The 142,127-nt window shown below is 40.7% G+C and overlaps 9 protein-coding genes and 1 long non-coding RNA gene across 14 annotated transcripts in view; 8 read left to right on the forward strand and 2 right to left on the reverse strand.

Moving 5' to 3' along the window:
* The first annotated feature begins 6,951 nt into the window (after nt 1–6,951).
* lgals3b (lectin, galactoside binding soluble 3b) lies at nt 6,952–17,649 on the forward strand. The gene is made up of 7 exons (XM_033642080.2): nt 6,952–7,067; nt 10,055–10,096; nt 15,270–15,399; nt 15,712–15,944; nt 16,651–16,739; nt 16,858–17,026; nt 17,260–17,649. Exons 2-7 carry the CDS (start codon nt 10,091–10,093, stop codon nt 17,416–17,418), a joined length of 786 nt encoding a protein of 261 aa, XP_033497971.1. The 5' UTR covers nt 6,952–7,067; nt 10,055–10,090; the 3' UTR covers nt 17,419–17,649.
* Nucleotides 17,650–23,445: 5,796 nt separating this feature from the next.
* fbxo34 (F-box protein 34) lies at nt 23,446–43,190 on the forward strand. Its single transcript, XM_033643226.2, has 3 exons — nt 23,446–23,670; nt 29,343–29,521; nt 38,832–43,190. The coding sequence occupies exon 3, from the start codon at nt 38,839–38,841 to the stop codon at nt 40,903–40,905; it is 2,067 nt and encodes a 688-aa protein (XP_033499117.2). The 5' UTR covers nt 23,446–23,670; nt 29,343–29,521; nt 38,832–38,838; the 3' UTR covers nt 40,906–43,190.
* Nucleotides 43,191–44,228: 1,038 nt separating this feature from the next.
* Nucleotides 44,229–61,512, reverse strand: jmjd7 (jumonji domain containing 7). Its single transcript, XM_033643189.2, has 9 exons — nt 61,289–61,512; nt 59,313–59,466; nt 59,026–59,164; nt 58,726–58,840; nt 45,299–45,355; nt 45,119–45,214; nt 44,951–45,027; nt 44,708–44,867; nt 44,229–44,415 (listed from the first exon to the last, which is right to left on the reverse strand). The coding sequence occupies exons 1-9, from the start codon at nt 61,335–61,337 to the stop codon at nt 44,327–44,329; spliced, it is 936 nt and encodes a 311-aa protein (XP_033499080.1). The 5' UTR covers nt 61,338–61,512; the 3' UTR covers nt 44,229–44,326.
* On the forward strand, nt 45,415–58,331 carry LOC117267333 (uncharacterized). Its single transcript, XM_033643183.2, has 13 exons — nt 45,415–46,456; nt 49,343–49,545; nt 49,641–49,908; nt 50,154–50,231; nt 50,315–50,476; nt 52,910–53,056; nt 53,155–53,409; nt 53,662–53,799; nt 53,906–54,158; nt 54,252–54,530; nt 54,707–54,934; nt 56,513–56,644; nt 56,865–58,331. Exons 1-13 carry the CDS (start codon nt 45,932–45,934, stop codon nt 57,218–57,220), a joined length of 3,024 nt encoding a protein of 1,007 aa, XP_033499074.2. The 5' UTR covers nt 45,415–45,931; the 3' UTR covers nt 57,221–58,331.
* Nucleotides 61,513–62,014: 502 nt separating the features above from the next.
* On the forward strand, nt 62,015–67,916 carry tbpl2 (TATA box binding protein like 2). Of its 2 annotated transcripts, none has more exons than XM_033643188.2 (7): nt 62,015–62,180; nt 63,737–63,899; nt 64,106–64,322; nt 65,476–65,563; nt 66,323–66,582; nt 66,932–67,026; nt 67,589–67,916. In XM_033643188.2, the coding sequence occupies exons 1-7, from the start codon at nt 62,133–62,135 to the stop codon at nt 67,597–67,599; spliced, it is 882 nt and encodes a 293-aa protein (XP_033499079.1). In that variant the 5' UTR covers nt 62,015–62,132; the 3' UTR covers nt 67,600–67,916. The 2 variants fall into 2 exon arrangements, with proteins under 2 accessions (XP_033499079.1, XP_033499077.1); XM_033643186.2 differs by having other exon boundaries at nt 62,017–62,180; nt 67,607–67,916.
* Nucleotides 67,917–68,807: 891 nt separating this feature from the next.
* Nucleotides 68,808–78,542, forward strand: atg14 (autophagy related 14). The gene is made up of 11 exons (XM_033641919.2): nt 68,808–69,332; nt 70,333–70,395; nt 70,582–70,624; nt 71,721–71,802; nt 72,194–72,431; nt 73,856–74,085; nt 74,286–74,403; nt 74,520–74,610; nt 74,740–74,825; nt 75,025–75,199; nt 77,286–78,542. Exons 1-11 carry the CDS (start codon nt 69,052–69,054, stop codon nt 77,406–77,408), a joined length of 1,530 nt encoding a protein of 509 aa, XP_033497810.1. The 5' UTR covers nt 68,808–69,051; the 3' UTR covers nt 77,409–78,542.
* An 8,668-nt stretch (nt 78,543–87,210) lies between these two features.
* On the forward strand, nt 87,211–90,912 carry LOC144467078 (uncharacterized). The gene is made up of 12 exons (XM_078175421.1): nt 87,211–87,238; nt 87,970–88,029; nt 88,218–88,295; nt 89,005–89,079; nt 89,162–89,230; nt 89,385–89,468; nt 89,719–89,802; nt 89,879–89,953; nt 90,110–90,172; nt 90,414–90,476; nt 90,699–90,761; nt 90,899–90,912. Exons 1-12 carry the CDS (start codon nt 87,211–87,213, stop codon nt 90,910–90,912), a joined length of 756 nt encoding a protein of 251 aa, XP_078031547.1.
* A 234-nt stretch (nt 90,913–91,146) lies between these two features.
* LOC144467042 (uncharacterized) lies at nt 91,147–91,700 on the forward strand. The gene is made up of 3 exons (XR_013493416.1): nt 91,147–91,202; nt 91,461–91,523; nt 91,638–91,700. It is a non-coding gene; the product is annotated as an uncharacterized LOC144467042 (long non-coding RNA).
* A 1,198-nt stretch (nt 91,701–92,898) lies between these two features.
* On the forward strand, nt 92,899–103,796 carry LOC117267412 (uncharacterized). Its single transcript, XM_033643311.2, has 27 exons — nt 92,899–92,953; nt 93,049–93,111; nt 93,232–93,294; nt 93,383–93,445; nt 93,793–93,855; nt 93,964–94,017; nt 94,102–94,164; nt 94,509–94,571; nt 94,670–94,732; nt 95,382–95,465; nt 95,548–95,580; nt 97,659–97,712; nt 97,792–97,845; nt 98,095–98,157; nt 98,344–98,385; nt 98,484–98,546; nt 99,045–99,107; nt 99,194–99,256; nt 99,533–99,595; nt 99,712–99,774; nt 99,853–99,915; nt 100,286–100,348; nt 100,463–100,525; nt 100,608–100,670; nt 100,750–100,812; nt 102,343–102,471; nt 102,745–103,796. The coding sequence occupies exons 2-27, from the start codon at nt 93,072–93,074 to the stop codon at nt 103,023–103,025; spliced, it is 1,842 nt and encodes a 613-aa protein (XP_033499202.2). The 5' UTR covers nt 92,899–92,953; nt 93,049–93,071; the 3' UTR covers nt 103,026–103,796.
* mapkbp1 (mitogen-activated protein kinase binding protein 1) overlaps nt 103,240–142,127 on the reverse strand; it is a 63,520-nt gene continuing 24,632 nt past the window's right edge. The window contains exons 3-32 of one of the 4 annotated variants that reach the window (XM_078175336.1): nt 139,345–139,407; nt 138,900–138,957; nt 135,259–135,429; nt 134,134–134,271; nt 133,867–134,049; nt 133,377–133,394; nt 131,684–131,844; nt 131,234–131,432; nt 130,684–130,824; nt 130,380–130,588; nt 130,185–130,276; nt 126,904–127,029; nt 126,712–126,782; nt 124,177–124,298; nt 121,461–121,536; nt 121,218–121,329; nt 114,025–114,088; nt 113,754–113,882; nt 113,500–113,633; nt 112,712–112,761; nt 111,809–111,958; nt 111,569–111,703; nt 111,150–111,274; nt 110,934–111,061; nt 110,617–110,841; nt 107,111–107,192; nt 106,524–106,990; nt 105,539–106,408; nt 105,005–105,090; nt 103,240–104,650 (exon numbers count right to left, since the gene is read on the reverse strand). In XM_078175336.1, the coding sequence (XP_078031462.1) occupies nt 104,408–104,650; nt 105,005–105,090; nt 105,539–106,408; nt 106,524–106,990; nt 107,111–107,192; nt 110,617–110,841; nt 110,934–111,061; nt 111,150–111,274; nt 111,569–111,703; nt 111,809–111,958; nt 112,712–112,761; nt 113,500–113,633; nt 113,754–113,882; nt 114,025–114,088; nt 121,218–121,329; nt 121,461–121,536; nt 124,177–124,298; nt 126,712–126,782; nt 126,904–127,029; nt 130,185–130,276; nt 130,380–130,588; nt 130,684–130,824; nt 131,234–131,432; nt 131,684–131,844; nt 133,377–133,394; nt 133,867–134,049; nt 134,134–134,271; nt 135,259–135,429; nt 138,900–138,957; nt 139,345–139,407 (4,828 nt within the window). In that variant the 3' untranslated portion in view covers nt 103,240–104,407. Of the gene's footprint in view, nt 104,651–105,004; nt 105,091–105,538; nt 106,409–106,523; nt 106,991–107,110; nt 107,193–110,616; nt 110,842–110,933; nt 111,062–111,149; nt 111,275–111,568; nt 111,704–111,808; nt 111,959–112,711; nt 112,762–113,499; nt 113,637–113,753; nt 113,883–114,024; nt 114,089–121,217; nt 121,330–121,460; nt 121,537–124,176; nt 124,299–126,711; nt 126,783–126,903; nt 127,030–130,184; nt 130,277–130,379; nt 130,589–130,683; nt 130,825–131,233; nt 131,433–131,683; nt 131,845–133,376; nt 133,395–133,866; nt 134,050–134,133; nt 134,272–135,258; nt 135,430–138,899; nt 138,958–139,344; nt 139,408–142,127 lie in introns of all 4 variants that reach the window. The other 3 variants (XM_033642887.2, XM_078175335.1, XM_078175337.1) reach the window with 3 other exon arrangements.

Raw genomic sequence — 142,127 nt, forward strand, 5'->3', positions numbered from 1 at the left:
GAGCAGCATATGTTAAATATACATTAAAGAGTGGGAGGAATATTTCAGAGTTGAATCACTGCAGTGTTTATCAGACTAATGATGCTGCTAAATGACTCAGTTTATCTGACCTCATTATAGAGTTAACTTAAGCTCATATTAAACTGAGTCTGCTCTAAACTTCTCTCAGTGAAGCAGCAGCTTGATGTGTGTGTATACATGTACAGTATACAGACAGAGTGGAGGAACCTTCAGGGGGAACTAAAGGGTTAAACCTGACCCCTGATCAGATTATTACAGAGACAGTTTCCTGTCTGGATCAGAGTTTGTTGAGTCAGCTGTGTTAACATCAAAACTTCATACAAACCACACCACAGTCTTTTAATGTGAAAACCAGAGGAGGAAGTGTGATATTACAGTGAGACCCTCTGTGAGTGTCTGCAGCTCCACAGCGCCACCTGCTGTCTGACAGGTGAGGACACACCTGTGATGGCGCTCTGCTGCCCCCTGCTGGCGCACACAGGGACAAACACGGGACTTACAGTGTCAACAACAAACTAAATAAAATATAGAAAAACATAAAGTAGAATAGAATAAAAAAAATAAAAATACAGACTAAAACAACATGTACTGAATAGTAGTGGTGGGAGAAGTATTCAAATCCGTAGAAGTTAACCCTTTAACACTCTGAACACATGCTGAGTATCTTAATGAAAAAAGTCAGTCCAGACATGAGGGCAAATGTTTACAGGCACATTATTTCAACATGGTGTAGTTTAAGAAGTCTAACTGAACAGATTTGTGTCACTTTATGCAAAAAATAAAACTCTAATAAAGGTCAAATAATTTTTTAAAACACGCTCTGCCAAACGGTTCATTTGGCCTGTTATGGTTAAAGGTAGTGAAGCTAAGCTAATGTTATTAAAATTGACTATTTGCTGCACATTTAAAGCGATTGTGATCAGTCTCTGTTGTTAAATGACAGTTAATGTGATCCATCATGTATGTTGATATATGTACAGTATATATGCATTTTACTCTCCCTAAACCCCACCCCCTCCCCCAGCATGGCTCCAACTATCACACATATTCTTAAGGAACTGACCAGTTAAACTCCACCTCGATTAAAGTTAGGTAAGTTTTTCTCCTATTAGTTTCTCCTCTCGTCAAATGAGGTAGTAAGGGGAGGTAGAGTGTTCGGCTCAGTCTGGTCCGTCTCTCCTTGGCTCTGCCTTCTCTTCCCTATGCGCTAATCCTACATTTCTATCTATGCAACCTTAACTCTTTGGCTCCTTCTCTTAAACCCGCCAGACGGCACTATCACTCTTACTTATAGTTTCAAGTGTGTGCATCAGGGGATTGTAACGTCTAGTCCCAAACTGAACTGAACTGAACTGATTTAGGAAGTATGATTTTTACTGTCTGTAGCTGTGCTAAACCAAATGGTTGAACTGTCCTTTTATGGTAAAGGTAGTAGATAAAAAAGGATTAATATTTGCTGTTGTTGATACCATATATTTCAATGTTCAATTCCATTTAATATTTGATGAAAAAATGACAACAGTATGATTTTTCACCATTTCTGAGATGTTTGTAAAGCACTGTAATGGTAAATATCTTGAATTAATATGTGGAAATACTACTAGTGCTCTAACACTGCTAATTCTATGGTAACAAATTGATAAATGTTAGTATTCTAACATATTAACAGCATTTTTATTTCTATTTTAAAAATACCATAAGGTTACATCTCAACCTTTTGGGGCTTTATTTAAAATACTATGGGGTCTAATAGAGGAAAAAAACAGCGATATTTGTTATTATTGTCCTAAGGATATAAAAAATGCAAAGGATTTTCTTTTTCAATTGATTTTTTTCTTAGGTTTCATTTTCCCAAAAATTCAGCCTCCTGGAACAGTTTGGACCAAATACATTTATACATTGATGCCACAATGACTGTCAGTCAGGCTCCCAGGAAGTGTGCTGAACTTTGAAACCAGTTTTCATAGTGGCCAATCAGTGGTACTGCAATTACCGGGGTTGCCTTGCAGCCCAAGAAGACTTTTTCCCATTGAATTACATTGGGAAAGAGACTGAAAACCAGTGGACAAATTTTGTTTAGGGACACCTCAAAATGACTTTTCTATCAGAATTTGATCCATTCATTCTGATAATATTTCTCAAGTCTAGAAGAGCCACAAGATCAAATCATTTTATCCCCACTCAAGTTAGTGGAGCGCTAAACCAGAGTTAGCTGTGTAGCGAAAACATTCAGCAGAAAAATAACAAAAAAGCCAAACATGTGCACGCTGTGATTTCAAAACTGCAAATAAAAAGTGAGGAACAGTCTCTGATATTGATCTTGTTGCTTTCTGACTTGCTAAAAAGGCACCGTCCCACCGACCCCGCTCTCCCCTAATTGTACCTCAAACTGCAGTGACGTTGTTTGTCCAGCAGGAGGCAGAACACACAGTCAGCTTCATGTTTCACCACAACCAGAAACCATCTGACACCACAACCACACCCAGTCTACAACACACACACACACACACACACACACACACACACACACACACACACACACACACACACACGGAGGTATGACCATGAATCACCAGTAACTCTGTGTCAAAGGGATTCATGTTTTACTGGAAGTTTCTGTGTGTGTTTGTGTGACATGCTAACTACTGTCATATTATCTGCTACCAATCCCACAATGCACTGCTCTGCAGGTATTAGATGAGAATCATTTGTGACTGCAGCTGTCAGTGATGACGATGACAATAATGATGATGAGTAAGGGTGTATTCAAATCAAACACGAGGTGAAGTTTAGCCTCATGTTACTCATGAGTGTTTAAAGCTGCTTTCACAGCGCTGCATGGTAACCACCCTGACAACCAGTGCTCTAATATAACAAAGTGACAATGCTTTGTTTTCGTACTTAAGTATTTTCTCGGAGTATCTGTACTTAACATTTCCGAAATAAAATGTAGACTTTTGCTCTGATACATTTCCCCTGTAGCATCTTCGTAACTTACTACTAAATCGTATATTATAATTTGGTTCGTATTAAAGTTCAACCAACATCTGGAATCAATGTTCAGCTGTGGTCCAGGGGCTTCTCTCTGCTCTGTCTCTGTGCTAATGTTGAGTCGTAGCTCCAGGTATCCACAGACAGCAACAGGATGTTTGTCCTCCATTTTGTGAGCCTCAGTGACATCAGGAGGAGGTCAACTCTAACAGGCTTTGGCGACACAGCGTCATGCAAGGTTTTTTTCTCAAGTTGAGACTTTATAATCACTCCACGTGGAAAAGCTCGCTTCATGTTTGGTGTGAGCACATCATAAGAAATCTTAATTTAGATTTAATTATTTTAGTTTAATGAAGGAGTGATTTTTGATGCAGCTCACATTTATCTTCTTCTTCTCTGCCTTTGTCGGCGTGTTACTGCGCCTGTAGCTCAGGAGGAACTCTGAGAGCACAGACCACCAACAGAAATACTCAGTCTCTTAGTATCATCAACAGTGGAAAATAATTAGTGTATCCACCCCGTGATTCAGATCAGCTCTTCCTCCACCCGCGCTGCACACTTCCACCAAGTGTCATCAAAATCAGCCTGTAGTTTCTCCGTAATCCTGCTGACAGACAAGCAGACCTGAACTCATAAAGAGGAAGTTGGCAGGAATGTGAATCATGTCATGTGTGTGCACGAGGACAGGAAAACATCAAAGAGACACTAATGGTTTAAAAACAAAAACAAAAAACACACAGAGTTCTTTAATATTTGTTTTCACACTGAAGTATAAAAATATATATAGATAGATACTTTATTAATCCTGGGGTAAATCAAGGCACCCAGTAACTTATTGTATGCTTGTGTGATAAGCTACTAGTTACTGTAATTCATGTTAGTTTAATTGTTTAATATAGAAGTGCAATACATCGACTGAATATTGGTTTGATATTTCTGTGTTGAAAAAAAAAAGTTATCGAATATCGAAACGGGTCATTGCACACAGGACATTAAGTTGGTTTCACTCTCAACTTTATCCTCTTTTTTTTCTCATTCAATTTTTATTGAATTTTCTCAAGTGCAAAACAAAACACCCCAACATACAAAACACACAAAAACATCCCCCCACAAACCCCCATGCCCCCCATACTCCCCCCGACTCCCTCCCTCCCTCCCACCACCAGCTCATCAGTTTAATCACCTTTACACACTCACTGTGTCCTTATTCAGTCAGAATATATTTCAGGTCTGAAATCAGGTTTGTCCATAATAAAATTGTGTCTGGTTGAGCATTGTTAATCCTTGCTGACGACAGTTCCAAATAAGCGATATCCAAGAAACTCCGAAGCCAGTGTGTCTCAGAGATATCATGGGGAGGCTTCCAACGTTGGACTATGATCTTTTTGGCTGCTGTCAGTCCTGCCAGCCAAATTTTGCGTGATTTTCCATTGGCAGTTGTATTCCTAATAAGTCATTTAAAGTCCTAATAACTTTTCCCCAGAATTTTTAAAATCCTAAGGCACTCCCATACAACATGAACAAACGAGCCCAAGGTCCCAGGGGCACAGATTGTGCAATATGGATCATCTGTCAGTCCCATTCGATGCCTGATCATAGGTGTTACATATGCTCTATGACAAAATTTCAAGTGTATATATTGGTGGTTTGGATTTTTGGACGCACCAGTTACGTTGGTCCAAATAGCATCCCAGTCCAGATCCTGCTCTAATTCCGCTACATCTCTATCCCATGCTCTCATTCCTGCTGAAGGTGAATGTTTCTGAGAGTTTAATTGGTCATATAAATATGATATTATCCGTCTAGGAGCATCCTGAAACCAACCTAGAATGGGATGATCTCTTAATTCTGCTCCCCAGGGAACCTTATAAGCCTTCATGTAGACCTCACTCTAAAATAAAAGAAAAGAGAATGCTTATCAATTCCATATTGAGAAACCAGTTCCTGAAAATCAAGGATATTTCTTGTTCCATTAATGTCTTTAAGAGTTCTAATGCCCTTCTCTTCCCAATTCTTATTAATGAATGGTTTCCCCCTGGACAGAATATGATTATTGTTCCATAATGGAGATGACTTGCACCAAATACTTTTATGACCTATAAATCTCTCCACCGCTCTAAACACCTGAAATAAATAAGAAAAAATGGGACCATAATATAAACCACACTTCCTAGTAGATATACCCATCAGGAGAAAATCTTTCAGCCTTATAGGTGCGATTAAATCTTGCTCCATACTTTTCCAGGAAGAAACTTTATCATCATCCATCCAGAAATTAAGACTTCCAGCACAAATGCCCAGTGATATAATTTAAAGTGTGGACATGACCATCCTCCATTGGGCTTACCGTGTCGAAGCACTGACCACTTTATACTGGGACGTTTATCCTTCCAAAAGTAACCTCTCAATAAGGAGTCTAATTTTTGCCAATAGCCTGATGGGGGTGGCAGTGGAACCACTGAGCTAATAAAGTTAATGTTGTGGGCATGATATTCATTTTAATGGTTGCTATACGAGCCGGTATTGATGCTGGCAAATGTTTCCATCTACTGATATCATCTTCTATATTTTTTAGAACCAGTGAAAAATTTGTTTTAGCGATAGTCGTTAAGGAAAACTTTATCCTTTCTGATTATTTCCAGTTGGGTAGAACTGTGAAGTATCTGCCTAAATCAGCTCTCCAACATTTCCCAAAACTGGGAGAGATCGAGGCTTTGATTCAGAGCTATTGGAGATAAAAGCTATGAATAATGGCCAATATCCAGCCTGTTCTCATTCCGAAGTTGTCACATATCGCCGCTTTGCAGTCACCTTTCATGTCTACATATTACGTGCCAGGTATCTTTTGGCGTCTTCTGTTTACGTTCCGGGACTCCACAACCATACAGCCACAACAACAGCATACGGCTACACCCTGTCGCCAACGAAAGCACATGGCACCTTCACACGTCTAGATAAGGATCTCGTAATTACGACATAAGATCTTGTAGTTACGACATCGGGATCTTATAATTGCCAGAAAAGATCAAGATAAGGTTTCCCTTTTTTTAAGTCAGTGAATGCAACACGCTCCCATAGTTTTTTGCTTTTCCTCCTTTTGTTGTTACAGTTTGTTTTTCTCCTTAAGTTGAAGAGAAGTCAGTTTCTATTAGCCTGTGGCCTCTTGACCTCTCCTGACACATTTTTTTCTGCTCTCAAGATTATATGCAGTTTTACGTGTGTGCAAATGGAAACATTAAAATAAAATTTCATCACGTTATCTTGTACAATAAATGACGATACAGCTGAATATTAAGCACACGAGGAGGCTGAATCCCTCCGAGGGAAAAAGATTAAACCAGAGAAAGAGAATTATGCAGATGTTCGGAATAGCTGTGCATGTAGCAGCAGAGCCTCAGGACCACAGCTCCCAGTAAGACCAGTCTAAACACAGGAATCATATAACGTGGGTTTGGTCAGCATACTTTCTCTCTGGCTTCATTCTAACTAACCAAAGTGCTCAGAGTGTTTACAGCTCAGACTTTACATGAAGAAGAGACACTGAGTTTTATTCTAATACTTTTAGTTATTACATCTACAACACACACATATATATATTTATGATTATGTATATATAGTTATTACAGAGAGATTGAAACATAAGACAAACAAACACAACAACACAAACTTAACTCCCTCATGACTGTGCAGTTTGTGTTAAAGAGAGCTCATAAATACCTCTAAAATATAAATGTGATTGGGAAACAGGAACTTCTTGTTAATCAGACCTTTGTTTCCCATGGCAATGAATAATAACCACCAATAATCCATCCAAAAATAATCCTGTTTGATCTTGAGTGTCTGAGGGAGAGAGAGAAAACCTGTTTTTAATTAAACAAAAGATCCCAAACACACCCTGTGTGTGAGTGTGTGCGTGTGTGTGTGTGTGTGTGTGGGTGTGTGGGTAGGTGTGGTCTGTGTGAGGAGCAGGGCGAGGCTCGGGACTTGAAGACAGTCGTGTTTCACACAGTGTCAGTTTGTGTTTGCTGCTCTCTCAGGTGACTCAGGGATCTCAGGTACGTCCACTTTTTACTGCGCACTCTTTATTGTTCAGCTGTGTTCACACTTTCTTCTTCTTCTTCTTCATCCTCCTCCTCTTCCTCTGAGTCAGACGAAGAAATACAACCAGGAAAAGAGACAGGAAGTTAATCTGAAACCTGAAACTTTTTTTTTATTGTTGTTTTCTGTGGTTTGTTTTGTTGTTCAGAGCTCAGAGAGTGAGTCAGATTATCTGTGATGTTACTGTGTCGTGTTGGTGCGATGAACAGCAGCTCTGTCACTCACTGACTTTTACTACATATACTGTGTTCATACATGTGATTCATGAGCTGCATAAGATGGAGTCTATCGTCCACAGATGAAGTACTCTGTTGTGCATTGTGAGTCACAGTATTTCCTGCTGGAGGCTGTTTGTGTGTCACTCCACCAACACAAACACACACAAAATGCACAACAAAATACAAAGAAACCAGGACAGGAAGTAGTCAGACCCCACTGCAGTAAAACCACTATTACCACACAGTAAAAATACTTAAAAGTAAATACTAAGTTTGCATGTTCTCCTTGTGTTAGTGTGTTTTCCTCAGGTTCTCCTGTTTCCTTCCACAGTCCAAAAACATGCAGCTTGGGTTAACTAGTGACTCTAAATTGTCCGCAGGTGTGAACAGCCTCATTTCCTCTTGGTATGGTACCTTTGGAGCTAAAAGTTACCCTTCAGACATGGTATCTAGACCCTTGGTCCGCTTACGGAACAGTTCCATTGGTACCAACTACAACTTTTCACAGTGGAAAAAGCGCACAGAACTGAACTGTACTGTACTGCTTAGTAGAAACAGGGCTAATGTGAGCATGAATGGATGTCTGTCTCTGTAGGCTCTTTCCCACTGCACAAATAACCCAATAACACCCACTAACATCTGGCTTTTTAATGTAATGGGATAGGTTACCTTTAGCATTCACACCCAGGTCAAATGACTCTGCAGTGATCACTTGTTTTGATCAGCTCCAGCTCCAATCAAACGATGGAAATACAACAACCGGCTAATTTTAGCCCCTTTACCAGCAAGATGCAATGACGTGCCACCACAAAATATTGTCCATCTCCATCCAAGCAGCACTCAAACATCGACCGAATTGGAAGACAGACTAAATATTCAACACATTCTCACTCTGACCTCGTCACATATCCGCGTTTGGTCATTGACTTTCCATGTCCAGATATGACGTCCATGGTACCCTGGGTGTGTTGGTTGTTGACGTTCTGGGACGCCGTGTCAAGTTCCGCCTGTTACATGCATTGTCTGTTTTCAAAATACACTTCAAAATACACATACAGTCTCTTTCAAAATAAATGCACTACGTCAGCACAACAACATGAACGTTTTTTTTCCTCCAACAACTAACGCACGTGGTTAGGTTTAGGAAAAAAAAGGTTTGGCTTTATAATCTTATGAGATGTGAACACCACTCTCCTGGGTGAAGGTTGGTGTTTGTTGGACCCATCCACCACTCCTCCCGTCCACCTTACTTGGACTGTTGACACTTTAACATTTGTTCTTGTCCCGCTACATTTCCCCCTGACGCTGCCAAGCTCCGTTAAACTATAACAGCAACTGGCCGTGCATCATGGCGACATTAATTCAGGTTCAATTTTATTTATAAAGCCCAATATCACAAATCACAATTTGCCTCACAGGGCTTTATAGCATACGACATGCTTCATCGATAAATACCATTGTGTATCATCTGCTTAGCAATCAAAATTTACAGAGTGATTTCTCATGATGTTACCTAAGGGAAGCATGTATAGAGTGAATAGGATTGGTCCAAGCACAGAACCTTGTGGAACTCCGAATCAAACTTAAGTATTTAGAGATGATTCATCGTGAATATGAACAAACTGAAAACGATCAGATAAATAAGATTTAAACCAGCTCAGTGCAGAACCTTTTAGGCCAATTAAATGTTCCAGTCTCTGCAGCAGAATTTGATGGTCAATTGTGTCAAATGCTGCGGTAAAGAACAGCTTTTTTTCGTGAGTGACTGCCCATGCACCGGATTTCGATGACTTTGGAGTGTGGCCGGGTTGGAATATTGCCCCTTTTACACCCAAATTATCACGTGTACGTGGGTTCTTTTAAACACTGAAAAACCTGCTAAAGATAGACGATAGACTACTTTGTCATTGCCGGTAGATCAGAGCTGTGTACGTGACTCTGCTGCAGAGCCTTTCAGTTTTTGTTTTTTTTTCTGGTGTGTCACATTAGACATCATGAACAGGCCTGAAAAAAGGTCAGTAAACAGTAAAAGCAAGATGGAGGCCAGTGAAAATGTTTCTGTGGTTACTTCATTTTTCAGTCTCTCTCTCTCAAGCTCAGTGCGAACTAATTTGGAACGATGTTTGAGTGTTTGGAGGGAGACTGACCTTATTTCATGTGCATTGCATCTCACCAGTTAAGGGGCTAAAATAAGCACTTTCACCCAGGTGTTATGTTTCCATCAATGTTGATCAGAGCCAGAGCTGATAAATACCTGTGACTACTGCAGAGTCATTTGACCCGCGTGTGAATGCTGATTGTAACCTTTCCTATTACATTAGAAAAGCCAGATGTTAGAGGGGGTTTTTGTGCAGTGAAAAAGGGACTTAATAAGCAAAGAGCCAGTCCTGTGATAGTCTGGTGACTTGTCCAGCGTGTACCCCGACACAGGACACAGCTACTCCGCAGTGCTGCAATATACTACATAGTCAGGTACTATTTAAAACATGCAGTACAGGGGCTTATAACAAAAGGTATACAAAGAATTTAAATTGTGAATATTAATGCTGATAAAATATAGTCTGTCCAGGGCAGCAGCACCATACAGTGAACATTAGCAGAGGAAGGAAGAAGATGAGGAAGAAGTAGTTTCAGGTGTCTTATTTTTTCTCCTCTTGTTGCTCTTCGTGTCAGGACTCGCCCACCACACCTTCTCACATTGTTTTGTCCTCTGCTGCTGCTTTCAGGTTCTCTCTGTGTGTTTGAGGTCAAAGACCAGCAACATGGACGTGAGTCTGATTTTTAATCTTTCACCTGAATATTAAATATGTTTGTTTATCTTCATCACTGTGTAACATTTATTTATTCAGACGAATCATCTTTAGCAGTTGTTTTTTATTTTTTGATCTGAGTCAACAACTATCTGGTGACAGAAGTTTTTATGTCACTCAAACATGTCACATGACTCTCACTAAAGAAAGAATGTTGAGGTTTTATTTCATAATGACATTCATGTGTCGATGAATCATCACTGTGTGAGAAGACAAAGACATAATTGAATCTGTTTTTATTTCCTCCTTTGAGGCAGTGAGAGATATTTTCCTCTTGGCTGTGGTGGAAATAAGTCACGTTATCAATAAAAGCAAATTTAACTCAAATTTAAACTGAAAACAGTGAAAAAGAAAAAGCGACTGAAAGCTTGTTTCCATCTGTTTTTATTCAAACAGAACAGGAAACACTTTTTACACATTTACAGGTTAGGTTCCACTCTTATGTAAATAGATGATGCAAATAAAAGACAACCAGAGTGTGGCACCAGCTGCCTGTTTCTTTATATGATAATCATATTCAGACAACAGGATGGACGGAAACATGACTTCAGTCAGGTTTTATTTGCAGTTAAATCTGAGCTATATTTTGACGTTATATAAATGAGTGTGTGAACATTATTGTGTGTAAAGAGGTTGGGGTCTTCTCTAGAGCCTAGTGTTTCCACTGCTAACAGTACTCTTATATGTGGGTGGGGTTGTTGTCACTCACTGCTCCGTCCAGCACTCACTGTATTTCCTCCTTTTTCAGTCTGCACCTGGTTTATCGTCCACAGAACGAGGCTGCACGCCCACATTTTCAGAACAAAATAGAACAGGCTGCAGTGAGAGTCTCTCTCCATGGGATATTTAAAAATAGCAGCTTTGTGCATTTAGTCCTTCTCAGGCAAGCTCAGGGGTTTAGTGTTGCTGTAGCCCACAGGAAGTGAGGATTAGAATATATGACCTTCACATAATCCGCTCCAAATTAATCTATATTTTTAAAGTCATTACTAAAAGTGTCTGTCATATAAAAACTAAAGTGATGGTCAAAGTTGTCACAGTGAAATTTAAGGTGTGCTGATGGATTCACGTCATCAACTCATGCATTGAGTAACATTACAAGTTAACGTTCCACCTTAAAAGTCACCGGCAGTCGGCCCAGTGAATGAAGTTATTGTTTCTCAGACTCCAGCTGCTGTGAGAGGCAGCAAAACATCCTTTCATTTTATAGTTACAGTTTACTAATAAAACTCTCCACAGTATGAACAGTGGTTACATGAGCCTCAAAACTGGACACAACTCAGCCCTGAGCAGAGTGACCGTCCTCTACTGACCAATCAGACTGCAGTGTTCACAGCTCCACCTTTTAGTACCAGATCTGTGTGCTAGGTACCCCAACAGAGGGGGGACCAAACATGGGGACGCTAAGGAACGATTCCGTTGGTACCATCCACAACTTTTCACAGTGGAAACAGAAAAAACTGAACTGAAGTGAACTGCTCGGTGGAAACGGGCTTAAGATCATCTGTAACTGTAAAACTCTTTAATCTGATCCAGAGACACAATACAGACACTGTAGCTGAGTGTTTGCAGTGTGTGTGTGTGTGTGTGTTTGGTAACAGGGTGGCATTCATCTCCTAAACCAACACCTTCATACAGAACATTCCTGATGAGTCTGTCACTAACACACCCTGAAACTTTAAACCACACCTACAGAAATACGCCGAAACACACACTGGGACAAACTGTGCTGTGTTCAGGGACAGCTCAGACACTCAGAGACAGATATGGTTTTGCTGTATTTATCAGACTCTCTGGACTGTGTTGCACTTTGTGTAACCTGAGTGTCTGTCTTCTTATTGCATGTAGTTAAAGGACAGTTGTGCTTTTTAACCAACACAAATTCGTACCTAAACAAAAGAACAGATCATTTGCTGCAGACTCCCGAAACTGTGTAGCAGTGTGACAGTTTTAAACATTTGGTTAATGTTGTGAAACGGTCACACAGATTGGTTCAACGCATTCTCACTCCGACTTCATCACATATCGATGTTTGGTCATGGACTTTCCACGTCCAGATACGACCTCCAAGGTACCCTGGGTGTGTTGGTTGTTGATGTTCTGGTGTCAACACGCATTGTCTGTTTTCAAAATACACTTCTGTTTTCACAGGAAATTTAACATTCACATATAGTGTCTTTCAAATAAAAGCACTATGTCAGTACAACAATGCAAATTGACGGTTTTTTTTCCTTCAAAAACAAAAGAACAGGGTTTGGCTTTAGAATCTTAGGGGACACGAACACAGCTCTCTCGGGTGAAAGTCAATTTTTGTTGTTTGTAACAGCCTCCTTGTCACAATGGGCTGTCTGACAGGTAAAGCTGTGGAAATACTCTAAATACAGCGTACAGTTAAACTGATATTGATTTTTTTAGGTGTCTAGAATATATTTTGCTGCTACCCCCATCCGCAGCAGTAAATTTCTTAGCGTCTGTGGTGGTACTACTGCCTGCTTAAGAAACATCCCCCTGCAGAGCCAGAGAGCCACCAGGCCCTCAGTTTTTTGTTGTATGAACAGAGATTGCTAAATACATATTTTAGATTGTTGGTGTAAAAATAGCGTTAGCCTTGCGTTCACGGTTGCTTGTTTAAAGCAGAAATAGAAAACTTTTCTACTACCTACACTAGCTCACTAGCTAACACTGTCTGCTTATCAGCTCCTTAATCATGGATCAATAGAGAATATAGCAGTTGTAACCACAGTGCTTTTTAGGAGGACCACTCCAAGGAAACATGTTCTTTGTTTAGATTAACAAACAGACAATGGATTATAGACACTTGTTTCTGGCTGCCAGCATTAGCTAGCTGAAAAGATGTCTATTTCCACTTTAAAATGTTGATTAAAAACATTGTCGTCTGTTGGTACTTTGACTTGGATTAGTGCTAAAACGGATGATCTGGAGGAACAAGACCGTCTGTCCACAGGACAGGGGCATGAAAATATGACAGGCGACCTGGCTCTAAGCCCTTAAGGAGCCTCCAGCAAACCCACTGATCTGGGCTGTGATCTGCTCCTGAGCTAGAATAACCAGAGGGAGAGCAGGACGTCAGTAGGTTCTGTTGGCTTTCCTCCAGTGTCCACACACACATGGATGTGGAGCTGCGGACTTTTGTCCTTTTATCCCCCGGGGGTTTCATGTCCCTACCCTCCAGATAGGCGGACTCATCCCTCTGGACCATCCATTCTAGCATTAACCCTCGACAAAGTATCAACGACCGCAATGTTTTTAATCAACATTTTGAAAAATAGTCGAAATAGACAACTTTTCAGCTAACCTAGCTATTGTGCTGGGTGTGCTAGTTAATCCTGGCAGACAGAATCAAACAATTATGCTTCAATGTTCATTAATTGTGCTATAATTAAACAAAGAATACATTTTCCTGAGGTGGTCCCTCTAAAATGAGCAGTGGTTGACGTTACAGTATTCCATTATGATCAGGGAGTTGATACGCAGATGCCAGCCAGTGCTAGCATTGTGTAACAGTCTATTTTGTCTTTGCATGCAGAAATGCCTGGTAAGGTATGGTGTCCCTCCAGAGTTGCCGTAGGGCTGTGGTTGGCGGACTTCCGCCGTTGTGTGTTGCTGTTGACGCTCTGAGAAAAAGAAGAGGCGGTTGCCGCTGAACACACTATCCCGACTCCTGTCCGTTTATTGTTTACTAGTTGCAAAGTTATAAGAACCCCAGGACGCTCGGTTACAATAGCTAGCTAGTTGAAATGTTGACTACTTCCACCACTGTGAAGTGATTGGCTGAATTAAAAACTCTCTGATTAGCCACATTAAAAATGGTAGACAAATACCCGGCCCTCTCTAGTCACGTCTAAAACCGAGCCTCTCCGGCTCTGCACAGGGATGATACTGGCCTGCTTCTCCAAACTGGGGGCATGCTGACCACCATCTTTTGTAGATAATACACTGATTGTTAGGGATGCATGATAATATCGGTACATCATCGGTGTTGGCCGATATTGACTTTAAATGAACTATCAGATTCGGCCCGCATGCTTTTTTCCTTATTTTGCACAATGAATGAATATTACACACATTGAATAGTATTCTATTACATGTCTCCATCTGCTGGTGGGACGTCATGATAAGAGTATGCATGTATAATGTGATGATGAGACTTGATGATCACTAAAATTAGGTGGATATATCGATATTGATATTGGTTATCGGCCAAAACAGTAGTTATATAGCAGCATATCAGATATCAGCAACAAATCCAATATTGTGCATCCGTACTGATGATGCATAAATACCTCATACAACCCTAATTCAACAAAACCAGACTGTCCCTTTCACTTATTACACACATAAGTTTAAATCACTCAGCACTGACCCTTGGTTTCACATGGGACACAAACAGCGGTCTCCTGGGTGAAAGTCCTGTGTGTATCTGACCCATCCATACACCCTGACTGACTTGCTACGACGACTTTGTCACTCTTTATATTACATCACCTAAATTCCTCCTTTGCTTCCGTCATAACTCATACGGCCTCTAGGGGTCACCACCCAACAATAAGCATAAATGTGAGTCCTAATAAGCTGCTTGTTAAAACGACCTTAATGGCTGTTTTGGAGGAGGACAGTCTGTATTTAACAGGAGAGTCGGTCAGTTTGTGACCGTCAGGAAAGATTCTCTGCCTCTGAAAGACACAGATAACGTTTAAAAATATAATCACAATCAGCACTGAAGATGAGTGGTTTTTGAGCATTAGCTGGCAGTCAGTGGGGAGTTGTGGTTTGTGGTCATTACACTAAACTTGAATTTGAACATTATTATGATTATATATTTTATAAAATACATTAACTTCAGTATCAGTGAAATATTCTCTGTAACTTCCACCTGCAGTTTTTAATCTGCCTCAGTGGAGTCGAAGTGTGTTCGGCTGCAGTTCCTCTGAGAGCCACTGTGTGTTGCAGAGCACCACACAGTGGTTCGTCAAGAGAAGTAAGAGGTTTTCACACTCACTTCAGAGCACTGAGAGTTTGATCACAGCAGCATCTGGTGGACATTAGGAGGAACTGCAGTTGTTCAGGTTCTGCACTTCCTGTATTTCTTAACTTTTTTATCTCTTTGCAGCTGTCAGATGCTCTTGGTGGTCCCTGGCCAGGCAACCCACAGCCCAGCAATCCATCCTGGCCAGGCAACCCACAACCCAGCAATCCATCCTGGCCAGGCAACCCACAGCCCAGCAATCCAACCTGGCCAGGTACTCATCGTCATCATCACTACATTCTCATTCTCCATCTTATACTTCTCCTTTTTCTTTATTATTGATAGTTTAAAGCCCCTCTGTGAAGAAGTTTTATGTGATCACATCTTTTTTGATTAAGAGGTCTTCAAAACGAATCTGTAGGAAACGTTACCTGAACCTGATGTATGAACATTCATTTTTAAACAACAGGAGACACAGAGTAAAAGAGTTTAAATCACCTGACCTGGAAGTTACATCTCTATTGCTCTGACCCCCAGAAGTCACCAAAGTCCAAACATTACATTTTAACAAAACTTTATAAAACAGGTGGAAGTGGAGGCGCCTGGCCTGGAGCTCCGTCCGGAGGTGGAAGTGGAGGCGCCTGGCCTGGAGCTCCGTCCGGAGGTGGAAGTGGAGGCCCCTGGCCTGGAGCTCCGTCTGGAGGTGGAAGTGGAGGCCCCTGGCCTGGAGCTCCGTCCGGAGGTGGAGGCCCCCAGCCTGTAGGTCCGTCCGCAGGCCCCCAGCCTGTAGGTCCTGTAGTCCAGCCCAGTAAGCCTCTGGTGAGTCGATGGATGGATGGTTGTTTAGAAGGTTTGGTGGACAGATAGATGGTAATGGTTGGTTGGTTGGTTGGTTGGATGGATGGATGGATGGATGGATGTTGGATGGATGGATGGATGGCTGTTTAGAAGGTTTGGTGGACAGATAGATGGTAATGGTTGGTTGGTTGGTTGGTTGGATGGATGGATGGATGGATGGGTGGATGTTGGATGGATGGATGGATGGATGGATGGATGTTGGATGGATGGATGGATGGATGGATGGATGGATGGTTGTTTAGAGGGTTTGGTGGACAGATAGATGGTAATGGTTGGTTGGTTGGTTGGTTGGTTGGATGGATGGATGGATGTTGGATGGATGGATGGATGGATGGATGGATGGATGGTTGTTTAGAAGGTTTGGTGGACAGATAGATGGTAATGGTTGGTTGGTTGGTTGGTTGGTTGGATGGATGGATGGATGGATGGATGGGTGGATGGGTGGATGGATGGATGTTGGATGGATGGATGGATGGATGGATGGTTGTTTAGAAGGTTTGGTGGACAGATAGATGGTAATGGTTGGTTGGTTGGTTGGTTGGTTGGATGGATGGATGGATGGATGTTGGATGGATGGATGGATGGATGAATGGATGGTTGGTTGGTTGGTTGGTTGGATGGACAGACAGACGGATGGATAGAGATAACAGCTGTTTCCTGTCTGCAGGTGGTTCCGTACTCACATCCTTTTCCCGGCGGATTTCACGACAAACTGCTCATCACGATCCGTGGAACGGTCAATCACAACCCGAACAAGTCCGTATGAACACTTCAAAATCAATAATGGATGAATGGATGAATTGTCACATACTGTGATACAGTTACAGAATCTGGTGGATTCAGTTGATCTCTGATTGTCTCTGTTGTTTTTCAGGTTTGCAGTGGATCTGCACACAGATCACGACCTGGCCTTCCACTTCAACCCTCGCTTCAATGAGAACGGCCATAAGGTGATCGTCAGGAACAGCTGTATTGGCAAAAAGTGGGGGCAGGAGGAGAGACAACTCGGCAATTTCCCCTTTGTCCCGGGAAAATCTTTTGAGGTCAGTATATTTAATATATATTAAGAATACTTACCAGTAAAGTGTTTATTAGTAATGATCAACTTGTTGAATGTAAGGCACTACCAAAGACATTGTTTGTATTTTGTTTGTCTTCTAACGATGACGCTCAGGTGTCAGAGGGTCTCTGAATGCACCATTAAGTGTAGTTAAGGGTTCAGTCTGTAAATGTGTGAGCAGGCTGATGATGACAGTTTGTGGGTTTGTTGTTGCAGATGAAGATCCTGTGCACCCAGAAAGAGTTTAGGGTCGCTGTCAACAACTCTCACTTGTTGGAGTTCAAACACAGGATCACAAACCTGCGCTCAATCACCCGACTCTGCATCCACCACGACATCAGCCTACAGGGGTTCAACGTAGAGAATCTGCCCTGAGTCAGATCGAGACCCACCACAGACCTAAGGAGGTCATCAGAAAATGGTTGTAACTCCACAGTTGATTCAAAATATATCTTTAATAGATATAGGTGTATCTATTAATGTAGGTGATTATCAGTAATGATAGTTTGCTCTTTTATATATAAAACATCCACAGAAGGTTCTCAGTGGATCCTCTTGTACTGTTTTTTTTTCTGTTTGGCTCATATGAATAAAGGGTTGATCTTACATTTACTGGAGTTTTGTCTGTGTGTCTCCATACTAGCACAGGGTCTAATCATAGACTGTATAAAATAATAGGTGTAGCCACTGAGATGTCACCCATTCACTTGTTGACTCCCGCTTTGAAGCCTTGAGTTCGGCATTTTGTCCGTCATCATCTTGGGTTTTTTGGAGCCGGAAATGATCATATTTGGATGAGAGCGTGAAGCTATGAAGGAGCGAGGGGTGGCGCTGACTGAGAACCTGAGGAGGGGGGGCTAGATACCGTTAGCAGTAGCTCAGTGCATAGGGACTTGGCTAGGGAACTGTAGGGTCGCCGGTTCAAGTCCCCGACTGTACCAAATATATGGAGCGTGGACTGGTGGCTGGAGAGGTGCCAGTTCACCTCCTGGGCACTTCCGAGGTGCCCTTGAGCAAGGCAGCGAACCCCACAACTGCTCGGGACACCTGTCATGGGCAGCCCCCTCACTCTGACATCTCTCCATTTAATGCATGTATAGGTCCTGTTTCTGCGTGTGTGTATTTTGGGCCTGTGTGTTTATGTATATGTCAACGGAGTGAAAAGATTGAATATCCCCTTGGAGATTAAGAAAGTATATAAAATTAAATTATTAGCTAGCGCTAGTGCTAACTAGCTACCTTGGTAAGCAACGTGCCTCCATAGTTTGAGACATGTATAGATTCAGCCACATTTCATTGAAGCTTACACAACACGTCACAAACAAGCCACGCCCACCTCCAATACAAGTGATGGTTATTTGAACCCTGCTATACGTTGCAGTGAATAAATATGAGGCCAAACGTAGCAATAATACCCTTTATCCACTGACCTTTATCAGTCATTCACTATTATAAGTAACGAGATGTAGGCTAACCACTACCCTTACCCTAACCTTAGCCACGTCTCTTTTAAAGTAACACTGCATAGCTAGCTAAATGTTAACTTAGCATTTTCTGTAGGTCTTCAACTTTTGGACCGAGGAGCGAGGGGATCTAATTTTGGACTGATGGCCACAGCAGTGTCCACACAGCCAATGTGATGCCACACTATCAGACGCCTCTTGGCAGGGGTCCTGCACAGTCGGTTTTTGCCTGTTCGTGCAGATCAGACAGTCTGTGCGTTCAAATACCCATAATACCAAACTATACAGTATGCCAGAAAAAGATTTAGCATGTCCCAAGGCATAGACTGTGTCTCAAATCACATACTTGCATTACTACACTTCTATGTAGTATACTATGCGCACTATGTACTTATTGGCGTAGTGCGCAAATTTCGACAGGGTAGTGTTGTCTCAAACCAAACACGGCCGTTGTGCACTTACCGGAAATGACGACTGCAAATTATAATTGCAAATATGTCGGAATCTACAACCTATAACTATAACTTTAAAGTTAAACTATACACATCACAAAGTAACAAAAGCAGAGCTCTCTCGGTTGATCTCTGGTAAGGGGCTTTTTTTGTATCTCCAAAGTAACAGATATAAAAGCAAGAGGGTCAAAGTTCAGGGTGTAATGTTACGAGACAGTAGTGTATCTTGGTTGTGTGCAGACTGCATGCAGCAGTACGTACTCCTTAGGGGCAGCTGCAGTCTAACAAAAGGCTTCCTCCAGTTTGTTTTAAACTTAATAAAACAAACTTAATGTGCTAAAAAGTTAGCGTTCCAGAGAAATCCAATATTCCTCTTAATCCCTCCCCAGTTTCTGATGAGGTGGACATGATAACCCTTAATACACATAACGTTATTCATCCTTGAGCAAGGCACTGAACTCCCAACTGCTCAGGGTGCCTGTCCATGGGCAGCCTCCTCACTCTGACGTCTCTCCATTTAATGCATGTATAGGTCCTGTTTGTGCATGTGAGTGTATTTCAGGCCTGTGTCTGTATGACAACAGAGTGAAGACACTGAATTTCACCTCAGGGATTAATAAAGTACGACGTCTTCTTCTTCTATATAATCAGACTGGAGTCGCCCCCTGCTGGACATTAGAAAGAATGCAGGTTCACATTTCAGACCTAGATGCTACAACCTGACCCCTGACCTCTGCTGACACCATCAGCAGGAAAGGGACAGATCTTGATCATCCCCTTTTAAGACTTAGTGTAAAACACCTTTAAGAGTTTGATAAAGTCTGGTCTGGCTCACTGGATGTAGACTGTGGATATAAGCCCACCCCTGGACACTGATTTACACCAGTGTTCTCTCTTCCTTCTGCTATCTGTGTGTTACCGTTTCCAGATCCCCTTCACTACAGAAAACAACAACCTCTGAGTTAACGACCCACAGGCTGAAAATGTCACATTTTAATGAAGACTTGAAGTGCAGTGAGGCATGGCTGCTTTGTTGTTTCAGTAAAATGTTGTTAAGATCTACAACGAATAAAACAACTTGTGAACGCACCTCAGGAGAGACCAGACTCTGTCGTGATGTTGATCTGACACGGCCAGTCGGAGTTGATTAGTCACGTCTTTTTAACGTTGCAGCTTCATGCACCGGTGACACTGACCATGACGCCAGTGTACTGATCCATGTCACACAAGCTTCTATTATATCGCCATAATATCGATCTGTTATAGCCACAGACAGCCAGCAAATCATCTGTGGTTATAACAGGTCCACTGAGCGTCTCCAGAGCTAAAGTATAGTCAGGCCCCTATCACACAGAAAATGTTTTAGCAGCTGGAGGCAGCTTTTTATAATTGTTTTTAATGAGAATTAAGCTTTTTGCTCGCTGTTTTTGCATTGTGACATGCCTCACATTTTTGCACTCTGGGCGCCTGGCATTTTTGCCAGAGCACCTAAACTCCTCGAAAGAACTTCAACTCATAGTGGAAAAGTGCTCCACATCGTCTCCGCTTTTTTTCCCATAATCCAATCAGATGATTTGAGAGGCGGGCCTTCTGTGGTGGTCACAACAACAAGTTTACAGTTGGTAAACAATGGAGGAGAAACTGGTGGTAGTGATTGCTGGATACCCAGAACTATACGGCCCGACGATAGACAGCAGGTTGTGAAACTGCCCCTGAGTCATCCTAAAATATGCCTGGAAACATCCATGATGGAGGAGAAGCTCCTGGACCAACTGGTGGTACTCCCCATGATCCAGCCTCTTTTTTAGGGTCTCATGTACCCACACAGATCTCTGTTTATCTGCTGACAGCCTCTCACCCTCAACCAGAGCTACAGACAATACCCTCTGCTTCAACATGTCAGGAACTATGCACTGATTACTGTCAAAAACAAACAAACAAAAAAAAAAAAACGGTAAATTGATTACATGGGGAGGTTAATGAAAGGATGTGATGGGGTGGGTGCTTGGCAACAATAAAGGGCACAGCAAGCATTTTTTTAACTAGTTGCACTCAATAAAAAAGAAAAAAAGGCAGCGCCGTGCACCTCTCATTTTGCAATCTGTGAAACGCTTTCTGTGTGACCAGGGCTTCACCTCTAGGGCTCCGATTATCAGATCATGTTTGTCTTTATATCACGTCTGTTACTGTTTTCTGTGGCGCTTTCTTTTGTGGGGCCATTTTAATGACAGTGCTCACCCTCTCATGTACTTATGTTTCACCAAAACAAGTTCACCCCCAACATTATTTAGCAAGAACACTGTTGCTGCATCCTGGGCTGAGCTCTGCCCAAGACGACAGTGATTTGTTTAAAGAAACAAAAACAAGGTCTGCTCTTCCTCTTTGGGTTAGCTGCTAACTGCTATCGGCTACTTTTTAAATCCCCTGCAGTGGGTTGCATGCGTAACATGTCATCAAAACATCACACCTGTAACACCCATGATCCCGTCCCACCAGCTGTTCTTACATTGTTTCAGCGTTGTTACTACCTCTGATGCCACCTTAAAGGCGAGACTCTCTGTCCCCCAATTCTGAGATTGTACCTTTTATACAGAACAGTAATCTAATGGTGTGAAATTCTCCCCTTGATGAGGGAGTGTAAAAGGTACTGTAGAGTGTGTAGATGCCTCACAGACAGCCTGTCACTCAAACCAACTATGCCCTTAGATATGCATAACTTTAAGCCTTCATTACATTTAAATGACTCATTTACATAAAATTCACTCCCTGTAGTTGTCATGAATGTTAAAATTTACTTTAGCGACCAAAACTGTTTTTGTACCAGGCTGTAAACATGTTTATTTCTGCTGTAATGTTGGACATTTTAACATGGCGGTCTGTGGGGATTAACTCGCTCCTGGAGTCAGCCTCAAGTGGCCATTAGAGGAACTGCAGTTTTTGGCTTCATTTATCAACTACTCGCAGGAAACAGGTGGAGTTTCCCTTTAATGTGTTGGAGGGTTAATCTGCTCACAGCCACCAGAGGGCGACACTGAAACACCTCCTGCTACAAGTGTGAAGGTTCAGGGTAGAGGAGGTAAACAAGGAGGTAGAGGAGGACAGGAGGAGGTAGAGGAGGACAGGAGGAGGAAGACCTCTGGCTCCCGGAGGCCTCCAGGTTCTCCTGGTTGTGTGTGATGTATTTTTTATGATGGAAACCTGCAGCAGGTTTGGGTTGTTTTTGAAACTGAAGTCGGCTCACAGATGAGTTATTATCAGACAGGAGGTCTCACTCTGTCTCTGCAGCTGAGAACCAAGAAGAGACATTCATCATGTTACACAGATGAGATGCAGTACATGCTGCATTATAGTGCAAATAAATGTCATTCAGATTTATGTAAAGCCAGTCAATAAGTAATTATGAAAAATAAATATGAAACTAATACTTGATAATAATAACAGTGAAATATGAATTATATAAACATTAAGTGTAGATTAAAAAAGTCTTATCAAATGTTTTGTTTGTTTGTTTTTTTGTGGTCTGTCTTTTTGAATTTATAAATTTAATTCTATTAATTAGAGGAAGCATTAAAAACTTTGCTTTGTGCTGTGTAGTCTTGTGTGTGATTTATAGTGGAGGAAATCTCCGCTCATCGCTAGGCTAATTTATACAATGTAAAATGCCATAGGCTTGTGCTAATAATGTTAGCATGTTATATTTTTGAGGAAAACGTGTTTAGTATAAGACAGTTGTTTTGTCAGTGAACTTTGTGAGCTGTAATTGGGCCGAATATTGTAACATTACCTTTGTTAAATGTTGCTGTTGTCAATGGTTTTATATGAGCAGAGGAAATCCCTGCTTGTCGCTAGGCTAATTTATACAATGTAAAATGCCATAGGCTTGTGCTAAAAACATTAGCATGTTGTATTTGTGGGGAGAATGTGTCCAGATAAAGACAAGTGTTTGTCTGTGAATGCTGCGAGTTATAGTGAAGCTGATTTGTGTACTTGTGTTTGAAGTTGTCTCTATTAGGCCATGTTTAGTGTGTGTTTAGTGTGTGTATAATGTGTGTTTAGAATCAACTAAACTTTACAGCATTTCACAAACTGACTAGTGTTTTGGAGGTGTAACTGCAGAGTGACACAGACACACCACTGCACAAGTATAAATGCTCACAATGGCTGATGCACAAGTATAAATCCTGCTTAAATCTGCGGGTGCGTTTAGAAGGCATGTTTTCTTTAAATATCTGCAGTAAAATAAATACAAAATACAGCCATTTAGAGTTGTATGCCCCTCCCTTAGGCCAAATCAGGAAACAAAAGTCCCTTCCCCAGTGCTTAGAAAAATATTTGACACGCCTCCACCTTTTTGCACCACCCCTTCCCCTCTCACAAGTAACGAACAGTCCCTTGATACATTAGTTCCACCAGTGTAAACTATCCTGTTGAATATAGACGATCTTTGGCAGCCTTGACTACGTCATGACGCAGCTGCTCCAGCTGGACGTTACGTCGCTGCACTCGGTCAGTAGTTGTTAGAGGAGTCAGAGGAGAAGAGGTGCACCGTTTTAAACCCGATTTAACATTTTAAAACAACATTTAATCAACAGTTAACGGAAGGAACCGACACCCGGAGTGTTTGAGATTAACGGGACTCACCGGGGAAACAAGAGTTTGGCGGTTTTCGTCGCTGCCAGCAGGTTTTTTTCCGGAGAGATTTCCTCCTCCAGGTTAGTTTGACCCTCGGCCTCTTCTCGGTCTGTTAGCTTCTGATGCTAAAGCTTTTTGTGTGAAAACAAACTCACACAAACACGTTCACATTTACTGATTAATCACTATTTTATGAATGTCGACGCGCTGTTTTCCTTCCCCGCAGCTGAGTGGTAGTTAGCCGCAGAGGCTAGTCAGTTAGCCAGGTGTATCATAGCTTCAGACGGCCGCGGCTAGTAGCATGCTAGTTAGCGCTGCGGCTAGTAAAGTTTGGCGACTTGTTTCGGGACCCAGCTCTAGTTACAGGCTGGTTGTTTGTTTGTTATCAGTGAGTTTAACCGTCTGTTAACTGCTGTATGCTAACTGACATTAGCTGACAGACAGTGATGAGGCCTCAGACTGAGGTTTACAGCAGCTGTTTGAAGCCTCAGATAGCAGCTGTGTTAGCTAGCAGACCTGGGCAGCATATCTACTGTATGTCCCCACATCAGTATCCTCTTATTATGACTCAGTAAGGAGAGCTTTCAGAGGGTTTTATGTTCTCAGTAGTGTTTTTCTTCAGGTCACATGTTCAGTGTTTGTGTCTCTGCAGCTTGTTATGTAGAAATCAGCCACCTACAGTTTATAACTAATGTTATACTCACTGCAGACTGACGCTACGCCCTCAAATTTGCGGCCCAGCCAGTTTTACTGACTTTAGACATCGATATATCCGCAGAGGCTCAACGGATTTTTAACATTCATATTGCATTTGAAACGTTCTTCTCCCCTCGTGATTTTGCACCCTTGACTGCGCAGATCGCTCTCACCAATCTTTGGCAATGTTAGTTTATATCAAGAGACACATATGAATGTTTGTACTTGTTTTAAAACACTATGAAGGCATTTGTTAAATGTGTCTGATATTAAGGGAATAGAGAGATGTCAGCTTCAGACTGCAGACTCAGCAGCTGTCTGTCTGTCTGTCTGTCAGTCTCTTAAAAGATGTCTGCAGGTTGTTATTGTGCTCTGACCTGCAGCTGGAGGTTGGTAGAGCTGGTTAACACTGGTCACTGCTGGAGGACTGTAGTTAGTTTCTATCAGGTTTCATTGACTCGCTGTGAGGAGGTTCTGCCTCACCTGCATTATGATCCACATTGGCTCAAAAAACCCACAACAAATCTGTACTTGATTATGGTTCATAATGATAAAAGTTCTGCAAAGTATTTTGCATTAATTTAGAGAATTGCACAGTTTGTTTTTTGTTTAGTTTTGTTTTTGCACCTGAGAATTTTGTCATTTCACCTCATGAAAAAATATCTTACACAGGAACCCCTTTTATTCATGATATCTGGGAGTGACTCAGACAAAAACGTGTACAATGATTCAGATGATTGAAAGACACAAGCAGACGTCATATTTCTTACTACTGGCTACTACTACTACTATTACTGGGCCCTCAAAATATTTACAATATTTCTATATGCAACATTTACAGTTAACTTGTAATTTATCCTCACAAAAGATAGCGGTTGTGAGCTTGTTTTAATTTAATGTCTATTTAATTACTTTTGCGAGGCAAACATGCAGCACATACGAATATTTTCTATGCTGCCACCCAGAGACGAATGTTAACGGAGCAGAGCAGCGATTGGCAGTAACGTTAACAATCGCTGACCAACACCTTGCAGCATGAAACAACCTAAACCAACCCTGTGGTGAGGAAAATGATTCTCTGCTCAGTCTGTTTCACCTAAAAATAAACCTGCGCCCGGTCTGCTCAGCATCTTGTCCCAGAGCTAACGGTGCAGCAGAGAGGCTGCTCCATGATATTTATAAAAACACAGTGCAGCAGGAGACTGTACGGTGCTTTCAGATCAATTATGATATTAATGAATGCCGTTTTTAAAATACAAAGACTGCAAAGCATTTATTATTAAATAGTATGTGAATGCAGACTGTTTCGGGTGAATTGTTCAAGTATACAAACCAGGGATACACAATAATATTAACACACCATTAGAACCTGCCAACATGACTGCCAGATTCTTCATTTCACAGCAGAACAGTACACTAATGTATGTTTCTGACAACATTTGAGGTGAGAAATAGGCAGCGCAGTTACAGAATCTCTGAGCATGCTCCGCAGTTTCTTGACCCAGTAGTCGAATAGCATTAAATGTCTAACAGAAGAAGACGTCGATAACATTGTGGTAAAATCTACATCCAGACCCATGCATTTTTGGACAGACGAGGAGACACAGTTCATGCTGTGCTGGGATGTGCCATATCATCTCGTTCACAATAATACCGGTATAATTTTTAATATGATATGAAGAATTTATATCATGATACTCAAAATATTTCGACTTGTTGACATATTGACACCATACTGTTACCCGCAGCAACAACAAGCATGTCTGAAAGTGAAATTATCATCGTCTCTGCGGTGGTTCCAAAAAGAGGAGCGGCTTCAGTAGTGTGGAATAAACTGTGGCATCCTGAATGTTTTATGAACAGCCCCGGACTTCTTAGACTCTTTTAGTGACTTACCGCTCAGAGGGAACTCAGTCAGTGGCTCCTTCTCTCCTCTCTCGCTGTGCGCACACAGGAGTCGGTGTCGTCAAGTGATTTTGTCATAAACGTTTGGTGATGTAAACCTACTTGAATAAACTCCATATATGTGACTGTGTGATAGTTGTGGTATCATAACAGCCTGTCACAGGTTACAGCGTGATGATTAGAGGAGAAATGGCAGAGCATAAAGGTCCAGGTGGAAAAAAACAACTCAGTCATTTAGGATTTTACTAAAAGAAGGAAATCACCTGTTGATTTATATATATATAGATCCCAGGGGACATGTTTTGTATTTGGGAGCTGTTTAAATGTGTAATTTGTGGCAGATTTGATTTGTTGAACTATTAATATTATAACAGGATCTGAATCTCACTCTGAGTCACTGTTGTTGTTCACAAACTAAAGAAATGAGAGATCATTTTAGTTTTTACTGAAAGAAAACACGGAATGGCGAGATAGACAACGTTCTGTTGTTTGGGCTGTGACGTAATTGGTCATCCAGAAACATGTCCAATACTAACAAGCTGAAAGGGGGCATATCTCCACCTATCGTAGAGGAGCCGGACAAATTTCTGTCAATAAATCGATTCTCCTCCTGTGCTTGTATACTGGGACAAGGACAGTAGTCCAATGAAATGGCCGAATTGAGCTGTATCTGTAGTTAGATTTAACTGCATTTAAATGTAGTTACTGATGGTTTCTCGTTAGTTTATCACAACTCTGATTTCACTTTCTCCACCTAAGGGGTCACTTCCTAGTTTTATTTTAAAAGTTTCATAACAACTACAATCTGCTTCAATATTTTCAGCTGAGACAGAAACAGAAAAAAACCCTCTGGTAGAGGAACCTGTCTGCTGTGTATCAGCTGCTCCTGTTCAGACATGTGCAGGTATGTTAGTGTACAGTTTTTACTTTCATGCTGCTGTCGCTGCAGGTGAGTCTCTGCTGGCTTTAAACCTTTAGCCGTACGTTGTTAGGTTCATGTGCTGAGGTTCACACAATGAGTCAGTTGGCTGTGTGTCAGTCACACAATCAAAGACCCGCCTGCAGGTGAGCACTCAGCTGAAACAGCACCAGAGACGGAGGGAGAGTTGTGAGTTGACCTTATTCTTTGCCTGGCACACACACACACACACACACACACACACACACACACTGGGCGTTGTGGTGTTTTCCCAGCATGCCTTGTGGTTGAGGCAGTGGAGGGTGTGGTCGTCTGGCTGAACAGGCCGAGACGAGTTTCAGAGGAACCGAATCTGCTCCTGTTGTTCACCCTGACCAATCACAGGCCTGTAAACACAGTCACATGACTCAGACAGCTGGACGAGTTAAAAACAGAAAGCACCAAATGTGAGCAGCAGAGGTGGAGATGTCCTACATGTCCCATGGTGCACTGGGGTAGAGTCTTTCATTCACACCTCCGGCTATGTAACAGTCATGTATTATATATAATAACCTGAACTGTGATTGGACGATTGGGTGCGTGAGTCAGAGGTCACAGGAGCAGACTGGGGTGAGGAAGGGGTTTAATTACAGGTCCAGTGTCAGCTTCCCAGGGCAGTGAGGAATTCTGGGTAGTTAGTGACCCTGCTGACACTGTGTAGAGTTTGTTTTAATGACCTGCTGCAGCCAGACGGGTGGAGTCACATTATTTCCCCCTCAGACGTTCATCATAAGACAGACGTCTGTACACCTGTTAGCATGTAGCATTGAGCTAATTCTACCAGCGGAGGAATGTGCTGTACAGTGTGTGTGTGTGAGTGTGTGTGAGAGAATCTTCAGGGGTAACCAGTAGCAACACACCCACACCAGTACAGAGTCATGTGATGGTCTGAGCACAGCGTGGGCTCTGCGGACCCATTGATCACCTGCTGCCTTATATAGACAGCAGGAGAGAGTTCTAGCAGCTGATAGGCTCATTGACTGACTCTCACACACACACACACACACACACACACACACACACACACACACACACGCACTATGTGTGTAAGCAGAGCTGAGTCTGACAGCAGCTGCTGGGTGTCACTTTATAGAAGCAGCTGGAAGTTGTGCTGCTGCTGCTGAAGCATTTGTTGTTGTTGCGGTCCAACATTTGCGCTGGGCAGGGTGCAAGGGAATGAGATTTTCAGGGTGCGATAATATTACAGTATCACAGATAATATTGCGGTTTCACGGTATTATGGTTATACAGAATTTATATTATTACCAATCAGAATGAGCCTTAAGGGAATAAAAACAGACGGGCATTTTGGTTTGAACAAATGTTTTATTGCTATAATTTAAACTTGAAAGTTGAAACCATTTTGTTAATGGATGTTTGTGTAAAAAGTCTACATTTTGAAAATAACTAAAATAAAGGGGAGATTCTGCGTCCAGTTGCAATTTTTTTCCCCAATATTGTAGATAAGCAAATGTACACAGTATGATAACCGTCAACGTTTATATGATGGTGTACCTTGAGACTGGTATTTTGCTGCAACCTGAGGGCTGGGTATTACAGTTGGGTTGATTTCCTGTTTAGCTGGTCTGGTCTGGTGTACAAGCTTAAACCATCTGATTTGATCCAAACCGGCTGAACCAGCATTTGTCGTTAAGACACGTTCTGCACCAAATCCAACTGATATTTAATAAGTTATCCGATGATAATTTGATCAAGATTTTATCATGTTTGTTTATTAAAAGGACGAATTAACCACTAGGGGTGTGTGATATATCGAATATTCTTGATGTATTGTGGCCTGTTCCACGTGGGGTTTATAAAATGACTAGCCTATGCTGTGTACATAGAGTATGAATTGTTTCATTGTTTTTTTTAAGTTGCCAGCATGAGATTCGTGTCTGTGTTTTGATGAGGTATCCGAAACCAACTCCAAGAACTTTAGTCAGATGTCCAGTTTCTATTTATCCCTGTCGATCACTTAGAAAGTCTCGCAATGGACGAGTATGGATGGTTCTCTGTAAAAATGCAAAGGAGGTGTAAAGAAGGGACTTCGTGGCCTTATAGTGCGATCTCTGTGTAAAAGGGTAAAAGGGCTGTGACTGACAGAATTGGAGAACATATTCTTGTTATGCACCAAATCACCGAGGCAAAGTCCTTGTATGTTAAAGCCCGATTGTGTGTGTTTTTCTGCAGAGGGTGCGTGTGCGTCCTGAGGGGGTGGAGCCAGACAGACGGCGTGTGGTTCTGTTTCCTGTCTGGGAGGAGTCACAGTGAACGTCTGAGAGATGTGAAGCTGAAGGATCAGAGGAGCTGTCACTCAAACCAGGACCACTCCCCCAAACACTACCAGCCAATCAGCACGTAGTCTGGAGGTAAACTTACTTTTTAACACAAAGTCAGTTCAAAGTCGAAGCTACGAGACGCCTGTGGACATAAAGACTGAAGTCACTACGACTCCCAAACAGCCAATCATAGAGCTCGTTCTGAAGTCACCCCACCTCTGACCAGGCGCTTCTCCATGGCAACAGCAGTTGAGGCTCATGGGTATTGTAGTATTTGTCTAGCTGTGTTCAAACAGAATGCAAAGTGAGTGTTCGGGGCAGTGTGATTCAGGGCTGCACCCAACGATTAATTTTTTATCGATTAATCCAACGATTATTTCTTGACTAGTCGACTAATCTAATGTCTAATTCATTGATCCGCGCCTCGTTTTCAAACTGTATAGTTTGACTAAAATGAACAATGACAGCAATATAGTCCACGATGAGCAGCGCTAAAATCAATCTGCGTAGGTGTCCCTCCATTGTGACATTAGAAAGTGTCACATTTATCTTGCAAGTGTACTCTTCTTCAACGTTTGCTTTACTTCCTGGATTTTTCGCACGTGGAAATTCCGACCAATCAAGAGCAGCTTTCCGCTGGTCCGCTTGTTAATGGTGCCGTGAGAACACGAACCAACTCTAGGCAATTATACAACTTTGGAACAACATGAGTCCCTGATTCAGACCAAAGGAGACGACTCTAGGTGGATTTATTTTTGCATCAGTGTGGGGCGAGGAAAATCAATCACGAATGATTTACTGTAACAGAGGTCACAGACCATCACAACGGACTGTAATGTTAGTTTAAGCTGTTTTCTCGCTTGTGCCTGTTAAAGTAAAGTAAATATAAAACAGTGGAATAATAATGTCAGATGATGCATGCAGTATCATCAGCGGCGGAGCAGAAAGTTTCAGTGACTACTATCAACAGAAACACGTTCTGCCTGTTGATAATCCTGACACATCATGCTTGGGTGGGGACAAAAAGTAAACCAGAGCGGTGCTGTCTTGCTGCTCTTTTGACAAATGCTCCGGGAGACTTTCACTTTTAGTGTCTGTGCGCTGTAGTTGCACTTCAGTGAGAAGTCCTTTTAACTTTGTAGGTGAGGTTCCAGCTACAGCTTGTTCTCTGGAGGAATCCATGCTTTCACCGGGTGCAGCCTGCTTTATTGCGATGCACCAATGCATGTTTTTTGCGATGATTGTAAAAGTCAGTTTAGAGATGTGATGAAACAGAATTCACCTGTGAGGCACAAACTGACGTACACTTTAAAAATGTTTCAACATGAATAAACAATGTGCTTCACTTTCTGTCTGAACCTGAAGGCTGAAAGCACAGGTGAGTTTTCAGAGGTCTTTAAACTTTAGTTTTTATCGGTATATATTGATGGTGTGTTTCTGTGTGGACATCATATATAAAGTTTGAGTTGACTTATATATGAAAAATATAAAACACATTCAGTCCTCAGTTTTAGAAACTCACAGTGGATGTTTCGACTTTGTTCTGTAGGATGACATCGCTGATGATGTAACTGAAAAGTGAGTCATGACTGTTACACAATCCTACAGCGACTGTTCCCCTCCATGAACCTCCACACTCAACTTTATACATCAGACTGAGGCAGAAACATGCAGCAAATTCAAACACTGAAACATGTTACACAGGCGTCTTCATTTCATCTCGTTACAGAGAAAAGACAGCAAACGTGAATCACACTGTTTGTGTTTTAACTCCTCGGCCAACAGGACACCTCATATCTACCAGATTCATAACACTGCATGAAGGAAGAGTTTAACATCCAGAACAAAAAGACTCTGACACTATATATAAAATGATGAATGAGTGACGAGGCTGGTTAATGAACATAAACATCCAGCTGTTCTTAATAAACTAGACAGGATGTAGACAGACACTAAAGTTACACTTCTAATAATCTTATGTGTTGAACTTTTAAATGACATTAAATGTAAAGTTTTGGGAACTTCAAAGTCCCCTCCAGACACGTTTTAATGTAAAAATACAATGATTAATATTTTGCTCAACATGTTTTTTTCCCCACATAAAAAGTAAATATGAACTCTGTCAAGAGGATGGAAGCCGATCTACTCTTTCTCCCTCTTACCCTTCTTTTACCAGCATGGAATGGGTTTCGTTACCGCTCCCACACTTACTTCTAAAATAGACTAAAATGCCCAGATAATCCAATTGGGAGTTGAGTTCCTCCTGCATGTATACAGCTAATTGGACCCAAACTGGCCGAGGCACTTGGCACAGTGTCAGCCCTGGGCTTTGACCCAGAAGTCGAAAGCATCAAATGCAGAATAGAAGAAGAAGCTAATAACAACATGGTGAAATCTACATCTAGAGCCGTGCATTTTTGGACGGACGAAATGTACAGAGCCTGAAAGTTGTCCACCATGGTACCAGTTAGCTGCTAGCCAATCTGGAAATCCATCGGTAAAAAAACCTCTGGAGGCACAGCCCGGAGTTTTTCGACTAACGGAAGTGCAGGGGCCTCTGCGATCGCTCACGGCCTTCACTTCCGGCGGTGCCCCCAGGGAATCGCTGTGTTGTTTACAAATACTTTGGGTAGAAAACCAGCAGAGTTTAGCTATATATCACATTTTTCACGTCACTATATCACCGTGTAGACTAATCTGATGTTTGTTAAGTCTATAAGCACAATGACTGAACAAACGTTACTATTTCTGTATGCACGTTTTGTAAATAATAACAATAATAACATCGTAGATTAGTTGGGCTAACCATTAGCTGTTAACGTTAGCCGTTAGCGGTGTCTGTAATAACCATAGACTGTATAAAAATAAGGTAATAACTCAATAAACTGTCCGTGAATAAAATATTTTATTTTATATATTCCAGCAGATATCTAAGCTACATCATGATTGAGCTAGCAAAACAGTTTTGTGTTGCTATGTGTGGTATTTATTCAGTTACGGGAAATCACGATGTCTAGAAAGCATCAGTGGCTGCAGCTGAAAGGGACAGCTAACAGCAGCAACAAAGCTAACATCAGGGCGTCATCTGTTAAAAGCCTCCCGTTGTTGGATACGACATGAAACTACTCCAGTTAGCTCAATCATGTTGTAACTCAGACATCCGCTGGAAAAAATATTTTTTTTCACGTTGACAAGATGGCGTTTTGGGTTGAGCGGTCGCTATGAACGCGGAGCTTGCTGTTTCTGTTGGTACACATTTCTTGGGGACACCTGCAAGTCTCGGCCACGCCCCCTCATTGTGATTGGCTAAAGCGCAGCATCGTTCAAACTCAAAGCCCCGCCCTCCCCCCCTCTCTAGTCGTCTTTCACACAGGACTGCCGACAGATTCTACAATGTAAATTGCAGAATCTGTCTTGAGAGATTAGCTGCTAGCTAACTGTAGCTAACTTGTTCCTGGATTGTTTGAAACAGGGCATATCGCCACCTGTCCTAGCAGAGTCAGACACACTGCGGTCAATGAATGGATTCCCCTCCCGTGCTTGTATACTGGGACAAGGACAGTAGTCCAGTTGAATGGTCTAGTTGAGCTGTAACTGTAGCTCCACTTATCTGTGCATGTTAACGTTCTGACTGACCCTGATGAAGCCTGTGAGTTGCAACCCGTTGGTCTTTTTAATCTATATTGCCATGTAAAATAAAGGCATTTCAATTTTTGCACAAACCCTACAGTGTGCCTTGGGTTGTTTTCGAAGGGGACTTGCATTTTATATTTTTTGATTTAGAGTATATTTTAGTCGTGTTTCACAAGAAAGAATAAACAAAGTGCACCTGAAGTATCCAAAGACATCTGTATGTGATGACAACTAAGGGCCCGTCCCAATACCCCCCTTTAGCCTTACCCCTTGGCCCTACCCCTAGATTTGCGCGTTCCAGCGAGGGGTAGTGGTGTCCCAATTCCTTTTTGCGTGTAGGGGTAGGGGGCATAATGAGGGGTAGTGGGTATGAAACTAGCCCTTCGGAGTGAGGAATTTCAGATACTGATTTGCCAGCGAGGGGTAGACGTCACCATGGCTACCACCGAGAAAGAGACGTGGAAAAAATGTTTTTATTGCTATTCACGATGTCTAGATTGGAGATGACAGAAAGCTAGCCAGCTAGCAAACGTTACCGTCGTCAGGTTGCTTGTTAGCTAGCTAGCTAGCTAGCTCACACTATCTGGCGTCTGTCATCTGTCCTGGTCTGCAAAATTGTCGGATTTTTCACATTACGATAACGCCGGCTAGTATAACTATGCTGCCTCGTAATGTTAGCTGGTTAGCTAGCTAGCCAGCTAGCAGAAGTCCCCTGTCGTACATATCTTATTACTCTAATGGTACGTTAGTAGCAAGCACAATAGTAGCTAATGTTACTGTTATGTTGTAGATGCTAGTTGGAAATGTAGATGGCTCGTGGCTTCCTGTTTAAAATAGTTGACGGTGACGTAGTGAGTGGTGTCCCAATTCCTAGGGAAAGATTTCAACCCCTACCCCTCGTTGCGTCATTTCAAGGGCCAAGGGGTAGTGGGCAAGAGCTAAGGCGTAGTGGCCTTACGACCCAGGAGCGCTTCAACTCCTTTGTCTTCACATACAATATCACCTGCATAGCACCTGCTTCTTCTCTTAAAGCCCTCACGTTGCAGTAGTGTTATGCTAATGATATGGAAAGCGCCACCCTTCAGATTGACAGGATTGGTTCTTCAGATTTGTGATGTAACAAACCTGCACGGCTGAATCTGTGTTTGTGTGACTGTCACTGGGACACTGCAGCTCTGAGGGGGAAATGCAGCCGTGGCATTAACTGCTCATGTCTCTCATCATATGAAACACATAAAAAAACACCATATGGACACGTTAACAAGGTTAAACACTCAGTTTTCATTGGAGGGGGTCTTTATAGGAGCGGCAGCTGCAGAGTGAACATGGATGAAGTCATCATCGCTGTGACTGGGAACAATTAGGATTACACAATATGAAGTCAGAGAGACTAATCAGAGCCAGAAACACTGTTATATAATGCACACACACACACACACACACACACACACACACATATATACAAATCAAGGTTAGAGGTCAATCAGAAACAAGAGTTTAAATGTGTAAACAGTAAAAATCTTGAAACAATATACCTTCTTCTCAGCAGACACTTTGACACGTCATAGCAGGAACAGCACAGGTGTATTTAATAACACCTGCATTCCACTCAGGGGAGGTCCTGGTGTTGTCAGTGACACACTGGAGTGTCTTACTGGGACACTTACTGAAAGTCAAAATGTCCATCTGCTTACAGCTGTTAGTAGACACGTGACATCAGATCAGCTTTATTGATCCAGAGAGAAACAGCAGAACACAGAGTGCAAAATAAAACACAGAATATCAACAAAGATTATCAGTAAGGTGCCAAAACCAAAAGTACACATTACAGGAATGTCAGCAGGTTAACTGAGAGTAAACATTCGTGGTCAACAGTGAGGTTCAAATTCAGAAATACAGAAATGTATAACATGACAAAAATAACAAATTGTATACAGTGCAGTGAGAGGCAGAAAACTGAGTGGGCTTATTTAAAGCCTCCACCTGAAAAAGTCACAATTTTACAATGTTGTAAAAATCAGAAAAACATAAAATAAATAAAAATAAAATAAATTTTTTTTTTTAATTAAAACAAATAAAAATAAAAACAATAATATGACAATATTAAAGAGGTGCAAATGAAGATTATCTTCTTTAAAGTCCCACTGAAACATCAACACGAACTTTTTAATCAGTCAGTAAACAGATAGTTAATCTGCAACAGTTCTGATCAGCTGTTAATCGTTAGTCAAAAATCAATAAAAACTTCCACTAATTGTTTGTTTTATAACCAGGGCTGTCATTTGATTGAAAAAAAAAATCTGATTAATTACATGCTCTGTGATTAATTTAAATTAATTGCATACCTCAATTTTTGCTGTGAAAGTAAAGTATTTGAAAATTTCAGTTAAAATCAATGTTGGCAGATATGTTGTAGTAAAGCAGCTGGATTTTGGACACAGTTGTCCCACAGTTGTTTGACATGGCTGGCTGCTAGCGTTAGCATCAGAGGCTGTGCTAGCTCGGACCTCTTTGCGTTGATGTGATATTTCAGGCTTGAAGTTCTCCGATGGTGTGAAAATCCCTGACTGCACTGCAGAGGACAGCGCTCCTATCAACATTTACATCTGGGCGTTTTTAAATGTAAATGTTCCATTCATGGGGCCGAGGTAGATATATTGGCGGAACCTTTTTAGTTTAAAAAGACCGAGGCAGCCTTCTACAATGGGAGGGGCTGTTGATGACACTGCACGTGCGACCCACTGACAGTGGATAAACAGGAAACAGCTGATAGCAGGAATTAGTGAGCAGCTAGTAGCAAGAGGGAAACACAAACCTGACAGACACTGTAAAGATGAGCAACTGGGGAGACAAGGAATTGCGCGCCCTCCTTGTCCTCGCAAACAAAGAGGCCATTAACCGTCAGATGACGGGGACGTTAAAGAACAGGCCGACTTATGAGAGAATCGCCGAAGGACTGACCAGCTGCGGCTTCCCTCCCACGTCACTGTTTACGTCACACGCTGAGCTACATGTTTTGTTACTTGCTCACACCCCCCATTGCCCCGAAAAAGGCGCATTCTGTATAAACAAAAGTAGGTAGACGGCTTTTTGCTGCACTCCCCGATTTTGTTTTTATACTGCCAATACTGAAAAATGACTGATTGGGCTTTCCTGCAAATTTGCACAATTCCTATCTAAAAAGTGCTACTGTGGCCTTCAGTGACGCACCGGGTCAAAAGGCACCACAGAACGCGAGTAATCAGTGTTTTTAACGCATTATTTCGACAGCCCTATTTATAACTGAATCTCTTTTTGTTCTGGACACTTGAGGACGTCATGTTGGACTCTGAGACATCTTTACAGAGTTTTTATAGACGAATTAATTAATCAGTAAATTCAAAAATCTTAATTAAAAAAAGAAACATTCTTCATGTGCAGCCTTATTCAGTGTCAGATATACACTGAACAAAAATTTAAATGCAATACTTGCGAAAGGCATCTGAAAGCAGCACAAGAAAAGTGATGTCGCTCCAGGTTTCGAAAGGTTAATCAACATCTTGATACGACACACATGTCAGGTGAATGGATTGTCTTTGAAAAGGAGAAGCTATCACTAACATGGATTTTAACAAATTTGTGACCAAAAAGTGCATTTAAATTTTCGTTCAGTGTGTTTCTGGGCGAGGTCTCACTCTGCCAGCTAACGGGCAGCTGTTTTACACACACTGAACAAAACTTTAAAAGCAACACTTTTGTTTCAGCTCCTTTTTTGCAGGTTGAATTTATCTGAGACTTTTTATGCTCAGTAGAAACATTTATCTCAAGTTTGGGTTGCAAATTTGTTGAAATCAGCATGAACAAAAACAAAAACATTAAAGTGCATTGAACTTTTTGTTCAGTGTTTATGTGTGTTGGGGGTGGGGGGGGGGGCAGATCCAAGCTGAACTGAGAGCAGCTGATGTAATGCTGCTGCACCGTGTGTGTGTTCATGATGTCATCCTGTAGTTAAAATGTCCTGCACATGTGTGCACACGTGGTCAACTGCAAACAGTGAAATGAAAAGAGGCAGAGAGGAGCCGACTGTGATTGGCCGACACGGCTGTCATTTAAAACCCCAACATGTCAAGTTAAAAAACTCACAACTCAAGCTTCACTTAGGAGCTTTTTTCCAGAGCTGTGAACAGTTTGTCAGTCTGAGCGTCGAGCTAATGACGTGTGGTTAAAACACCAGGAGGTGAATATGCAGTCGTACAGATGCAGCGACAGGTTTGTGACAGAGACACACCATCTGTTAGCAACATTAGCATCGTGGCTAAGGCTGTTTGGGGTAGTGGTAAACACTGATGTGATGGGAAGAGTGTGCAGAGTCTCTCACTGTGCTCCAGTAAAACCAGTGAGTCTCAGTCTGAATAACCAGTGCTTATAAGGCATTCTTCACCCCGCAGCTCTGATAATAAAAAGAGAGAGATCACATGATGTTCAGAGGTGTGTGTGTGTGTGTTTTCAGTCTGCACACTCCTGAGAGACAAATCTGTCCTTGAAAGGCCCGAGCTGTTTTTAACCTCTCTGAGTGACACACACATTATTACACTCCGAAATATCTTCAGTCTGCTTCAGATGGTTTCACATCTCCTGAGTTACTGAAGAGATTGTTTAGTGGGGCTGTGTAGGGTTCTGATCTGTAGTCACAGTTAAGGCTGCTCCCCTGACTAGGAGTTTTTCTAGTCGACCAGTAGTCGTCATTTAGGTCCATTAGTCGACTAGTCTCCCGCATGTTTTTGATGTTCATGTAATGATTTGATTTCTGGTCAACTGTTTGGGAGCAGCCCTAGTCACAGTAGATGTCAGTCGTCTCACTCCCAGAAGCAGGCAGGAGTCCAACATGGAAGCTAAACAATGTACTGCTGTGGATGGAGGCAGCAACAAAACATATTTTAGACATCTAAAAAATCAATATCAGTTTAACTATATGCCATATTTAGAGTATTTTCACCACTTTACTTTAATGTCATACAGTGATTTCCAACAGAAAATGAGTCAGTTGTATCTCTCTCTTCAAAGCCAAACTCCATTGAGAAAAACAGTGATTTAACACTGCTGAACACAGGAGCTGCTGGTCTACTGCTGCCTCTATCAGTTAGCTAGTTTATGATATTGTGTGACTCTTGTGTTTTAAAGGGTTAATTCAGATTCATTAAAGTCACACAGTAACACAAACTAAGCAGCGGTAAACCAGCACCTCTTTTGTCCAGTAAAGTAAAATTGCTGTTTTTGTCAATGGAGTCTGGTAGATGTGGAATTGAAGATGTTAACAGCTTCCCTTTCAGAACGGGCTGTCTGACATAAAGGTAAAGCTGTGAAATTATTCTAAATATGGCATACAGTTAAACTGATAATGATTTTTTAGGTGTCTAAAATAAGTTTTGCTGCTGCCCCCATCCACAGCAGTACATTGCTTTGCTTCCGTGTCGGACTCAAGCCTGCTTCTCCAAACTGAGGATGTGCCAGCTGTTATCTTCTGTATGTAATACACTGACTACAGGTAAATACCTCAAACAGCCCCATTTCAAAAATCTGAACTGTCCCTTTAAGTCTTTTTTACCTCTGTCACTGTAAACGTGTCTGTTTGCTTCATTTTCTTCAGTCAAGCTCAACCTGTTTGTTCACTTTGTGTTTGTTCCATTCAGGTGGAGACAGAAAAACTCCTGTTAGGACTCAAATGTCGCTTCGTCTCTTTCCCTGTCTCACTTTCTCTGATCTCTCTGTCTGTTTTTCTGTCTCTCAGGACCATCATGCACCTGAAGTCGTATCCGAAGCTTGTGCGCTCAGAATTGCGTCTGGATGCGTCCGGTGTTCAGACGTCCCAGCGGAGCAGCCTGTTTGTGAGCCAGCAGGGAGCGCTGCTGAGGACCTGCAGCAGTAACCATGGCAGCAGCAGCAACAGCCGCCTCCCGTTGAGCGTCATCTCCACCAACACGCTCTGCCGCAGCAACGCAACAAACAGCAACATCAGCAGCAGCGTGGCATCACTCCGGCTGAAGGCGTCGCCCGTCGTTGCTCTGCAGCAGCTTCCCACAGTGCCGGGCTGCGAGAACGACACGCTCAGACTGTACCAGACCACCACGGAGGATGCTGACGCTCCACTGGATATCTGGACTGTAATCAAGCCTGGACATGTTCGGGAGAAGATCGCCATCTTCGCCTCAGATGGTGAGCCTACAGAGGGTGCTGGAGGCACTGAACGCACCTCAACCAGTGCCTCCGACACCAGGGACAGGACGCCGGTGGTGTGTTCAAACCACGCCACCATGTCGGGACTCTTGCGGGCTGGGAAGGCTAAGGGAAGCTGGGAGGAAAACAGCAGCGCCAAACGGCGCCGCAGGTCGGGAAACAACCAGAACCTCCAGCAGGACCCGAGGAGATGGGTTCAGGACACACAGCAACATGCCCACAAACCGTCTCCACGGCGCTCTGACTCGACTCAGCGGTCGAGCATTGGGCGGTGTGGAGACGAGGTGGTGGCGACGGCAGAGGAGGAGGAGCAGAAGGTGTCGGTGGTGGAGATGGTGGCGTTCCTGGAGCAGAGAGCCAGCGAGCAGCAGCCAGACTCCAAACCTCTGATTGCCCTCCAGAGGAGCTCCACCACCATCACGCTGTCCAGAGCTCTGCCCCCTGAGATCAGGGAGGGCTCAGAGGTCAGGGGGGAGGAGCCTGAGAGCGTCAAGGTGTCAGACATGGTGGCCAAGCTGGAGTCAGAGTGTCTGAAGAGGAGGACGGAGGGAGATCTGTCGAGGAGCAACAGCCTGAGGAGGACAGTGGGTCGAGTCCTGCTCGCCGCTGGAGACCAGAGCGCCGCCCCCTGCCAGCCTGCATCACCATCGTCATCATCGTCGTCGTCGTCGTCGTCGTCGTCATCATCATCATCATCATCATCATCATCATCATCATCATCATCATCATCACTGCCGGGAGCTCAGAGTGTGGGCAGAGAGCCAGTCAGCTGCTCAGAAACACCCAGGACACCTGCCTCAGCTGTGACCACGCCCCCCACAGGTGAGGTCCAGGCGGTCGGGGTAGCTGCAGGTCCAGAGACATCGAGCACTGTCACAGAGACTCAGACAGAAGCCCCGCCCCTCACAGCAGCCCTGCCCCCTTCACCTGAGGAGGTGGAGCCTCCACCTGGCCTGTTGTTCTTGTCTCCTCCTGCCTCAGAGCCCCTCCCCCCACACCACAGAATGACCATGGACCTTGAGCCCTGCCCCCCTCCTGCTCCCTGTGACTCTGGCAGCCAATCAGAGAAGAGGAGGAGGAGAAGAAAGGCTGACAGTGCTCAGGAGGAGGAAGCTGGCGGTGCGGCCTCCTCTTCTGCCGTAGCGCCTGTGGGCCGGCGAGCGTCTGCTTCACAGGACTTCCTGGAGATGCGTCAGCGGCTGCAGCAGCTGCTGGAGCCGCAGCCGTACCTCGCCGTGCTGCCGCATCACCTGCTACTCAAGATCTTCCTGCTGCTGCCCACGCAGACCCTCGCCGCCCTCAAGTGCACCTGCCACTACTTCAAGTTCATCATCGACAACTACGGCGTGCGGCCCGCTGACTCGCTCTGGGTGTCCGATCCCCGTTACCGCGACGACCCCTGCAAGCAATGCAAGAAGCGGTATGGCCGCGGCGACGTGTCGCTGTGCCGCTGGCACCACAAGCCGTACTGCCAGGCGCTGCCGTACGGCCCCGGGTACTGGATGTGTTGCCACGGCGCCCACAGGGATGCACCCGGCTGCAATGTGGGTCTCCATGACAACCGCTGGGTGCCGGCATTCCACAGCATTAACGTGCCAATCTACAGGAGGAACCGCAATGACAACTGAGTGTGTGTGTGTGCACGTGTGTGTGACATGAACTTCAGCTGCTCCCATGACGCAGGTCAGATCTGAACGGCTCCGTTGGAGTTTAAAGTCAAACTGAGAACATCCGGTTTGTCTATGACCTTTGACACGTTTGTTTTTTAAGGTGACCTGAGCTGCTTCATGCTGTCACTCAGCAGCGTGGCGCCCCCTGCTGCTCCGCCCGCCTCCTCACAGCCTCCGTCAGTGTCGATCGGCTCATCGCTGATCTCGTTAATAACCCGTCGTTAACAGCAGGTGGAGGGAGGAGGGTCCCGACCATGACTTCTTCTTCTTCTGTGAGTGTCGATGAAACGTAATGATCAGCTGATACTTCAGAGCAGGTTTAAAAACAGAGCTGAATTCTCAAAACCACATGTAGATCTATAAAACATCGTCTGGCTGTTGTCTCCGATTAATGAGTGCAGTCTGATGAACGATGACATCATGAGGTCATATCAGCCGTTATTAAATCAGTCTTTCAGGAGGAGATGATGCTTATAAGTTTTTACTGTAAAGATTTAAAGAGACACTACAGATTTTTTGAAGTTGGGTCGTATAAGATTGTTAACCACAGTCAGTGTGTTACCTACAGTGAATGTCAGTGAGCACGCCACCAGTTGGGAGAAGCACGCTGGAGTCTGACTTTGAAGCTCAGCAATGCACTGCTGTGGATGGGGTCAGCAACAAAACGGATCTCAGCCACCTGAAACAATTAAAATGAGTTAAAGTGTACGCTATACTGAGAGTATTTTCTTTACCTTTCCTTTCTGTAAGACTGTCCAACGGGGAACTGAAGCCATTACATCGCCCTCTTCAAAGCCAGACTCCATTGAGAAAAACAGTGATTTAACATCTCTGAACACAGGAGCTGCTGGTCTGCTGCTGCCTTCATCAGTTATTTTATTCGTGTTTTTATGTGACTTAAGCATTTAAAAATGTCAGTTTAGATTAACCGATTTCACCAAATAAGACAAACTAACCAATCAAAGCAGCGATAGATGACCAGCTCCTGTTTTCAGGAATGTAAAAATCACTGTTTTTCAAAATGACTGTTTTCGTCAATGGAGTCTGGTGACTGTGACGAGAGGATAGATGTGCAAGTGAAGCCGTTAACAGCTTACCTGTTGGATGGACTGTCTGACAGAAAGGTAAAGTGGTGGAAATACTCTCATTATACCGTACTGTTAAGCTGATATTGATTGTTTAAGGTGGGACTTTTTTAAGGTGGCTAAAATATGCTTTATTGTTGACTCCTTCACAGCAGTACATTACTTAGCTTCCATGTCAGTACTGCTGTCTGCTTCTCCAAACTGGGGGTGAGCCGACCGCCATCTACTGATAACTCGCACAACCCTGCTTCAAAAATCCGAACTATCTTTTCTTTTTAATGTGGAGTTTTATTGAGTTTTAAGGGTGGTTGTTTAGTTCCTGTTTGACTTTCAGAATAAAAGACTTGTATAAAAAATGATATTTATCCTCTGAAAAAAAAGAGCAGACAGTTTAGCTTTTCATCTGTCACCTCCACCGATCCCAGATCTAATTTATCATCGTCGTCATGTTCATGGACGATGTCTCACGTCAGTCAGACGGTGTGTTTAAGTAACAGCCTGTGAGTACGATCAAGTCATCACAGATCAAATATCAGAGGTTTGATAAGAAAGAGACAGGCGGCTTTTCTCTCGCAATGTTTGAACATTTAATTATCACCACGTTTGATTTTATTTTAACGTCTTCAGAGTGAAACTGAATCCCTCAGTCTGCCTCTCTTCTGTTTTACATCTTTAATCTCTTCGAACAAAAGGAGACATGAAGACGATAATTTAAGAAAACATATATATGATGGTGATGTGTGGGGAGGCGGAGCTTCAGCGGGTGCCGTGCTTGGAGCGAATATGAATCCACAGTAGATGAACTTTATCTGCACCTTGTTTGTGTTTACATTTGTACATAAATCATAAAGAGTTTATGGGCTGCGGCTGAGTGATAATCATCTTTAACAGGACCGAGTGTTGTATCAGTGAAGGGAAAAGAGGAAACGTGGCCTTGAGTCTCGGAGACGCTGCAATATTACAAAGTGACTGTAGAGATTATATAGAAATATATATATTAAAAAAGAATATCAGGGGAGAAAAAAAATAAACAAACGGCCTTTGACCTGCAGAGATTTTTTTTTTAAGGTTTGTTGGTTTTATGTCTGCCAGCTGTTTCTGTTAAAGATGTTTTGCTTTAATAAAGTGCTTTTCATTGGTTCTTCTTTGGGTTAAAAACAGACTCGACTCTTTTATTTCAGCGTCTCACAGATTTTATGGGGTTAATATTCTCATTATTCAAATTTAATCATTATTTAAGTGTTATTATTCTTATTATTTAAATTAAATGTTTATTATTCTCATTATTCAAATTAATTTGTATTGTTTAAGTATTGTTCTTATGATTTTAATTAAATCATATTATGTAAGTGGTATTCTCCTATTTAATTTCAATAGTTATGTATTATTCTTATGATTTAAATTTAATCATATTTGTTATTATTCTTATTTAAAATAAATCATATTTAAGTGTTATATTCTCATTCAAATTTAATAATATTTTAGTGTTAATTTTCTCAATATTTAAATTTAATTATAATTATTATTATTGTCATTATTCAAATTTAATATTTAAGCTTTATTCTCATTTAAATTCAATCATTATTTATTATTATCACTATTCACATTTAGTCGTATAATTTAAGCCATTTTTCTAATTAATCATATTTAAGAGGAATAATTTGTATTTAAATTTAATAATATTAAAGTGTTATTAGTCTGATTTAAATTTTATCATATTATTCTGAATCACAAATCCCATAGTACTTAAAATGGTAAGTATAATGTCACTGAGAACAGAAGCTGCCAAAATAAACAAATAACGACTCAACAAATGAATATGCCATTAAATAAATATAAATAAATATATACATAAACTGATAAAATGTGATTTAATTATTTTTTTTAAATTTACTTTTGAATTATTTCCCCTATAATTTATTTATTTTTTATTTTAACTGTATTCTTAAATTAATGTATTTATTCATGTATTCCTTTATGTTGTGTGTCATAGGGTTCAACCTTTAGCCTGTTTGTTGATCGCCATCAGAGTGCACAGACCCCACTGTTCATGTCTTGCTGTTCCACAGTCGACTCTCAGTGTTGCTGTGATTCCACTCACCTGTCCACCAGGTGTAATGGAAAATATTCAAGATGATGAAAGAGCTTTAATATCATTCACATATTTAAATCTTAATCAAACAGGCTTCTGCAGAGTTTGTAACAAATCTTTATTTTACAGTTACTTCATGTTACTATTTAACTTTTTATTCACAAACCAGAAATCACTATGACATCACACAGCTGCTGTGATGTCACGTTGACCCTGTTACCTCAGACAGCATCTCCAGCAGCTGGAAGTAGTTGTACTTGATGTCGTACTCCATGTCGTACCAGAAGTTCACTGCAGCAGAGAGAAAAAATACACTGACACTTAAACTGTGACGACGCTGATAAATCATACTGAGTTTATCTGAATTCAAGTTTCTTGAATGTGGTTGTTGCAGAGCAGGTACTTCAGTGTTTGTACCTGTGTTGTGTCTGTGTGGTGCGTTCAGGTGCTTCAGTGCTTGCACCTTAAATGTAGCCATGTGGTGCATTCATGTGCATTTATTGTACCTGTGATGCAGCTGTTTGGTGAGTTCAGTGTTTGTACCTATGATGTGTTGTGGTGTGTTCAAGTGCAGTGTTTGTACCTGCAATGCAGCCGTGTGACTGCCTGACATGGTGAAACCACAGTGACGGCAGGTACAACATCTCTCCGGCCTTCACGCTGCAGTGGAGTGGCCGAGCTCTCTGGTACTGCGGGTACCGGTCCAAGTCCGGGTCCAGCGGGTCCAGAGGGATCCACGGGACCTGAGGAAGAGGAGGGAGAGAGTCAGGGTGAACTACAGTGTTTTAAATATTTCTGATATTAACAGACAGACACTTGAACACACCTTCTCAGAGTCGCCCTGATCGATGACCTCAAACTCACCGTCCTCCTTCTGACGGTAAACAGCCGGCTGATACACACCTGTCAGAGACAGTTACTATGGTTACTGCAGAACATGCTTGGTGGTTGCCATGGTCACTCTGTAAAGATGCAGGGTGGTTACTATGGTTACCGTAGGGGATGAAGGGACGGTCTGTGGGCGGCAGCAGGATGAAGTTTTTCTCTCCAGATATCACACAGTACAGATTCTCATAGTGATCTTTGTGCACTGAAACACACCACAGACACATTTATGTATAATCACATTAAATACACACCATGTGACGTGTGTCGTGTTGTGTTCAGGTCTTACTGGACGTGACGGCGCTCGCCTCTCCGAGCCAAAAATTCACCGCATCTGGTAACTTTCCTAAAAGAATTAAAAAGACAGAGTGACAATATGTTAAAGGCCACGAAGAGAATTGTTTCAGTTCATCAAATGTTAATAAAGACAAAACTAGAGGCAGTAATTATTTTAGCTTAAAACATCATTTGTATTAAAGTAGGCCTACAACTTCCTGTGTGTTTATAGTTGTGGATAAAAAAACTAGCAAAATGAGACGAACACGATACACTAAAGAGAAAAAGTTAATTATATATATATATATATAAATAAAACATTAAAATATAAAACTTGCAGCTGAAAACAAATCAGTATTGTTGTAGTTCCCCTCCGGGCCGCCGTCGGCAGCACTGAGCTCAAAGTTCAAATCGGCGCCATCTTGGATTCTACGCGGCGGGCTCTCATAAGAACAAACTTAACGCGCACTCCACCTTTATACGTTTTTTTGACTTTACAATGAGTTCACCTCCACCTAAACGCGCCTGAACGGTCGCTGAGGAGATTAACTTTTATTTTAGCCGGTTTGTTTCGTCTCTTTTCGCGCACAGAGGAAGATTTTGACCGTTAAACGTTAAAGTAACGGGTGCCGTAAGGTTAGCTAACATGGAGCACCGCTGCAGTCACTGTGACAGTCCCATACAGAGACAAGCTAAGGGGTACAAGAGAAAATCTTTATTAACACTTATCGACCTGAAGAGCGCGCACAAACTTTTCCCGGGCCTAAACCCTCGCGAGGCGTTTTTATGTTTCACCTGTGTTCGTCACGTTTATCAGAAAACCAAGAAAAACGGTAAAAGGCGGGTTTATGTGGACCCCCAGCCCCCGACCCGTCCGGCTCCCTCTGCCCGCCCTGCTCCGTCTCTCCCGGAGGAGCCTCCGCCTCTGAAGAAGCTCAAGAAGAGACTCAAAACTCCGCTGAACGAACACGATTACGCGTCCCGGGACCCGGAGCCCTCCACACCCAGGAGCGACCCTCCGCCCGCCCGGCGCGTCCGCCGCGGGCCGATCTCTCTGGTGTGCGGGTACCTGCGGAATAAGAACTTCACCTCTGCTCTGAACAGACTGCTGCAGGTGTCCGGCTTCAAGGAGGCTCTGATCAGGGTGTGTAAGAAGATCATTGCAAAAGAGGTGAGACCCGTTTACTCACTTTAATCTACTGAGACTGATTAATAACAATTACAATAATATTTAAAATTATTATTATCATTTTTAATACTGAAGGTTTATAAGGAACATTTGCATTTCAGATTAGAAACACTAATATTTGACCGAGGGTTCCCGATAATAGGACACCTGGAAATGTCATGGAATCAGTGTTAATTTTGACAGCTAGTTTAGATTTGGTCTTAGTCTAGAGGCTAAAATGTTTATTAGTTTTAGTCACATTTTAATCATTTTTATCCTTCATATTTTAGTCTAGATTTAGTCGACAAAAATTCATGACATTTTAGTCATTACTTTTAGTCATAATGTTTTCTTTTATCTTTAAACTAATCCAGTGAGGCTAATTTATTAATCAGAAATTAGAATCAAGGTGACAGGTTGTATAAAATAATTTGTGCACACTTCCAAACTGTCATGTCTCCAGCAGTGTGTGACAGGTTTAAGGGCTGATTTACGAGCACACACTTACTGATCATCATTTGAAAAGCTCAACATCTCTCTATTTCTGCTCTCAACAAATAACTAATGTGAGCCAACTAGGATTTGTCCCCAGGTTCATTGTAAACTCTGACTTATCCATGTGACTGTTAAGAAGCAGAAACATAACTTCTCTCTTCATGTGCAACATGTTAGTCCGAAGGTTTAAACTGGTGTCCTCTCACAGAGTTGGTGATTCAAACTAAACTTTCATCTCTGTCAGAGAAAACTGATCTGAGTTCAGACTGTTTACTTACAGCACAGCTACACTCACAGATAACTGAGCCTCCTACCTGCCTGTCAAACACCATCAACCCACAAACCTGCTCCAGTCTGGACTGAGTGGAGTCCTGCGGGGTGAAGCTGTGAAGTCTGGTGGCTGCTTGCTCTGCTGCCATTCAGCGGCTAAGGAGTGGAGCTAGCTGCTAACAGCCACCGCTGCAACTAACTCCACAAATCCATTCAGCAGCTCCACCATCCACAGTCTAATCTCTCAAGACAGATTCTGCAATTTACATTGTAGAATCTGTCGGCAGCCCTGTGTGAAAGACGACTAGAACGATGCTGCGCTTTAGCCAATCACAATGGAGGGGGCGTGGCCGAGACATGCAGGTGTCCCCAGGAAATGTGTACCTACAGAAACTGCAAGCTCCGCGTCCATAGCGACCGCTCCACCCAAAACGCCATCTCATCAATGTGAAAAAATTTTTTTTTTTCCAGCGGATGTCTGAGTTACAACATGATTGAGCTAAGTGGAGTAGTTTCATGTCTTATCCGACAACGGGAGGCTTTTAACAGATGACGTCCTGATGTTAGCTTTGCTAACTGTCCCTGTCAGCTGCAGCCACTGATGCTTTCTAGACATCGTGATTCCCCATAACTGAATAAATACCACACATAGCAACACAAAACTGCTTTGCTAGCTCAGTCATGTTGTAACTAAGATATCTGCTGGAAAAAATATTTTATTCACGGACCGTTATTACGAGTTATTACCTTATTTTTATACAGTCTATGGTTATTACAGACACCGCTAACGTTAACAGCTAACGGTTAGTCCAGCTAATCTACGATAACCATATTATTACAAAACGTGCACACAGAAATAGTAACGTTTGTTCAATCATTGTGTTTATAGACTTAACAAACATCAGATTAGTCTACACGGTGATACAGTGACGTGAAAAACGTGATATATAGCTAAACTCTGCTGGTTTTCTACCCGAAGTATTTGTAAACAACATGGCGATTCCCTGGGGGCACCGCCGAAAGCGAAGGGCATGATCGATCGCCGAGGCCCCTGCACTTCCGCTAGTCGAAAAACTCCGGGCTGTGCCTCCAGAGGTAAAGGAAGATTTTTTTTTTTTTTTTTTTTTGTTACCGATGGATTTCCAGATTGTCCACAGTCAGACACACATGGCTGTTTATGCGTGAGGGTTTTTGTCGGCCAGTGAAACATCCTGGTGCAGACTATTTACTGGAATTTACCAGCCTGTCAGTCATGCTGTATTTGAAGATAATAACAAGCACGGCTGTTCTTAGCTACCAGTGTCCGATAGTCCACCACAAACATTTTTGTCACGTCTCGTCAACGAAAATTTCACATAGATTTCATCTTAGTTTTTATGATCAAAATCTATTTTTAGCTTGTCATCATCTCGTTTTCGTCATGGAAAGAAGGTTGTTGACAAAAAAATTTCGTCAAAGAAATTAACACTGCATGGAGTTCGTAAAAATCATTGAAAGTTTTGGAGAAGTGGTTGCTTGTAATGCAGTTGTTTGCGTAATCTTTGATGGATAACATTCCCCGTAATGTAACATAACAGCAAATTTATTTTCTGTAACTGACGTTGTAATGTAGCTGTAATAAGAGTCAATGTCTGGCGTTTTGTTAACCATCATGTGTGTGTTTCTTTATTTTCTCCCTGTGTTCCATCTCTCCCTTCATGTACACCGACTAGCTGACATTATGTTTGAATATAGTTTGAATCTGATATGTTTGAAAAAAGCAGAGCAAGTTTGGAAAGAAAAAATATTTTAGGTCTTTGAAAAGTCATGGTTTGAAATTTAGTCCATGAAAATGTGGGGGAACTGAAGGTCTCTGTTTAGGGCTTCCAAAACAGCGGAGTAGCATAGAGGCTAGGTGTAAACATAGAAACAGTTCTGTGTTTTAAAAAGAAAACATATTAGTGTGGACGTAGCCTGAGACCTAACAGGGTTTGACATGTAAGCTGAAGTGTAAACAAATAGAGGAGTTGATGTGTAAGATGGACAGTTGTGACTGAAACAGCTTGAAATGTAAGTTTAAGAATAAGAGATGATAATAAATATATTAAACGTAATTTATCACATTAAAATAGAATGTGTTTGCAGCGTAAAGAGATGGTGAACGACCTGGACGGGCCGTACAGGAAGACGTTCACCCCTGAGAACCTGTCTGCATTCAGCTGGGATAAGTCTACTTCCTGGGCTGAGGAGAAGGCTCCTCTAACTGTGGCCTGTCTCAGGTCCATGTTCCCCCCCGCCAAAAAGACCCAGAAACAGATCGTAAACTACAGCCCAGGGAATAAACCACGGTGGGTCCAAACTGCGCTGGTCTAAAGACGGACCTGGTTCTGATATTTGTTAAACTCCAGGATGATAAATGTAAGTGAGTGTTTTCCTGTTTCAGGCGGATGACTGAGGAGGAGGTGAAGCAGATGTTGGACCGAAGGATCAGCCTCCTCCTCTCCGTGCCTCTGTACACCAGCACACTCAGAACCTGTTTCCTTCAGACAGCGTTCAGCGTGGAGATGCTCCGACACCGCTGTCCCATCAAACTCTTCACCATCACCAACAGCCTCGGCATCTCGCAGTGCAAAACCTCCGCCAGGATCCACGCCAAGAAACTTGCCGAGGAGCACGACCGACAGGTGAAGCAGTGGAGAGACGAGATCCAGGTGAGGAACCATGTCCTTCAGTTTCAGTGTCACATGTTCTCCGCACAGTTTGACTTCAGTCAGTTTCTTTAAGTGAAGTTTGATCCCTTTTATTTAAAGACGATATTTTAATGATTTAAACGAACTGAGCTGTGTGATGACAAGTCTTCGTGTGGTTCTGCAGAATTAGTTTTATATTTATTTGTATTTTTAATACATGTCCGTCACAGAGGAGATTCATCACATTTCCTTTTTTTTACTTCTAGACGACCAAAAAGACGCAGTACCGCAGTGAAGACTCCAAAAAGGCAACAGCTTACACTTTCAGCTGGGGGAAAGTTCGGGTAACGTGACTTCTGACATAAAACCTTTGTCCTAAAACCATCTGTTATCTTTCACTGAGGAAATAAAAGTTCTGCTGCTGCAGGTACCGTCTGTGTCCAGGTCCGACTCCACAGATCGAGGATACACCTTTGTGACGTGGGCATTTCGCTTCGCTCATCAAGTTCGGGTTAATTTTCGTTACCTGCACGGACTTCCAGTAAAAGCAGTGGAAGTGTCTCCTTACAGAATCCTACCGTCCAAACAGGTACTAAGTCTTGACAGGAACAAATCAGTGTGTCTGCAGCATTTTTCAAATTCAGTTTCCCACAGAATTACAGTGTATGTGTGGTGGTAGCTGACTATGGTGGGGTCGGGGAGGTGGGGGTAGGCAACAACAGCAAACTTCCATGTTTTGTTTTGTTGTTTTAAATTCCTGTGTGTCCCTTTGTATCATTCTGTGAGCTGTCTCTAACTTCAGAGATTTTTGTGGGTCCATGAACGCAGCACAGGCAGAGCTCTCCATGAGTTCTTCACTTCCTCAGCAGCAGTTTGTGACTTGTGGGGTGGGTAATCAGATTGATGGATGAGAGGAGCAGCTGCTGCGAGTGACTGCAAACTTCAAAGCCCAGTTCAGACCAAAGATTCACAATGAGACAAAATGGTTTTGGAACGATTGAGAGAAAAGTAGTAGCGGTGTGAACTGGCCGGTCTGAGCTTGACTCAAGTCGGCCGACAGTGTCACCTGCAACTCAGCTGGTCGAATCGCCGGCGGCTGGTTTTAAAGCATGTCACCTGTTTCAACAGCCAGTCAGCTTGTAGAAAAGTCCCCTGGTCAAGTCAAAATGACAGCAGACAGCTCCCTCTGTTTCCGTCCTCACGGTGTGCCGGTGTCGGACGGTGGGTCCCTGCTGCTGCTGGCTGTATGTGCTTATGCCCCGCCCACACACACACATTCTCATTGACTGATTGATTGGCACTGGTTATTTATATTATTGTGGTGTATTAATTATGAATACAGTCCATCTGATGGTGGTTTTGTTTCATCATTGTAGACAGTATCTCACTATCACTATCCTCATTCATATTTGAAGAAGCTACAAATTATATTCAGTAGGGGTGTAACGGTACACAAAAATCTCTGTTCGGTACGTACCTCGGTACACAAGTCTCGGTTCGTTTTTTTTCGGTACAGTAATGAAAAAAATAGACAACTATTAAATATCTTTTACTTATTGGTAACCTTATTAAAACATACCACCACAGCAGTTAACTCTTTTTACACAATTTTTGAATTAAACAAATATATATAAAATCCTGCTTTTTCACAGTTTGAATGAAAATAGAAATATAAAAGTGAAAAATAAAATCCTGCTGTTTTTTTAACACATTTTTTTAATGAAAAATATAAATATAAATTTCTGCTTAAACAGTTCTACTCAGTTAAAATAAAAAGTATAGGGCAGCTGGTCAGCTTTAAAGCCTGCTCAGATTCAGTTTTACTAGGAACTTACTTAGCTTTCCCACTTTGTTAAAGTGCAGTAAACAAAACATGCTCATATCTAAAGTGCAGCTTAAACAATTTTACTCAACTCCAATGGCGTTGGTCATTTCTTTAGCGCGATGGTCAGGGAAACGCTCTTTCTTTTTAAACGACGATGATATCGTAGTTTGCACCAGATTGCTTTTTCTAGTCGTGCCGGTTAACATTCAAACTCGGGTGGTGTCACTTTAGATGCGTTAGCATGTTAGACGTGTTTCCAAGTACATACCCGACCGCTGTTCTGCAGTGTCGGCACACTGCTTTTGTCTTGTCCACTTGTTTATTTCCATCTTCGTATTTTACCCTGAAACCAAAGTGTTCCCAAACGGAGGACTTAAGGTTTGCGGGTGGGTCTTCAGGTTCGTCAGGCTCACTTGCCATGTTGTCAAAATGCGAGTATGCGCTGCACAAAGTGAAAGCAGAGATTTATGGGACTCGGTCCGTCACTCAATTATGCCCGTCGGGGAACTAGATATTTTAAATGGAATTAAAATAAAACAAAATAAAATAAAATAATATCCTGCGCCCAATAATTTGGTACAGGGTCGTGCCGAACCGAAAGTCGTGTACCGAACGGTTCAACACAAATACATGTACCGTTACGGCCCTAGTATTCAGCCACAAAATAAGTCTGAAAAGCTGCAAATCAGAACGGAAGTACAGGCAGGCTGCCACAAATAAATGGGTGTGGGAAACCCTGAAATTAATACTATTAAGTGTACGATTCTTTATTGTTTTCTACGATTTGAGGCAACTGATGTTTCCATACGTTTCTGTTGAGTATTAAAATCCATTACCATTATCATTAACAACCCAGCTGTGTCTCCTCACAGTGAACAAGTCTGCATTCAGAATTTCTGTCTCAATAAGTTTGTTTCTGTGACTCAGTTAGGACGTTTTTATGGCACTTTTACGGTTTCATCGTTTTTGTTTTGTGTTTTCCTGTTGAAAACAGTGTGACCGCGCCATCTAGTGGACAAACTCTGCAACAGCAGCTCTGTTTCTATTTGACTTCAAACCTAGTGCACTATGACTGATTACAAAACTCAGCAAAGAGTCAAACAGAATTTTATATCACATAGAAATTAAAAAACAGGAAATGGTCCTTTAAACGTCACATAATCATCACAATAAAAACATCATTAACTCTTTCCTTAGGCATACGAGTCGCTACGACAGCGAATGAAAATATTAGTGATGCGAATCATCGCCGACAACCTGACAGCCCTGAAAGGACCAAGAGGACGAGTGATGAGACACGTCCCTCACATCTACTCCATCCTGATGAAGGAGGAGAGCACCACAGTGAGTCCCACCTGTCTGCACCTGCTCAGGTGTCTCTGATGTCTCAGTACATTAATGTCCCTTAAACTGTCCTGATTGGTCCGTTTGTTTCCCCTCAGGTGAGTCTGGGTGCTGTGATACCGAACACCGCAGAGGAGTCTGTTAGCTCAGCGTACGGCCTTAAAGACTACATCCCTGTGGTTTCTGGGACACCGCACCACATCCTGTGCTGTGGGGACGTCCTCGGCACTGACAGGACGGAGCACGGCAACAAAACACAGAGCACTGACACTCCAAACCTGAACCCTGACCTGAAGTTTGATGGACTCGTAGAAGCTCCACAAGAGTTTCAGAAGGAACACCTGTTCCACGAGGTGAGAAACCTTTATCGTTGTAGAACAATAAACACAGTCAGCAGTTTGTGATGAAACAAAGGCAGCTTCATTATTTTAGAGTGTCTTGGCTGCAGGTATCAAAACAAGTTAGTGTTATCAAGTTTGCATTTTAAGCTAACTCAGTAACTATTCAGATCACCTGGGTCCAGCTGCTTCACAGTAATTAAAGCAGGTGTGTGTGTGTGGTGTGAACTGTGTTGCCTGATAACTTTTTTTTTTTTTTTTTTTCAGGAAATGTTAAAGATGCTTCTCAGTGAAAAGAGTGAGAACGCTCGAGGAACTCTTCATCACATCGTCTCACTGTTTCACTTCAAGACGTTCAACAACACCGCCAAAGACTACTTCCTGAACATCTGGGACTTCATCACGGTGAGACTCTGACAATGTAAACTTAAAATGTAAACACACTGATAGTTCTGATTTACCACATTCACCATAATATTCTGTCACCAACCAAACAATATATATTTTAAAGTTTGTGACGACAGCGTACGTGACTCTGTTTGCTGTGACGGACTGTGGTCTGGACTCAGTGGACCAGAAACCATCAGACTACCCCTCTCAGGTCTCAGCTCAGATGGACTGGCTGAGTCAACTGGCTCACAGACTGGTGGATCTGGTGTGGATGCCTCCACCTCAGGAGGACATCAATACTGCAGCTGCTGCTGCTGAAAGTCACTGTGACGGAGAGAAGAAGAAAACTTCCCCCTTCTGTTACTGCAGAGAAGGTACGAACCCTGCTGGAGTCAGAAACAGGTTTAAATACAACTCTGAGCATCCATCTGTCTTTAACAGCATGTCATGTGTCCTTGTGGTTGTAGAGAAACCAGGTGAGCAGCTGGTGCGGTGCTGCAGTAACCTGTGTCCAGGTATCTGGTTCCATGAAGGCTGTGCTCGGGCTCAGACGCTCTCAGACCCACGTGAGGAGGACTGGTTCTGTGGTCCAGACTGCAGTGCAGATGGAACCTACGTGTACTGTCACTGTAAGGAGCAGAAGGGGGGACAGATGGTCCAGTGTGGACTGATGGACAAGTGCAGGAGACACGAGTGGTACCACAGAGACTGTCTGACAGCCGCCGAGCAGACCAGAGCCCAGCAGAGTGAGACTCTCATTCATTCATAGTCAGATCAGATTAAGTTTATACTGAAAGACACTTAAACAAAGTTTTATGTTGGAGTTTGTTTCGTTCTAAATTTTGACAGTACAATTTTTTTTTTTTTTTAAATAATCACAGCTAAGATATCTGAACATGATGGTCTCATGTTTGCGTTCCAGCTCCGTGGTTCTGCTCAGAGTCCTGCTCCATGGCATCTGACGGCGAGGACTTCCTGTTAAACTACACAAGGGCAGTGGTGTGGGAGGGGCTGTACCACATGGCCCGACGGGACGCCATCCAGGAGGGAGACGGAGAGGCTATGACAGACTTCTGGAAGATGGACCTGGTTCTGCTGTGGACCAGACAACACCTGCAGCTCTTTAACAGCGGCCACCAGATGATCACAGGTACAAGTCAGAGACGGTCACACAGCTGGTTGGTCAGTGTCATAAAGCTGCACCAACTGTAGGCTTGAAGGGTGGGGCTACATTCATCATCCAAAAATGTTTATGAATAATCTTGTCAGTGATGAAAAGTCAGAGCGTCAGTTCATGACTGTGAACATGCTCAGCTCTGCTTTAGCATGACTCTCTGAGTAAGAATTGTTTCAATAAATATTATTATGCAAATCATCAGCATCTCAGAGACGTGTAGCTCCTCCTACACAGAGATAAAGTTCGTCCCCTTCCTGTGTCCACCATGGAACCTTATTTTGGAAGAAATATGTACAGCCATGAACGACAAGAGATCTGTTGATCCTGTTTAAACTGTAGCATTTATTACACATATGATGTTTGTCAATTTTAGATATTTCTGTGAGTCAAGAAAGTCGCAGTTTGTCATATTTAGTTTTGTGTTAAACCTCTGAGTGAACTACATCTCTCGTCTCACATGATATACGTCACCAACTTGGCCGTTACCTCGGCACAATTCAGTTGATAGTTAGAAACTTAACTTGGTTCCACTCACACATACTAATTTTTTCAGATGTTTAAAGGTACATAACTTTGCCAAGCAAACACTGCATCCTTCCCTAACTTCCGAATCAGTTCGCCAGTTGAAACTATATTTCTGTCAAACCCACTGATCAAAGGAGGCACCTCTGTTATTTATAACTCACTGTTGTGTTTAGATTGTTCCGCCCCCCCTGGATTGTTTAAAGGTAGCCTGGGCAAATGTTTTGGGGCTGCTGTTTTGGAGGAGTCATGGACAAAAGCCATGGACTTTGCTATTTAAAATATTGTACAGGCTTCACTCATTTAAAAATATGCTCTGTAAAATGTATCCAAATATCAGTCCAGCGTGCGACCATTGTAAGCCGTCACCAGCCTCACTAGCCCATATGCTCTGGCGCTGCCCGAGAGTCACAACGTGTTGGCAAAATATTTTTCAGTCACTATCAGACGTCCTGGGTCGACCTGTGGATCCTGATCCACTGACCGCACTCTTTGGTTTTAAAGGTTCTGATCTTGTGTTAACCAGCTCCCAACATAACATGATGTTATTTGTATCCCTATTACGACGTAGATTGATATTCTTATTCCTATTGATCTTTTGTCAGCCGAGAAGTGAAAGACTGAGAAGGAACCATTGTTTCTCGCGTGAGCAGCAGATCCCAGGACGAGACTGGGACAAGCTGTCATTGTAACTTTACCCAGAGAGAAAGCTCTGACGTCACTTTCACAACTTGTGTAGTTTTTCTAATTAAGTATAGGACTGAAAATACTTCAGTTTTACAGCAAACTGTGACTTTATTCACTTGCAAAACTATCTTTTAAGTTGACAAACATCAGGTGCGTGGATCATGGCTAAATTCAAACAGGATTAAAAAATGATTTGTGTCTTTCTGTTGACTGTCAAACATATTGTCAGAAAAAATGTCCCATGGTCTTCCGGAGGGAGAGGGGCTTCACCTCTCTACTCTCAGTGTGACTATAACATCACATTGTCATGGCTGTTGTCATGGTTACCATGTTTCTGAACAGGGATCGAGGGGTTCTACCCAGAGCGTGTCAGACAGGACATGAAGTGGAACCGAGTGTTGAATCTTCAGGGAACATCAGGAGGAAACGTCAGTGTGGATCTCCTCACTGAGCTCATGATCAACGAGTTCAAAGGTAAGCTCACGTTATTATTATTATTATTATTATTATAATAGATTCATGTTTCATAAAAACAGACACAGTTTAGACATGAATCTGGCATTTGCGTTGTGGGTTCTGCCATGTTGAGGTGCTGCCATTAGTGTGGTGCCAAGTCCCACTGTCCTTCCCTCACTTTAAATGACTTTTGTCCTGTCAGGTGTGACTTCCTGTGTTTGACTTCCTGTCCCCTCAGGTGTGATAGAGTTCGGTAAAGGCAGCTTCACGAGGCAGCAGGTGGAGCAGAGCGCTCAGCTGGCCGGAGCTCAGGCCAAACACCTGGACAGACTCTTCTTCACAGGAGGAAACCCTCTGAACCTGTCCACCTACCTGTCCCGGCTGACATCCTCATCCTGCAGGAGGACGGACGACGTGTCCAAGTTTGTGGACGAGTTTAAGAAGGACGAGTTGTTCGCCTTTAAAGCAGGAAGAAAACATCAGGGCTTCAACAAGTTCAGCTACCAGCAGAGGGTGAGGAGCCCCAAGAGGATGGGGAGGAGCATCAGGAGTCTGTGTGAGGAGCTTGACCGACGGAGAGACAACATTCTCTGAGAGCTGTCCACAGGTCAGTCACATGACAATGTGACATCATAGTATGAACACATAACATGCTTCTCAAAGTCAAGGATGCTTCCTTGGTAGGATGGGTCCGACAGACTCCGTTCTACGTTCAGAGCACACATGATGGAACAGTCTTGTGAGTGTGCAGGTGTGCGTCATTAAAAAGGTCCCGTCTTCACTTCTGAGCTACAAGTTCAAACCAAGCGGCAAAATCCAGGGCTGAAAAATAAAGCCAGTGTTGAAGTGCCAAAATCTGCAGTTCTTTCAATGACCACTTGAGGCTGGCTCCAGAAGCCGGTCAGTCCTTGTAGACCCCCATGTTAAAATGCTCAACTTTACAGCAGAGATAAACAGTCGACCAGACAGGTCATTAGTCAGCAAGATTTCACTGGTCGCTTAGTCGCAGAAAAAACAAGAAAAAAAGTAAAACTATCAGGAGCTGCACCTTGTCAAAATAAATCCAAACCTATATGACTGGACCATGTGGGAATTTAATTTGAAAGGACAGACACAGGAAGTGTCCACGCTCAGCAGTCAGACAGGAGTCAGGTTAATTTCCAGGGCTGGTACCTGCAGTTATTCCACAGGCTAGTTAATAACATGTCGGGCAGGAAATCCGAAGTGTGGGATCATTGCAGTTTTTGTCACTTCCATGTTGGCTTCATATTTCCTCTTTGGAGGGTGCCGCTCAGATTGGTGACGTAGCATCCTTAAAATGTAGCTGTGAAATGATCCTTCTTTGACTACGAGTAGCGCCCACAGAGAGCACAGCAGCTGTCATACAGACCACAGTGGTGCAGGTCAGGAGGTCAAAATACTTTATTTTTTGTAGACAGTGATTAGGATAAACTTACCCTCCTACATAATGATAACTTTGTTTCTAATTTTGTAAATAAGTAAAGACTTTATTAATAAAAACATGTTCATTGATTTATTTTTCTGACCTGCAGCAGCTGAAAAGAGACGACTGACGGGGAGGATTTATGAGTTGTGTTTTTGTAAATATTACAAGTTTTCATTTTATTTTGACCACTTTAATAATATTTTGTGTGACTTCCTGTTTTTCAACATCCTGAGCTGCAGAACAAATAAAAAGTTTTAAGCAGACTTTAGAGTTCTGGGTTTTTTTGTGTGAAATGTCGGTCATGTGACACCGGAGTAAAATATCACCACAGAATTAAATACTGCCTCATATTTACTGCAATCGTAGAACAGTAACTTTTGTCTTACGTGAAGTAAAATTACTGTGTTTGTCAGTAGAGTCTGGTGGCTTTGAGACAACTGCAGTTCACTTAAACTGATATTGACTATTTTAGGTGGATAGAAACTTGCCAACTGAGGCAGCATTTGTTCAGTGTTGTTTTGTTTTATGTACGTGACACAGAGGTTTTCTACCCAGAAGTTATTGTAAACAAACACTGTGATTTGGTCTATAAAGTCAGTCTTCAGCATCTGCAGATGAAGCCATCTGAGCATGCTCAGTAGTGTGAACTCACCGAGTGCTTCGTTCATCCATGAAATGTGAGGCTCCACGTCGTCTGTGAGCTCGGGCAGCTCCTCCAGCAGGTTAGAGCACTGCTTCTGAACATACAGCACTCCACTCTGCTGCACCTGCATCACACACACACATTGTATAAATCACTCCTATGCAAATGCAAAAGACTCCACATGTGGTTACTTAAAGGTCCAGTGTGCAGGATTTAGGATGATGTAATTGGCAAAAGTGGAATATAATATAATCCACAGTATGTACTCAGTACTCAGTGTTGGTCCTGCAGCAGCAGCATGTCTCTCACCTTCCCCTCGATGATGTCGAGCACAGAAGAAAAGTCCATCTGTCTCTCCTCTGGCATCACGAAGCGGTCACCGTTAACTGCGTCAGCGTAACCGTTAGGAGTCACCGCCACGCTGATGACCTTTGACCCCACCTTCTCTCTGCACACAGCAAACAGGAAGCTGAGGTCACGTACTGGTCTTCACTGTCTCAGAGATTAAAAACTATAGATGTGACCACAGAAGAAGAGTGGTGCAGGTGTGTGCGCGTGTGTCTGTGTGTGCGAGCAGGTGGACATGGCTTCCTCACCTCAGGTACTCCGGTGTCCATCTGGACAGAGCCGGCCAATGACTGAAGGCGTTACGGATGATGCAGGGCTTGTTTGGACCAATCCAGTCGCGGTAGAACTGCAGTGGGTCAGGTGGCTCCTCCAGGTAAGGCACCGAATGGTTCAGATACAGATCTAAGAGGTAATCAATAAACAATCAGAATGATTGATCTGCTGACTCAAACTGGTAGTAATACCAGTCAGTGGCAGCAGTAGTATTAGTGATTAGTGTCCCCTTAAAAATTAGTATAACTTTAAAAAAATAAATAATCTAGCTGACCTACAGTAGTACTAACAGTAGTACCTGTGCTTGTCACTGAAGTGGTAAAAAGTAGTAATACTTAGTACTAAACCACTACTGGACAACTTATAGCTATACTACTACCACTGGTTATAGTACTACTAATGGTAGGAGAAGCAGTAAAGGTAATACTGCAGGTGTATCAGTAGTTTGAGTAACTGTAGCAGTGGTGGTGGTTACTGTAGTTGCAACAGTAGTATTAATTGAAATACTAGCAGCAGCAGCAGCAGCAGTAGTGGTAGTAGTAGTAGCAATTGCTGTAACAGTAATAGTAGTAGTACCACCAGTATCAGCAGTACCACATTACCAGGAGCAGCAGCAGAAGTTGTAGCCTTGATGCACTACAGTACTGGCAGCAGTGGTAGTTGTAGTATCTGCAGTAGTACTACAGTACCAGCTGTAGTAGAACTACCATCAGCAGCAGCAATACAGCACCAGTAGTAGTATCAGCAGTAGTACTACAATAGTAGTAGTACTAATAGTTGTAGAAGTAATACAATGGATGTAGCAGTGGTGGGGTTATTGTAGTAGCAACAAGTATACAAGTATAGTATGGTTATAGTAGTAACAATAGCATTTATTGTAATGCTAGCAGTACCAGCAATAGTAGTTGTAGTGGTTGTTGTGGCAGTAATAATAGTAGCACCACCAGTATCAGTAGGTCTACAGTACCAGGAGCAGCAGTAGTAGTAGCAGCAGCCTTGTAGCACTACAGTACTGGCAGCAGTAGTAGAACTACAATAGTAGCAGTACCAATAGTTGTAGAAGTTATACTATGGATGTAGCAGCAATAGCAGTTATGCAGTTATAGTATAGTTATAGTAGTAACAGTAGTATTAGTTGTAATACTAGCTACCAGTAGTAGCAGTAATAGTAGTAGTGCTACCAATACCAGTAATACTACAGTAGCAGCAGTACTATTGGTAGAAGTAATACTGTAGGTGTATCAGTAGTTTGAGTAACTGTAGTGATGGTTACTGTAGTGGCAACAGTAGTTGTTATACAGTAGTAGTAGTAGTAATTCTAATACTAGCAGTACCAGTAGTAGTAGTAATAGTGATTGGGACTCCGAATGTGAATTAGCGTTGCGCTAACTTCGGCACATTTACACTGTTTTTACTGTTGTTCATTAATGTGCATTGTCCCTTTTAAATAAAGAAATAAATAAATTGTTGTAGCAATAATAATAGTAGTACCACCAGTATCAGTAGGTCTACATTAGCAGGAGCAGCACTAATAGTTGGAGAAGTGATACTATGGATGTAGCAGTGGTGGGGGTTACTATAGTAGCAAAATAGCAGGTGTAGTATAGTTATAGTAGTAACAGTAGTATTACTTGTGAACTATTATCAACATTAGTAGTTGTAGTAGCTTAGTAGTACTAGCCGTAGTACTACAGTACCAATAGTACCATCAGTAGTAGAAGTAATACTGTTGGTTGTAGTAGTAGTAGTGGTTGTTATTGTAGTGACAACAACAGCAGTCATGCAGTTATAGTATAGTTATAGTAGCAATAGTAGTATTAGTTGTAATACTAGCTACCAGTAGTAGTAGTAGTACCACCAGTATCAGTAGTACTACAATATCAGGAGCAGTACTAATAGTAGAATCAGCAGTAGTACTACAGTAGCAGCAGTAATGTTACTCGTCTCTCACCGTGAGCCTCCAGTGAAAACTCAGTCAGTCGTTCTTTCACAGACTCCATTTTGTTTCTCCGTCATCACAAACAAACAACCGGAAGTCCGCCACAGAGACAACATCAGATATCTGATCAAATATCGATTAAATGATCACTGATAACCGATAAAGTCTGCTGCTGTCAGATCTCTCCCAATTTCACGGTGCCATGCTGCTTTGTTTACGTCCGGTGCGCATGCGCGGAGCTCCGTTCCTGTAGTGATTGAGGTGAGCAGGTTTCCCCCTGCAGGAGGGAGGATGAACTGCAGCCGACACGGATCACTCACTGACTGAGGATGATGATAAATGTAATAATTATAAATACAATAAATATTTCAGTATTTTTTATGTTTAATATAAATATTACATGTATCTGTCTTTATTTAATATACATGTAGAATATTTCCATCTGATTAACTGATGTAAAACACATTTCACTCAGTGGAAACACCAGAGAGCTTTAATGAAGAGCAACTGATGTGATCAAAGTGTGGAGAAAAGTGTTATAGAGACGTTTAAAGATTAACTGTACATTACATTTATTTTTTACACTGCATGGTTTTTCTGTCACCTTGTCTTTATTGTATTTTACACATTTTTATTTAACTTTTTTTTTTATCATTTTGTTTACATTTTAAAATGGTCTCTCTACATACAGCTTATGGTCATTAGACCCATGTTAATATGTGTACTTGCCTTATTGGAACACACAGTGTGTTTCCCTGCAGGTGCTGATGAACTCAGGATTGGATGCAGCTGTGCAGCTCTCAGCCTGGATCCAGGTCCTGGAAAGTCCTGAATCAGGTCTCATGGTTCTTCACTCATGGATGAGTCGGCGTTGGAGCGTTACTTTGATGACTCCATTGCAAATGTGAGTACAGACTGTCGACTCCTCTCACTCTGTTTCACATCCAAAACTTTATTTAAAATAAGTTACTGTTTAGGTCGTCAGTGAGTTTTCACATGTGAAGTGAATTTGTCTCATCTATGAAGCAGAGCTTTTTGAGTTGAAGTGACCTGCAGTCTGAATTTTCTGAGTATAAAAACATCAAATATTTTTCCCAGATTTTTGTTGCTAGAAAACATTTCACAAATTAACATCTCACCTTGTTTGACATGTTAATTTTATTATAATCTTTTTGTTTAACATAAACAATTACAGTTAATGTGGTAAATCAAAGAAAAAAAAACTAACGAGCTCTGAACTCGTGTGGATTTTCACATGTCAAGTTTTAGTGCAGAAAACTAAAATAAATCACCATAAACATTTTTAGACGAGCAGCTTCCTCTGAGGTCATGTTTCTGTTTGACTGACATTCTTACGTCACAGTTATGTCAATTTGGTTCAAATTTACGAGCTAATTCTGATGTTTTTAAACTCAGTTTGTTGCAGTTTGTTTAACAGAATGGTTGAACACACTTGACAAAGGTCCAGTAGGACCGAAAGACTCAAGATATAGTTTCCACGCACCTGACAGTTGGATGTGCAAATATGTCTTTTCAAACAAACAGACTCAATTTGACCACTTTAGGTTAGTAAAATACAGAAAACAGCTTTTATATATTAAACACTGACCCCAGTGTGACCCCACCCTGAAAAATGTTTGACCAGCCACCCAAAAATATCTGCACTTTTTTTTTTGTTCCACATTATCTTTATTACTTCAACTGCTAATATAAATAATCTACACAGTGTCCTAAATTCTGTTTCAGAGCCTTTCCTGAGATTTCCTTCTCTTTTAGTAAAATCCTAAATGATTGAGTTGTTTTTTTTTTCCACCTGGACCTTTATGCTCTGCCATTTCTCCTCTAATCATCACGCCGTAACAGGCTGTTATGATACCACAACTATCACACGTTCACATACGTGTTGTTTTTTTGTGGAGCTGCGAACGTCACATAGGTTTATATTACCATAGTTTATGACAAAATCATATGACGACACCGACTCCTGTGAGCGCACGGCGACAGAGGAGAGGGAAAGACTCTGTGCTGCTGCCAGAGGAGCCGCTGAATGAGTTCCCTCTGAGCGGTAAGTCACCAAAAGAGTCTGAGAAGTCCGGGGCTGTTCATAAGACATTCAGGACGCCACAGTTTATTCCACACTACTGAAGCTGCTCCTCTTTTTGGAACCACTGTGGAGTCTGTAATAACTTTGCTTTCAGGCATGCTTGTTGTTGCCGTGGGTAACAGTATGATGTAAACAAATCAAAATATCGGGGTATCACAATATAAATTTTTCACATCATATTAAGAGTTATACCAGTATTATTGTGAATGAGATGATATGGCACACTCCTGATTGATAGATTATTATTTTAATAATCCCTCCAGAAAGTTTATGTGTCACTGCAGCACGATACAGAAGAAGTCAGTTATAAAAATAAAACACTGAATAAGGATTAATAATTTTTTTTCTTTCTGCAGGACTCCGGCTTCATTTTGGGGGAGGAGCTGCCCCTCCAGAGCCATGCCTCTTCCCCATTGGTGAAGGCAGGGCCAAGCGGGGAGCTGGGGGAGGAGCTCGACCTCAGCTTCCTACCTGATGACCTCAGCACGCAGGATGAGCCGAGTCGTCATGACGACACAGGTATTACATCATTGATGATGATAATGATGACGAAACCGATGAATTCCTTTGGAGAAACAAACTGTATCTTTGTTAAACCAATAAAATATTATAATATGAAACAGATGTGTTTGTGTACAGAATATATTTATATATAAAAACAGAGTGAATGGTGGGCGTGGCCTCTGTGAGGTCACATGAAACAGGTTAACTCTGTCATGTTTCAGCTGGCAGTCAGTCTGCAGCTCTGGACCTGTCTCAGGACAGCGCCGTCGGTCTGGACTACAATCCCAAGGTTGCCACAGCAGCAGCAGCAGCTGGCCCCCAACAGGGGACGTCCATGTCCGGGCTGGTTGCCTCCCCCTTCTGTCCCATGACGCCTATGACCCCCATGACCCCCGTGACCCCTGTGACTGAGAGGTCAGGAATCATCCCACAGTTACAGTAAGTTACTGATGACTCCAGAAACATAATACTGATACTTCATCTGTACCTGCAATTTTAAAGGGAAATTTCGGTTCAACCCGTCTCCTATCGTCCTAAATTTGTTTCAAGTGACTAGTGACATAAAAATAATAGTTAGCATGTTAGCCGTTAGCCTAGATACAGCCGGGGCGCATAGTAGCGTCAGACCTGTTAAAACGTAAGTGAACGGGCAACCTTCAAGTGCAAAGTTAGTCCACTAAACAAGCTTTTTTTCTACAAAGACCGCCTCATATCGTTAGGATAAATGTCAGAGAACATATAGAAAACGACATGTAAACGTGTTGTCTTACCTTACCGGTGTGCTGCCATGTTTGTTTACCATCTAGCTCTGCTTTCCAAAGTGCGGCCGAAATATCGCGAGAACAAGCAGCGATCTCATACCGTGCCTGAACAAGCAGCAACAGCTGGAAGGCAGAACCGGACAGTAGCCTGAAAAGTTCATTCATTTATTTTATGAAAGATTTATAGAATAATGGCTGACTTTTTGCCAGACTTCGACTTTGTGGAGGAGGAATTTGATTTTGCAGAGTTTGATGGCCGCCCTTATTTACCACTCTCTGGAGATTGGTGGTGTACCTGTGAATGCTGTGCCCCAGTGCCCACAGAAGAGGAATGCCTCTGTTGCAAGGAATGGGACCAGTTGCAGCCTTATTTTCAAGGTCTGGATGTGACCGAGGACGAGACACCTCCACCTGGAGTAGTATCCAGCTGGGCTTTATCTAGAGCTCGCGAGATATATTTCAGCCACGCTTTGGAAAGCAGAGCTAGATGGTAAACAAACATGGCAGCACACCGGTAAGATAAGACAACACGTTTACATGTCATTTTTTATACGTTCTCTGACATTTATCCTAACGATATGAGGCGGTCTTTGTGGAAAAAAGCTTGTTTAGTGGACTAACTTTGCACTTGAAGGTTGCCCGTTCACTTACGTTTTAACAGGTCTGACGCTACTATGCGCCCCGGCTGTATCTAGGCTAACGGCTAACATGCTAACTATTATTTCTATGTCACTAGTCACTTGAAACAAATTTAGGACGATAGGAGACAGGTTGAAATAAACTGAAATTTCCCTTTAAGTGTTAATCTGCTGTGTTCCCTGTGTGTGCAGGAACATCGTCTCCACAGTGAACCTGGGTTGTCCTCTGGACCTGAAGTTTATCGCTCTACAAGCCAGAAATGCAGAGTACAACCCAAAGGTACGGACTTCTTTAAACGCCTCATCTGATTTTAATACATTTGCTTATGTCACAGAGATAGCATCAGGTTCTGAAGTAACTAGTTTTTAAAACTGTGTTGGTATAAGTAAATACATAATTAAATATATAAGAAAATAAATGAATAAATTAGTTTAGCATTAGCACAGGTATGGTTCGGTAGGGTTAGGCTATGGGTAGCATGTAGGTCTGGTTAGCTTTTAAGTCCAGTGAGCTTTTAGATACAGTTAGCTTTTGGGTACTGTCAGCTTGTAGGTCTGGTTAGCGTTTAGGTACAGTTAGCATTTGGGTACCGTTAGCTTGTAGGTCCGGTGAGCTTTTAGGTAACGTTACAGTTAGCTTTTGGGTTAGGGTTAGCTTGTAGGTCTGGTTAGCTTTTGTTTAGGTTAAGCTTTTAAGCCTGGTAAGCTTTTAGGTAAGGTTAGCTTTTGGGTACGGTTAGCTTTCAAGTACAGGTAGTATGTAGGTTTGATTAGCTTTTAGGTACAGTTAGCTTTCGAGTACAGGTAGTATGTAGGTTTGATTAGCTTTTACACAGGTTTAGCTTGTAAGTCTGGTGAGCTTTTAGGTACAGTTAGCATTTGGGTATGATTAATTTGTGGTATGGTTAGCATTCAGGTAGAGTTAGCTTAGAAGTAGCGATTAGCTATGATTAGCCATTAGGTCCAGTTACAGTTAGTATAAATAAAATGTAAACGCGGACTGATGAATGAAGTAACAAGTTTAGTCGTGTTATTTCAGCGATTTGCAGCGGTCATCATGAGGATCAGAGAACCTCGAACCACTGCGCTGATCTTCAGCTCCGGGAAGATGGTCTGCACAGGAGCCAAAAGTGAGGAGCAGTCACGTCTGGCAGCCAGGAAGTACGCTCGGGTGGTGCAGAAACTCGGTTTCTCTGCCCGCTTCTTGGACTTTAAGATCCAGAACATGGTGGCCAGCTGCGATGTCTGCTTCCCCATCAGACTGGAGGGACTGGTCTTGACACACCAACAGTTCAGCAGGTAGAGACACAGCAACAGTTTAGCAGGTAGCTCTCAGTTCCTGTTAGCTTGGAGTTAGCTTAGCATTAGCCTCTAGGTTCTGTTAGCCTCTAGTTTCTGTTAGCTTAGAGTTAGCATCTGGTTTTGTATCATCTAAAATGAATTACATATTCAGAGTTCAGTACGGAGGTACACAGTAATTAGAAAACATTTACATGACAATCTTTTTACTTTTTTAAATAATTGAAAAACATTGAAATGTATATTTAGTTGAATGAAATTACTTCTGAATTGAGCCACTTTATTATGATGGATTATTGTAATTACCAGAAGGATAAAAAAATCTTTATTTAAACTGTTGTCTCCACAGTTATGAACCAGAGCTGTTTCCAGGCCTCATCTACCGAATGGTGAAGCCTCGCATCGTACTGCTAATCTTTGTGTCGGGGAAAGTGGTTCTGACTGGTAATGAAACTCAAATGTCTTAATGTAAAGTGACAGCAGAGAAGGGTTTGATTCAGACTCTGCATTTAAATCTGTGTCTCCAACTTTATTTAATTCACCTACAATAAACAGTTGAGGGTATTTTAAAGTATAATTGTCACAAATTATCTGATAATTATCAGAACATTTTACATAATATCAAGATCTTTGACCCTTAATTTTGAGATATGTTGTGTCTCTTTTAATGTTGCCATAGAAACTGATGTTTCAGGTTGTGTTGTGTAGGTCAGATAGAAAGAAGTGCACAGAGTTCGAGCTAAATGCTAATCACAGTAGTTAAACATGGGTTTCTCATAATTCTGAGACACAAATCTCTTACGTTTTTCCAAATTACAACATGCAAATCTCATAATAATGGGATCTTTTTCATAACTAGGTAATGTGAGTCTTTTATTAAAAATAGATCTTGTCATTATGAGATTATTTCTTATAATTATAAAATAATTCTTCATCATGATTGGTTAGGTCTGCTTCTTTAGTAAATGCACTCCATTTAAAACATTAAGTTGTAATAATTCTATAGTCATGTGTTAAATTCCAGGAGCTAAAGAACGGGCTGAGATCTACGAAGCGTTTGAGAACATTTATCCAATCCTGAGAGGCTTCAGGAAACAGTGAGGCCGACCTCTGATGTCACTTCCTGTTTATGTGTAAATAGATGATATAAATATTTACTGTAAATCAGTTTTATTTTGTGTTGTGGATGGAAAATGAATCCGCTGTTTTAGTGTCTCTGTTGACTGTGTCGCCATCCTGAAAGAAAATAAACGATCATTTGTCAGATCTTTGCACAGAAAACTTATTTAAAACAAAGGCTGTGATTTTGTTTTTAAATAAAATGTTTAATTGTCTTTCTCTGAATCAGACCTGGATATTTTCAGCACTATTTTTTATTAATAATTTTGATCTGAAATCATTTCAGACTAGAATCTAAAAATGTTGATATACTATACTTTATTTGACTCAAAAATTCCAAGTTTAGCTGACTTATTTCACAGTGTCTTAGGGTTTTGTGTCAAACTTTTGATTTATTGTCATTCTACTATTATTATTATTAGTAGTAGTAGTTATTTATTTATTTTGTGTCATTACCAACTTTTCTTGTTTCTTTGTTTTGGGTTGAAATGTGCTTCCACAGTGTTGACAGCATGAGTCTTGAATGATCAGTAGATGAATGTAACCATGTACGTTTACTCAAGTTTTGTACTTAAATACAATTTTGAGGTACTTTCACTTATGTATTGCACTTTTATACAACTATACAACTTTGCTTATCATTCACTAAATCTCAGAGTTAAATTTGTACTTTTTGCTGCACTGCATTTATCTGATAGCTTTAGCTACTTTACAGATTCATATTATTAATATAATAAATGGTGATATTATTATAGATGAATCTACCTAGCAGTATAAAGTTATTAAAATGAGCTCCTGCAACATTAAAGTAATGAACACATGCATACATTAATAATTACAATATAATATATATTATTTAGCATGAGTGCTTGTACTTGTTGATACTTTTGTACTTTTACTAAAGAAAAAGTTTGAATGCAGGACTTTGTCTTGTGCCAAAATATTCCTACACTGTGATATTACTGCTTTTACTGCAGTAACATATCTGAATCGTTTTCTTTTCATTTTAAAGGTTTAATTTTTCAGTTCCTCTTTTGATTGAAGCCGCGGTGTTCCCTCGACTCCGCCCACAACGCTTACGTCATATTATAAACAAACCCGTCACGTTTTCAGAGAAACCGGAAGTGGCGGACTCATCGTTCGGTCATCATAACAAAAACATCTGTGTCAGCTTGTTGTCGCGTCTCCTGAACGTTTAACAAATATGACAGTGACATCACGGACAATATAACAAGCAGACGACCAACATGGAGACGTAGAGCGCGCGGAGTCCAGCAGCTAGCTTGTTCTAGCTTTATAGGTTAGCGTTAGCTTAGCTGGTTAGCTTAGTTAGCTCCTAGCTCTGTCTCCATGGCGTCCTCAGCGGGGCTCCCACCGCTCGGCCCGGACCGTGCTGCCTCATCCTCCGGCCCTCACTCCGGTGGGAGGCCGCCTCACCGCCCCCATCACCCCCATCCGGCTCACTCCACCCCGGGCTGTGTGATGGTGGAGTCGGTGGACGACGCGGAGGGTCTGTACGTAGCGGTGGAGCGGTGCCCCCTGTGCAGCACCTCCCGCCGCAGGCTGACCTGTGCCCGGTGCGTCCAGGCCGGGGACTTTGTGTACTTCGAGGGAGGGAGGAACACTGAGAGGTAAAACACAGTATCTGGGGGTAAAGTCTTCCAGGTTTTAGCCTGTGCTCCACTGTCCCATCGGTACCAGTGCCGAACCCCATAGCCAGATTCGCAAAGTTTACAGTGCAGCTATTTTTTCCGCAAAATCAGACAACATATCAGGTCATATATATAGTTGGTGTAAAATTATGGCACTTCTGTAGAGTTCGGCATTAATATAAGTACTCAAAGCGACATTAATACAACAAATCTTAAATGTTTCATTAGTTATTCCCGTCTCTAGCGCAGTTGTTTAGGCGGGAGGAACAAAGTGAAACGACAGGTGTACCAGTCACAAAGATCACCATTTTGCTGAAACAAATGCTCTTTAGTATAGTACATGTATGCCGAATTGAAAAGTGGAACATTTTACTGTAAAAAATAAAAGCTTCCTGCTTTATATCTGTGTTTTCAGATATGAAGTTCACGTCAAGTTGTCATTTTGTGTTTTTTGTATACATGAGTTTCCTCATGCGAACGTCAGATTCAGTTTGACATCTTCAGTTTAATCTTGATATCTTGTGTTTGAAAACTGACTAAGGCTTTTTCATATTAGGTAAATATCAATTTGGACTAGTTAGCATTAGCAGCTAGCAGTAGCAGTTTGAGGCCAGTTTTAGCAGCTAGCTCTTTGGGATCTGGTTGAGTCCAAGTTGTTGGTTCGGTTCCATCAGGTTTATCAGACTTTAATATGTGTTGTCTCTCCATTGCAGACTCTATGAAAAACTAGGTGTCATACTAGCTCAGTAAAATGTGCTGCTACAGTTGCACAACATGTGAAAACCTAAAATAACTTGTCCTCAGAGCAGTAATGTGAGAGGTCAGGTTGCCAAACTGGGCTCTGGGGACCATCAGGCGTCTCTGCCATGCTCCCAGGGGACAACAACAATAACTTTTAGAAACTTGTCAGATACTCTGTAAAGTTTTAATGGACATTAGATCAGTTCCTGAATGTGACTGTTTTGTATGTTGTCTGCAGATACATTGAAAAGTTGGAGCGGCTGATGAAGCTGAAGGAGGAAAAGGAGCAGCTGCAACAGAAGTAAACAAACAGTTATTAATGTTTAACATACATGTGTGTTACAGTTAAGTCAAATTGATCAGATGACTTTGTCAGTACCTTTACAATTATATAGGTATTAAAGATAATATGTTATTGATGTGAACAGTGTTACAGCCTCACATGTCTGCAGCTGAACAAAGATAAAAGGCTGTTCTCTCCTCACAGAGTCATCCAGGACATGAGCAGGAAGCTGCAGGCTGATGAGATGGTGAGTTCAGTTACTTTATTCCTCCACATGATACCAGCCTCAGACTGGACTGTAGCCTCCCCCATTTCCCCAGTTGGTGGTCAAAGGGTTCAGTGTTTTTAGCACTAATGAGAGTTAAACAGTCTCTTTATTTTGTCTTCACACCTGAGTTACTGTTCAAAAGTCTAGGACCTTTGAACTCCATGGAAGCAGAGAAACAAAGCAACCATGAATTTTTAATTTCAGTATTTTACTTAAGCCATCTATCTGGATTTGTCTGGTTTGAATTTTAAATATATTATCATCTAAACTTTTGTCTCTTTTCAAAAGGGCTTTTAATGTGTGAATGATGTCGTGTATATTTTGCTGTATTCTAGTTTATGATCTTTTTAAACTAATGTTGCGTGTCTCTGAGTACCATAAAAATGCTCCACAAATAAACTGTATTATTATTTTTATTTTTTTACTTGAATTTGTAGATCTGAGTCTGAATTTGAGCATCTTAAACAAAGATAGATTTTCTTTTTTTTAAGAATATTGTAAATTTGAATTTTCTCTCTGAATTAAAATGAAAGTTTTTGATATTTAACAATTTGGAAAATTCAAAAAGGAAATTTCAACCATCAACATTTAGATGTTTTTAAGGTAAATTAATTAAGTTTTATAAATCCAGTGATATTTAAATACATCTCAGAGTTAGTTACTCAGTTTCTAATACATTTGTAAAATTGTTATGGCCTTTGTTTGCTTCCATAGACGTCTAATATGAAGCTGACACAGTTCCTTTCAGTTCTTAAATAAATTGTGGATCTGTAGAGGTCAATTAATTAGAGTTATCTCTAAGTGTAAAGAGTGTGTTTCCTTGTATTGAAAACCTTTTAATTCATTAATGTCTGAAGATGAAGAATTGCACTGAGTAGACAGTGTATTAAAAAGATTGTTGTTGAGATGTTTCAGTGTTTTTTAATTATGGTCATTTACATTTCTTCACTCAGTAAATGTTTGTTTAAGGATGATGGTAGTGTGTTAGATGAAACTGAAGTCAGACTGATGAAGATACCTGTTTGACTAATGAAGCATGATGAAGTGAAAACTGAGAGCTGCTGCTTCTTCTCAGAAATGGAAGATCATGTCGTGTAAGATGAAGATCGAGCAGCTGAAGGAGGCGGTCGCCGGGGGCAACGAAGAGGTGAAGAGTGGTGAGTCTGTCTGCAGAGTTTCCAACTTTCTGTTTGTCCTCAGTCTGGCACACATTTACTTTATATTATTATTATTATTATTATTATTATTATTATTGTTCCTCCACAGCGTCACATGGCCTTTTGTTTGAATGAAAATTCTGTCGCTGTTATTATTACCGTAGATCCACAGAGGTTTAAGAGTTTAGGAGTTGGAGTGATTTGCTTCTTCTGGATCGTATCCAGCAGAGTTTGATGTGCTTTTACTGAACTGAACTTTACATGAAAAGCAACAGTTTTCTGTGTGAAGCTGGGTTTTGTATTTTTTGGCTAAAAAAAATACCCGAAAAGATGAATTGATGCCAAGTTTATTTCAACCTCCGTTCTCCTCCTCCTCCTCGTCCTTCTACAGATAAAGACCTCCTCCTGCGCTCTCAGGAGGAGAGCCAGCGGCTGCAGCGTCGGGCCGGCCGTCACCAGGAGAAACGGGATAAGATTGAGCGTCACAACCGTCGTCTGGGAGATCTGCTGGAGAGACGCAGCCGGGAGCTACAGAGCCGACTGAGCCAGCTGGCAGCTCTGAGACGAGAACACATCCTGGAGCTCACCACGCACATCTTCCCCACACAGGAGGAGAAGCAGGGCAGCAGGTGAGACCACACACACCTCACAGGGAGAGTCTCCACCTGTGTGTTCACAGTGAAGGGGAAGGCGGTTAAAAGACCCAGACACACCAAACCAACATCAGAGAACTAATGGTGGTGAATGCCCACTGTTGCAAAGACTACAGCCAATGGCCACTTAGCTTGTATCTTCTGCGCCAGCGTGGGAGGAAATAACTCCACAGCAGCAGGTGCCACTGGTCTGTATTTATCATTCAGCATGGATTTAAGATGCTAGTTAGCCAGTTAGCACATTAACTACACAACCTCATGTTGAAAGAACAAATGATATTTACAGTGTGCTAGCCAACAATAATTCAAACAACTACAAACTGTTTCTGCTGAAGAGCTCAGTGGCAAAAAGAATCTGACCTCACAGAACAAATTTGTTTCAAACTCACTCGCTTTTGACTTTAGTCATTTCTTTACTTTCCACAATCCATTTCTGTTTTTGTTCACTGAGCTGAACTGTCAATCAGAGTGATTTCATTTGCCGACGGGCTCCACGCTTCAGATCCATCATGCTGAATCAGCAGGAAAAAAGCTGACTAGCGCCGACGAGGGCCAACAGTGCGGGACACACCAAACAGAGGAGGGCTGCAGACACTCACCAACAGCTCCACACACATCTCTCCCACTGCATCGAAGAAGAAGCAACACTGACAACCAAGTTGCCTTACAGCCCCTCTTTCTGTCTTTCTCTTGTTTTGTGTCCGATTCTCACGCGCAGTCTGAAGCCCCGTTTCCACCGAACACTTTCAGTCCAGTACCTTTGGAACCAGCAGTAACCCTTCAGACATGGTACCTAGACCCTCGGTGTGTTCAGACAGTCTTCTTAAATGTGGGCGGGGTTGTTGTCACTCACTGCTCCGTCCAGCATTCGCTGTATTTCCTCATCAGCGGTGACACAGATGGAAGTCTGCACCTGGTTTATCGTCCACAGAACGAGGCTGCACGCCCACATTTTCACAACAAAATAGAACAGGCTGCAGTGAGAGTCTCTCTCCATGGGATATTTAAAAATAGCAGCTTTGTGCATTTAGTCCTTCTCAGGCAAGCTCAGGGGTTTAGTGTTGCTGTAGCCCACAGGAAGTGAGGATTAGAATATATGACCTTCACATAATCCGCTCCAAATTAATCTATATTTTTAAACACTTGAAGATCCACTCATTACTAAAAGTGTCTGTTATATAAAAACTAAAGTGATGGTCGAAGTTGTCACAGTGAAATTTAAGGTGTGCTGGTGGATTCACGTCAATAACTCATACGTTAAGTAACATTACAAGTAAACATTCCACCTTAAAAGTTGCCAGCAGTCGGCCCAGTGAATTAATTTTCTCAGTCTACAGCTGCTGAGAGGCAGCAAAACATCCTTTGTTAACCTGTCCTCTGCCCCTGTGTGTGTCACTCAGAGACCCTGCAGATGTGGTGGCAGAGTGTGACCCTGCGCTGACCTCCAGCACAGTGAGCGAGCTGGCTGAAGCCCGGAGGACCACCTATCTGTCGGGGCGCTGGATCTGGGACGACCAGAACGGAGAGACCAGCATTAGCATCACGGGGCCTCCTGTCACCCTGCCCAGCAACGGGGACTGCTCCGCCTACTACAGCTGGGTGGAGGAGAAGAGCACCAATCAGGGCCCAGGTGAGGAGGGAGGGGGCGGAGCTTCAGACTGAGTGTTCTGATGAGAGCTGCAACAATTAGTTCATTAATCCATGAGTCTAAAAAAATAATTGTTAAAGTTGTTTATTGAGTAACAGCGATTTATGAAGGCCTCATGTTTGTCCATTCTCTGTCATATGACCTTTGACCTCCTGTCTGTCCTCTGTCTTGTCTGTCTACAGAGTTGGACCACATCAACCCGGCCCACACCATCAGCGCTGCTCTCTGCTACGCCACACAGCTCGTCACCATCCTGTCTCACATCCTGGACGTCAACCTGCCCAAGAAGCTCTGCAACAGGTGAGACAGGAACACCTGCTGCTGCCTTCACTTAACACATCTCAGCGTTAGGAAAACAAAGCGTCAGGTTCTTTCACATGTCTGATTTCATGTTTGTGAACCTGTTTGTTCCTCAGTGAGTTCTGTGGAGAGAATCTGAGCAGATATCGCTTCACCAGAGCTCTGAGCAAACTCAACACCAACATCCTCCACCTCTGCTTCTCTCAGGTCAGACACTGAGATACTCTGAGACAACTTTAACTTTGATTGTTGATAATGTAGCTGTGAATATGTACTTTTACTGAGAAATAAGAGATGAAATGAGGTCCTTAAAATGTGTCTTCTGTGTGTGTTTAGCATGTAGACAGTGAGAAGCTCCACCCTCATCACACTCTGAGGAACATCATGTTTCTGGTTTCCCCCGACAACGACAACCTGGGCAGGTGAGATACTCCTGTCTGTCTGTCTGCAGCATTTGTTAAAGTCTTAAAATCAGCTTCAGAAATCCAAAACGGTTAAAGTGTCTGATGAAGTTTAGTTTGTAAGAAGGCAGCCACATGTTCATTTGGACGGAAGCTCTGATTTTGGAAGCATTTTTTATCTGACTGGTGTCTGGGTTGTATCTGGTCTGGTCTGGTCCAGGACGGGTCCGTTTGAGGTGAGTGCTGACCTGGAGGAGTCGATGGAGTTTGTGGAGCCGGAGGCGGCTGGGCCGGCGGAGGAGAGCGGAGACGAGGCGGTGACCGATGAAGAGACGGACCTGGGGACGGACTGGGAGACGGTGCCCAGTCCACGATTCTGTGACATCCCATCACAGGTAGGAACACCTGAATCACCAGCACCTTCTCATAAAACACGTCAGGACCAGAGTCCTCATAAATGATGTCATCGCTGGGCTCCTCGTAAAACATACCAGCCCCAGGGTCCTGGTGAAACACATCAGCCCCATAGTCCTCATAAATCCTATCAGCACCATGGTCCTCAAAATGTATTAGTACTAGAGTTCTCATAAAACACATCAGGACCAGAGCCCTTACAAATCATGTCATCACGCGGGTCCTCGTAAAACACATCAAGCCCAAGGTCCTCATAAATCGCATCAGCACCAGGATTCCAATAAAACACATCAACACCAGAGTCCTTTTTAAACGTGTCAGCACCAGTGTCCTCATAAAAAAAACATCAATGCACAAGTCCTCTTGAAACACACCAGGACCAGAGTCCTCTTGAAACACATTAGTACCAGAGTCCTCTTGAAACACACCAGGACCAGAGTCTTCATAAAACACACCAGGACCAGAGTCCTCTTGAAACACACCAGGACCAGAGTCTTTATAAAACACACCAGGACCAGAGTCCTCTTGAAACACACCAGGACCAGAGTTCTCATGAAACACATTAGTACCAGAGTTCTCATGAAACACACCAGGACCAGAGTCCTCATAAAACACACCAGGACCAGAGTCCTCTTGAAACACATTAGGACCAGAGTTCTCATGAAACACACCAGGACCAGAGTCCTCTTGAAACACATTAGGACCAGAGTCCTCATAAAACACACCAGGACCAGAGTCCTCATAAAACACATTAGTACCAGAGTCCTCATAAAACACACCAGAACCAGAGTTCTCATGAAACACACCAGGACCAGAGTCCTCATAAAACACATTAGTACCAGAGTTCTCATAAAACACACCAGAACCAGAGTTCTCATTAAACACACCAGGACCAGAGTCCTCATAAAACACATTAGTACCAGAGTCCTCATAAAGTACACCAGGACCAGAGTCCTCTTGAAACACATTAGTACCAGAGTCCTCTTGAAACACACCAGGGCCAGAGTCTTCATAAAACACACCAGGACCAGAGTCCTCTTGAAACACACCAGGACCAGAGTCCTCTTGAAACACATTAGTACCAGAGTCCTCATAAAACACACCAGGACCAGAGTCCTCATAAAACACATTAGTACCAGAGTCCTCATAAAACACATCAGTACTAGAGTCCTCTTAAAACACACCAGGACCAGAGTTCTCATAAAACACACCAGGACCAGAGTCCTCATAAAACACATTAGTACCAGAGTTCTCATAAAACACACCAGGACCAGAGTTCTCATGAAACATACCAGGACCAGAGTCCTCATAAAACACATTAGTACCAGAGTCCTCATAAAACACACCAGGACCAGAGTTCTCATGAAACATACCAGGACCAGAGTCTTCATAAAACACACCAGGACCAGAGTCCTCTTGAAACACACCAGGACCAGAGTCTTCATAAAACACATTAGTACCAGAGTCCTCATAAAACACACCAGGACCAGAATCCTCATAAAACACATTAGTACCAGAGTCCTCATAAAACACACCAGGACCAGAGTCCTCATAAAACACATTAGTACCAGAGTCCTCTTAAAACACACCAGGACCAGAGTTCTCTTAAAACACACCAGGACCAGAGTCTTCATAAAACACATTAGTACCAGAGTCCTCTTGAAACACACCAGGACCAGAGTCTTCATAAAACACATTAGTACCAGAGTCCTCATAAAACACACCAGGACCAGAATCCTCATAAAACACATTAGTACCAGAGTCCTCATAAAACACACCAGGACCAGAGTCCTCATAAAACACATTAGTACCAGAGTCCTCATAAAACACACCAGGACCAGAGTTCTCATAAAACACACCAGGACCAGAGTTCTCATAAAACACACCAGGACCAGAGTCCTCATAAAACACACCAGGACCAGAGTCCTCATAAAACACACCAGGACCAGAGTCCTCTTGAAACACTTCTGTATTTTAATAAAATGCGAGGGAATGAAAAAGATTTTAAAAATTCTTCTTCTCTTCCTCCTCCTCCTCCTTCCTCCCTACCTCCTGCTCTTCCTCCAGTCCATGGATCTTTCCCAGAGTGCATTGCAGGTCTCTCAGCCCTCTGCTAACACAGGAGGGATGATCTCGTCTGCTGCTGCCTCCGTCACCTCCTGGTTCAGAGCGTACACTGGCCAGCGCTGATCAGACCCGACAGAACCAGTCTGGACTTGGCTGGTGAGATGTGGACTCCTGGAGGTCTCAGACTTTGGACTGGACTGAGGTCAGAGGTCAGAGGTCAGGCTGGCAGGTCTCCTTTAAACTAAACCGCTGCTCTGAATCTTTAAATGAATCTTTATGTAGCGATCAAACAGAGAAGTCAAATGTTTTCTTTGTATTTCTGCACACCAGCATCCATCTGATCATCGGGAGTCTGAAACTGTCCACTGACACTTAACAAATAAAGAGAAATGATTCAAAAACATCTGTTCAGATCAGATTTAGTGTCAGACGATAAAATGTTAACGTCGACCTGTAACAGGTAAACCAGAGTCTGACCATGTGAGACTGTTCTCTGATGAGGCTTCATCAGGTCGCTACATCATAGTGTGTTATTAACTATTGGTTATATTTTTATTATAGATGCTAATTAAGAGGTTAAACTGTTTACTCTTTGCTAAGGACAAATTATTTCACCTGTCGACCTGCCAGCCTGTCTGTCTCTCTGTCTGTCTCTCTGTCTGTCGTCACCACAAAGGGAAAGTTTCTGCTTTTATCTTTTTAAGTTTCTTTTTTGTTGGTTTTTATTCGTCTGTGTTATGACGAGAGCCGACAAACTGAACTCCTGAGCGCTGCCATGGTAACGACAGTGCTAACAAACACTGGTTACCACGGTAGTAACGGATCCCTGTTTACAAACCCGCAGACTGAATCGAAGGAGACGCCGCGTTCACACTGGACAACAAATCTGAAAGCAGAACTGAATCTGTTTTCAGTCCGCTTTAAAGGAAATGACTTTTCCTGTGTTGTTTTTTTTTCTGTTTGGAGCATCGTGAGGATCAAAAACTGTCGCATACGCCGAGAGGAGGAAACAGGTGATGATGGGACAGACGTCATCTGTAGAGGTACATCAGAACTGAACATGAAACAGACTGAAACACATCAGCTGACTTTAAATGTTTCCTTGAAGCAACATCAGACGAAGTGAAGCGTTAAGACGAGAACTCGTCGGTTCTTCTTCGTTGTTACTTCCTGTTAAAGGAACAAAGTGTGTTTTAAAGTTTCTCTGTGTGTTACCATGAAAAGATTTAAAATAAAATCCTGTTTTCTGGTTTTGGACGTCGACGCTTCTCAAGTCAAAGTTTTCTTTGAGACATTTTTACTTAACAGAGTGGTGCAGGAATGAGTCCTAAAATCCAGAGGTGAGTTAGCATGTTAGCACATCCTGTTCCCTCGTCTTGATATCAGTAGGTTTTTGAATGTGTTTTTGGTCATATGCCTGAAATAAGGTCAGTGGTCAACACAAGCTGAAGAGACTATGATATAAAAAATATGTCAGTAAATACCCCACTTATGAATTTTGAAGCTTTTATGTCATAAAAAGGCAGTTGCTAACAAGTGGCTAAATGAAACTACAGAACATCACGTCAAACAAGGCTTTACGACCTCGTGGTGGTGGCAAAGGTGAAGTCATGTGATCGTGATGTAGTTCGTTTATGTCTTAACATAAGCGTTTTACTTCCGGTGTTTGCATTTAGGCTTCAAAAATCATAAAAGTGGTGTTAATTTGTGAAGGTTATCTTACAAAAAGTGTAAGTATTATAAATGTTTGTTTGCCACAGATCTTGTTTTCTGCAATAATCCCAAATCAATGGAAAAATCCCACAAACTTTTTTTGACGAGGGAACCAAGGTGATGCTGACGTCTGGATCGACCTACAAAAAAAGCCTGTCATTAAGTCCTGCGAGGTGGTGAAACACAACTCAACATAATGCTCACTAACTTTGTTCATGTCCCAGAGCTTTTGACTGTCTCGCAGCCTTTTTGAGCAAATAGTTTCACACACAAACTTTCCTGGAGATTTTCACCATGTGTTTTTATAGCGATCATGCAGCTGACTGTAATTTGTTGCATAGTTTTATTTTGGGGCATTTTACCCTTTAATTGAGAGGACAGTCAAGCGTGAAGGAGAGAGAGAGAGAAAGAGAGTGACATGCAGCAAAGGGCCACAGGCTGGAGTCAAGCGCAGGCTGCTGCAGCAACAGCCTTGTACATGGGGCGCCTGCTCTACCCACTAAGCCACCGATGCTCCATTTGTTGCATAGTTTTTTTTAATTTATGCATTGTCTTCTTCTTGCTCTATGATTGGTCACCAGCAGCGTCCGTCAGTACAGATTACCCGTGGACAGACAGAATCACACTCACCACTCATAGATGCAAAAAGTATTTCCATTATTACGAAAAAGATAATGTTCTCACAAAGTTGTTTACTAATGAAAATTAATACTCCTGTTGACACGCAGCCCTACATGTCATTTATCATGTCAAAATATAGATCAGTGGAACAGCTGGAGATGTTTGTCATTCTGCTTCTTTGCATCAAAACAGGATTTTTTCAAAGTTTCCTACCAGTGGCGGACTTGTTGGACCGTTTGAACACAGCCTCCCTCTTATATCCTTCAACCACTTTCTTAAAAAGGTCGATGTTGTGATATTTGTGCATCTCCAAGTCTTCCATGATGTTTAAAAGTCGGTGTGTTTCTCCTTCTGATCTGGGTTTTTCTGTTGGACATCCATCTCTGTCACAGTTGGTTTGTGTGCAACGTATCCATGACAACACACAGAGCCAACCATAAACAGACAAGAGGTTTTGTGTCACAAAATGTAGTAAAAAACACAACTGAGATTCATGTTCTGAATATGCTGTATGCATGTCCAAGTGATGCCACTAAATCACAATTATATCAACATATCTCGCGTCTTAATCAGAAAATGCCTAATTTGGAAAAAGGTCTAATTCAGAATATCCAAACAAAATGTTCTGTGTACATGACCCCCATCAAATTTGTAATATCGTCATATTTGGGGAATATTAGTGTGCATGATTTAGTTCAAAGTTTACACTATAATCAGCAACACACTGTTTGTAAGTTATAAATCAGTGCGGAGACGATAAAGTTACACAGCTGCAGAAGTACGAGAACAGATGTTTAAATAATCCACTTTAAATACTAGAATATTGTTTACAGTACAGCTACTAAAATAAAAGGTATAATTATAGAAAGAAATCTGAATAATCATGAAATTATATATTTAAACAGGAAATTATATATAAAACTAAACAGTGAAAGTGACAGAGTGAATGGACACGTTCAGACAACGGTATCAATGAATCATCCTAAAATGCATTTAATACACCTACAGCGTCAAAACAAAGGTGTGTAAAGTGTGTGTGTGTGAGTCATAATCCAAATACAGTGTAATATCTAAGTGGTGCACGTGAGTGTGCACGTGACACTTTAGTGCACAGATCCTCTAAACTGTGAAGTCTTTGAGCTGCAGATTAGGGTGTTAGTAATGATTGGTATGCAGCGCTGCGGAGAAACTGATCCCACTGGAGAAACAATCAAACCTGCAAATGTGAGAGAGAAGAAGAAGAAACAGGAAGAGACAAACTCTTACAACAGAAAGATTGATGGCACTTTAGCTGATATTTGATTTGTGAATGTAAATGCTGAGTCTGACGTTTGGTTTGATTTTATCACCAGTCTGTCTGTATCAGTGAATCTGTGATCAGAATTAGTTTGAGCTCGTTACAGACTGAGGAGTGAATTCACAAAAGGACTGCGTGTCTCTTCGAGCTGATAAATCTGCACGGATAAGACAAACAGAAACGGATTAATTCTCAAAGCACCACAAAGGTTGAAATGCACCTTCGCTATTTGCATGAATTTATATCAGGTAATTAATTTGGTGCCAAGTTGGCCCCTTTCTACGTAAATGACGCTCATTTAAAAAACAGTCCAACTCACAAAGACATGCTGTTACAGTTATTAGTGTCCTTGGAGAGTTGGTGGGAACTGAAGTGCACTGATGGACATATTGTAGGATAGTGCCTTGAGATGTAGCATGTCATTGTCAAGGGGGTTCTCTTGAGTTTATCTGTCACATTAAATTTGTGCCTGATGTTTTTAGGAATGCCTCTGCACCTCGTCAGACAGGAGCTGCAGCTTTTCTTCATCTCTCTGTCTTTCTGTCTGCTGTGTTCTTGGCACAAAGGAGACATTCAGGCTGCTTTCACACCTGCCCTGTTTGGTTCGGTTCAGTCTAACTCAAATTCGTTTGCCTCCTCAGTGTGGTTCGTTTGGGCAGGTGTGAACACAGCAATCACACTCAGGTGTGCACCAAAACAACCAGACCGAGACCTTCTTGAAGAGGTGGGAAGAAGGAGTGGTGGATGGGTCCAACAACACTGACTTTCACCCAGGAGAGCGGTGTTTGTGTCCCGTAAGATTCTAAAGCCAAACCCTGTTCTTTTTTCTAAATCTAACCATGTGCATTAGATGTTGGAGGAAAAGAAAAACAACAATTCCTGCTGTTGTATTGACATAATGCTTTTATTTTGAAAGAGACTGTATGTAAATGTTAAATTTTCAGAAGTGTATTTTGAAAACAGACAATGCATGTAACAGGCTGAACTTGGTCAGACACGGTGTCCCAGAACATCAGCGACCAACGTACCTGGGGTACCTTGCATATCGTAGGTCTGAATGTGTTGTTCTGGAATTTTCAATAATGTCACGTGATCTTCCTCAGCAGACGACTTTTCTTAGTTTAAGATGTCTAAATTTTCCTAAGAGCTTTGAGGACTTTTTTGCAGAGATGGGACCAAGTCACACATGTGCAAGTATCAAGTCTTAACCTTCAAGTCTCAAGTAAGTCCCAAGTCATTTTTTCTTGGTCAAGTCAAGTCAAGTCAAGTCCTGTAATAGGTCAAGTCAAGTCCAAGTCAAGTCACCTTATTATTGTAATTTTACCTGCAGAATCTGATCTTAATAAAGTGAAAAGACAAGATATAAGTAACTGTCAGTAAACATTGACTTCATCGCTGCAATGTTTACTTTGCAGGGACGACCCCATGCATGCACGCGCGCACACACACACACACACACACACACACACACACACAAACCAAGGCAGCAGCCAAAATCACCCATTTAGCTCATTTAACCCTGTGTTGTTCATTCATAAAATGTACAGCTGGTCTTGTGATGAACCGGTTGGAATGTTCGCTCACGTTTTTTGGGGTTAATGTTAGCAAATAAATTAAAACACAAGTTCCACCAAACTGACCCACCCCCCCACCCCACCCCCGTATCGTATCAAGCTAACGTTAGCTAACTACCGACTAACCAGATAATATTAGCTAATTGACGAGCACTTACTGGGCAGAATGGCTCTTCAAATGACGAACAAAGTTTGAAGTTGTTGCCTGGCTGTCCGAGATGTTTATGCCACATGTCTTGCACTGTGCTGTTCGTCTTTTGCCGTAATAATAGTAATAACAAAAGACGATGACTCTGGGTACCCCTCCCGCTGACATGTTGATGCCTATCTGATATAAGAGGGCGTGTTTCTCCAATAAACACGTAAGGTACGCAGAGAGGGCATGACTGATTGACAGGGTAGTGATCCAGTCATGACAACGCCATTCTCAGCCTGCGCTCCTACCGGCTAATCAACATTATTTTTTAAATTAATTTATGAATTTTATATTCTAACCGAAAACATGATGTGAATAACACTCAAGTCATTCAAGTCATCGTGTCTCAAGTCAAGTCAAGTCCCGAGTCTTTAACTTCCAAGTCCGAGTCAAGTCTCAAGTCAAGTCACAAGTCATCAAAACAGCGACTCGAGTCGACTCGAGTCCAAGTCACAATGACTCAAGTCCCCATCTCTGACTTTTTGTTCATGTTGGCTCCATTTTAAACTTCATTACTTCAGTTGGAAACAGCATTTTTTTTTTCTCACTCAAGTTACTGAACTATGCAACCGGCCGACTTCACCTCCTGCGACCACGTCAGTTAGCCCGGCTGAAACTATCAAAGTTTGACTTTAAATGAAGAGAAACTAAACCAAACATATACAGTACATTGTTTTTAGAAAATTAATCTCGACTTGCTACGGTCCACTAACGGGCTTTTTCTGGAACTTTCGGCCACGTCGTATGATCCAAGAAGTTCGCTAAGAATAAACATCCATGCTGTGTATGGTAAATGAAGTTATAAACTGTCTGCTGTTTCTGTTTCTGACCTGAAGGAAGAAAACGTGTTTCTGTGAGTCGACTCATTCGACTGTGCTAAAGGGTTACACCAAGATTAGTGTGTGTGTGTGTGTGTGTGTGTGTGTGTGTATTTAAGCTGTTTGACTCTTGTTCAGCGACAGATTTTGTCTTCAGGATGAAGTCGGCTGGTCTGTTTCTGCTGCTGTTCTTCTGTTTGTCTCCAGCCGTTATTCAGGGACAGTCGGAGGTTTCTGTACCCCAGGAGGATGATGTCAGGGTGGGGGGTGAGGATTTTAGGACGAGGGCTGACGTCCCACCAGAGCTTACCGTCCTCTGGGACGAGCTGCGGGGTTTGAAGGAGCTAGTCCTGAGCCTGAAAGCAGTGGAGGTGGAGCAGCGTCAGGCCCTGCGGAGCATGGAGAGTCGGCTGAGAGACGGGGAGGTGGAGGCTGAGCAGCAGAAACACAGTCTGGACGAACTGGAGGAGACAGCGGTCCATCAGGGGGAGGAGCTGAGGAGGGCAGAGGCTGACAGGAAGCTGCTGATGGAGCAGAACTCAGACCTGAGGAGGAAAGTGGAGGAGCTGGAGGAGCAAAGCAAAGGTAGGTGTTGGAGGGGGACATATGTTAAAAACTAAAGGGAAATGTTTACAAAAAATGTTGCATTTTCTAAAATGTTTTGGCGTTCCCTAAATTTTTGTTGTGTTCCCCAGAATGTTTCAATATTTCCTCAATGTTGTGTTCCTTAAAATTTTGTTGAATTTCCTAAAAATAATGCTTGGTTTTTTTCCCAAAATTTTATTGTGTTTCTGTTCACTAAAATGCTGTTACATTTCCTAAAGGTTGTTCAATTTCCTAAAACGTTGTGTTCCCTAAAGTACATTTTTTACAATACTTTTGCATTTCCTAAAATGTTGTTGCATTCCTTAAAATGTTGTTGCGTTCCCTAAATTTTTGTTGCTTTCCCCAAAATGTTTCAATATTTCCTAAAGTTGTTGCATTTCCTAAAATGTCGTTGCAATTTCTAACATGTCCATGTGTTCCCTAAAAGGTTTTTTGCATTCCCTAAAGATTTTGTTACTTTCCCGTTCCCTAAAATGTTGTAACATTTCCTAAAAGTTGTGGCATTTCCTAAAATGTTGTTTCCCAAGAATGTGTGCATTCCTTAAAATGTTGTGGTCCCATTTCCTGAAATGTAGCTGCATTCCCTAAATTTTTTTTGCGTTCTCTAAAATGTTTTAATATTGCATATAGTGTTTGTTTCCTAAAATTTCTAAAATGTTGTGGCATTACCTAAAAATTGTGTAAAATGTTGCTGTGTTAATTAAAATCCGTTTGTGTTTTCTAAATGATGACACAAACATGTTGATGTGTAGCAGGTGTAATGTTGACCTTGTTCACCGTCTTAGTTCAGTGTGATCTCGTGCTAACATGAGTTAAGCGTTAGTAAACACAGAGTCCAGGTGAGGCTGATGTGAGTGTCATTAGTTCTGCTGGTGTTTGGTTGAATAAGTATCAGACACATTAAATGCTGACCTGACGATGGCGTTAGATGAAATATGAGAGATTCACCAACGTCATCACAGTCCATCCTCCAGCTGTTGAGACATGTCAGTCGTCATGTTTTTTTTTGTTGTGTTTTGTTTTTCAGTTCAAGCCGCTGAGTTTTCATCTGCAGTGTCGACGCTTCAGTTCAGACTGAACAAAAGTGAGAGCTCATTGGACGAACTGCAGAAGAAGAACACAGGTGAGACAGAAAACTGATTTCTGCTCTTCAGCTCGAACCTTAACTACCTCACCTGGGATTTTTGTAACTGTTTACATATTCAACTTGCGCTTCAGCTGTTTACAGTCCACACACTTCAGCTGCAGCCAAATACTTAAACTCCAAGTGACAGTTCAGCTGCTTTCAGTTCTCACTAATATTTCCTTGCTGTCATGTCTCTGATGTTCACCAACACTTCAGCTGCTTTCAGCGCTTAACTTTGACACCAAAACATCAGATGCTTGTCACCTGTCAGGTGATCCTGTAATTATGAGTCCATACCAAAGTGTATGGACACTGGTGTGTGTTTCTGGTTGCCATGGTAACTTATTGCCACTGTCTTCACAGTTCTGGCAGCGGAGCTACCGTTCCTGCAGACAAGACTGAGGGCGACTGAGAGCACGGTGGAGCAGCTGAGGAGGAAGAGCGCAGGTCATCATCACTGTCATCAGATTTAATGTTATCATTATCAGAGTCTGTGAGCTGATACTGATGTAGAAGAGAGAGTGTGTGACTGGTGCTCAGTAACGCCCCCTGTGGCCTGTAGTGATGATTACAGGTCGATGTTAAAACGTCGGTCAGCATCAGATGATATGATGACAGGAGTGAAAACGTTTACACATAACTTGTGTCTATCTCAACATTTCAGTTTGAGTCCAACTCACAAAGTTAAAGACTGAAGCAGTTCACAGTTATTAACTTTTTTTTCCCAGCAATCTGTTTATTGGTTTATAACACCATACAAAGGAACATATAGAATACCGTAAAACTTCAAATAGTAGCCCGGACCATTATTTGCTAAAAATACTGAACTCAACAGGCCAATATTTGGGACAGGCCTTTAATGCCTTTCACACAAAACTTTTGTTCAGCAAAGATTTGAAATACAATCATATTGCTGATCTAAACCTGTATGAATATTACTGGTATAAAACTTAAGCTTCGAATATCAGTAATGAGCGATGTTATGGCATTTGTTTCAACGCACCTGAGGATAACAAGACTTTATCCTGTTAAAACAATACGCATAACTTGGATTAATATTTATGAAGAACACTTTTGATTCTTTTGATCAGTGGACCCGTACAGACTAAAGAAATATAAATAACTTAGCAGGTAATTGAGGAAAAGACACCTAATCTAACTTTATGACAACTTCAGACGAAGGGAGTCACCAAACTTTTCCGTCATGCTGGTGAATCTAAAAGACTAACAGTCTTCTCTCGTGCTCATGGTTTCAGTAAAATGAAATTAGATAAGCTAACGATGTGTAGCATCTCCATATTGACAAAAGTTTAAACATTTATATTTGTATTTGTGATCTCAACAGCTAACTAATGTTAGCTGAGGCGGGTAGTCGAGCAACTTGGTTTTATACATTCAAAGAACTTATATAAAAATGAACTGCTTGGCAACCAGACCAGGCCTCTATTTGAGACAGGCCTTTATCTGTCAAAATGCGTAGCTACACTGGGCTAGTAAAAGAGACTGGGGGTTAAAGTGGAGCTAGGCTTTTAATTGAAGTTTAACGGTACAATACGAATGTTTACAAACACCCTACAATTTCTTTAAAATATGCACATACATGGTGATAAGCTGTGTTAAAATAATTAAAGAATTATAGCACACACACACACACACACGTATACAAAAATAAATTAATAGGAACACAAACAGCAACAATAATAAAATTTAAAAAATTAAAAGGAAAAAGACGGAAAAAAAATTAAGTTTGAAGTACTATACAACAGACACGTTACATTTACTTTGTATACACCAAGTTTAAAAGGGTTTTATTGCAGAGCGTGTTACGTCCGACACACAAGATAAACCCTGGCCACTCAGATGTCTTGTTAATGGGCTCATTGACAGTTGTACTGACGGTGAGGAGGTAAAACAAACAGATAGTCTCTGTGTTTTTTAGTGCTGGCAGTCAGACTGTGTAACACTGACAGTGTGATGGAGGAGCTGATGAGGCAGACATCAGGTCAGATTCATTTCTCTGTTAATCCTTTTATTGATCAGGTAAAATATAAAATCTATGAAGATGTAATAACTGGTTTATGACAGACTGTAATGTAGCTGTAAACAGATTTAATGACGTTATGGCACATATCATCATTAATAAACACTTAAACTAGGGATGCACAATGATATCGGCATGTCATCGGTATCGTCCAACATGCTTTTTCTTATTTTGTAAAATGAATGAATATTACATAAACTGAAAAGTATTGTATTTCATGTCTCCATCTGCTGGTGGGCCATCACGATAAGAGTATGTACTGTATGTATAGTATGATGTTAATTCAACAACGGAATAGACTTGATGATTAGGTGAGGGAAAAAAAGTGGATATATTGATACCAGTTATCGGTCAAATGAGTTGTTACATCGGATATCGGCAAAAAAATCTAACATCATGCATCCCTAAGTTAAACATGTCTTTATATTTGCTCACAGCTTCATTATAGTGTGTTATAAACCATGTGTGCTTATTTTCCTGTGACCATGTGGGGAACATAGTTCTGATTAAAGAATTTTAAATCTCAGTTTAGAGGAAAGCTTTTGATTTAAGTGCTGAACTACACCAATCAGACAAATGTTACATCATTAAATACCATCACATGTTAATACAAATTACATGAGTTACAAATAAACACTGAGCGTGTTTAAAAGATTGAATGTTAAACAAACTTTTAACCCTTCATTTCCCAGCATTCTCCAACAGTTCATCTGAAGTGTCTGAGCTGGAGGAGCTGAGCAGGAACACACAAGGTGAACTGATCAATCAATAATCAGTCAGTAATCAGTGGCGCGTTCAGTATGTCATTGTTGGAATGATGTTGTATTTTGGTGAATACAAATCTGATGTCATGTCCACAGAGGCTCTAGTGCCCAAAAATACAAACTTACAGAAAATTAATAAGTGATTGAATAATCATTTTTATGTGTGTGTGTTCCAGCTCTGCAGAGTCGACTGAACTCTCTGGAGGAGAAACTGAACTCATCTGCTGAGAGAAACGAGCTCCGCTTCATACGAGGTCATTCATTTATTTATTCATTCGTTCACTGTAATTGTTGGTAAATAGTTAATATAACTATGTCAACTGAAATCAGACTCAGATCTGATTTGAAATCAGATTTCTTTATTGTCATTGTACAAACATACAATGAAATTCAGGTGTACTCATGGACCAGATTCATATATAAAATAAGTAAAAAAAATAGTAATAAAATTATAATACGAATAAATAAATAAATACCTCCATTCCACTCACATTCTACACAATTTGTAAACTAAGTACTACTAAGTAAGGAAATTTGTGTTTGGTAGATTATTTCTTTGTTGTAACAATGCTTCTTGGCAATAAATCTTATGCCGGAAAGCCTGTTTATTTTCCTTTTAAATGGTGCCACATTTATTAGGAACATGCATTTGTGGGATGAGCAGCAGAGTTGAGTATGTGGGTTGTGCCCATGAAAAATTTGCCAAATCTTCCCTAAAATGGTGTTGTGTTCCCTAAAATGTTGTTGTGTTCCCAAAAAATGATTTGTGTTCCCCAAAATGTTTTAACATTTCTTGAAAGTTGTTACATTTTATAAAATGTTATGTTCCCTAAAATAAGTTTCCGAAGATGTTTTTGTGTTTCCTAAAATGTTGTATTTTCTAAAATTTCTGTTCCATTTTAAATTCTATTTTTCTAAATAAATCACTTGTTAATTTTTATTTTCTGAACTGATTAATTTCAGATCAGGTATCAGAGATCAGCAGCAGACTGAACAGCAGCGAACTTCACCTGGAGGAGCTGAAGAGAAAATCTGCAGGTGGGTCACATGACACCTTGGTCACATGATCATTGAAGTCAGTGAAGTAGATAATTATTTTGCATGTTTTTCATGTTTTCAGATCAGACAGGGGGACTGAAGTCTGTAGAAAGACGACTGGAGGAGCTGAAGACACAAGACACAAAAAAATGTATTTATAATTATTATCATATGATATATAAAAAACGCATGATGTACTCCAAGCGTCTGTTAGATATTCATCAGCTCAGATATTATCTTATGTGACTCAGTGTTTAGTCAATTTGTCTCGATTAATTCTCTGTTATTATGGAACATGATTTCAGTTCAGTCAGCAGATGTTTTGGCTCTGACTGACAGACTGAGTGTGGGTGAACATCGACTGGATGAGCTGAAAACACAATCCACAGGTAAACAAATCAAACACACCCCTGTCAGTTAATACAGAAACTCAGCTACATTCATTTATGCCACTTTGTTAACATACAGAAATTAAAAGTCTTTAATGTTGTAGCTACATGATTAAAAGTTGATAAGAATACAGCAACATGAACTTTGAGTGCTTGACTTTTACTTTACCCAAGCAACAAGGAGATAGGCCAAAGTAGGTAGGCCATTCTTCAGATCGGGGATGTCACTTCCTGTACTTTCTCCATTCAGTTCAGGCTGATACAGTGAAGCAGCTGCAGGTCAGACTTGACTCTGCTGAGAGTCAAATACAGCAGCTACAGACTGACAGGAAAGGTAACTGAAGTACACACTGAAGTAAACAGAGAGGCTCAAAGAAAATGTTTTACTGCAGTTTATTTTTATGTTTCAGATCAAAACGACAAACTAAAGACGCTGCAGAGAAAACTGAACACGACTGAGAGTCTGCTGGACAAAATGAACGCAGGTACTACATCCATCTGTTCATCCACCAGTCAGTTCATCAGTCTAGAAGTCATGAAGGAATCACACATTACTATCAAACGTGAAAAAGACAATAATGATAATCAGACTGAACTCTTGAAAAAACTTTCTGATTCATATCTTACGGTTTTCTCTTTAGAGTTGGAGGTCAGACTGAGTGTCAATGAGACACAGCTGGAAGATCTGAAGACAGAAAATACAGGTGTCAGTGAAGGATTAACACTAACGGGATTGATATTAATGTACCATTAAATACAAATAAATTAACTTACCATGAAATCATCATTAAGTGATAAAGAATTTGGAGCATAACATTTTTTAGCTAATAAAAGGAAAGAGAAACATTTAGTGATTTTTCAAACAGAAACTTTTGAGGATCCAAAATGGTTCCCAGAGGAACTCCTTTATAAACATGAATGAACCCTTAACTGGTTTCTCTTTAGAATTGGCAGTCAGGCTGGGTGTCAGTGAAAAACAGCTGGAAGATCTAAGGACAGAAAACACGGGTAACACTCTGAACATTTAAAACTAACTGTAAATTAAGAATTAATTAACCCTGAAATTATTATCAAGCACTGAATAGTTTGGTGTTGAGTCAAAGTTTTTAGCTAAAAAGAAAAAGAGAAACATTTAGTGATTTTTCAAATATAAATTGTGGAGGACCCAGCATGGTTCCCTGAGGAACTCCTTTACAATCCCAAATGAACCCTGAACTGTTTTCTCTTTAGAGTTTGAGGTCAGACTGAGTGTCAGTGAGAATCAGCTGGAGGATCTGAAGACAGAAAACACAGGTAACACTCTAAATATTTAAAACTGTTTGTATTAAAATGTACACTGAACAAAATGACAAAAAGTGAAAAGTAAACTTTTTTTCTAGTTCAAACAGTGCATGTAGTGATTCTTCAAACTGAAAATGTGGCGGTTTCAGCAAGGTTTCCTTAGGAACTCCTTTATCACTCTGATGGTTCTTGTGGGAACCTTTATGATCAAACTGTAATCACACTCAGTGGCCACTTTATTGTGTACACCTGTAGAATTTCATTCAGTCCAGTTTAACAGCACCACTAAGTATGTATAGTTGAATTAACAACTCTTGGAATGTTGTAACAAAAATGAACATAAATAAACAAAAATAAACATGACTGAACCCTGAATTGTTTCCAATTTAGAGTTAGAGGTCAAACTGAGTGTCGATGAGAAACAGCTGGAAGATCTGCAGAGAGAAAACACAGGTAAATGATAGAAACTGGTGTAAAAAGATTTGGATATTGTTAAATTGTTTGACTTCAAGAGACACATGTAGAGATTCTTCTGACTGTAACTAATATGGCTATTTTTTTAGAAAACTATTTAATTGAATTACTGACCAACAGGTGTCTCTGCCCACTTCCTTTACTTCTGCTTTATGTTGTTACATGTGCAACTACAGTGCACTGTGAAACAAAGAAACGTCCCCAGTTGTATGTTTGTGATTTATTTTGTGTTTTCAGTTCATTCTGTTCAGCTTTCCCTGATGGAGTCCAGACTGACAGCCAGTCACAACAACAGTACAGGTACAGTTATATTTATATTAACATTTATTAGTATGTATCTGATCTGGACTTTACTGAAGAATTAAAATCCAGACTCAGTAAATTTATAAATAAATAAAAATGTTTTTTGATCAGCTCTGGAGGTCGGCCTAAAATCTACTGAGACACAGCTAAAACAACTGGAGAATCACAGTGCAGGTAACACAATCAATTCTTAGTTATCACCTTTAATTAATCATTAATTTAACCTTTAAGTTAAACAAAAATGGTTACCTGTTCAGCTCTTGAGGTCAGACTGAGCGTCAATGAGAAACAACTGGAAGATCTGAAGACAGACAACACAGGTAACACTCTGAACATTTAAAACTAACTGTACGTTGATACTAATGTGTTATTATATATACATTAATTAACCATGAAATTAATATAACGTGTAAATTTGTTAAATAGTATAAGAAAGACATTCAGGGATTTTTTCAGACTGAAACTAAGGAGGATCCAACATGGTTCCCTGAGGAACTCCTTTACAAACACATTAACCCTGAACTGTTTTGTCTTTAGAGTTGGAGGCCAGACTTAATGTCAGTGAGAAACAGCTGAAAGATCTGAAGACAGAAAACACAGGTAACACTCTGAACTAACTTAATACTAATGTGTTATATAAATAAATGAATTAACTAACCATGAAATAATTATAAAGTGCTAACTAGTTGTGTGTAGATTAACAGTTTTTAGCTAAAAAGAAAAACATTTAGTGATTTTCTTTAGACTAAAACTGGAGGATCCAATATGGTTCCCTGAGGCACTCCTTTATGAACATAAATGAATCCTGAACTGTTTTCTTTTTAGAGTTGGAGGTCAGACTGATTGTCAGTGAGAAACAACTGGAAGATCTGAAGACAGAAAACACAGGTAACACTCTGAATATTTAAAACTAGATGGTGGGTAATAAATCTTATCAGATTAAAAAGAAAGTGAAAAGTAAACTTTTTTTAGTCAGACAGTACTTGTAGTGATTCTTCAAACAAAAACTGTGAAGGATCCACGAAGGTTCCCTGAGGAACTCCTTTATCATTTTGATGGTTCTTGTAGGAACGTTTATGATAGATCTGTCACTACAGGTACAGTTATGTTTATGTTAATGTTTTTATTAATATGTATGTATCTAATCTGGACTTAACTAAAGACGTTCAATCCAGACACAGTAAATTTATGAATAAATAAAAATGTTTTTTGATCAGCTTTGGAGGTCAGACTGAGATCCACCGAGACACAGCTGCAACAGCTGGAGAATCACAGTGCAGGTAACATTATCATCTTTTCATCATTACCTTTGTGATATCATTAATTAAACCTTTGAAATCAAATGTGAACGATTTCCTGTTCAGCCCTGGAGGTCAGACTGGGCGACAGTGAGAAACAACTGGAAGATCTGAAGGCAGAAGACACAGGTAAATGATAGAAATGCCTCCAGGGGGCACTGTGACACACAGAAAAGTCCAAAAGGTCAGAAGTTGTTTGTTTCTGATTTATTTTGTGTTTTCAGTTCAGTCTGCTCAACTTTCCTTGATGAAGTCCAGACTGGCAGACAGTCACAACAACACTACAGGTACAGTTATGTTTATGTTAATGTTTGTATTAATATGTATGTATCTAATCTAGACTTAACTAAAGATGTTTAATCCAGACACAGTAAATTTATGAATAAATAAAAATGTTTTTTGATCAGCTTTGGAGGTCAGACTGAGATCCACTGAGACACAGCTGCAACAGCTGGAGAATCACAGTGCAGGTAACGTCATCATCTTTTCATCATTATTATTATTTGTGATATCATTAATTAAACCTTTGAAATCAAATGTGAACGATTTCCTGTTCAGCTCTGGAGGTCAGACTGGGCGACAGTGAGAAACAACTGGAATATCTGAAGACAGAAGACACAGGTAAAACTCTGAACTTGAAAAAATAACTGAAGATTAATACTAATGTATTATTATACATAAATAAATTCATATAAGTTGACAAAGGGTTTGGAGTTGAGTCAAAGTTTACAACTGGAAAGAAAAAAAGAAACATTAAGTAAATTTTCAAACTGAAACACTGGGGGATCCAGTAAGGTTCCCTGAGGAACTCCGTCATTACCCTAATGGTCCTTGTAGAAACCTTTATGACATTTTCATTGATAGAAATTATATACTTTATCTGTTTCTATTACAGATCATTAAACTTTCTTTTTTATATTTTACCGTAGATTTTTGTTTGTTTTTTTTCTCATTTATTGTGTTTTCAGCTCAGTCTGTCCAACTTTCCTTGATGCAATCCAGACTGACAGACAGCCACAACAACACTGCAGGTAGGGTAACATTTATGTTAATTTTTTTAATCAACAATTATCTTTCTGATCTGGAGATTTTAAATCCAGACTAACTATATAAATGAATATAATCTGATTGTTGATTAGCTTTGGAGGTCAGACTAAGATCCACTGAGACACAGCTGGAGAATCACAGTGCAGGTAGCATCATCATCTTTTCATCATTACCTTTATGAGATAATAAATTTAACCTTTAAAATTTAACATGAACAATTTCCTGTTCAGCTCTGGAGGTCAGACTGAGCAACAGTGAGAAACAACTGGAAGATCTGAAGACAGAAAACACAGGTAACACTCAAACATTTGAAACTAACTGTAAATTAATACTTATGTATTATTACATATAAATGAATTAGCTACCCATGAAATTGTTATAAAGTGATAACGAGTTGGGAGTTAAGTCAAATCCAACATTGTTCCCTGAGGAACTCCTTTATAAACATGAATGAACCCTGATAGTTCATGTAGAATCGAAATATATGAGGATTCTACACAGACCCTGCTGATCCTCTGAGACAAGTAATAAATGGAAATAAAAACATTTAAATAGTATTTACATTATTTAAGTAAATACAATAAATATTATTATAACATTTTATAGAAACGTGTTTGTGCTGATTCTGTGTTTTCAGTTCAGTCTGTCCAGCTGTCCTTAATGAAGTCCAGACTGAAAGACAGCCACAACAACACTACAGGTAGAGTTATATTTTTTTAGATTTGTCTGTTTGATCTGGACTTTACTGAAGAGTTGAATCTTAGTAAAACTCCAAATGAAAACTGTTATGTTGATCAGCTCTGGAGGTCAGACTGAGATCCACTGAGACACAGCTGGAACAGCTGGAGGATCACACTGCAGGTAACATCACCAACTCTTCAATGTAAGTTTGTGTTTTATTAAATAACCGTCTTGCTTTGTTGAGCTTCAGTTGACTGATTTACCTGCTTACTTCTTCTCATGTTTGGTAATTATTTAATTATAAAACCATCAACTCCCTGATGTTTTTAACACCTAACAAGGTCCCAGTCAGGTTCTCCCAATATGACAGTTTGAGGGTTTAAAATGAAATCTTACATTTGACAGGAATTCAGTGTCATGAAGTCAGCACTCTTGTGATAAGAGAACACTGGGAAGTCTAAAGCTCCATTCTGACTTATTAGACTTACTCATATCACAGTCTGTAATAGGCATAATCATTCAGCTAGCAAGTAACGAAAGAGCTAAAGTACTTATAAAAGTACCAATTAATTCACAGGCAGGTAGTACAGATTGTTTCTCTCCGATTATAAATGATGATTTTGACGTTTACGGCGAGCCTTCACCCTCAGACTGCTTTAATAAAAATTACAGAGGACCCGAGGAGGTTCCCTGAGGAACACCATAAATGATTTTGAGACCCTCCTCTCCTTAAAGTAACTGTTTCTGTTTGGATTTAAGAGGAACGTTTGCTGATCAGCAGGTTATTAAAGTAAAATGTATTTAATAAACGGTTAAAAACTGATTTCAGTCCATGCAGCCAAGCTGTCAGCTGTCAGTCTGAGACTGGATGTCACTGAGGGACAGGTGGACAGATTGAGGACAGAAAACACAGGTGACCTCAGTTACATCATGTAAATAAATCAGCTGTTTGTTTTTTCAGATGTTTTAGTTTAATGTGATGTTTTCTGTTTCAGACAGACTGACAGCAGCTGAGAGAAACACTGAAGGTAACGTCATGTCTTTATTTTAATATATATATATATATATATATATATATATATATATATATATATATATATGTATACATATTTATATATGTATACATATTTATATATATATATGAAACACATGAGAACAAAGGTAAACTCTAATGTAGAGACTTATTGATTAATTGATCAGCTGACTGATAAAGTAGCTGTAATGAACACTGCAGTTTCCAGGGCATGCCAGTGGGACTTTAAAGCAATAGTGTTATTAATATATGATTGTTTTACAGTTATATTCAATTATTTTTTGTATGCTGTTTCCAGCTCAGTGGCCTAGTGGTAGAGTGTCCGCCCTGAGACTGGGAGGTCGTGGGTTCGATCCCTGGCCGGGTCATACCAAAGACTATAAAAATGGGACCCATTGCCTCCCTGCTTGGCACTCAGCATCAGGGGTTGGAATTGGGGGGTTAGATCACCACATGATTCCCGAGTGCGGCACTGCTGCTGCTCACCGCTCCCTCAGGGGATGGGTCAAATGCGGAGAACAAATTTCACACACTCAGGTGTGTGACAATCAGTGGAACTTTACCTTTACCTTTACTTTATTATTATATGTTTTTCTTTTAAATGTAAAGTTCATAATTTAGGCAGGTGAAAGTTTCCTCTTGACAGCTGGTTACTGTACCTAATTATAGCAGCGATTTCTTTTTAAAAACAACTAATATGGATCTTTAACAGAAGTGTAACAAACTCTCCAAATCAAAATGTAAATTGATTTGATTTTGATTTATTTATTTCGAACATTAAAAAAAAAAAAATATATATATATATATTGTAGAAGAAAAGTTCTACAAAACAGAGACAAACAATAAATCATGAACAGACTTACAAAGAGAAACGTAAATTACGGTTCATGTCTGAAAAGGAGTAGGAAGAAGCAACTTGCTTGTCTAGCCCCACCCATTATCCCAAACTATAAACTATTACATAAACACACGCTCCTCACCATGAATCAACCACACGTTTACACCACTACACATCTTTACACTTGATAACCAACATTACCCGGTGTATAAAAAGAAATCTGAAAATCAGTATTGGGAATACTGACTACAGTCGCACCCTGAGTGTGCTTTAACTTCCCTCTACTCATTTCTGTACCTTGTGAAGACACTGTCTTTGTACCTGTTTTTAAACTCTCTGATATCTTTACTTTGTTTGATTTCTTCAACCTGTGCATTCCACAAAATCACCCTACAAACTGATATACTACACATCCTTTTCAGAGTGGTGCAAAAACAACGTTGTTTCAAATTTAACTACTTTTTAAGTTGTAAAAAAACAGGTAATTAGTGTGTTCCCGATATCTAACATTGTGTAAAATTCGTATGGCTCTTTTGCAGTATGGATAATGGCTGTAGGGTGGTTTTGTAGTTGTTTCCTCAAACCTCAACACAATAATTTAAATTTGGCAATATCAGAGAACAGTACAGAGTATATAATGCTTTGTAGTCCAATATGTGTCTGGCTTTGCCCAAAACTGTAACACTCCTTGACAGCCTTGTTCTTACATATGCTATGTGGTTTCAGCCAGATTCTGTGGTCTTTAATCACACCAAGAAATTTGTTTTCGTATACTCCTGCAATAATAACATCGTCTGTCTTAATAAATACTTGAGTATTTATTTTTCAGTTTATAAACAGCATTAGTTTGGCTTTGCTCAGATTTAATGATGATTTGTTTGAGTCAAACCACATCTTTAATTTATTCAATTCTGATGTGACCACCTGCAGAAGCTGTTGTAAATTGTCACCAGGACAGAAAATATCTGTTCAAATATCTGTATATCCACATAACACAAATTTCAATATTTCAATATTTCTGATAAGTCTGAAATATTCCTTTTTTTTTTAAATGTCAAAAATGAAATGTACGTTCTTAGTAATAACATTATTCGTATCTGGAGTGAGGGGACGAATGTGTGGTTGAACCTGTTCATCAAAGATGTTCCGAGGACCAGTGATCAGGACTGAGGTCAGAGGTCAACTGCATAGTCACATGACTGCGAACCTGTTACTGAAGTGTTTCCTTTCTGCAGCTCTGCTGACACAAATCAACTCCAGACTGGAAGCTGCTGAGAACCTCGACTCAGGTGAGTCCATGATCTGACAAACAGGTTAAATCGGATGTTGAATAGGTACTGACATTTTGTTCATGTGACTGTGTGTCAGCGCTGCAGTTCAGACTGAATGCCACTGAAAACCAGCTGAAGAGACAAATCGAAGGTAAGAAAAAATTACCAGCATTTTACATTATTATTATTGTTATCATTATATAGATAATTTGTCTATTTTTTTTTAGGAATTTCTGTAAAATAGCTGCTAATATTAATTATGACAGCCATTTTTTATTTTTAGAAACTTTAATCTAAAACAAGTCATTGATTAACAAAACAATCAGTATTTAATTTTATGATCGGTCAGTTGTTTAGTCATATTTAAAGAGAAACTGTATTTCCTCTGTTCATCCTGCAGATATACAGATCAAACTGAGAGTCAGAGACGATTTGATCCACGAGCTGCAGAGTAACGTTACAGGTCTGAATTTATTACTTATTACTATGTATAAATTTATATTATCTGTGAACACATTATCAAAAACACATTGAATAAAGTAGAGTTTATTTATACATAAGAATATAGAACTCAGATATAAAAAATGTAATTATTATTGATGAGATGTTTGCTTGTTATATTATAATCTGTTATATAAATTTGTTTCAGCTCACAGCTTTGATCTATCAACTTTGAGAACTCAAACTAAAGGTGAAGATTCATAAACAGAAGAGCAACCCAACTTCAACATTTTAACTGTTTAACACCAAACAGCTAAATATTACTTTGGTTTGTTTTCTTGTTTTCAGATCTAGAGAGACAACTGAGTGATGCTGACCGCCTGATGATTAAGTTACAGACTGAAAGTTCAGGTGATTTACTTTCATCATTTATTATCAGGTGTTCCACATTTTAACAAACAGAAATTCTTCATGTTGGTGGGATTAAGATTATCTGTAATTCTAGTTTGAAATGTGTTTTAGAGTTCATTATTTTCATACAGATTAGAATGAGTGAGAAATATCGGGCTATGCCAAGCTAACGAATGAAATTGATGTTATTAGCACTTTTTTGTAATTTCAAGTATATTATTTGTTTCTAAATGTATTTACAAGCAGTCTGATAAAGAACCATAGGCCTATTACCTTTTTAATCTAAGATATTAGCTCAGATGTTAGCATGCTAATGTTAGCTTTGTCAGTTAGCCACACAATATACCTGCAGTTAGTGGCTGTAAATATTTAGTAAATACTTTCTGTGTAACACCTACTTTGTGTTTAATTCAGTGATCAAACTAAACTTAGTAAACATGAACGTTAAAAGTTAAGAACCCAATAAGCTGTTAGTGTCTGATTTATTTATGTTTTCAGTTCAGTCCGTTCAACTTTCCTCGATGGAGTCCAGAATGACAGACAGCCACAACAACACTACAGGTACAGTAATACTTACTTTATTATTTAATTAACACAAGTGTTAAATTAGTCATTAATGATTAAGATATTTACTGTTTCCTCTGTAGAGTTGGAGGTCAGACTAAGTGTCAGTGAGAAACAGCTGGAAGATCTGAAGACAGAAAACACAGGTAACACTCTAACCATGAAATTATTATAATGTGATAAAGAGTCAAGAACAGAGTCAAAATTTTTAGCTCAGAGGAAAAATATATCGAGCATCCTCAGACTGTAACTGTGGAGGATCCAACATTGGTCACAGAACCTGCTGAGCCTTTGACCTGAGAAATGATCCACCATTATTGAGTTTTACAATTTTAATTACATTATCAAACTAATTACAATGCTTAATATTATTGTTACAGTTCCATAGAGAACTTTTGTTTGTGCTGATTTTATGTTTTCAGTTCAGTCTGTTCAACTTTCCTTGATGGAGTCCAGACTGACAGACAGTCACAACAACACTACAGGTAGAGTTATATTTATATTACACTTTTATTAATATGTATGTTTTTGGTCTGGACTTTACTGGGGAGTTTAAATACAGACTTAATATATAAATGAATAAAACCTGATTGTTGATCAGCTCTGGATGTCAGACTGAGATCCACTGAGACATGGCTGGAACAACTGAAGAGTCACAGTGCAGGTAACACCATCAACTCTTCAATATTACTTTAAATTATTAATTAATTAAACCATGAACCCTGAACTGTTTTCTCTTTAGAGTTGGAGGTCAGACTGAGTGTCAGTGAGAAACAGCTGGAGGATCTGAAGACAGAAAACACAGGTAACAATTTGAGTTCAAATGGAATTATATATGGAGAAATAAGCAACCATGAAATTGTCATAATGTGATAGAGTCTGAAGCAGAGTCAAAGTTCTTAGCTCAGAGAAAAAACATGTAGAGAATCTTCAGACTGAAACTGTGGAGGATCTCTGATTGTTCCCTGAGGAACTCCTTTATAAACATGAGTGAATCCTGATGGTTCTTGTTGAACCCAAGAACATGAGTGTACTTCACAAAATCTGCTGAACCTTTGACTAAAGTAGTGAACCATCATGATTGAGTTTTACAATAGTAATTACTTTATTAAACTAATTAAAGTGCATAATATTACTGTAACATTTTCATAGAGAACTTTTGTTCGTGTTTTCAGTTCACTCTGTCCAAATTTCCTTGATGGAGTCCAGACTGACAGACAGTCACAACAACAGTACAGGTACAGTTATATCTCTATTAATACTTTTATTAATATGTATGTTTTTGATCTGGACTTAACTGGCGATTTTAAATCTGTTAATATTTAAGTAAATAAAATCTGACTGTTGATCAGCTCTGGAGGTCAGACTGAGATCCACTGAGACACAGCTGGAACAACTGGAGAATCACAGTGCAGGTAACATCATTAACTGTTCAATGTTACTTTTATTATTTACTATTGATTAATTAAACCATGAACCCTGAACTTTCCTCTTTAGAGTTGGAGGTCAGACTGAGTGTCAGTGAGAAACAGCTGGAAGATCTGAAGACAGAAAGCACAGGTAACACTCAGGACTCTAGCTGCATTTTTCTTGTAAGTTTTAAAAAGTTTTTGTCTTCACTTTGTTTTCTGATTTTTAGTTTTGAGCTTCAGAATTAATGAAACTGCGGATCGTCTGCAGCAACTCAAAAACACAGACTCAGGTTTGGACTCAGATTTTTTTTTTTTTTACAACTAAAGAAATAATCATGTATTTGTTTTAACCAGAATAATTAAAGTAATAAAAGTATATAACAGTAAGTTTAGAGAAATTAAAAATGAAGAGTGAAACTATGAAACAGTTTGAGCATGATGCATTTCAGAAAATAGAAACAATATAGATAGATTTTAAAAAAATTAATAGAAATAAGATGATTCACAAATACAAAATGGTTAACAGCTGTGTGTGTATATGAATATTTGTTTGTGACTTTAGGAGAGGGGTCAGCAACCTTTAATATCAAAAGAGCCATTTTGGACTAATTTAAAAAAAAAAAAAAAAAGCCTATCATCATTACGAATAGTTCTAAATCAGCGTTCATTTTTATGTTTTACCACAAAGTTGTTACTCTCCAGTGGGCCACTTATGATTATTTGGTACTCAAGCGTTGCAGTGTTGTCTATGAAAGCAAACAAATCTGTCCAAGCACTATCCAATTCTTCATCTGAGACTTCTTCTTTTTTGGATTTGTAATCAATTCCCAGCCTAGCTAGGTAAACTCAAAACTAGCCCTGCTATTGTTCACCAAAATTTAGGAAAAAGCTCCAGGATGTTGCTGTATGATGCACAATTAAGTTAAAGAAATGTTAAAAATATTTTTTTATTGAGTGTATAGGCTACACATTTTTACAACTGGAAAATGTTTCCCTTTGGTCTATAACAATGATAAATGAAAATTAAAATGTTAAAAATAGTTCTTATTCATTTACATATAATTTTTAATCAAAGCCACATAGAGCCACAGGAGAAGGGCTAAAGAGCTGCATGCAACTCCAGAACATCAGGTTGCCTACCCTTGCATTAGGATATATAGAATATATTGTGTTTTGCTTGTTCCTTTCATTTTAAATAAATAAATAAATCTAAAGAGAACAGTACAAAACTCTTAATGTAAAAAGGGTGGGTGCAATGAGCTGAGGCTTTGGCCTACACCTTTACGGTCAGATTAACTTGCTTTGGTTTGTTGCTGCTTCAGAAATGAATGATTCACTATTGTTATTATTTTTATCACTGTTATTACTATTTCTATTTTTTCTTGTTTATATTTGGTTTAAGTTGGAAAATGACCAACATAAATTACTAAAACAAGCAGTACATTCATTATATGCATGTATGGCAGGTGGATGAATCATAATGATGAAATGAAAGAAATTTAGAGTGACCAAATTGTTGAAGCTTCTAAATTATTATGTCACTGAATCATTTTTTGTTCCCAAATATCTTCATTTTAATAGCCCCCGGTAATTAATAGATTAATTTAGTGCATTAAAGTGAAGAAAATCATAACATTCTGTGAAATTTTTAATTATTAACAGAAAATGAGAGAAAAATGTTAATGTTAAATATTTAAAATTCCTTTAGGATGTAAAATATTTGACTCTTAATATATAAAAAAAGATTATTATAACTGTAACTTTCATTATGAAGTGTTTTTATTACATTAAAACTTTGAAGTGAAACTTTTTTCTTGCAGATGACCTGAAGGTGGCGTTCTCAGCTGGTCTTACTGATTCAGGATCAGTCGGACCGTTCAATGAGGAGAGGACTCTTATCTTCTCCAAAACCATCACCAACATCGGCCGTGCCTACAACCAGACTGCAGGTAAACTACGATCCTGACACAACGCTCATGGTTTACTGTCATGTTTAAAGTTAAAAATGATAATGAATAAAACTATCCTCCTGTTTTTCTGATAAACAAATTAAGCATTATTAACTCAAGGTTTTTTAGTTATTGATTCTCTGATGCCCTCAAACGCAGCAGCAGTTAGTGTGTATAATGACATGATGAATTTTGGTGGAGAATTCTTCGTGTTCTGTATTAACATAATAAATATGTATGTGGGTTCACATCACCCTGATCTGTGTCTGTCAGGCGTGTTCATAGCTCCTGTCAGAGGACTTTACTTCTTCAGCTTCACGGCTGCAGATTACCTGAAGGGTTACATGGGAGTCTACCTGTACAGGAACAACCAGCCAATCCTCTTCAACCTGGACCTGAACGACCACGGCGGCTATGCCTCTACGTCCAACGGTGTGGCTCTGCAGCTGGAGCAGGGTGACAAGGTCCGCCTCAGTCTTCCGGCCAGCTACCGGCTCTATGACGACTCCCGAAACTTCAGCGTGTTCTCGGGCTTCCTGCTGTTCCCCCTCTGACAGGACAGACCCAGGATCAGGGTACGAGGAGACGTCCTCTCAGCAAACTATCCTTTAAGGTATCAGGCTGGAAACTAGAGACTGGACTTTTGTTTTGGTAGGGTGAGAGACTTCCTCTTGTTAGAACCAGGATGGACTGACGATGTCACAGTAAAATAATGTTTACACTTATTAAGCTAATAAATATTCTTTACCTTAATAAAACAAAACTGAAAATAAGTCCCAAACTTTTATTAGATTTTGACAAAAAACATGAAAACATTTCAAACTGAACTTTGACCTGTTGGTTAGTGAGAAAGTCGCCATTACAACAAACTGTTAGAAACAATTTGACCCCTAATTTAAACCCAAAGATCCCTAAAAGTGTTTGTTTTAATAACAATTATAAAAATGTACATCCTCCTGTTACAGTTAAAAATAACTTTGAAAAACATGGCGCTCAGTTTGTGAAGTCTGGTGAAGGATAAAGAGTCAGTGTTCAGTAGTCTGACAGTCAAACTGTAACATCAAGAGAATAAATACAAACTAAAAATCTCACTTGAACTCGCTGTGACGTTTCAAACAGGAAGTCTGTTTTGGATTCAAGTGAACTCAGGAAATGACATTTACATCAAACAGAAGAACATTAAAGTTTGTTCAAATCAAACAGTGTGACAAAACGTCTCATATTGCTGTTTGCTCCTTTAAAAAGTCTCTACAGTCTAACATCAATGTCTCTACAACACTAATCAATAATCATTGATCCAAACGAGTCGTTCAGATTCCCTCCAAACAAACGACGGGAATGAAAAAGGAAAAATGTCTTTTAAAAAACAAGTCGATAAAAACTTCAGTTTCTAAAAAACGTGTCGTTCCTTAAGACCGGAGAGATTCTTGCATAACAGTAAAAAGGGAATAAAAGTCCAGACGAAATCAGAATGGCTTCAGATCCTTCATCTGTGAAGATGAGGAGGAGGAAGAGGAAGAGGAGGGGAAAGCAAGGAGGCAAAGTAGTTAAGTAAAAGAGATGAGGGGGAAAAAGATAAGGAGAAAAAAAGACGGACAAGAAGATGGAGGATTTGGAAACAGGACCAGACAGAAGAGGAGGAAGACAAGAAAGCGGGGAGGGAGGATGAAGAAGAGTATGAGGAGGAAAACTAGAAGAAGATGGTTGTGGATGAAAAGGACAAGAAGGACTGAGAGGAAAAAGATGAAGAGCAAAGCTGGAAGATTGAATAGATGAGGAAAAGTAAAAAGGAGGAAGTGAAGACCAAGGAGTGAAAGGAGGAAGAGGAGGTAGACCAGAGACAGAGTAGATAAAAAGAAATAAGGCGAGGAAGAGCTGAAGCGAAAAGGACGAAGGTAAGAAGAGATAAGAAAGAGGTGATGAAGAGGAGTAGTGTTCAGTCTGTAGTGTTGTTAATCCTCCTGTGAACGGCCTGCAGCAGCAGCAGAGAATACTCTTCCAGCAGAGCCGCCGTCTTCACTTCCCCCACTCCTCCCAACCCCCCCTCCACTCCCAGCATGCTCGGGGCGCCGAGTGGCAGAGAGTCGAGCTCCGCCCTCATGGCCTGGAAGGCTTCTGATAGGACGACAGCCATCTGATGTTGGTCAGGTGTGGAGTCATTGTGGGAGGAGCCGCTCACCTGGAGGAGAGAAAGACAGGTGAGTGTCAGACTGAGAAGTTGTCTGAAAACATTGGTCTGCTGCTGATGTCACTGCTGATGTCATTGCTCCCCCCAAGACTTCTTCTGTCTTCAAAACCTTAACCCTGCGCTCCACTGTCCTACGGCTCCATGAGGAGCTGATGCGTTGACCTACAGTCTAACTTTTCACTTGAATGGTACTAAAAAGTCTCCCAATCTGGCAACAACACCTGATTTCTTTTACCTAATGGGTCAGGACACAAACGGCCTTCCCTAAGGTAAGTTTTAACTTCAACATGTACATAATTCTATTTATGTCTGACTCTGATAAACATCGTCAAATAACACACTCACCTTCCTGTACAGGTGTGTGGCTCTCTTGAAGCAGCTCTGCAGCTCATTGGTCAGAGCTCTGCACGTCTCCACACTGATTGGCTGGTCTGCACACACAGAAAGAAAGAGAGAAGGTATGGTGTAAGGTGCTTCTATCTTTGTGAGGACCTTTAGTAACATACTGCAATCTCAAGCCTATTACCTTAACTTAACCATTAAAGCTAAATGCCAAACCCCAAAGAAACCTCACCTTAACCTTCACCTTATTTCAACCCAAAGCTTAAAACCAAGTCTTAACCCTCAAACAGGCCTTTGAAGAAGAGAGGACCAAAATGTCCTCACATTCCAAAAATGTCCTCACTCTGGTGAAATAAGCTTCAGTCCCCACTACGTAGCAAGTACAAGTATACAATCACACACACACTTCACTGTGTAATCCAGTTTCAGCAGAACTGTTTCTGACGGAGGGAGTTAAGAACAAGGACAAAAAAAACCCCAGTGCAATGTAGCGAAGAAGTGACAGATGACTTTAAACAAAAAGGAGTGAAACCTCACCCGTCAGTACGGAGAGAGAGGAGTAGTAGGAGGAGGAGGAGGGGTGCAGTGGTGAAGAGGAAAATGAAGGTAAGGGGTGCAGCCAGAGCGCTGAGCCCAGATGTAGAGGTGACAGCATGAAGGGATGAAGAGGAGGAGGCTGAGAGTCCAAACCTGCGTCGTCTCTCTGCTCCAAGCTGCCGCTGCTGCCTGCAGCAGTGTGAGGCTCCTCCTCCTGCCGGGGGGCAGTCAGCGGGGAAACAGAGACCGGAGGAGGCCGCGATGAGGAAGACAAGGAGGCGAGGGAGGGCTTGTCAGGGAGCGGTCTGCTGCTGCCAGGGACCCGAGCCTGGAGACCACGGGGGGCAGGGCCCACCTGGTTACCATGGTTACCTAGAGACGAAGAGGAGGCAACAACGACGGGGACAACGGCAGCGTGGGGGTGTGTGGCCAGAGATGCGATGGAGGGCACCACAGCAACAAGAGGCGGTGGAGTGTCTTTGACCTGAGAGGAGGAAGTTACCGCTGCAGTTGATAATGATGTCACTGCAGGATCCTCGCTGGATTCGGGGATGTTGAGGCCGTCGCCCACTGAGACAGAGCGTGACATCTTGGCCATGGAGCTGGCAGTGGGGCTCATGTAGGAGCGAGATGCCACCGGAGTAGAGGAGGAGGATGAAGACTTCCTCGGGGTGGTGATGGCAGAAGGAGCGGCGACTGTTTCCTGCTGGGGGGACCTGGGGGAGGCGACGGGGCTGGGTCTCTGAGGGGGAGGGGCTATAGACGGGGGGCGTCTGGGTGAGGAGGGGAGGGTGGTGGGACGCTGCGGGGGGAGGAGCAGCTGAGAGGGGACGTCTCTTGATGGACAGGATGTGGAAAGAGAGGAGTCTCCTGAAGGGAGAAAGAGACAGTGTTATATTCAGGTCTAAACACTGTTCTACAGGAACCTTCCAGTTTGGGTCAGGGTCTTACTCGTCACATGTGTGTTGTGACGTCAGAGTCTCACCTGTGTCGCTCAGCAGGCTCTGAACTGACTGAGCCTTCCGGAGTCCAGAGGACGAGTTCAGATGGGAGGCGGCGGCCCGGGCTGTCGGGCCCAGGCTTCTCTTGGACTCCACTGTGGTTTGAAACTTCTTCTTTAGTGGTGAGGGCCGGTGGGTCTGCTGGACCGCCCCCTCCTCCTCCACCTGGCTGTGCTGCTGATCTGTACCTTGCTGGATCTGGTTCCCTATCTGAGAAGACGGGGTTTGGTCCTGGTCTTTCCTGTCCTGGGACTGTACCTGGTCCTGAAGGGAGGATGTTTGGTCCTGGTTCCATGTCACCCTCCTGTCCTGGGAACGGTTCTGGTTCTCCTCCATCAGAGGTCGTACCTCTGAGACCAGAGGACGGGCCTTTGTCTCCACTCCTCCTCCTCCTCCACCTCCACTACCTCCTCCGCTGGTGGTGCGAGATGGGAGAGGAAACACAGCCCGACTAAGAAGCAGAGGAAACAAGATTTTTTTTTATCAGAAACACAACAAAGAACCAGAACCAGATGGTTTAAGACTGATCAGGTCACTAAACATGTTGAGGAACCAGGAAGTGAATTTCTACCTTGCAGCAGAATTCTGGGAGAGAAATCTCGAGGAGATGCTGAGACTCTCATTGGAGCTGTGAGACGTTTTGCTTGGACTTCCTGTCAACACACAGTATACATTCAGGGTTTAACATTAATATTTTTTTTTACTTGCCTAAAGTCCATTTTTATTTACCCATAAAAAAGGGTTTTATTTATTAGCATTTATCAAGTAACAGCCTGATGTACCTTTGAAACACAACAGTGTTGACAGTATTAAAGGTGTTGACAGTGTTAAAAGTGTTAATGGTGCTGACAATGTTGAAAGTTTTACTAGTTTTGACAGTGTTGATGGTGTTGGCAGTGTTGAAAGTTTTACTAGTTTTGACAGTTTTGATGGTGTTGGCAGTGTTGATGGTGTTTATAGTACTGACAGTGTTTATGGTGTTGACAGTGTTGAAAGTTTTACAAGTTTTGACAGTGTTGATGGTGTAGACAGTGTTGATGGTGTTGGCAGTGTTGATGGTGTTTATAGTACTGACAGTGTTGATGGTGTTGACAGTGTTGAAAGTTTTACTAGTTTTGACAGTGTTGATGGTGTTGACAGTGTTAATGGTGTTGACAGTGCTGAAAGTTTTACTAGTTTTGACAGTGTAGATGGTGTAGACAGTGTTGAAAGTTTTACAAGTTTTGACAGTGTTGATGGTGTAGACAGTGTTGAAAGTTTTACAAGTTTTGACAGTGTTGATGGTGTTGACAGTGTTGAAAGTTTTACTAGTTTTGACAGTGTAGATGGTGTAGACAGTGATGACAGCGTTGATGGTGTTGACAGTGCTGAAAGTTTTACTAGTTTTGACAGTGTAGATGGTGTAGACAGTGTTGAAAGTTTTACTAGTTTTGACAGTGCTGATGGTGTAGACAGTGATGACAGCGTTGATGGTGTTGACAGTGTTGAAAGTTTTACTAGTTTTGACAGTGCTGATGGTGTTGACAGTGTTGATGGTGTTGACAGTGTTGAAAGTTTTACTCGTTTTGACAGTGTTGATGGTTTAGACAGTGATGACAGTGTTGATGGTGTTGACAGTGTTGAAAGTTTTACAAGTTTTGACAGTGTTGATGGTGTAGACAGTGTTGAAAGTTTTACTAGTTTTGACAGTGTAGATGGTGTAGACAGTGATGACAGCGTTGATGGTGTTGACAGTGTTGAAAGTTTTACTAGTTTTGACAGTGTTGATGGTGTAGACAGTGTTGAAAGTTTTACAAGTTTTGACAGTGTTGATGGTGTAGACAGTGTTGAAAGTTTTACAAGTTTTGACAGTGTTGATGGTGTAGACAGTGTTGAAAGTTTTACTAGTTTTGACAGTGTTGATGGTGTAGACAGTGTTGAAAGTTTTACAAGTTTTGACAGTGTTGATGGTGTAGACAGTGTTGAAAGTTTTACAAGTTTTGACAGTGTTGATGGTGTTGAAAGTTTTACTAGTTTTGACAGTGTTGATGGTGTTGACAGTTAAAAGTTTTACTAGTTTTGACAGTGTTGATGGTGTTGACAGTGTTAATGGTGTTGACAGTGCTGAAAGTTTTACTAGTTTTGACAGTGTAGATGGTGTAGACAGTGATGACAGTGTTGATGGTGTTGACAGTGTTGAAAGTTTTACAAGTTTTGACAGTGTTGATGGTGTAGACAGTGTTAATGGTGTTGACAGTGCTGAAAGTTTTACTAGTTTTGACAGTGTAGATGGTGTAGACAGTGATGACAGCGTTGATGGTGTTGACAGTGTTGAAAGTTTTACTAGTTTTGACAGTGTTGATGGTGTTGACAGTGTTGAAAGTTTTACTAGTTTTGACAGTGTTGATGGTGTAGACAGTGTTGATGGTGTAGACAGTGTTAATGGTGTTGACAGTGCTGAAAGTTTTACTAGTTTTGACAGTGTTGATGGTGTTGACAGTGTTGAAAGTTTTACTAGTTTTGACAGTGTTGACAGTGTTGATGGTGTTGACAGTGTTGAAAGTTTTACTAGTTTTGACAGTGTAGATGGTATAGACAGTGATGACAGTGTTGATGGTGTAGACAGTGTTGAAAGTTTTACTAGTTTTGACAGTGTAGATGGTGTAGACAGTGATGACAGCGTTGATGGTGTTGACAGTGCTGAAAGTTTTACTAGTTTTGACAGTGTAGATGGTGTAGACAGTGATGACAGCGTTGATGGTGTTGACAGTGTTGAAAGTTTTACTAGTTTTGACAGTGTTGATGGTGTAGACAGTGTTGAAAGTTTTACTAGTTTTGACAGTGTTGATGGTGTAGACAGTGTTGAAAGTTTTACAAGTTTTGACAGTGTTGATGGTGTTGAAAGTTTTACTAGTTTTGACAGTGTTGATGGTGTTGACAGTTAAAAGTTTTACTAGTTTTGACAGTGTTGATGGTGTTGACAGTGTTAATGGTGTTGACAGTGCTGAAAGTTTTACTAGTTTTGACAGTGTAGATGGTGTAGACAGTGATGACAGCGTTGATGGTGTTGACAGTGTTGAAAGTTTTACTAGTTTTGACAGTGTTGATGGTGTTGACAGTGTTGAAAGTTTTACTAGTTTTGACAGTGTTGATGGTGTAGACAGTGTTGATGGTGTTGACAGTGTTGATGGTGTTGACAGTGTTGAAAGTTTTACAAGTTTTGACAGTGTTGATGGTGTAGACAGTGTTAATGGTGTTGACAGTGCTGAAAGTTTTACTAGTTTTGACAGTGTTGATGGTGTTGACAGTGTTGAAAGTTTTACTAGTTTTGACAGTGTTGACAGTGTTGATGGTGTTGACAGTGTTGAAAGTTTTACTAGTTTTGACAGTGTTGACAGTGTTGATGGTGTTGACAGTGTTGAAAGTTTTACTAGTTTTGACAGTGTTGATGGTGTAGACAGTGTTGATGGTGTTGACAGTGTTGAAAGTTTTACTAGTTTTGACAGTGTTGACAGTGTTGATGGTGTTGACAGTGTTGAAAGTTTTACTAGTTTTGACAGTGTTGACAGTGTTGATGGTGTTGACAGTGTTGAAAGTTTTACTAGTTTTGACAGTGTTGATGGTGTTGACAGTGTTGAAAGGTTTACTAGTTTTGACAGTGTTGATGGTGTTGACAGTGTTGATGGTGTAGACAGTGTTGATGGTGTTGACAGTGATGACAGTGTTGATGGTGTTGACAGTGTTGATGGTGTTGACAGTGATGACAGTGTTGATGGTGTAGACAGTGTTGATGGTGTAGACAGTGTTGATGGTGTTGACAGTGTTGATGGTGTAGACAGTGTTGATGGTGTTGACAGTGATGACAGTGTTGATGGTGTAGACAGTGTTGATGGTGTTGACAGTGTTGAAAGTTTTACTAGTTTTGACAGTGCTGATGGTGTTGATAGTGTTGATGGTGTTGACAGTGTTAAAAGTGTTAATGGTGTTGACAATGTTGAAAGTTTTACTCGTTTTGACAGTGTTGATGGTGTTGACAGTATTGACAGTGCTGACAGTGTTAGTGTTTCAGTGTCGATGTGTTTCAGAATCTGACTGTACCTGAGCCTGAGAGGTCGGCCAGTGTGACAAAGTGTTCCTTCAGGAAAGCCTCCTGGTCTGGAGTCTGAGGGACGACCTGAGAGGCCCTGACCTCTCCTCCTGTTCCTCCCCCTCCTCCTCCTCCTCTTCCTCCTCGTCCTCCTCTTCCTCCCTCCTCATCATCCTCCTCCATCTCCAGCTCCGAGGAGTTTCCATCGACACTGAGAGGCTCTGTGGGTTCTAAGTCTGACAGACGGGACAGAGGGAATAAAGACGACTCATTATAGGTGAGTGATACAAGAAATCTGCCTGCCTGCCTGTCTGTCTGTCTGTCTCACCGTCTCCTGCGGGTCTAACAGGACTGGACATTGTGGAGCTGAATCCCAGCGAGCAGCCGCTGTCTGGACTGGGTTTGTCCTGACGTCCACCTGTCGCAATGGGACACACCTCCTTCACCTGGAACTCACTGACAGGAAGGGGCGGGGTTTAAGACAGAGTCAACATCCAACACAAAGGGAATCTGTGCTGATGATGAAATCAACAAACAGTCCTACCTTCCTGCCAGGCTCACTCTGTCCTCCCATTCATCGGGATACAGCACAAGAGGCTCCCTGTCTGGGCTCTGATTGGACAGCCGGATGAAGTCTGGCCTCTGATTGGTCTTCGCCTCATCCTCCACCTGGACAGACACAATCTCACACCATCAACTCAACCATCATTCTTCACCTCAGGACATACTGGTGATTAAATATTTCTCAGGTTCACTTCCTGGGCTTTCTACCGTATGTCATGACCTTCCTCAGAGAGCTGAACTTTCTCAGGTGTCTGATGATGAATATTAATCTCCACCCATGTTTGACTTCCTGTTATCAGCTGACTGACACCTGAGCAAGTTCTATTTGCTGAAGAAGACCATGAATACTGTCAAAGGCTCCAAAGTGATCCTGACGTTAGCTTGTGTGTGTGTTCGTACCCATGCAGAGGTGACCTGAAGACTGACGGTGCTCCCCAGCTCCTGATTGGTCCTGTACAGCCCCGCCTCCACACCTGGGGCCCTCCTTCTTGGGCTACAAGGGGAGGTGTTAACATCAAGGGAGTGTGTATTCACCTGTGTGGGATGGACAGAAGGTGAGGTTTACGCTGCGTTTATCCTAAAATCAGGTGTTTTTTTTAATAGAGTTTGGTATGTTGTAGTTTCTGTCAGCATTCTGACCTCCACCTGTTCCTCCTGCTCCTCCTCCTGTCTGTCAGGGCAGTACGACTCCAGCAGTCTCAGGTCCAACATGGACTTCACCATCAGGACTCCGTCGCTACCCATCCTCCTGGACCACTGACGACGTGGGAGTCGACCCCCTGAAGCCTCCTGAGGGTCACAAAGAAACACTGAGGTACACGTTTCTACTGGGACATCACTGTGTTACTTTCGACCTTAAACATATAAAAACAGCAATGTGTTTAAACCCACATGTTCTGTTAATTCATGGCCACCATTTGTAAATTCAAGAGAACAAATTCATAATTTGTGCATAAAAAAAAAAAAAAAAAAATCTCTGCAGTCTCTCTTCATTTTCCTGCTTTTTATTCAGAAAGCAGGAGGAGGACACACGATAATAAATGACATCAAAACATAAAAACAGTAAGCTAACAGTTACAGATAAAAGAGCCGGCAATGTCAGAGCTTCTTAAAACTACGGCCGTTAATAATTTAGTGCAGCAGCCCGTTTACTAACAATGAGATTAACGAGGTTAAAGCTTCACACATCCATGGAAAAGAGCGCATATTAAAAGATCGATCTCGGATTTTATGAATTGTTATCGGGTCATTCTGATGAAGATTAATTTGAAGCAGATGAATCGATTACTATATAACCCAGCCCTAGTCACAGTCACCTTTGACCTTCAACCACTGAATTCTAATCAGGTCATCGTTGAATCCAAGTGGACGTTTGCGCCCAATTTTAAGAAATTCCCTTAAGGTGTTCATGAGCTATTGCGTACACAAGAATGAGACAGACGGACAACCTGAAAACATAATGCCTCCAGCCTCAGCTGTCACCAGTGCACGCAGGTATAATGATACTAAATCACTGTAACGTGGTTCGTCACATCCACTGACCTTTCTGTTGTCTCTGCAGTGTTGAGAGTCGGACTTGTTATCAGTCATTTCTGAAACAAAAAAAACACAACAAACGGGACACAATTTATTTTGCTCATTAACTGAAGAGCTACAATTCATCTATGAACACAAACCAGTGTGGGAATGTAACAAGGTACAATCAATCAAGAATTGAATCAGTACAATTATGTCCTACTTTACATAAGTACTTCCATTTTATGCCACTTTGTCTTTCAGCTAATACATAAAGTATCTAAAATTGTTTCCACTTAAATGAACTACGACATTAAAATACTCTACGTGTATTCATTAGTGATAAAAAACAGAAAAATATAATATTTCATAATGATAAAACACCATGAAAGGAGGCATTCTGCACACCGAGTACTTTTCCGTTTGGTACTTATATATTGTATACTGTATGTATATTCTGATGCTAACACTTCTGCACTTTTACTTAGTTTTCCACACCAGACCTTTACTTACTTGTAACAGAGTATTTCTACACCGTGGCACTACTTAACTCAAGTAAAAGATCTGGGGGCCTGTTGCACAAATCACCATAAGCTAAGATTTTCCGTAAAGTTTCCTCAAAATAAAATCGGCTGCACAAAACACTCTTAAGTCTTCTCTTTACATTTCCTTAAAATGTTTAAATATTAGCAAGCAAACAAACAATCTCCATGGAAACTTTTACCGCTGTAAAATCGCTTTTAACACAGTAAATGAGGTTTTCCTTAACTAAGAAAACCTCTGGGCTAGCATGTTTTGTAACCATGGTAACAGACCTGTCTCCTCCTCCACCAGGCATCCTGCTGTGACCATATAAGGACAACTACGCTCCTCCTCCTCATCCTCCTCCTCTTCCTCCTCCTTGTCGCTGTCGGAAGACATTGTGACAACACGAGGAGACAACACCTCCCTGCTGCAACACACACACACAAGTTGGGACATAATTCATCACAGTTTCTGTTTACACCAGTTAAACAAACATCAGGTATCAGCAGCAGTAGAGCAGCTGTGAATGGAGCTGAACATTTACCTGAGGTTCACCACTTTCTGCTGAGGTGCATTCTGGGAGGACTGAGTGCTGCTTGGAGGACGGAGGTCAGCGAGCCGCTGCCTCATCCTGATGGTCAACTCTGGACTGAGACGCCACACAAAGATACAGCTGCAAACATACAGAGGTTTCATTAGTTATTGTTATTGTTATTGAAAAACACTGAGCAACATATTTTGAGCTGACTTTAATTAAAAACTGTTCCAAACATACACTGAACATTTGGATATGAGCTCAGTGAGCTGAGACGTACCTGTCTCCAGACACTGTGATCAGGTGTCTGCAGTCACTGCTGAACTTCAAACCGGTTACTATCTCTGAGAGACGGACAGACAAACAGAAACAGTGTTGGTGTTAAATATCCATTACTCATAGTCTAAGACATACACATGTTGATTCCCCTCATGTGAGACTGATGCCTCTCAGAAACTCGACTTGATAGTCTGGTTTGATTGTGTTAGGTTTATCAGTTTTATCAGTTAATATTTGTAGTTTCACATAAATTCTGACTGCTGACTTCACAGAATGGTTTGCTGTAGTTCAATTTCTTAAATAAATTTGTTTCTTTGTTGCTGTGTGGACCTCCTTTCTTTAAAATGCTCATGAAAGAGCTGGACATAACAATTCATACATACATTTACATACATCAGAAAGTTTCAGAAACTTTGATGATTTTTTTTGTGTGCAGGATGTATTAATAGGATAATATTTTTTTTAAAAAACGGATAGTGCATAATGGCATTTAAAGATCACTTAAATAGAAAAATATTAATCAAAAATTCATAGTATAGTGTCTCGAACATTTTCAATGAAAAAAGTCATAGTATAGTATGTTGAAAAATTTCAGTGAAAAAAAGTCAGTATAGTATGTTAAACATTTTCAGTGAAAAGTCATAGTATAGTATGTTGAAAAATTCTAATCGAAAAAGTCATAGTATAGTATGTTGACATTTTCAATCAAAAAACTCATAGTATAGTGTCTCGAACATTTTCAATGAAAAAAGTCATCGTATAGTATGTTGAAAAATTTCAGTGAAAAAAGTCATAGTATAGCATGTCGAAATTTTTAGTTGATGAAATCACAGTATAGTATGTTGAAAAATTTCAGAGGAAAAAATCATAGTAGAGTATGTTGAAAATTTTCAATCAAAAAAGTCATAGTATAGTGTCTCGAACATTTTCGATGAAAAACGTCATAGTATAGAATGTCGAAAAATTTTAATCCAAAAAGTCATGGTATAGTATGTTGAAAAAATTCAGTGAAAAAAGTCGTAGTATAGCATGTCGAAATATTCAGTTGATAAAATCATAGTATAGTATGTCGAAAAATTTCAGGGGAAAAAATTCATAGTATAGTATGTCGAACAATTTTAATTGAGAAAGTCATAGTATAGTATGTCAAAATTTTTCAGTGGAAAGTCATAGTATAGTACGTCGAAAAATTTCAGTGGAAAAGAGTCATAGTATAGTATGTCGAAAAATTGCAGTGAAAAAACTCAGAGTATGTTGAAAATCTTAAGTGAAATAAACTCTTAGTATGCCGAAAATTGTAATCCAAAAAGTAATAGTATAGTATGTTGAAAGCTTTCAGTAAAAAAGGTCATAGTATCATATTTCGAAAATTTTCAGTGCAGAAAGTCTTAGTATACTATGTCGAAAAATTTCATTCCAAAAAGTCATAGTATATTATATTGAAAAATTTCAGTGAAAAAAGCCATAGCGTAGTACGTTGAAAAATTTCAGTGGAACAAAAGTCATCATATGGTATGTCAAAATTTTCAGTGGAAAAAGTCATAGTATACTATGTCGAAAAATTTCAGTGAAAAAAGTCATAGTATAGTATGTCAAAAAAATTCAGTGTGGAAAAAAGTTATAGTATAGTACGCTGAACAATTTTCATCCAAAAAGTTATAGTATAGTATGTCGAAAATTTTTAGTGAAAAAAGTCAGTATAATATGTCAAAAAATTTCAGTGTAAAAAGTCATAGTATAGTATGTTGAAAAATTTCAGAGGAAAAAAGTCATAGTAAAGTATGTCAAAATTTTTTGTTAAAAAAGTCATAGAAAAGTATGTTGAAAACTGTCAGTGAAAAAACTTATGCTGTAGTATGTCGAAATATTTTCATCCAAGAAGTCATAGTATAGAATGTTGAAAAATTTTCATCCAAAAAGTCATACCATAATGTCGAAAGCTTTCAGTAAAAAAGGTCATAGTATAGTATGTCGAAAAATTTCATTCCAAAAAGTCATAGTATATTGTATTGAAAAATTTCAGTGAAAAAAGTCATAATATAGTATGTCGACATTTTCAGTGAAAAAGTTATAGTATAGTATGTTGAAAAATTTTAATCTAAAAACGTCTAAGTGTAGTATGTGGAAAGAATTTTTCAACATTCTATACTATGACTTTTTGGATGAAAATATTTTGACATACTATACAATGAATTTTTGGATTAAACTTTTTCGACATACTACAGCGTAAGTTTTTTCACTGAAAGTTTTCAACATACTTTTCTATGACTTTATCAACTAAAAATTTCGACATACTATCCTATGACTTTTTGGATTAAAATATTTCGACATGCTATACTATGACTTTTTGGATAAAAATATTTCGACATACTATACTATGAATTTTTGGATTAAACTTTTTTGACATACTATAGTATAGGTTTTTCACTAAAAATTTTCGACACACTATACTATGACTGAATGAATTTTTTTGACATACTATACTATGACTTTTTGGATGAAAAATTTTCGACATATACTATGAATTTTTGGATTAAACTTTTTTGACATACTATAGTATAAGTTTTTTCACTGAAAATGTTCGACATACCATACTATCCTATAACTTTTTGGATTAAAATATTTCGACATACTATACTATGACTTTTTGGATGAAAATTTTTCAACATACTATACTATGACTTTTTGGATGAAAATTTTTCAACATACTATACTATGACTTTTTTTACTGAAATTTTTCAACATACTGTACTATGACTCTTTTCCACTGAAAATTTTCGACATACAATACTATGACTATCAGCTGAAAATTTCAACATACTATACTATACCTTTTTTTCACTGAAATTTTTCAACATACTATACTGTGACTTTTTGCATTAAAACTTTTCCACATACTACACTATGACGTTTTTACATTAAAATTTTTCAACATACTATACTATAACTTTTTTCACTGAAATTTTTCGACATACTATGACTTTTTAGATCAAAACTTTTTTCATTGAAAATGTTTTAGACCGTATACTATGACTTTTTGGATGGAAATTTTTCACCATACTATCCTATAACTTTTTGGATTAAAATATTTCGACATACTATACTATGACTTTTTGGATTTAAATTTTTCAACATACTATACTATGACTTTTTGGATGAAAATTTTTCAACATACTATACTATGACTTTTTTTACTGAAATTTTTCAACATACTATACTATGACTCTTTTCCACTGAAAATTTTCGACATACAATACTATGACTATCAGCTGAAAATTTCAACATACTATACTATAACTTTTTTTCACTGAAATTTTTCAACATACTATACTGTGACTTTTTGCATTAAAACTTTTCCACATACTACACTATGATGTTTTTACATTAAAATTTTTCAACATACTATACTATGACTTTTTAGATCAAAACTTTTTTCATTGAAAATGTTTGAGACCGTATACTATGACTTTTTGGATGGAAATTTTTCACCATACTATCCTATAACTTTTTGGATTAAAATATTTTGACATACTATACTATGACTTTTTGGATGAAAATTTTTCAACATACTATACTATGACTCTTTTCCACTGAAATTTTTCGACATACTATACTATGACTTTTCGGTTGAAAATTTTTCGACACACTATACTATGACTTTTTCCACTAAAATTGTTCGACATGCTATACTATGACTTTTTTCACTGAAATTTTTCGACATACAACACTATGACTTTTTGGATTACAATTTTTGGCATACTAAGAGTTTTTTTTCACTGAAGATTTACGATATACTCTGAGTTTTTTCACTGCAATTTTTTGACATACTATACTATGACTTCTTTCCACTGAAATTTTCAACATACAATACTATGACTTTATCAACTGAAAATTTCGACATATTATACTATGACTTTTTTCCTCTGAAAATTTTCAATATACAATACTTTGACTTTATCTACTGAAAATTTTAACTATACTATGACGTTTTTCATTGAAAATGTTAGAGACACTATATTATGACTTTTTTGATTGAAAATTTACAACATACTATACAATGACTTTTCCCACTAAAATTGTTTGACATACTATACTATGATTTTATCAACTGAAAATTTTGACATGGTATACTATGACTTTATTCACTAAAATTTTCAACATAGTATGCTATGATTTTTTCCACTGAAATTTTTCGATATACTATACTATTACTTTTTGGATTGAAAATTTTCGACATACTATACCTAGAGTTTTTTTCCACTGAAATTTTTCAACATATTACACCATGAATTTTTAGATCAAACTTTTTCGACATACTATACTATGATGTTTTTCATTGAAAATGTTTGAAACCGTATACTATAACTTTTTTGATTGACATTTGTTGAAATATTTTCATCCAAAAAATCATAGTATAGAATGTTGAAAAATTTTCATCCAAAAAGTCATACCATAATGTCGAAAGCTTTCAGTGAAAAAGGTTATAGTATAGTATGTCGAAAAATTTCAGAGGAAAAAAAGTCATAATATAGTATGTCAAAAAATTTCAGTAAAAAAAGTCATAGTATGTCGAAATTTTAAGTTGATAAAGTCATAATATAGTATGTCGAAATTTTCAGTGGAAAAAGTCATAGCATAGTATGTCGAAAAATTTAAATCCAAAAAGTCATGGTATAGTATGTCGAAAGCTTTCAGTGAACAAGGTCATAGTATCGTATTTCAAAAATTTTCAGTGCAGAAAGTATTAGTATACTATGTCGAAAAATTTCAGTGAAAAAAGTCATAGTATAGCATGTTGAAATTTTCAGTTGATGAAGTCATAGTATAATATGTTGAAAAATTTTAATCCAAAAAGTCATAGTATAGTATGTCGACAATTTTTTATCCAAAAAGTCATAGTATAGCATGTCGAAATATTTTAATCCAAAAAGTCATAGGATAGTATGTCGAAAAATTTCAGCGGAACAAAAGTCTTCATATATTATGTCGAAAATTTTCAGTGAAAAAAGTCATAGTATAGTATGTCGAAAATTTTTAATCCAAAAAATCATAGGATAGTATGTCAAAATATTTTAATCCAAATAGTCATAATATAGTATGTGGAAAAATTTTAATCCATAAAGTCGTGGTATAGTATGTTGAAAGCTTTCAGTGAAAAAGGTCATAGTATCGTATTTCGAAAATTTTCAGTGCAGAAAGTCTTAGTATACTATGTTGAAAAATTTCCAAAAAGTCATGGTATATTATGTTGAAAAATTTCAGTGAAAAAAGCCATAGTATAGTATGTTGAAAAATTTCAGACGAAAAAAAGTCATAGTATAGTATGTCGAAATATTTTAATCCAAGAAGTCACAGGATACTATGTCAAAAAATTTTATTGGAAAAAAGTCATAGTATAGTATGTCAAAATATTTTAATCAAAAAGTCATAGGATAGTATGTCGAAAAATTTCAGTGGAACAAAAGTCATAGTATAGTATGTCTAACAATTTTAGTGGAAAAAGTCATAGTATAGTATGTCAAAACATTTTAATCCAAAAAGTCATAAGATAGTATGTCAAAAAATTTCAGTGAAAAAAGTCACAGTATAGTATGTCAAAACATTTTAATCCAAAAAGTCATAAGATAGTATGTCGAAAAATTTCAGTGAAAAAAATTATAGTATAATATGTTGAAAAATTTTAATGTAAAAACGCCATAGTGTAGTATGTGGAAAAATTTTAATACAAAAAGTCATAGTATAGTATGTTGAAAAATTTCAGTGAAAAAAGTCATAGTATAGGATGTTGAAAAATTTCAGTGGAAAAAGTCATAGTATAGTATGTCAAAACATTTTAAGCCAAAAAGTCATAGGATAGTATAGTGAAAAATTTCAGCGGAAAAAAGTCACAGTATAGTATGTCGAACAATTTTAATCAAACAAGTCATAGTATATTATGTCGAAAATTTTCAGTGAAAAAAGTCATAGTATAGTAATTTGAAAATTTTTAGTGGAAAAAGTCATAGTACAGTATGTCAAAAAAATTATTCCAAAAAGTCACAGTATATTATGTCGAAAATTTTCAGTGAAAAAAGTCATAGTATAGTATGTTGAAAACTTTCAGTGGAAAAAAGTCACAGTATAGTATGTCAAAATTTTCAGTTGATAAAGTCATAGTATAGTATGTCAAAAATTTTCAGAGGAAAAAACTTATAGTATGTCGAAAAAATTTCATCCAAAAAGTCATAGTATAGTATATTGAAAGAATTCAGTGAAAATAGTCATAGTATATAGTATGTCGAAAAATGTGTCATCCAAAAAGTCATAGTATAGTATGTCGAAAAATGTATTCTAAAAAGTCATAGTATAGTATGTCAGAAAATTTGAAACCAAAAAGTCATAGTATAGTAAGTTAAAAAAAAAAAATAGTGAAAAAAGTCATGGTAGTTTGTCGAAAGAATTTATTCCAAAAACCAACCATTTTCTGTGAAAAAAGTTACAGTACAGTACGTTGAAAATTTTTAATCCAAAAAGTCACAGTATAGTATGTTGAAAAATTTTAGTGAAAAAAGTCACGGTATTGCATGTCGAAAAATTTTAATCCAAAAGGTCATAGTATAGTATGTTGAAAAATTTTAATCAAAAAAGTCATAGTATAGTATGTTGAAAATTGTTAGTGAAGAAAGTCATGGTATAGTGTGTCGAAATCTTTTAATCCAAAAAGTCATAGTGTAGTTTGTTGAAAATTTTAATTAAAAAAGTCATAGTATTGCATGTTGAAAACTTTTAATGAAAAAATTCATAGTATATCTTGTTGAAAATTTTTAATCCAAAAAGTCATAGTATAGTATGTCGAAAATTTTAAATCAAAAAAGTCATGGCATGTTGAAAATTGTTGATGAAAAAAATCAAAGCATGGTTTGTAGAAAAATTTCATTAATCCAAAAGTCATATGTCGAAAAATTTCAATAAAAAAAGTCATAGTATAGTATGTTGAAAATATACAGTGAAAAAAGTCATAGTATAGCACGTCAGTTTAAAAAGTCAGTATAGTATGTCATACAAATTTAATATGAAAAAGTCATACGAATGTTTGTTATAAACATTTGATTAAAGAAGGCATGGTACTATAAAATTAAAATTTAAAAAAGTAATTCATAAATACATGTATTTATACAAACAATAATGGGCTATTTGACCCAGTGGTTTACTGACCGGAGTGTCCGAACATGGTGGCCACACACTCTCCAGAGTAGAAGTCAAATATACTGATGTTCTTGTCTGAACAGGAGGTGGCGATGTAGAGACCTGACGGGTCTATCTGCACCTGGGGAGGACAGAGGAGGAGGCAGCTAACACCTGGCAGCTAAATGTTCATGAATTATCTACACCTGCTGTTACTGTGGAAACATCGCCATGGTAACAGCAGAGTGATTTTGAATGGATACTGTGACCTACCTTTATGAGAGTCCCATCCTCTCCTTGAGAGCCTTTGTACATCTTCTTCTGTTTCCCGTTACTGATGTTAAAGATCCTGCAGGAAGAGGAGAAGAGGAGGAAGAAGAAGCAGTCCATCAGTTTTGGTCCACTGACACTGACTCATAACAATTCTGTTGTCTTCATCATCATCATCATCATCATCAAAATATTGCAGTTAATAAACAAAGATTAAACTAAATGTTTTTCAAAACTTGACTGATTCTATGTTTGTTGAGTTGTTTCATATAAACTGTGTTTTGTTCTGAGCGGCTCCTCCATTTCCTTTGTGCAATGCATTGTGGGACGACAGCGCACATTAACAGCACACTGACAATGATTCCTATTGGTCCTGAATCTTCCTGCTGCAGCAGATCCACACTGAGAGTCATAGATATCAAACTAACTGATAAAACACTATGAGACAGAACACCAGTGTTGTACTGAGACTTTTGTCTCTGCTTTGTTGGTCCGACTCTGACCAGCAGGGGGCAGCTTGAACACACAGCAGCCATACAGGAAACCAGATAAACACAAACTGGAAACCATGTGGAGTTCAAATAAACAATTAAAAACGGAAAGGATGAACTCCTCATATCTGGAACAACAGTGGATGAATAAATGGATTTATGAATATGTGTTAGAAGATACATGAATTACAGGAAAGATCTTCCAGATACATTTTATTATGTTTTTATTTTATCTTCAAACATTCACTCACAGGGCAAAACAATGATTTCCATTTACCATATTGCCCTATATCAAAACTTAATTTTTAAAAAATCAAATATAGAGGTCCTCAGTTATGGAATTAATTAAATATGTCATTAAAATATTTTATGTCAGCTTTTAGATCACACTTAAATCTTTTGACATGTCTTTTCTGCTGATTATTCAGATCTTATTTTAGGTTTGTTTTTCCCCCTTTATTACTGATGGTTTTCTGTTGTGTATATAAATATTTTTTGTATTACGTGTTCCTCATTTCTTTGTTAACTGCTTATTTTGTTTCATTTTCTTGCTTAAAGGTAGGATCTAGAGGATTTTCAAACAAAACAAAATACAGACATATACAAATGAAATCCTGCTTAATCATCACCTTTGGGCTTCTACTCATGTGTGGTGGTGACTCTGTTTGCAAAGCTCCTGCCCTTTAACTGTATTTTGATGTTTTTGTGAGCTCAGACCGTTTCTGGGCGGAGATTTCCCCAGCCTATGAGAGAGCGCAGGTGCCGTGCCCGAGCGTGCCCGAGCGTGTCCGAGCGTGCACCAGCGCGAACCTTGCCTGAACCTCTTCTGTGAAGCCTTCTGCCGTACCTCCGGGCTCCGTACACCCGGGAGAGTTGAGCCTGATAGGAGGGGCCGAATTTTAATGTGTGTTTACAAACAGCAACTGGAAAATCCTCCAGACCCTACCTTTAAAGTCACTTTTTTCAGTTATTTGAAAAAAACCTTTTAGGCTTCCTTCCTCTCTGGCACTGAAATTACTTCTTCTGTATGTACATTGTATCTTATTACTATTGTGCAAATATATAAACTCAAACCCAGTGAGTGCGGCTGCTCTGTGTCGTTGTATTTGTGGTGCATTCAGGTGCTGATCTGAATATTTGATTCTTGACTTCTACTGCCAAACAATACTATTTTTATTACTACTACTGTTATTATTATTATTATAATGTCAAAATCAGGCAGCACAGTGGTGCAGTGGTTAGCATTGTTGCCTCACAGCAAGAGCGTTCCTGGTTCGAACCCAGAGTGTGGGAGCTCTTCTGTGCAGAGTTTGCATGTTCTCCCCGTGTCAGCGTGGGTTTCCTCCAGGTGCTCCAGCTTCCTCCCACAGTCCAAAGACATGCAGGTTAATTGGTGACTCTAAATTGTCTGTAGCTGTGAATGTGAGAGTGAATGGTTGTGTGTCTCTATGTGTCTGCCCTGTGATAGTCTGGTGGCGACCTGTCCAGGGTGAACCCCGCCTCTCACCCAGTGTCAGCTGGGATAGGCTCAAGGCCCCTGCGACCCATAACAGAATAAGCGGTTACAGAAAATGACTGAATGAATATCAAAATCAAAACGAATGCGACAAATGCGAGTTATTAAATCAACTATTTCCTGCTGATCTTTAGCTGACTGTCAGGTCACAGGAGGCCAAAGTTCCTATAGCGAATAAGCACACCATTTTTAAATGATGTGTAATGAACAAGATCAGAGGAGCAGGCACAAATGGATGATTTTAATCGAAGTAAGGAGAGGAACCCCGAGTCGAACAATCTTTGAAACTGTAACTGACCCGAGTTCCCCATGAGGATGGTGGCGCCCTCGCTCTCACCTCCTTTAGCGCGTCATGCTATTTTATTTAAGTGGAACAAAGTGGCCCCACCCGCACACTCCCAGCGGCTTCAGGACATATTGTCATGGTTAAAAGTGGAAAAGACCCTTGTTATGTGTTGTATTTTAAAATTTAAAATCTAATAACAAAAACCTGGAAAAAAGTGGGAGAGGAACATAAAGGAAAGAGAGGAAATTAAAAAGGAAACGAGAGGGGGAGGGGAGAGAAGGAGAAGAAGAAGAAGAAGAAGAAGAAGAAGAAGAAGACGGGATCATGGCAGTTAATCCTAATCCATCTAATCACCGTGGTGCCTGCTGGGTAATAATCCTGCCTGCAGACTGTTTGTTTCGGCTGCAGGTGGATTCATTAACGTACCTGATGCTGCGGTCCTGACAGCCCACTGCAGCGTACTTCCTGGTTGGTTCCACGTCCATATCGTACAGAGTCGTCTTCCTCACCACATGATGAGTCCGAGTGAACTCCAACCCTTCCTCCACCTGTGACCACAAGAAGGACACATGATGGGAATGTTTCATGTGTTAGTGTGAGGAAGGTTACAGTCTCCTCTTCATGTTCTTGTCATTCATTTATTCACTTGGTACTGTTCTGCTGTGACCTCAGGCAGGAAATTCTTTTTACGTTTTCCATGTTTCCGCTTTTTGGGTCTGCCCCGGGGCCTCCTACCAGTGGGACGTGCCCAGAACACCTCTAACAGGAGGCGCCCAGGAGGATCCTGATCAGATGCCCGAACCACATCAACTGACCCTTTTGTGACATGAAGGAGCAGCGGCTCTACTCCGAGCTCCCTCCGGATGTCCGAGCTCCTCCCCTTATCTCTAAGGCTGAGCCCAGACACCCCACAGAGGAAACTCATTGTGGCCGCTTGTATCTGTGATCTCATTCTTTCGGTCACTACCCAGAGCTCATGACCATAGGTGAGGGTTGGGACGTAGATGGACCAGTAAATCAAAAGCTTTGCCTTCCGGCTGAGCTCCCTCTTCACCACGACGGTCCCGCGCAGTGCTCACATCACTGCAGAAGCCACACCAAACCACCAATCCATCTCACGCTCCATTCTACATGAATGGACGATTAATTTTAATTCAGTTAAATTAATTTCTATTTATAAAGCCCAATATCACAAATCATAATTTGCCTCAGAGTCTTTACAGCATACCAAACCCTCTGTTCCTTGGCCCTTCACAGCGGATAAGAAAAACTCCCCCAAAAAAAACCTGCAATGGAAAAAATTGGTAGAAACCTCAGGAAGAGCAACTGAGGGATCATTCTTCCAGGACAGACAGACATGCAGTAGATGTAATTAATTAATGCCCTTATCTTAGGAAAACAAGCTTTGTTATCACAAGATAACGACATAATCAACTCCTTACCACAAGAAACAAAAGGGTTCTTCCTTTTATTGTGTTTAATGTTTGTCAGAGATCAGGAGTGCTGAGCCAGCGTGCATAGATGACGTCTTGACAACTGTAGCGACTGATTAAAGCTGAAAATGTCAGATAAAGAAGTACTCATCATCGTTCACTCCTCACACTGTACTTCAGTTACGGTTTAACGCATTAGAGAAAACATTCAGATCAGTCCTCGTCATTTAAGGGGAAAACTGGTCTGGCTGCAACTTCACAGGAAACAAAACTGATTTTCTCGTGAAAAATTATCTTGAAAAATTGGTCTTCATGGTAATAAAATAACTAAGTCGTGATCTTGAGATAAGCAGCAGCTGATGTGTGTTTACCTTTTTCTCTGATAAGTTAAGATCCAAGGGCCGGCTACAAAAAGCACCTTCAGTGAAAATCTTCCTTTAAATCAGAGTTAAGGCTACCTTTAAATAAAACTGGTTTCACAAATTATCCTTAAGTCTTTTCCTTAAGGTTTTCCTATTTTGGTCTTATACTTAAGGAATTGCTTAAAGTTTGTTAAACTGTTGCACAGAGGACCTTAGTAAGAAGATAAACATACTCTGTGTTAAGTCAAACACGCTCTGTGGGTGTTGGCCTCCGCCATGGTTGACCCTTGTCACTGATCCTGTTTGTGATATTCATGGACAGGATCTCAAGGTGCAGCCGGGAGGAGGAAGGGGTCCGGTTTGGGGACCTCAGAATTGCTCTTTGCAGATGATGTGGTTCTGTTGGCTTCATCACACCGTGACCTCCAGGATGCACTGGGGCGGTTTGCAGCCGAGTGGGAAGCGGTCGGGATGAGAGTCAGCACCTTCAAGTCTGAGGTCATGGTTCTCTGCTGGAAACCGGTGAATTGTTCACTCCGGGCTGGGAAAGAGTTACTGCCTCAAGCAAGGGAGTTGAAGTATCTCGGGGTCTTGTTCATGAGTGAGGGTAGAATGGAGCGTGAGATGGATCGGCGGTTTGGTGCAGCTTCTGCAGTGATGCGGGCACTGTGCTGGACCGTCGTGGTGAAGAGGGAGCTGAGCCGGAAGGCAAATCTTTTGATTTACTGGTCTATCTATGTCCCAACCCTCACCTATGGTCATGAGCTCTGGGTAGTGACCAAAAGATTGAGATCGCAGATACAAGCGGCCGAAATGAGTTTCCTCTGTAGGGTGTCTGGGCTCAGCCTTAGAGACAGGGGGAGGAGCTCAGACATCTGGAGGGAGCTCGGAGTAGAGCCGCTGCTCCTTCACATCGAGGTCGGGGTCAGTTGAGGTGGTTCAAAACACAATGATTCTTATTTTCAACGGATGAAACACTGAAGAAAAAATACTTTTTAAATTCAGTTCAATTTCTGCCCATATATCCGCATAAACCCTACAGACTGGACCTTTAAGGACCTCAAACAAAAACAGAAATAGTACAGTACTAAAGTAAATGTAAGTTCCAGCTGATCAACACATCAACACTGAGAGACTCTGTGACATCACTGCGGTGCTGCTCTCACCTCCTGCGCGGTGCGGAAGTAAACGCTCTTATCGGCTCCACAGCTGATCATCCTCACCTTCCCCTCATTGGCTGAAAGACAGGAAGAAGAAGAAGAAGAAGAAGACGGACATGAGGTCAGAGAGGACAAACATCAGCAGCAGAGTTTATTCTGACAACATGATGAGAGGTCAGAGGTCACAGAGGGACTGACCAGCGAATCGGACGGCAGTGATGGAGGACGAGTGTTCGTCCAGAGTCTGGACCAGACTGTACTCTCTGCCCGCGTCCAGGATGTGGATCAGACGGTCCCGACTGGCTGTGGCTAATAACTGGAGACCTGATGGACACACAGACGAAACATGAAATTTGAAATCTTTGCTGTGAACTGAGAGTATGTAATTTTATATACAGTTTTTCTTCTTCATGTATAAATGTGTGTGTTTTTTCTTAGTGTAACACTATGTAACCCCATCTCAAAAGCTTTTATTTTGAAGGCCAGAGCTTGATATTATAGATTTCAGTGCTATGATTTGCCTGCAGCACTCTGATGTATTTTCTGTGTGTTGTGAACTTTATCGGGTCAAATTCATTTGTTTCTCCTGAGAAGTGAAAATATCACATCTTATTTAGGATATAAACACACGATCCTGTCGAGGTGAGACGGCAGCAGCAGGATTTTTACTCTTCACAGTCTGAGAGGATTAAACTGTGTGTGTTCGTCCTCACTGCTGAGCTGGCTTCTTCTCTCTCAGCAGTTTGGACCAAGCTACAGGAAGTGATGTCAATCCTGCTGTTAAACTGTGTGTGTGTGTGTGTGTGTGTGTGTGTGTGTGTGTTTACGAGCCTCAGCATTCCTCCCTCTGTGCTGTTGTTTCCTGGTTGACAGAAATGAGTCTTATTGTTGAGTTTGCTGGTTTTATTATCAACCCAGTAAGACCCACTGAACATTTACTGGCCTGTTTTATGTGTGTGTGTGTGTGTGTGTGTGTGTGTGGATGCCAGATGTAGTTCACAGACACAGACACACTAACAGAATTGAGAGGGAGCCAGAGTCACATGTCACCTAAAAACAGCCTTAGTTTGAACATTTTAAAAAATCACTCTGGTTTATCACAGCTGCTCATATTTTGGTAGTTTCGTGTGTCATTTCCATCTGTAATAAAAACACTGCACTCACCAAGTTACAGTTATAATCTTCATAATTTCCAATTCCATCCAAATGACCTCACCAACCTCAGACTAACCAAACCTTTTTGACAAACCACAGACGAAGCTCTGCACAATTTTCTGAGTATTTAAGGGAAACAAAACGTTATATTCTATTAAATAATTTAAATATTCAGTACTGAGGCACAATATTGGATTTTTTGCTGATATATAACAACTAATTTGGTCAATAACCAATACTGATATCAAGATATCCACATTTTCCACACCTAATTTTAGTGATCATCAAGTTGTTTCTGTAGTGGAATTACCATCATATTATATATACATGCTCTTATTGTGACGGCCCACCAGCAGATGGAGACATGAAATACTTTCAGATGTATGTAATATTCATTCATTGTGCAAATTAGGAAAAAGCATGTTGGTCGATATTGATGATGTATCGATATTATCCTGCCTCCCTAATATTGAGTTATAATGTCAGGATGGTCTGGTACCCGGTAAATACTTCCTGAGGAGATTAGAAGTATTCTTTTGTTTTAATGTTACTTTTAATTCAATTTCTTACACACAAATTTAGTCTAAAAAAAGCAAATTTAAAAGATCCAACATATGTATAACTGTAGGATGTAAACACCTCCTGATGTCATTAAATCAGAGGAATAATCTGGATTAAACCTGAGGTCACAAGTCTTGGTGTGATTCTTGATTCAGATCTAAGCTTCCAGTCCCACATTAACAAGGTGACGAAAACATTTTTCCACCTCAGAAGCATCGCTAATGTGCAACCATTTCTAAATGAAAAAGATGCAGAGATACTGATTCATGTCTTCATTTCAAGTTGACTCGACTACTGTAACAGGTCACTGAGAGACTTCAGCTCGTTCAAAACTCTGCAGCTCGGCTATGAACCAGAACCAAGAGGAGAGAGCACATCAGGCCGGTCTGAGCTGCTCTGCACTGACTTCCTGTTACATTTACAATTGATTTTAAGCTCCTCCTCCTTGTACACAAAGCCCTACATGGGCTGGGACCGAGCTACATCACCTCCAAGAACACTGCAATCCTCTGCTGCTGGTTTATTGGAGGTTCCCAGAAACAGCTGGAAGATGACTGGAGATGCAGCCTTTGTCAGTGACGCCTCAAAGCTATGAACACACTACCTGTACATATCAGGGAAGCTAGCTCGCTAAATGTTTTTTAAAAGAAAGCTTAAAACGCATCTGCTCACTTGAGACTTTTGGAAACTCTTTCTTTTTACACTTCATGCTGCTGCAACTCTTTTAAAATCTTGATTTTATTATTATTAGTGTTGTTAGAGAAAATATGACCTCATGACCCTGAAGTCAAAGTGGGTCGACAGCAGACTCTTGAGTCACGCTGAAGACAACAGGACAAATGTATTCTCCTGTCACGAGTGAATCAACTGCTCACAACAGGTCTTTATAAATCAACATGACTGTGACTGAGGAGCTGCTGTCTGATCTTTTTTCGTCTGACTCTACTGTGATGTCACAGAAGCCACAACTGAACCACCACCAACACAGCGAGGTGGAGGTCAGCCTCAGTGCATCCGCCCTGCAGCAGCTCTGCAGGTCTGCTGCCTTGCTCAAGGGCAGAGCGGCTGCTGGTTCAAGGTAATGTGACAGCGAAGGTAGCGTGGGAAATACTGCCACAGTTTAGACCTGCAGGCGTGACTGGCTTTTCAGACACTTCCAAATTATGTACAACAAAATAGTTTGTTTATTCTGTACATGTCTTCTATGTTGTTAAAGATTGTTTTATTTACTGTCTGTGTCAAGTTTTGTTGTATACTGATTTTAACGTTGTGTTTATAGTGTGCTAAAGTATGAATTATGCTCTCACTGGCCACTTTATTAGGTACACCTCGCTAGTACCAGGTAGGACCCTCTTTTTAAGGTGCTGGAAACATTCTTCAGAGATGTTGGTCCATATTGACGTGATGACATCACATAGTTGCTGCAGATTTGTCGGCTGCACATCCATGAAGAGACTGAGATCTGGTGACTGTGGAGGCCATTGGAGTACAGTGAACTCATCGTCATGTTTGAGATGATGTGAGCTTTGTGACATGGTGCGTTATCCTGCTGCCAACAACCATGCCACGTTCAAAGTCACTCAAATCACCTTTCTTCATCATTCTGATGCTCAGTTTGAACTTCAGCAGCTCGTTTTCACCATGTCTACATGACTGAATGCACTGAGCTGCTGCCACGTGATTGGCTGATTAGATATTTGAGTGGCCAGTGAGTGCATATGTGTTGTGTTTATACATTGTTTTATAACAGAGGTGTTTCTCACCTGTATCTGGTTTAGAGAACTCGAGGCAGAGTATCTCTGAGTCGTGAGCCTGAACGTTCAAGATCTCCTCCATACTGTCCAGATCATGGATCCTACAACACAGACACACACACACACATAGAGTATTAGAAGTGTGCAGACGCTTTATGTCTTCTTCCTGTCTGGACTCAAACACAGTCCCCGCCCTCTTCTCACCTGAGAACGCCCATACGGTCTCCAGAGGCCAGGTGCTGTCCATCAGGACTAACTCTCAGGGTCCTAATGCCCGCCCTGCTCTGGTCCGTCTGCTGCCCCTCTGAGCCCGATGACCCCGCCTTCTCAGTGTTGCCACCGGTGATGGAGATGCTCTCTGGGTCCAGGAGGCTGGAGATGTTGTCGTCCACGTATATGACCTTCTGCAGGTCCTGAAGGGTCAGAGGTCAGGAGGGTGTCAGGTCAGTGTGCAGGTGTAGGTGTGTGTAATGTAGATATAAAAGCAGAGGTGTGTGTGTTCTCGTACATGGCTCAGGATGTTCCTGGTGAGGAGTTTGTGGCTGTCAGTGTTCCACAGTCGGATGGTGTTGTCTGAGGAGCAGGACAGGAACGACCCGGGGGGAAGTCGTGCCTCTCCTCCTCCTCCTCCTCCTCCCTCTGGGTACACCTGCAGGAGACACAAGAGGAGGTGCTCAACTCAAGTGTTTCAACACGCTGACACTGACTGGAGACAGCTGCTGCCTGTGGCTTCATATTTATCGTACAGACGTGAGAGTGGAATCAATGTGAACATCTAACAGAAAAAGAGTTCATTAAATTATTAAACTGATCATATAATTAATAAAATTTCTTACAATGAACTCATGTATCCACTGTGTGTCTGTGGTGAATCCTTAATATATAACTGAGTGAATCCCCTCTGTACGTCCTGCAGGGACACATAGCTGCAGCAGCTGCAGGTGCTCCTGTCATGTTGTGTTTTTATGAGCTGGTGTTTCAGCTCTGTGACCTTTGACCTCTCAGGAATGTGTGACTGAAGCCCTCATTGTGTTTGTGATTTATATGAACACACTGACCTCCAGGCTCCACACACAGGAGGAGTGGTAGAGGGCCGAGTAGAGTTTTCCCGCTCTGCGGGGGTCTCGGAGGTCTCGGACGTCCCACACGTAAACACTATGGTCGTTGTAGACGCACGACAGCCAGCGGTTGGCGGGGTCATAGGTCACCGCCACCGTGTCCGGGTACCGAGCCTCCGGCCTGCAGGAGAACAGCTGACTGCGGAGGAGACAAAGAGGGAGGAGAGTTATTCTAACAGGACTGTTGTCATGCCAACGGGAAATAAAAACCATGATGATGTGTCTGTTTCCATGGTAACCTGTCTACATGTCTAGTGGTCAGCTGACCTCTAAATAAAAACAGAACACTCTGTATGTTGTTTTCCATTTATCTATATTTGGTATAAATTTCCATACATACAGTATGTGTGTGTGTGTGTGTGTGTGTGTGCATGTGTGAGAGAGAGAGACCTGGCGTCCACCATATTGGCGATGTCAGCTCCCAGACAGTGTGGGCGGGGCAGAGTGCACAGGAAGTGCAGGTTGACGGGGCTGAAAGCTCGAACCGTGCCGTCAGAACAACCACAGAAGATCAGCTCGTCTGTGACGGACAGACAGGTGGCCTGAGATGCCTGAGGACACACAGACAGGTGGACACGCAGACAGACAGGTGAGACACTTCATTCACTTCACTTCATCTTGCTGTGTGATGAGGACACCATGGAGATGAAGATGTGTTTTTGATCCTTTGTGAGGTCCGACCACAGGTGGAAGAAACAGTGAGTTTGTTAGGGACTATTTTCGGCGGCGGATTGATCCACATTTTAATGTGAGACTGAAAATGTTTTTGTTCTTTGTGTCTCTCGGACTGAATCAAAGACTGAAATGTAAATGAAGTGAGAGAATGTGAGTGGGTGAAGATTCAGACAAAGACGCCTTTGAGCTGCTGCTGCTGCTGCTGCGTCACGACTGTAGGACCAGTCTAGTGTCAGTGCTACAGGACCAGTACATGTTGGTGGAGGTGAGTAATGCTGCGTTCAGGGTCCTCTGTATATCATCGTGGAGGGTGAACGAGGTGATACGTCCCTTCTCCCAATCAGGTGGTGTTGGTTATGAATGACGGCAGCGTGTTGTGAAACGGACCAATGGAGTGAGAGGAAGGAAGTGGGCGTGTCCAGGTCAGTCAGTTCAGCCAGTGAGGATGAAGATTCAGATAAGTCAGATCAGATTCATGCTCTTCATCATCAGTCTATATACCATTATAATATGATGATGAAGCAGTACGTTGTTAATAGAGTGCTCCATGGATGACATTTTTCTGTAGGTTGACACAGAAGTTAGTGTTGCCTTGTCAAAAACGTTGTGTTATAGATAAAGATATATGAAAATCTCTAAAGCTTGTGTGAACCACAGACCTTATTTTAGGCATCTAACCAAAACCCATTCGAAAACCCACTGACTACAAGACAAAGGAACTGGGTCCTAAAATGCGAATTCATTTCTGGGTTTCAAGAGTCATCCTGGGGCGCTCTATTAAATAATTTAGCAGTGTGTTGTTAAACAAACCAAAACTAATACTTTACTTGTTGTTTCATCATAATTTTAGCCTTAGCAGCTACAGTGCTAACTAGCATTTATGGTCAGTTAAATTTTGCACTGAGCTCAATCTGCAAAGGCAAAAGTTAATCTATGCTAACTTTTAGAGCCAAGTTCAACTTTGGTTAATCACAAACCTTCCTTACAGAACTTATCAGTTTATTCAACAGCAAACTCAAAGCTTTGGTTGTTTTCCTTTTTTGACCAGGAACATTAGCGATTACAATTAATGCCACTAACTAGCTTACTGCTTCTTCCACTATTTCACCAGAAGTTGCACCAATGATTGATTCTACAGTAGCACCCTCAGTAATAAGGTTGATACAATCAGACTTCTTATTGAAATCAGTGGCGTCACCCCCTGCTGGCCATTAGTGAGAATGCAGATTTAGGGCACCTCACTATTGGCTGCGACCATTTTTTTAATACAGTCTATGCTTATGTTACATGTTTGATAAATGTCATGTTTGATTATTTATAAACATGTTTAAGGAGCTCTTCATCAGTCTGAGTGTTGTTGAGGTGTCACAGGCTGAACTGACTGAGTCCAGGTGAGGTGACGACTTACGGACGCAGAGTCGACTCTCTGCACAGGAAGCGGAGGAGGAAGAAGAGGAACTTCACATTAGAGTGTTTTACATTAAAGACACACAGTGAAAAATATAAGCAGTCAGTTAACATCAGGGCCTGATGTAGCGTAATGTTAGCTACCTAGCTAATGTTAGCGTCAAGATATTGTTATAAACACAACCTATGAGCAGCACGTCATTAAAAAAAGCAAGGAAGCGCTCTCCAGCGCCCTGCCACCGCTTTTCTGCGGTAAAAAATGCTTTGTGGACACAGGCCTCAGTGAGAACAGCTGTGTTTCTCTGCCTCAAAGTTTCTCATTAGCTGTAATCGCACACCTGTAACCACAGCAACAGTGATGAACATCACTGCAGCAAGGTGAGGAGTTAAAGCACTGGAGGTCAGAAAAGTAAATGTAAAGGGGAGGTTAAAGGACCTCCCCTGGAAACCCTCAGTATGTGCTGAGTAAACTTCCTGCACGGAGCGCTCACCCGCAGCTCGACCCACTTGTCGAGGAGTCGCCGGTCGTTGAACTCACACAGCAGACCGGAGGAAGTGATGCAGAAGGTGGAGGAGGCCTGTCGACCCCGCCCACACGCCACATCGCTGAAGAAGTTATTCCTGAGCTCTCCCAGCAGCCCTGAACGCCCCAGAAGAGGGACGGTGGCGTTCACCTGCAGACAGGTGGAGAGGACGATCAGTAATCATACAGGATGTTTTCATGACACAGGTGTGTAAAGAGCGATTGATGTGAGAACCTTGGAGGTCTTGGCATGGTCCAGGTACCAGAACTTGACGTGGCGGTTGCCGGCGGTAACAAAGTAGGAGCTGTCGTCAGAGAAGGAGACGGCCGTCACTTTACTGGACACCTTATTGGCTGCAACGACGATGTTTTTCTGGTAAACACAAAACAACAAAAAAAGAATCTGTCAACAGGTCGGATTTAATGTTCAACTGCAGCTCGCTGCTAAAATCTATCAGCTGACCTCTGACCTCAGAGCAGTTTGACTAAAATTCTTAACCCTCTGAACGCTGCTATAGAAACGGTCCACATTTCTAGGAGTATCTTTAAATGCTTCATATCCCTAAAATCTGTACAACCTTAGCTAAAAGGTGATGCAAGTCAATAAGTCATATTGATAAAAGTACTGAAATTGCGTCTTTTAAAAAAAATATACAAAAATTGGACTTGTTTTCTCTCAGATTTACAAAATTAAAACGCACAAAAATGATCCAAAAGATTTTTAAATGTAGAAATATAAATAAAATACTTATCACTCCATAAGTTATTTGAACTACGTAGATTACTTCTGTCCAGAGTTTAAATGTGGGGAAAAAACAGCAGAATGTTCCTTTAAATTAAAAATGTCTCCTGTGTTTTTCGGCTGTTGTGAAAATAAACGGCGGTAAAGTTCGACTCCAATGAACCAAACAAACGGCCTTTGAATGCACCACATCATCAGAGGTCATGTGATCAGAGCCGTGGACTCTCACTGAGTGGGTTTAATGTCCAACTGCACCAGAGTTGTTTTTACTATAAAGTCTTCTGCAATGTGCTGAACCCTTCTGTGGAACCACGCTTTTATTTTGAAGTGTTTGGTGACTTCAGTGTAAAGTTTATTCCCATAAAGTCGAGTCACACTAAAACACTCTCTCTATTTATCAATAAGCTGGTTTTACTCTCCTGTTTTTATTACTGTTAATACAACTCAACACTTCTGCAGATTTTCACATTAAAAGCCCAATTTTAAAAATACACAGTAGTTCTGACGTTCATCCAGACCTGTTGAAATTTGTGTTGCACTGTGTGAGATTCAGTTTCAGCTGCTCAGTCACAAGACAATCGCTCAGTCGATCAGCCAATCAGAGAGCAGCTCTCTTACCTTCCAGTTCCAGACGTTGACCATCATGTCGTGTTGGTAGCCCACGCTGACGATATATTTCCCGTTGGGAGAAAACGCCACACAGGCGACTCCATATTTATGCTCCTGCAGTTCAGCGACCTGAACACGCTCCGATACCTCCCAGATTCGAACTGCCGGCATGTGGCCGCTCTGAGGGAAGAGGAGGAGGAAGACAAGGAAGAGGAAGACGAGATGAGGGAGGAGGAAGAGAAATATTGAAATAATGTAAATATCATTAGAATCATTCCACTGATTTCAGTCAAACATGAAGAGTTTCTGTTCAAAAATATTTCTGCTGAAGCTGAAACAATTAGTCGATATTCATTCAATATTTTTGACATTTTATAGTTTAAATAATGAAAAAAAATAATAATCAAAAAAGATAATCAGCAGATTAATCAGCAGTGTAAAATGCTCTGATTTCTGAATTAACTGTCTGATATATATAAAACTTTATTTTATTATTTATACACCAAAGAAGATTTGTTGTATGTAAATTATTATTCTAATGTTAACAACCTCTTTATAAACATGTCTGATGGGAACTTATCACCCTGAACCCTGAATTTCTACCACTGCCTGACATTTATTACCAAAATAAATGAAAAACAATCATTTTATTGAGGACTGTAGTTTGTGGATGTTTATTTTATACATGTTGGTCTGAAACATGTTGATTTAATCAGGCGTCTGATTCAGGTCCTCAGTTTCCACAGTGAACAGCAGCAGCAGCAGCGAGTGAACTAATCAGTTTCAGAGCCGACAGCAGCAGGTTGAGTTCACATCATGCTGAGAGGACCTTCTGTTACACTACAGCCTCTCTTCATCCTCATCATCTCCTCTTCATCACTCAGGACTGCCTTATGTTCCTCCTGTGCTCGGTTCATTATATTTAATCTGACTGTTAAATTAAATACATCTAAAATAAAAATATCTACACTCACTGGCGACTTTATTAGGTACACCTGTTCAACTGCTCGTTAAAGAAAATAGCTAATCAGCCAATCACGTGGCAGCAACTCAATACATTTAGACATGGTGAAGACGACCTGCTGAAGTTCAAACTGAGCATCAGAATGATGAAGAAAGGTGATTTAAGTGACTTTGAACGTGGCATGGTTGTTGGTGCCAGACGGGCTGCTCTGAGTATTTACTGGGATTTTCAGCACAACCATCTCTAGGGTTTACAGAGGATGGTCCCAAAAAGAGAAAATATCCAGTGAGCCAAAATGCCTTGTTGATGCCAGAGGTCAGAGGAGAATGGCCAGACTGGTTCAAGATGATAGAAAGGCAACAGGAAGTCAAATAAGCACTGGTTCCAACCAAGGTCTGCAGAAGAGCATCTCTGAAGCAACAACACCTTGTCCAACCTTGAAGCAGATGGGCTACAGCAGCAGAAGACCACACCAGGTGCCACTCCTGTCAGCTAACAACAGGAAACTGAGGCTACAGTTCACTTTTTTTTGTTTTTTTTTTTTTCAATATTTTACCCATTTTCCATGACTTTTTGAAAGCTGTTTAAATGGGTAGGCCTGAAAACATGCACTTCCAAGGCATTTGCGGATAAGCACTTATTATCTTTTCTCACAAGTTAGATATTCCTGCAACCAACTAGTTACCTGCCCTCTTAGACCAGACCAGCCCATATGGGTACCTCACAAAACCTCAAGGCTGCAACCCTATTTGGGGTATAGAAAACGGAAGATCCAATCCAGCAGTCAAGCAGCGCAGCACTGGATTTAAGGGTAATACCCCGACATACTTCGTGTAAATAGCCAAAACAATGTATATTCAAAATGTTTCCAAAACATTCTGTCATTTCTGAAGCATTTCCAGGCCTGGAAAACAGTTATTTTAATTTAATAACTTTTCTAGTAATTTCATGACAGCTGATATCCTGTAAATTGAAGTTTTCTTAGGGGTAGTGGAGGCGTCCCACAAGGCTCTATTCTTGGTCCTCTGTTATATTTAACATACACAATTTTTATTATACATTTATATGCTGATGACACTGTTTTATATACCAAAGAATCTTCTTTTGAGGCCCTGACACACCAAGTCAACGGTTCGTGTCAGTCAAAGATGGGCCGTCAGTGAGTGTCTACCACCCTTGTTGGCTTGGTGTATCTCACACAGTTGGTGCCAGTTGGATTTTTTTCTACTGAATCGGTGTTTTGATTCAGTGTCGGCACAACAGAGCGCAACAGTAATTAGAATCTCTCTGATTGGCAGTTCAGCTTAGCGCATTAGAAGAGAAATAGAAGAGAGGAAAGCAAACAAACAGCTTAAGTCATGATGGAGTGAGACCAAAACAAACTTGTTACATAAGGTAGGATTATTTTTCTTTAGCCTCTGAGCTCTTTAGCAAATACGTTTCATGATGGGTAGTGTTATTATTCACTTCCATCCATCCATCCATCCATTTTCATCAGCTTATCCAGGCTGGGTCATGGGGGCAGCAGACCAAGCAAAGCACCCCAGACATCCCTCTCCCCAGCAACACTTTCCAGCTCCTCCTGGTGGACCCCAAGGTGTTCCCCAGCCAGATGAGATATTTAATAGCTCCAGCATGTTCTGGGTCTGTCCCAAGGCTTCCTACCAGTGGGACGTGCCTGGAAAACCTCTAACAGGAGGCGCCCAGGAGGATCCTGATCAGATACCCGAACCACCTCAACTGACCCTTTTCAACGCGAAGGAGCAGTGTCCTACTCTGAGCTCCCTCTAGATGTCTGAGCTCCTTACCCTATCTCTAAGGCACGGGAAATATGCTTTGTTCTTTCCACATTGGATTGTGTCGTTCACATGCTAACTGGCTAACTAGCCTCAAGACAGTGTTCTTGTTTCCCTTTTTGAATTAGGATTACCGCTGTCTGCTGGTGTGGAGAGTTATTTCCTCTCGTACAGGTGCAGAACGTCCTTGTTAGTTGGCTGTCAGCTGTAGTCTTTGCAGTGTGTTCATGTGCAACTTTTTGGCCGAGACATGAGGACATCAGGCGACGTTACAGGGGGCCTTCATTGCTGAAAGCTCTCTGAAGTTGGTTTGGTGTGTGTGGGCCTTAAATCTGACCTTTTTAAATTAAAGGTGGTGATTTACAGCTTTAACTGGTCAGATGTGAAACACCTTTGTCTGAAAACGTCTGACAGCTTCAGTTTGTTTGATCAGACTGCTCTCCTTCTGTTTTTTACCATCCTCTCTGTCTGTCTGTCTGTCTGTCTGGCGCCTTGCCCTCTGCTGCCATGGCAACCAGTGAACACTCGCTCCATCACATGTCCAACACTTTCATCCATGACTTGGTAAGTATGTCACCAGATTAAAAGACATGAGGTCCCTAAAGTCATCAGCGTTCATCCTCTAAGGAGTAGGAATTATACACTAAATTTCAGATCAATCTGCTCGGATAATGTTGATATTTCAGTTGTTGTCAATTGTTGTGGAGGGTCACAAGCTTAAAATAATAATATTAATATCTGTGAGTAAAATCACAAACAGTGCTTTAATAACTTCTGATTTCCTAACATACGTCTCTCCTCCTGTGGTGATCAGAGCTGATGTGACTTTGTGAGCTGTTATCAGACATATTGACGGTACCTGACCCCGTCTGGTCCTGGATCAGACTCACCTCTCCTGTGACGACATATTTCCCATCTGGAGAAAATGCTAACGTGGTGATCGCCTTCCTGAAGAACAGAGGAAGAGAGAAGAAGGTCACTTGTTTTATATCACCGCCACAGAAAACCCCTCTCAGCTGTCAGACGTCTGTTATCGTCCATGTGATCAGATCAGCAGTTTGACCGTCCTTTGATCATCCTGCAGGTAGCCATGGCAACAGCACTGATGCTTCAGATACAAAGTTAAATATTGTACACTAACAATAATAACAACAAGGTTTTTGTTTGTTTGAGGTTTGAAAGAAACTGTGAGAGAAAAGAGATCACAGTTTGTCTCACAGAGTTTGGACTACACAGAACTGAACCACAAACACATCAAATTTTTAAAACAAATTTAGATTTTTTTGATATATCTGACAGGAACAGGAAGTGAGAGCTGATTGGTTGAAGTTTTACCTGGAGCTGTTGAAGATGTGATGCTGTTTGTTCTTCCGGGGATTCAACAGGACGACAACACACCTGCAGACACACACACACACACACACACACACACACACACACACACACAAGTTAGCAGGTTTCTTTTTTTTTTTCGATTTAATTTTTTTTTATTGTATTTTCTTTTTATAGGGTATACATTTTACATTTAATGCAATAATGCATAGATTTCAGTTAAGTTGCTACCCATTGAAGTAATATTATCTATCGTCGGGCCCAGCATAACAAAAATTATTACAACCTACAGGGAGTCCAGTGGTCCTGCCGAGCAACTGAGCACCACCAGATTCTCCTCCATTGTCTACCAACTGTAAATTTGCTGTCATGACCACCACAGAAGGCCCGCCTCTCAGATCATCCCATTAGACAACAGGAAAAAAGCTGAGTTGACGTGGAGCACTTTTCCGCTCTGGATTTTTTCAACTCGAGGAGTTCAAAGTGCCCCTGCAAAAACGCCAGGTGCCTAGAGCACAGAAACGCAAGGTGCCTCACAACACAGAAACAGCGAGCAATAAGCTTCATTCTCATTAAAAACAATTACAAAAAGCTGCCTCCAGCTGCTAAAACTCTTTCTGTGTGATCAGAGGCCTGTGGCTTGTTCTTGTTAGGTGAAACACTTTCTGGAAAACTTGTGGTCTCTGCCGGCCCATCAAGAGGAGTCAGCAGTCAGTGATGATATAAAACACTCAATAAAACAGGGTTTTCAGCTATTATGAATCACCACAACCACCAGAGGTCCCTGAGCATTCAGTCATACATGTGCACACAAAGTATGAGGCTGATTGGTCCAGTAGTTTGAGAGATTAGCTTCAGACAAACGGAAACACACACTCACACACACACAATCCCCTCCAGGCTTTCACCTGGTGGAGATAACAAATGAAAACGCTACCTGAAAGAAAACACACGCTCCACCCACTGAACAAACACACACACACATCAAACACATCAGACACAGTGACAGTGAGTCTAATACTTTGGTTTATGACCAAATACCTGCAGATAATAACATTCCCATCGTCCTCAGCTGGACTTGACATGTTAACAAACTAAGCTAAGATGGTGAACATGGTAAATATTATGCCTGCTTAACATCAACATGTTAGCATTGTCATTGTTAGCATGTGTTTCCTGACCTCTGGAACAAAAAGAAGTTCAGGTTTAACTTCCAAAATAAGTCAGAACTTCCTGAAGTTTTCTTAAAGGATCACAGTTCAACAGTTCCTCCTCAAGCTCAGTCTCTCTCTCTCTCTCTCTCTCTCTCTTTTACACACACACACACACACACACACTCTGCTGTATAAACACAGTGCAGGTTTAATGAGTCTCTGTTTGGTGACTCAGTCTGTCCGACCTGAAACTTCATAAACAGCTCAGACCACGAACTGTCCCAGACCCTCTCTGGACCCGCTCTGTACAAAGATAATAACATTTGTACTGTACTCAAGCATTTCCATTTTCTGTCACTTTATATTTCTACTCCACTATATCTCAGAGGTAAATATTGCCCTTTTAACTGCACTACTTTCATCTTCTTCAGTTTCTTTACAGATTCAAAGTATTAATATAAATAATAATAGATGATGTTGTAATATTATAGATTAAACCACCCAGCAGAGCTCCACCTTTACCAACTGCAACATTAAAGCGATGAACACATTAATACATCAATACCCACGTAGCCATAGGACTCGGCCCAATGCTGGCTGAGTGCCGGCTGACTCGGCTACGTTACAGCTCAGTAGTGCAAAATGTGAGCCAGCTTTGGCCGAGTTCATTTTTACCAAATCTGGCCCAGATGTAGGTATTACATATACGGGCCTAGTCCAGCTGACAAATGGCAGGCGGCTGAATCAGCAACCAGCACCAAAATGAGTCCTGGTCCGTTGATGGTTGCCAAATCTGCGCCCAATTAAGTGTTGTAAACACGGGCCTATTCTGGCTGGGACATGGCTTCCAGACAAAATGGTGGCCAGCACCAAAACAGGCTCTGGTGGTTGCCAAATCTGGACCGACCGGCCCAGTGATGGAGCTGTCGGCAGCCGGAATCGGGACAGCGGATTTGGCCCAATTCTGGGATGTCATTCATGCCGAGTCTCAGCCGAGTCAGGAAACCGGATGGGGCCCAGCTAATTTCATCCGGCATGCCAAGGTCAGGCCGAATCTGGGCCAAGTCATTTTGGTTACCTGAGTAACTTTAATCCAATTAGGGATGGGTCACGATTTTCGAATTGTCGTTTTATTTTTGAAAAATCGATTTTTTAATGCGACTATTACCATTCGCCGTCTTATTTCCCCCCTTTATTTGACATGCATTATTCGAAAACTTGTCGAATAGTTGCCACGATTTTCGGATAGTGTTTTTGCTTATGCTGCCCATCCCTAAATCTAATAGTATAATATATATCATTCTTCAGAAAGAGTACTTTTACTATTGGTGCTTACATAATATACGTATAGTTTACTGCTGATGCATTTGCATTACTTCTTGTTTTTACTGCACAACCCTGATTCCAAAAACGTTGGAGTAAAACAGCTGTGTAAAACGAAAATCAAAGAGAATGCAATGATTTGCAAATCTTCTTTGACCTACATGATTGAATAAATTACAAAGACAAGATATGTAATGTTCAAACTGATAAATTTTATTGTTTCTCGCTCAGTGTGTGACGTACACTTGTAGATAAAATATAGGCCTATATTAATGAAGGTTCATTAGTACGGTTTTGTATTTCTCTGTA

The sequence above is a fragment of the Epinephelus lanceolatus genome, chromosome 15, assembly GCF_041903045.1.
Source record: "Epinephelus lanceolatus isolate andai-2023 chromosome 15, ASM4190304v1, whole genome shotgun sequence".
NCBI classification, from domain to species: Eukaryota; Metazoa; Chordata; class Actinopteri; order Perciformes; family Serranidae; genus Epinephelus; species Epinephelus lanceolatus.

Bases quoted from the DNA above. Each gene is read 5' to 3' on its own strand.
- tbpl2 (XM_033643186.2), top strand. From the start codon at position 62,133: ATGGATGAGTCGGCGTTGGAGCGTTACTTTGATGACTCCATTGCAAAT. The intron at 64,323-65,475 runs GTAAGTTACTGA...CTGTGTGTGCAG, and splicing joins GGAATCATCCCACAGTTACA to GAACATCGTCTCCACAGTGA. The intron at 67,027-67,606 runs GTAATGAAACTC...GTTAAATTCCAG, and splicing joins GGGGAAAGTGGTTCTGACTG to GAGCTAAAGAACGGGCTGAG.
- lgals3b (XM_033642080.2), top strand. The intron at 15,945-16,650 runs GTGAGTCGATGG...TCCTGTCTGCAG, and splicing joins TCCAGCCCAGTAAGCCTCTG to GTGGTTCCGTACTCACATCC. The intron at 16,740-16,857 runs GTCCGTATGAAC...GTTGTTTTTCAG, and splicing joins GTCAATCACAACCCGAACAA to GTTTGCAGTGGATCTGCACA.
- fbxo34 (XM_033643226.2), top strand. From the start codon at position 38,839: ATGCACCTGAAGTCGTATCCGAAGCTTGTGCGCTCAGAATTGCGTCTG.
- LOC144467078 (XM_078175421.1), top strand. From the start codon at position 87,211: ATGGAGGAGCTGATGAGGCAGACATCAG. The intron at 89,231-89,384 runs GTATTTATAATT...ACATGATTTCAG, and splicing joins GACACAAGACACAAAAAAAT to TTCAGTCAGCAGATGTTTTG. The intron at 89,803-89,878 runs GTAACTGAAGTA...TTTATGTTTCAG, and splicing joins GCTACAGACTGACAGGAAAG to ATCAAAACGACAAACTAAAG.
- atg14 (XM_033641919.2), top strand. From the start codon at position 69,052: ATGGCGTCCTCAGCGGGGCTCCCACCGCTCGGCCCGGACCGTGCTGCC. The intron at 70,396-70,581 runs GTAAACAAACAG...CTCTCCTCACAG, and splicing joins AAGGAGCAGCTGCAACAGAA to AGTCATCCAGGACATGAGCA. The intron at 75,200-77,285 runs GTAGGAACACCT...CTCTTCCTCCAG, and splicing joins TCTGTGACATCCCATCACAG to TCCATGGATCTTTCCCAGAG.
- LOC117267412 (XM_033643311.2), top strand. From the start codon at position 93,072: ATGAAGTCCAGACTGGCAGACAGTCACAACAACACTACAG. The intron at 94,733-95,381 runs GTAACATCACCA...AACTGATTTCAG, and splicing joins GCTGGAGGATCACACTGCAG to TCCATGCAGCCAAGCTGTCA. The intron at 99,916-100,285 runs GTAACAATTTGA...TCGTGTTTTCAG, and splicing joins TCTGAAGACAGAAAACACAG to TTCACTCTGTCCAAATTTCC.
- LOC117267333 (XM_033643183.2), top strand. From the start codon at position 45,932: ATGGAGCACCGCTGCAGTCACTGTGACAGTCCCATACAGAGACAAGCT. The intron at 46,457-49,342 runs GTGAGACCCGTT...ATGTGTTTGCAG, and splicing joins AGAAGATCATTGCAAAAGAG to CGTAAAGAGATGGTGAACGA. The intron at 54,531-54,706 runs GTGAGACTCTCA...TTTGCGTTCCAG, and splicing joins GCAGACCAGAGCCCAGCAGA to CTCCGTGGTTCTGCTCAGAG.
- jmjd7 (XM_033643189.2), bottom strand. From the start codon at position 61,337: ATGGAGTCTGTGAAAGAACGACTGACTGAGTTTTCACTGGAGGCTCAC. The intron at 45,356-58,725 runs GTGAGTTCACAC...TAATTCTTTTAG, and splicing joins ATGGATGAACGAAGCACTCG to GAAAGTTACCAGATGCGGTG. The intron at 45,028-45,118 runs GTAACCATAGTA...TGTCTCTGACAG, and splicing joins CCGTCCCTTCATCCCCTACG to GTGTGTATCAGCCGGCTGTT.